Source organism: Podarcis pityusensis, assembly GCF_964106645.2.
Source record: "Podarcis pityusensis genome assembly, chromosome: 17".
Taxonomy (NCBI): Eukaryota; Metazoa; Chordata; class Lepidosauria; order Squamata; family Lacertidae; genus Podarcis; species Podarcis pityusensis.
The window spans coordinates 5,173,812-5,315,201 of NC_138042.1; the positions used below are offsets into that span (position 1 = coordinate 5,173,812).

The window sequence follows — 141,390 nt, forward strand, 5'->3', positions numbered from 1 at the left end:
ATTTGCACTTTCTGAAACTAGAAACAAATCAAAATGCAGCCATTTTTCAAAATTCGCACTTCTCTGGATTTTCCAATGCAGTTCTATAGCCAAGTAATCTGTATAAAATTGCATAAACCAGAGGCAGTGAAAATAGCATGCAAGAATTCATTATATTATTAGGGGAAATTGTTTTGCAAAAACATGCAATTTCTCAAAACTGCAAACAAAAATGTGCAGCTGGAGAAATTCACACTAAAATGGTAGTGAATTTTCATGAGAACGTTTTAAATATAAACTCACAAACTGGATGTGGAAATGCGCAGAACTGAATTTAAGGTTGGGAAAATGAGAAACTAAGAGAAACTGAAATTGACAGATTTGTCCACACATAGGTTTTTAAGCAAGAGGGCAGTCTCTGGATTTCCCCACAAAGATTATGTTTTTGAACTATTAAAAGATCCTATATTTGAGCTTTTGCTTTAACACATTTAAAAAATCAAAACTACAGAAAAGGGGGAAAAGTGGGCCACTGAAGCCAGGCCACCCAAACCTCTCCTTTAATGGGCCCAAGATGGTCTACTCAAAGGAAAGAAGAAGGAACCCAGGCCAGGGTGGGGGAAGATGGAATGAAAACCTATATTGCCAAGAGGGTGGAGTGGCAAATCTAATCAAAATGAACACAGAATCCAGGATTTATGTTGGGAAATCAAAGAGTTTTCTCTAGCAACTCTTTTGTATCACTTTGGGAGATGACAATTCACACCTGAGTACCTACTTAAGATCATTTAATGAAACAAAATAAAATAAAATAATTCCTTCCAGTAGCACCTTAGAGACCAACTAAGTTAGTTACTGGTATGAGCTTTCGTGTATCTGAAGATGTGTGCATGCACACGAAAGCTCATACCAATAACTAACTTAGTTGGTCTCTAAGGTGCTACTGGAAGGAATTATTTTATTTATTTTATTTTGTTTCGACTACGGCAGACCAACACGGCTACCTACCTGTAACAAGAATCATTTAATGACTCTGATTTCTTTCGCACGCTATAAAGCTAATGGTTGTGGCATCTGAATGGCTATTCTTGCTTTTTCTACAGTGGAGACCACCTACCCATCAATTCCTCTCGGCTTGTTCCATTCCCCTCTTATGGCTGCCCCCACAAAACAATCGTTTCTGCATCAGCTCCGGAGTTTACACATGAGATCACATTCTAAACCATGCCAGGACTGAAAAGCCTTTTGAACAGGGCAAAGCAAACACCCAAAAGAGCCACTGGGATATTTTAATGGCAAACCCAGCAAGCCACACCCACCATGTACCATATTCCTTAACAAAGCAAGTTCACCGTCTTTGATCCAAGAAAGAGACCAGGAATTTGGCTCACTGTTTTAACAAATCATTTAATTACAAAACGTTGCTACGGAGCTGCTACAAAAGAGCTTCACCACAGAACCAGGGAGCTAAAAGCACCCCAAAGTCCTGGAAGGAAAGGTCCAAAGTGGTGGTTTTTATGCAGAAGAGGCTGGCAAGGCCAACTTGTCTGGCAGCCCTTTGTGCCCAAGGTTTCCAACTCTGCTCCAGAGGAATAAGGAATTGGTCCACTCCTGCCCTGAACAGGGCTCCTGTCTCTTTCACAGCAGCATCAAGGGGGATTTCAGGCAAGAGACGTTTCCCTTGTCCACACTGGCAGCTGCCCCGCTCCAGTTCTGTCTTCTGCCACCCCGTTCCTGCCAGTTCAACGAAGCGGCTCAATCCTGCTTAAGATGAACTAGCTCTCCTGACCCAAGAGAGGGGCAGCAGAAATCCCACTGCCCCACGAAGAGCAAAGAGATCCTCTTTTCATACGTCAACCACGTAAGGCGCCACAAGCTCCAGGTCCACCACCGACTCCTCCAGAGGCTGCTCCACATGGAAATCACGCTGGTGCTGGGGGCCCTGGTGGGCTTTTTTGCCCCCACGCTGAGGGATGGGCAGCTCCAGGTGGTGGGCCGGCAGCGGGGGAGTGAAGAAATAGGGGTGCAACAGCGCCTGCAGAAGGAAAGGAAGTACAGAATGGCTGGGCTGGATGAAGCCAAGGGCTGTGCGATTGCCATAAAACTTAGGGAACAAGCTGTGCTATCATAATGATTAAGGTTTTAAATGATAATTATAGGTTATATGTTAATGACTAAGTTTTAATTTGTATATTTTTTAACTGTAGCTATATCTGTACAGTGGTACCTCGGGTTACATACACTTCAGGTGACATACGCTTCAGGTTACAGACTCCGCTAACCTAGAAATAGGGCTTCAGGTTAAGAACTTTGCTTCAGGATGAGAACAGAAATTGTGCTCTGGCGGTGCGGCAGCAGCAGGAGGCCCTATTAGCTAAAGTGCTGCTTCAGGTTAAGAACAGTTTCAGGTTAAGAACGGACCTCCGGAACGAATTAAGAACTTAACCCAAGGTACCACTGTATTGTCCCCGTTATAACCTAATTGCAAATTCAAATGTATCCCTATTGTGTTTTATGACTTCCTTGATATTGTATGTGGGCTGGAACTGGTCTGTGACCGAAATAATAAATTCATTCATTCAGGGGTGCAATAGCGCCTGGAGAAGGAAGTACAAAATGGCTGGGCTGGATGAAGCCAAGGGCCAACTAGCCCACCAAGCAAATCCTCCACCAAGAATCTAAGGAGTGGTAGTTTATCCTTCAAAGAGCTATGGTTCCCAGCACCCTTAATAAACTACAATTCCCAGGATCCCTTGGGGGAGCCATGTGCTTCAAGCGTCTGGTGTGCCTGCAGCCCAGAAGCAGCCAGCAAAAAGAGGTCTCTGCCAGCTCACAGGCTTGAAGGTAATGATGGGTTTCTCCACATTTGCTTTAACACAAGGTATTCAGAGGTAAACCAAGTTGTGCATGGAGGCTGAAGAAGGTCCTGTGCATGCAAACTGGGATCTCATCGATACCATACATTTAAAGCACATTTAACACACATTTAAAGACTTTCCTCAATGAATCCTGGGAACTGTCCTTTGTTAAGGGTGCTAGGAATTGCAGCTCAGTGAGAGGTAAGCTACCATTTCCAGGATTCTCTAGGACAGAGGTTTTCAACCAGTGTGCCGTGGTCCCTTGGGTTGCTTTGAATGATGGTCTGGGGTGCTGTGGGCAACCCTGGCCTCTGTCCCTCTTTCCTTCCCTCTCTCCTCTGATGTCCTCTTGTTTCTCTGCCTCCCAAAGGCTTGCACAGCTGTTTGTTGCAGCAGCCCTGGCTGCAAGTTCCCCAGGCGAATGGTGCCTCTGGAGCTGGCCATGGGGGGCTGGTTGCCAGGAGCTGAGGCAGCCTTGGAGTAAGGAAGCAAGCGGACTAGGGAGCCCGGCCAGCCAGTCCACCAGCCCTTGCTGTTGGGAATGGACAGACAGGTCCCAGGCCCCTAAGGGGCAGTGTGAGAAGGCACCTCTCTTTGGGGCAGATGGGGCAGATCAGAGACCAAAGACGGTACCAGTGGCTGCCCAGAGGACTCCCAAGGAGAGGGGAGAGGAGGCTGAGGGAACGCGCCACAAAGGAGGGTGTTTGAAAAAGGGTGAGAGGCAGCAGGACTGCAAGAAGTTTTGCAAGGAGGATTGTGCAAAATATTGCAGAGAAGATTATGAAGAGAATTATTAGTTCAGGACAATTTAAAGTAATAAGGAAATTAAGAAACGTAGTTTAAGTGATAAAGATTGAAAAATCTTCAGATGTGGTTGATGGAAGTTCAAAACGTTGTATAAGTTAAGAAAATATGTTATATAACTGCTGGAAATGATATGTAAAAATTAATAAAAATATATTTAAAAAAATGAAAAAGGGTGAGAGGCTGCCAGCTCTGCAGGCAAGGGGTGACATAACTGGGCTCCTGAGCCCCACAGGGGTGCCACAGAAAGAATGTAGTTGGTCAAAGGAGCCATAGACTCAAAAAGGTTGAAAATCTCTGTGCATCCCCTTTTCTTCCTGTCCCTAATGTCTCAACAAATGAAACTGATTTGTAAAAACGTTACATGAAAAAAAAAAAATACAAGAGAGAGAGACATTGCACATACTTTTGTAAATCAATAAAATCTTTAATAAAAATACATTTTAAAAAACACCTCTGTGCAAAGTGGAAGACTTTTAAGTGTATTGTGTAGAAATGACCTGGAACCTAGACTGTCTCTTCCCTTCCCCTCCATTACCCCCCCACCCCACCCCCCACACATTTCTTCGTTATCTGAACTTCAATTACTAATTGCCATTCATGCATCTAAATAAATAGCCACATTCAAGCAGTGAGCTGGGTGTCCTCTCACCCCCTCACTTGGGGAACATGGGAAAGCCAGGCCCCATGAAAGTCCAATGGAAATAGACTGGGGTGCCCTCTGGTGGCAATTTGGAGCACAACAACTGCCCTTTCCATTGAGTGTTCCAAGCATGTGTTGATGTGAGATGCATCTCCCCTGGCCCAGAAAAGAACGCACGTACAGTGGTACCTCTGGTTGCGAACGGGATCCATTCCAGAGGCCCGTTCACAACATGAGCAGAATGCAACCCAGGTCTGCGCGGGCAGCAATTTGCCGCTTCTGCACATGTGCATGATGTCATTTTGCGCATATGCGCAAGCGGAAAAACCCGGAAGTAACTTCCAGGTCGCCGCGGGACGCAACCTGAAAACGCTCAACCTGAAGCAAACGTAACATGAGGTATGACTGTATTTAAAAGAGGCATGTATTCATGGTGAAGGCCTCTTCCAGGACACCTGGAGAGCACATTCTAGAGGGGAATTGGGTCTCTTGGAGCACATGATTCCCCCAGTTGCCAGTTCCCCATGCTCCCCAAAGGGACAAAAGGAAGGAACCACGGGGCAGGGACAACCCAACGCCAGGACTATTCCAAGCACCAATTCCGTGTGATCCGTGTAGGATGCACATTCGCAACCCGCAACATTCGCAACCCATGTCTGCGCATGCACGGGTTGCGATTCGGCGCTTCTGCATATGCACAAAGCACAATTTAGCGCTTCTGCGCATGCACAACCGCCAAAACCCGGAAGTAACCTGTTCCGGTACTTCCGGGTTTCAGCGGTCCGCAGCCCGAAAAAATGCAGCCTGAAGCGGCTGTAACCCGAGGTATGACTGTACTCACTTCCTACAACCCAACAGATTTCCTCGCCCTGTTCCCTGCTCTGGTATCTGCAAAGGCCAGCTAGAAACCTCCTTGCATCTCTTACCTGTGCTGCCTGAACACGCTGCTTGGAAGGGTAGACCAGGAACTGTTTCAGGAGATGCACAGCTTGTGGGGAGGCGTCGGGCACCACCTGCTCCAGAGGAATTGGCAGCTTCTCTTTGAAGGAAATCTTGTTGTAGTCGGGCAATTCTGTGATCTCCTGCTCCCAAACAGAAGTTGGGAAACGTGAGCTCTCAAGCTTCTCTGTTTTTAAACTGCCCCCATTCCTCCCAGAGACAAAAGCACGGGACGCTGACCCGCAACCCCTGTGGGCAATACCATAACTACCAAACCCACCGGCCAGATCTTCTGGTTGGGGGTCCCAAGGACTCGGAGGACACAGCACAGCTGCTCAATATCGTTTTCTCCGGGGAAAAGTGGGGAGTTGTTGAGAAGTTCGGCAAAGATGCATCCCACAGCCCTGGTCAAACGAGAGAGAGGGTGGGCAGCCGAAGCAGGGTCAAAAGAGGGGTCAAATGCACAAGGCTCAGAAACCAACCACATCCTTGTTTTGGGTTCTGCACTGCATATTCAAACTGGTGTGGAACTGGACAGTTTTGTACTGCTGCAAGGATGTGAAGAAATTTTGGATTTCTAGCTGAGAGGCTTGATAGTTAAATAGGCACCAAACTGGCTTCGTTTTATAGTGTATATGTCTTCCACACACAGAGACACCCCAAGCAAATCCTATGAAAGGTTTATGTAACCTGCCTTTTTTATTTTGTAAACTCCTTAGAAGCCTATTTGGGCACGGGGGCCACTGGGGCGCCTTGGAAGATGGCTGACAATACCATCTATCTAGCTTGTACGAGGTAATTAGAGGCTGATTATGGGGAGTAAAATCAGTCTCCCTCGTCTTCCCTGGGAAGGGGAAGATGCTGTACTCGCCCGCGGTTGCCATAAATCACCCCCGAGTTCGATTGAAGGAGGGGGTGAGGCACTGGGCGGAAAGCCCTCAAACAGGCTCGGAACTCTCGGAAGCTACTTTCAGGAGCGAATCTGGTTGCGTTGCTTAAAAAGAAACAATTGGAGAAAGTAAACGCACATGCTTCAAGAGAGGTCAGGAGTGTTTTTATCTGCTAATTATTTTACCACTGAGATGAAGAAGATTGGGACAGAAGGAATAGAGATAACATCAGAGAATCACAGACATGTTGGTAGGTGGAACGGAACGGAAAGGAAAGGGGGGGGAGACCTTTTACTTTCTTATGTGATTAATTTAACAACCCTCCCTCTTAAAGAACTGTCTCTGTTTTGATCTGCTAATAATTTTACCACTGAGAACGGGATAGAAGGAACAGAGATAACATCAGAGAATGGTAGACATATTGGTACGAGGAACGGAACGGAAAGGGGGGGGGAGACTTTCTACTTTTTCATGTGATTAATTTAACAACCCTCCCCCTTAAAGAACCGTCTCAACGACTAATTTGCAAGAGGGATTAAAAATGAACTGTGTGGGGGGGAAAATAATATGAATTGAAGGTTTTATTCTGTGAAAGATTTGGAAAAGAAAAGAGTCTCTCTCTGACGCAGCAAGAAATCGGATTTGATATGGACAGGCAGACCTTCGCTGCAGGATACAGGGTCTAGGGAGGAAGAGCCGTAGATCGGTTATCAGTTTGGGATCGTAAATTTGAAAGGCTACCCTCCTGGAGGACTAATTTACGATGCAGCGGGTCTGGAAAGTTAATGAGCGGACATTTAGACTGTATTTCATCGGAGTGACAAGATGGCGTGTCTGCTCGAACGAATGCCCTGATTATTGGATTTCTGTGAGAGATTTACGAGAGAGCATTACAAAAGCCCACACAGAGATATAAACTGTTTCTTTCAACCCACTTGTGGAGAGAACTCGGAGGTGATAGAAAAGGAAAATGAGTAACAACAAAGAGTTGAGAAGATGGGACTGAAAAACATCAGGAAAGCAGCAGAAATATAGATGAATGGACTCCGGCCGATCGAGAAGCATGAGTATCCCCCACAAAAATTTATAATCTGGAAAATATTTGGACTTTATGATGTGTATTGATATAATTTGGACTAATTGGTATGATATGTGTAATTTGGTAAATGGAAACTTAATAAAAATTATTTTTTTTTTTAAAAAAAAGAAGCAGCCTATTTGGGCACTAAGCAGTACATAAACAAGTATTATATGTGTTCCTCATGCTCACAAAGCCACAGCTGACAAGATTCCTTCTGCACGATGGCTAAACCAGTTGATCTCTGTTGTATATCATTGCCCTGAGGTTCATCTTGGGCTCCAATATAACTTTTAATTTTAATAATAATATTTTATTTATACTCCACCCATCTGGCTGGGTTTCCCCAGCCACTCTGGGGGGCTCCCAACAAAATATTAATACAATAAAACATCAAACATTAAAAATGTCCCTAAACAGGGCTGCCTTCAGATGTCTTAAAGTCAGAGAGTTGTTTATTTCCTTAACATCTGATGGGAGGGCATTCCACAGGGCGGGCGCCACTACCGAGAAGGCCCTCCGACTGGTTCCCTGTAACCTCACAGTGTGGGAACCACCCGAAGGCCCTTGGAGCTGGACCTCAGGGTCCACGATGGGGGTGGAGACGCTCCTTCGGGTATACTGGGACGAGGCCGTTTATATGTGCAGCAGCAACTCCAGGCTGATGCACTCACTAGCCAAAAGTCATATGTGCCTAGGAAATCAGGGGGGGGGGGGAGTGTTTCAGCAGCAACAGACACCCTCATTATCTCACCCCCCACATGCTGCACTGTCACTGGCTGCACACAGTAAATCTGTAACAGTTGCTTAGGAACTGCAAGACTTGTTCATTCACTACCGTTCAGGTCCACCAAGAGAAAGGTGGCCGGTCTGTCCCGCTACACTGAGGACACCATCTGAGCCCTCCTCCTGTATGGAGTGGGATGAATTTCCCAGCCTTAGGAAGAGAGATTTGTAAGACAGCATGGGGATGGAAGGATTCTGCACAGCAGAGACGGGTGTTATGAGAATTATAAGGTCTAAGATATAAAATAAATGTACCAGCCAAACACATATAAACCACATGTCTGAATCAGTACAGGAAAAATCCTGAAACCATTTTGTCTCTTCCAAATTGACCTCGGATATTTCTCTGCAAGGTCGAAGGGAATGAGGAGCCTCCCCATTGTCTCTTTGCTCACAAATCCTGTCTCCAGGGCACATTTAAGATATGAATAGGGTGATCCTGTGACCTGGATTCAGGAACTGAGTAGTTATCATAAAAAAAGAGTGGCCAGGATGCCCAGGTAATCCAAACAGGTAACCTGGCAAACAAGAAGAAGAAGAAGAAGAAGAAGAAGAAGAGGAGGAGGAGTTTGGATTTGATATCCCGCCTTTCACTCCCTTTAAGGAGTCTCAAAGCGGCTAACATTCTCCTTTCCCTTCCTCCCCCACAACAAACACTCTGTGAGGTGAGTGGGGCTGAGAGACTTCAGAGAAGTGTGACTAGCCCAAGGTCACCCAGCAGCTGCATGTGGAGGAGCGGAGACGCGAACCCTGTTCCCCAGATTAGGAGACTACCGCTCTTAACCACTACACCACACTGGTAAACAAGATAAAAACAACGCACTCAGATTTCTGTTGTAGTCCGCCCCTTCTCTGATGTACGTATGATGTATTGGGGGGTGGTCTTGGGCTCCAGGGAGGGCAGTTCAAAAGTCTATATAAGGGTTCAGGATGCTCTTCCTGCCTCCTGTGTGTGGGGGGAGCACTCTGTTGCAATGGGTTTAATAAAGATCAGGCTTACTAGCTGCTTTGCTTCTCAATATTCTCTGCTTTGCATCTGTTATTTTCTCCTACCAATAGAAAACCTAAAACAGGACTCTATTTGGGCTCTTGGGTACCCCATAAGGGGAAAGAGCAGTTTTTTTCTTATAACATGGGGAAGCTGTGGTGAGCCTTCAGGCGTCCGTCATCCGCAGCAGACAGCATGGCCAATGGTCAGAGATGATGGGAGATGTAGTCCAACAACATCTGGAGGGCCACAGATTCTCCATCCCTGCTTTTGTAGCAAAAGACAGGGCAAATATACTCACCAGAGATCCACACCTTCATCATATTTCCGAGCACCGTACAGGAGTTCGGGAGCCCGGTACCACCTAATACAGAAAGGTTAGGTGAGTCACATCTTTGAGCGTACCAAAACGCATTCGCCCCTAGTGCTTCCCAGCTCCAGCTACCAGGCTCAACACTGCTCACTAATCTCAAGAGACAGTTCCTGGCAGCCATCAGACTCCACAGCATTCTCAATGCTAAGCCAGACTGCAAGCGCCATGGAAGGAGAGCTGTTTCTTGTTGTGGTCATTCCAGCAGGAGCAAGGGGTTGGCTCTCCCTTCCCTGGCTTTATGCTCAGCCCACACCCCTGCCCATCCCGACTCACCTGGTGGCCACTTGGTGGCTGTACAGTCTCTCTCCATCGCTGGTGAACACCCTGGCCAGCCCAAAATCAGCAATTTTCAGCTGACCCGTGGAGCTGATCAGCAAATTGGCCGGTTTCAGATCCTGAAAAGGACAGGGAGGAGTTCGGAAATACCTGCAGTTTTTAATGGGAGAGCCAAGGGGTGAAGAGGAGTACAGCGCGAACAGGTGAGAAAAGGGGAGATGGGATCTCGGGGAGAAGAAAGCAATCTGGGAGCCAGAGCAGGCCTCACCCGATGCATGATGGAGTTGGCGTGGCAGAAGTCCACCCCTTTGAGCAGCATCAGCATGTAGCCTTTGACCTGGGCCTCGGTGAGGGGCTGCTCCGAGTTGCGGATGACCTCCGACAAGTCAGACAGCATGTATTCGAAGACGAGCACAAAGCCTGTGCCGTGGGGGAAGAAATCCTTCAGCTTCACCACCTGGGGAGAGGGAGAGAAGGAGTTGCCTTCCGACTCTTCAATGTGTAGTGGCCAAAAGGCCGAGAGACTAGAATGGGAAATCAAGTTGATGGGACTATGCCGAAATGGCACAATTAACTGGGAAGCTCAGGAATCAAGAAGAAATTTTAAAAAGAATGGGAAATGTTTCTAATGCATATACAAAATCATTGTAAACAGGTCAAAACATTAGCAGGATTTTAAATACACTTGTAATGTAGCAGAATGTATAGATAAGATGAAAAATTGGAGAAGTATTGATATGCAGTTGAAAATAGAATCAAAAGGACCCATGGAAGGGATGGGGGGAAGTCAGAAGATTCAGAGTAATCTCGATATTTGGATTTTGTACTGTTTTTTGATGTATGTTTATTTTATTTTTATTTATCCTTTGTTAAAAAATAAAATAAAAAGATCATTAAAGAAAGAAAGGGAGGCCGAGAGAGAAATAAGGAAGTCCTCACAGGAACAGAGGAGCAGAACTCCAGGTTTCGGGCAGCAAACCTTCCCAGCCCTTTCTGGAGATGCCGATGGGGGTCAAATCTGGAATCTTCTGTATGCACAGCAGATCCTTTACAACTGTGTCGCGGCCCTTGCCCCTCAAATCCCACCTCAGCCATAAACCAATGAAATGGCTTTAGGCACATCTTTGCCTCAGCATCAGCCCTACCCCCCTTCTCCAATATTTATTTATTACGTTTATACCCCACCTATTTCTCCAATGAGGCATACAAAGTTATTCCCCCTCATTTAATCCTCGCAACAACCCTGAGAGGCAGTGACTGGCCCAAGGCAACCCAGTGAGCTTTATGGACGATTGAGGATACGAACCCCTGTTTCTCATGTCCTAGTCCACCACACTGGAGGCAATACAGTGGTACCTCTGGTTACGTACTTAATTCGTTCCGGAGGTCCGTTCTTAACCTGAAACTGTTCTTAGCCTGAGGTACCACTTTAGCTAATGGGGCCTCCCACTGCCACCGCGCGATTTCTGTTCTCATCCTAAAGCAAAGTTCTTAACCCGAGGTAATATTTATGGGTTAGCAGAGTCTGTAACCTGAAGCGTATTTAACCTGAAGCGTATGTAACCCGAGGTACCACTGCAATTGCATTGACCTACCTTACAAGTTTGCTTCAAGGTTGCAGAAAGGTAACGTATGCAAAGCACACCTGAGCTCTTGAAAGAATGTTAATATGGCCAGGCCCCTCACTTTCAGGGTCTCTGGAGCTTTAATGCGGTCATTGTTTCCCAAAACAAAGGCCGAAATTCTGTATCTGGAATTAGTTTGGCCAAACACAGCTTAATTTAAATGCTTTGGTGCAGCTTGGGTTTTGCAAGCCCCTTTTCTTTCTTTGCTGAATTTGGAACTAGAAAGGGCTTGAAAAAAGGAGAGTAGGGATACGCAAATACCAAACTAAGGTCTCCAGTACATGCATGGAGAACTCATACAGAGTTCCATGTGTGCAAGGGAACCCCATAAAGCATTAGACTGAAAACAATGAGCTACGCTACCATCAGGGAATCTCTGCTCCTGACCAGGTCAATTCCCCAATCCCAATTCCCCAGCAATCAGCATTTTCTATGTTTTTGGCAAAAATTATGAGCAATTCTTTATTTGGTGGTTTGTATTTCACAATTACAGTTCTTAAGGTATTCATAGATCCTAACTACAGTGAGGGGGGAAAGTATTTGATCCCCTGCTAGATTTGCCTGTTTGGCCTCTGATGAAGATATGACCAGTCCATAATTTTAATGGTAGGTTTACTGTAGCTGTGAGCGACAGAACAACAACAGGAAAACCCCCAGAAACCCAGAAGACAAAAGTCAGAGACTGATGTGCATTATAATGGACTAGTCATTTCTTCATCAGAGGGAAAACAGGCAAATTTAGCAGGGGATCAAATACTTCCCCCCCTCACTGTACATCCCTACTGCTGAATCAATACTAGCTGACCTGGTTCCCTCTTCCACTTGAACCAGAACAATGCGACAGTCTGGTGTTTGATCCTAACACTGATAACCCATATCCCTGACAGGACAGCTGCCCCAAACTCAGCACAGTCTTTGCCACAACCCAAGAGAGAGAAATAGTAATGTCAACCACATCTCACAGCTAGAAATACATGAGCACCTTGTTTCGTATGCTTTGAACAATAAACCTGCCACGTTGTTATGCTATAAGATCACGTCCTCTGATGTAGAATTGGATAATTTGCGTTTCAGTGTGTGTTTTTCTTCTCACCCCACCCCACCCCACTCCAAGGTTTCCAGCCCTCATGTTTCCAAAAAAAAAGGCTTAACGCAGAGAGGGCTTGGATGAACTTTCCACTGATTCCCTCATCATAACCATTATCTATTTCTGGTGAACATTCACCATCCTCTGCCTCCCATCTTTATGAAACAATTCTTATCGCTGTTCTTTTTCCGGGCCTAGACAAAATCTCATACAGTGCGACAAATATTTTAAAATGCAAACGTGCAATTTTTTAAAAAAACAACAACTGGCAAACGAAAGCAGATTTGTCCAGTTGGCACAATTTCATTTGCATCTTACTGCAGTAGCATGGAGCTCCAGATCCACGGTTTAAGAAACTAGCAGCTTTGGCCAACTAACACAATTTATTTCTAAGGCTATCGTAACCCAAACCACATCCTCCCTTCTTCTCAGCCTAAGGTAAACTGAGGTAAACACACACAAAAGAAATTCAAACCGGCTACTCACGTGTTGATTTTCCTCAATCTCCTGGAGGGCTTTGATCTCCCGAAGTGCTTGATTGGGGATCCCATCCTCTAACTTGCGGAGAGCCACCTTCTTCAGGGCAACAGTCTCACCTGTCTGCAGTGAAAGAAACCCAAAAGCCCTCTACTCCCCTGCTTGACTCATTCTTCTCCCCGAGCTTGAGAAAAATACCAAGAGTCAATCCCTGGTGAAAGGTGAGACTCCACTTACTTCTATGTTCTTGGCTTTGAAAACGATCCCATGGGCTCCTTCTCCAATGCGGCCTAGGATGCTATATTGGTCCATGGTGGCCTCTATTTGTAGAAAAGGGAATTCAATCACAATGCAGGATTTAACTTCCTTCCGCAGGGCCTGTAAGACAGAGCTATTCCGCCTGGCTTTCAATTTGAACTTAGCCTGATCTTTTATTCCCCTTCCTTCCCTCCCCTCCTCTTTTTATGAAGATTACCCGCTCTGGGCTCCCACAGCTAATTCTCCCCTGGTCTTCTTGTTGGCCCAAATAGGACTAAATTAGCCAGCTAGTCCTGGTGATCATCTAATATTTATTGAATGGATTTTCCCCCAAATTGATTTTTGAATTCTGATTTTGTTATTCACGTTTTATACTGTATTTTATGCTGATTTTTGTTGCATCAATTAAGTGTTTTAAATTTGTTGTTAGCCGCCCTGAGCCCGGTTTTCTGAACTGGGAAGGGCGGGGTATAAATAAATTATTATTATTATTATTATTATTATTATTAATGCATACTCAGTGGTATGTCTCAGCCTCAGATCGCTATAGCTGTGTCTATACATACATTTAATCCTATACTATACATTTAATGCAATAGCAGATCGTTGCAGGGCTACAGATTTCTATACGTATGCCCACACAATAAATTTAATCTGGTTCCAGATTGTCACACTAGTGCAGATATCTATAAATATGTCAAATTTAATTTACTTCCACAGGTCTTCAGCAAAAGTACCAAAGTTGGATGAAGGTAAGCAAAAAAGAAACTGGAAACACTTCACAAAATTACAAGTCTATTTGCGGGAAGCCAAAACTGTTAAGGGCAGACTTTCCAGAAAAAAAACACAGGGAACTTGTAGTTTCTCTTTGCAGAGCTACACCCAACACCCTTAAGAGGTCCATAAATTACCATATAGCAGATATTCAACACAAAAAAACAGTGACAATTTGTTGTTGACAAAGGACAGCTGGACCTCTAAAGGGCCCTCATTACCTTCAGCAGCTTAGGGCCTCATCAAACCTAAATCCGGCCCTGACCCAGGCCATGGTTTTACAGGACGCGGGTGGCGCTGTGGGTTAAACCACAGAGCCTAGGACTTGCCGATCAGAAGGTCGGCGGTTCGAATCCCCGCAATGGGGTGAGCTCCCGTTGTTCGGTCCCTGCTCCTGCCAACCTAGCAGTTCGAAAGCACGTCAAAGTGCAAGTAGATAAATAGGTACCACTCTGGCGGGAAGGTAAATGGTGTTTCCGTGCGCTGCTCTGGTTCGCCAGAAGCGGCTTAGTCATGCTGGCCACATGACCCGGAAGCTGTACGCCGGCTCCCTTGGCCAGTAAAGCGAGATGAGCGCCGCAACCCCAGAGTCGGCCACGACTGGACCTAATGGTCAGGGGTCCCTTTACCTTTACCACACCCCTCCTGCTGCATTCACCCCCCCTTCTCTCAATGGAAAAGCCCCCCTCCGCTTCAGTCCCACAACATCTCCAGAACTAACCCCACAAGGCAAGCCCTTATCCCTGCATGGGATGGGATCCAACATTTGCAGAGATATTTCCTCTCCCGGGTGGGCCAGCCCTGCTTGCAGGAACACACCGGGAGGGAGGGGGTCGCTTCATGCCCTGGAGGATTCGCACTCAGCACTGGGCTGAATCTGGGGGACCCCCAGGCACAGCCCCCAACCAGCCACCTCCACCCCCCATCCCCACCCAGCTTGGCTCCCTGCTAAACTCAGGAATCTGCGCCTGGGGGAGCTCAGGTGGGATACCCACAGGTACAGGCACAGGTACAGCATCCCCGCCAAGGACCCACTGCAAGCATCATCACCTCCTCCTTTCCCATCATGCACCTCTCCCTTCCCCTTCAGCCTCTGGGGCGCAGTCCCGGTGGTTCCCAAACGACAGCTCAGGTTCTCCGTTGCAGCCGGCAACCTCCTCCCTCTGCGGGGCGAAGGTAGTGGAAATATATAGTCTCACATCTCCCCACCTTTTATAGAGGTGGGGGGGGGGCGGAATAGAAAGCTGGACGGGCATCGTCCCACCACCCGCCTATTTAAAGATCTGCATTGCCTTCTCGCCGCCGGCTTCCGCCACTCTCGCCTCTCGCACAGGGGTGGCTAATCGGGAACCGGAAGTGATGGTTGCACGAGGAACCATTCCACCTCTTTGGCCTGGATTCGGGGGGGGGGCAGCCGCGTTGCCTAGCAACCCATCCCCGACGCTTCCCCGACGCTTTGCTTTTAACCCTGTCATCGCCCGGACAGAGCAAACCCCTTAAAGCAGGGGTAGCCAACCCGGGTGCTGGGGTAGGGCGTGTCATTTTAGGGGGTGGTACTTATTTTTGCAAATTTCTTCTGTTGGGCGGGGTCTTGAAAATACGTTTTTGGGTGTGAGGAATTAAAATCTGCTATTATTTTTGTGATTGGACAACATTTTGCTTGGCAAGCCTACGGTTTTGGCACATAAACTGCATTTGGAAAACCAAATAATTTTACCTTCTGAAAATGTCCGGTAATGCTAAACAACAAAAACAATAACAACAACAACAACAAATATTAATAAATAATATAATTGAAATTACTTGGCAATCACTTTTAATGATTTCTATGCAGTTTTACACATCTTTTACTTACCAAGAGTTACCAGAAAAATGCCCATTAAATACCTCCCCCCTTTTCCCTCCTCTATACATCTGTTGTGTGCCACATGTCCCCAGAATATACATGAAAATAAGTAACAAGGAAGACCTGAGTTTCCCCATGGAACAATGTATTATTGCCCCTTCGTATTGCGAGTAATCCTCCGTTATTCCCCTACCCCAGGAATAGACAAACTCCGGCCCTCCAGATGTTTGGGACTACAATTCCCATCATCCCCTGCTAACAAGACCAGTGGTCAGGGATGATGGGAATTGTAGTCCCAAACATCTGGAGGGCCGGAGTTTGCCTATGCCTGTCCTAGCCTGAGATCACTTCGGCAGCTAACCTATTGGGAAGTACCTGAATTTGCCTTTGTTTGCTCAGATGCTCTGCATAGAGCATGGGTAGGCAAACTAAGGCCCAGGGGCCAGATCCAGCCCAATTGCATTCTAAATCTGGCCCGGGGACGGTCTGGGAATCAGCGTGTTTTTTCATGAGTAGAATGTGTCTTTTTTATTTAAAATGCATCTCTGGGTTATTTGTGGGGCACAGGAATTCATTCATTTCCCCCCCCAAAAAAATAGTCCGTCCCCCCCAGAAGGTCTGAGGGACAGTGGACCGGCCCCCTGCTGAAAAAGTTTGCGGACCCCTGGCATAGAGGATGCCTGATTGGCTTCCTGATTGTCTTTATCAAACGCAAATGCTTTGTGTAAAACTGTGTCCGGAACCATGTGAAACTTGCTACATCCTCAGCAATGTCACACCTTGACTTGCCTGAGCCACTGTAACCCTGCCTTATGTGTGCCGTATTTCTGACGTTTGCAAAAGGCGATGTCCTTCATGCCAAAAGGCAAACATTTAAAAAGAGCGTTTTTTTCTTGGTTCTGGGTCCTTCGCCTCCTGACAAAAGGGGGGAGGGCGAGGACTCTGTTGCAACAGATAATAAAAGATCAACTTTGCTTTCACTGGATTTCTGCCTCAGGCAGGTGGAAGAAGGCCTTGCCTGATGAAGTCTCTCCCCTCACCAGTGAGGGTGTGTGCAAGCAACAGTGCCCAAATGCTGGGCCTATGAACTCAGGTCAGCAGAGAACATCCGTAGCCTACCTTTCTGCAAAACCATGTCACACAAAACGACACCACAAAGCCTCCCACTTCACCAACTCTAATGGAACAGCCAGCAACAATTCTGGTTCTCTCCAGACTGGCCTTCTGCTGCCATGACTGGCCAAACACCTAAGAGCTCTCTTTGCCTAGCAGAATCACAGCCAGGATGCGTGGAACAGAACAAGCTGTCTCTGTGCTCACAGCGTTTCACTGCAAGCCAAAAGGGGGGAAATATACCCACAGGTCCTGCAGCCTGCCCCTCACAGCCTCGCATGGGTGTGGGGCTAAAGATTGAGTATTCAATGAGCACCCAGGTGACACCACTCCTTTCTCACCTGCTTACACACACCTGCTGTGCACCCTGGTCAGCGGACTATGTGCTCCTGCGTGTCTCCTTTCGCTATTCACAGGCTGTTTTCCCACAGGTACAGACCCATCCTGCAGACTGTCTTAGGCTGATCACGAGTGAGGTCCACCTCACAGTGAGCAGCGGTGACCAGGATGCTCCCGGCTGTTCTTCCAGGTTATCCGAATGCTGGCAAGCTCAAGTGGTCACATGGATCAGAAGTTGTTTATTGATATTTTATTAGAAGAACTTCAGGTACAAAAATAAAGTAATAAAAGAGGGGAAAAGGGAGAAAGGGGGAAAAAAGTGTGAAAAATTCTATACCTATTGTATGGAAGTTGACAACTGGACAACAAAAAAGGGATTTTCTATGTGCCCTAACTGTGGCCAAAAGATTGATATTGATTAATTGGAACAATAAAGATAGGATCTCCGTTAATCAATGGATTGATGGCATGATGACACTTGCAACATATGAATGGATTAGTTATATAGACATAGACTTTTCTTTGGATATATTGATATTTGGAACAAGCTTATATAAAACACAGTAGGGTACTAATAATCATATATGTATTAGGACAATAATAATATCTATATATTTACGTAATAATGTCTAGCAATGTAACTGCATACTTACTGTATTTTTCACATGGATCAGAAGTTAAGGCTGGGAGAAAAATGTAGGACATTCCTGAAAATTATTTCTGAAATCTATAAACACCTCTTGTGTGGACACACACTAGAACAGACAGGTGTTGTGCCCCTGGGAGACGGAGGAAGGGGCCGTAGCTTAGGGGTATAGTGCATGGCCTGACTAGACAAGACCCCAGCATGACCAGGTAGGGCTGGAATCGTCCCCTGTCTGAAACCCTGTAGAGCTGCTTCCAGCCAGCAGATGATACTGACTGAGCTGGACCAATGTTCTGTCTTGGTGTGAGGTAGCTTCCTATCTTCCTATGAGCTGCATTAGTGAAGAATTAATCTGAGCATAATTTTCTCAGAGACGACAGCTGCTTTTGAAATCAGGAAGTGATCCTGCTGTACCTGTGAACATGTGCAACCAGAGATTCCTGTAACAACAGCTAGTAGGCTGTACAACTCCAACAGTTTGAGGTGGAAGTTTTGCCTCCTAAAAAACCCAGGTGTGTGACCGTTGTTATCCAGTGGAATGCAGTCTGTACATGCTCAGAGGTACAATGGCCATTATTCTTTCCTCACATGCTCAAAAATAGGGTCTGGAACAGGCATAGGCAAACTCCAGCCCTCCAAATGTTTGGAACTACAATTCCCATCATCCCTGACCACTGGTCCTGTTAACTAGGGGTGATGGGAACTGTAGTCCCAAACATCTGGAGGGCCGGAGTTTGCCTATGCCTGGTCTGGAAGAACCTAGCTCAAATGAAATCCTGGTTCGGACAAGTCTGTTCCAGGGGGCCTTTTTAAAAGCCACAACACTTCTCTATTTCCGGCTCCCGCAACGGCAAGAGTGTGTGGTTCACAGCTGGTTTTCTTCATGAGCCACACTTCACAAGGTCTCATTAAGCAAACAAACTGTGATTCCTTTTCATACCTGGCCTAATTAATAAACTGTGTGTTCCACTCCCACCTTGCTTTCTGCCACTGTTCTCACTTCAGAAATGATGGGTCAGGAGCAAACTTGGATTTGAGTCCTTAGGAGGACTCAGCCCCACTCAGTTCCTCACGCCCTATTTTTGAATTGACGTCAGAGCCACAACGGGCAGTTATTATTTATATTGTGTCCTTAGTGTACATGGCGTTTTTCAGCATAAGAAAAGGAAAAGGGGGGGGGGGAGAAAGGCAAGGTCCTTGCCCTCAAAAGGTAATAATCTATGCAGGAAGAAGTCAGAGAAGAGGAGACTGGGAGAAATAACAGGGTGAATATGAACAGGTGCAGTTATGGGGGGGACGGAGGTAGACTGGGCTTGGGGAGGTGTCTGAATCTGTGGCCCTCTGGATATTGCTGCCCCATCAGGCTAGACTATTGGCCATGCTGACTGGGGCTGATGGGAGTTGGCGTTCAACAACCTATGAAGGGCCACAGGTTTCGTACCCCTGGATTAAAGCAGGATAATAAATAATAATAATAATAATAATAATAATAATAATAATATAATTTTATCTATACCCCGCCCTTCCCGGTTCAAAAACCGGGCTCAGGGCAGCTAACAACAAATTTAAAACACTTTAAAACACTTAATTATAAAAGCAGCATAAAATACAGTATAAAAACATGAATAACAATAAAATTCAAAAATCAATTAGATAATCCCCAGGGCTAGCTGGCTGAATTGGTCCTACTTGGGCCAACGAGGAGGCCAGGGGAGAATTAACTGTGGGGTCTCAGAGTGGGTGATCTTCATAAAAGGGGAGGGGGAAGGAAAAGAAGGGAAATAAAAGATCAGGCTGAATTCAAATTAAAGGCCAAGAAATGGGATCAAGGGGCAACCAATTAAGTTTCTCAAGTCTTTTGTAGCTGAAGGTGTCTTGGCACCATAAAAATTGAAGGCAAATAAGAAGCAATATGCATATTTTGCTGAGCCAACTTGACATTTTAAAAAATGATCTGTCTTACAGGCCCGACGGAAGGAGGTTAAATCCTGAAGGGCCCTAGACTCATGGGACAGAGCGTTCCACCAGGTCGGAGCCATCACTGAAAAGGCCCTGGCCCTGGTGGAGAACCTGTGGCTCTACAGCTTTGTTGGACTCCCATCAGCCTCAGCCAGCATGACCAATGGTCAGGGATGATTAACAACTTTATCCCCTGTTATTTACCAGCAAGTGTCAGGGTTGGCTGCAACAATTCAGAATTAAAAACAGTGGAAACAGTTAGTCACAGGAATAGGGTGCGTCCTGAAAACACACATCTCGGGAGTCAAAGGCCAACGTGTGTGTCTTCAGAGAACCCATGTGGTATAGTGGTTAAGAGCGGTGGACTCGTAATCTGGTGAACCGGGTTTGCTTCCCCGCTCCTCCACATGCAGCTGCTGGGTGACCTTGGGCCAGTCACACTTCTCTGAAGTCTCTCAGCCCCACTCACCTCACAGAGTGTTTGTTGTGGGGGAGGAAGGGAAAGGAGAATGTTAGCCGCTTTGAGACTCCTTCGGGTAGTGATAAAGCGGGATATCAAATCCAAACTCTTCTTCTTCTTCTTCTTCTTCTTCTTCTTCTTCTTCTTCTTCAGTATCTGCTGAAAGTTGTGAAGGTACCAGATGCACTCTGTGGGGAGGGAATTCCTTGACTTAGGAGCTGCCACAAAGAAAGCCCGCTCCCAGGCCACCACCCCAAACTTCTGAGGGTGGTGGGGACCCCTCTGCTGATCTTAATATCTGGGAGGGTCTGTAGAGAAGGAGGCGTTCTTTCATATATTTGGGGCCTAAGTCATTTGGAGCTTTAAGCACAAGCGTGAACACCTGGAATTAGGCCCAGAAACAAATTGGCAACCAACACAGCTGTTTTAGAACAGGGGTTATACGTGCTCAGAAGGAAACTCCAGCCAGTGATCCAATTGCTGTATTTTGGACCAGTTGATGTTCCCAAGTCATCTTCAAGGGCAGCCCCACATAGTGCAATAATCCAGGCTGGAAGTTTCCGGACTGTGGAGTACCATGGCCAGGTCACCTCTGCCCAAAAGGGGCTGTCGCTCGTGTACCAGATGCAGTTGTAAATAGGCACCCCTGGGTCTCAAGGCCACCTGGGTCTCAAATTACAATGTTGAATCCAGGAGTAGCCCCCATCTTTGAACTTTCTCCTTCCAGGGGAGTACAACCCTGTCCAGAACAAGGCTGTCTTCCCACCTCCTGGACTCGAGAACTTGGAAAACCATTGTCTCTTCAAGATTTAGCTTGAACCCGTGGAAGAAGATTGGAAGAAATTTAAAGTTTATTTACAGAAACATTGTAAAATTAAGGAATGTTAGAAGGATGTTGGAATGAAGTAATGTGGTTTTAGCAGAAATGCTATAAAGGATTAAGAAAAAATAGATTGCTAAATGGTGAAAGGAGGGAAAGTAAAGTTACATTATATTAAGATAAAATAGAGGACAAAAACTGGAAAAGATGGAAAGGACTTGCTGAAATAGCTAATTGAACTAGAATACAAAAAAGGGAGGTATGAGGAGGTCAAGGAAATAAGCAAATGAAAGATAAGTTATGGGAAGATTCATTGTATTTTTTTCTCTTTTCTTTTTTCTTTCTTTTCTTTTTTCTTTTTTTATTGTGGTGTGATGTTTTGTCTTTCTTTAATATGCTGTTTTTAATTTCTTCTTTTTGTAACCTTTTAAAATTTAATATTATTTAAAAAAAAAAAGATTTAGCTTGAACCCATCACTACCTCCAAGCACCTGTCTAGCGCCTCAGCCACCTCTCCTGATTTAGATGGAAAAGATAGAGCTGGGTGTCATCTCTATATCGGTGGTACTTCACTCCGAAACGCCTGATGACAGCCCCCAGTGGCTTCATCTAAATGATAAACAGCATGGTGGAATCCTGCAGGACACCACTGGCAAGCTTTCAGGGTAACACACAGTGGTCTCCTTTGGTGTTGCACCTTTGGGGTCAATCCACCGCCTGACAACAGCAGACCTATCAATAATTTCTGCAACCTCTACCTCACATAGTTGTCATTGGCCAGAAATTGCTTTTTGGGGAATGGGATACTGATGAAAGTATGTGTGTGGAGGGGAAACTATCAGGGATCAGATGAAACACCACTGCGGTGGCAGCGACTGGTTATGAAGTCCCAGGATGAGCCCTGGATGAGTGCGGATGTGGGGAGTGGTGTATCATACATTTCACCATCATCCTGTACCTTAGTGTCAAACCATATACAGCAGTCCCTGCAATCATATAGAAAACATTCTTTTAACATATCAAGGGCATGCCAGATTATGTTTTAAAATAAAGGTTGGGTTTCAAGTCCTCATCGTTGCAGACTACAAAAAAAACAAATCTAAACTTGAAAATGTGCACCACTGACTGACCCTGTAGCGGTGACATTGCTACAAGATCTGATGCCATTCTGGTCAGTATTCAGACATGTTCCTTTATTTGCAGGGCCCTGAAAGAGCGTATGCTCTCGGATATTGAAGACCTGCAGAGCGATAGAAATCTGTAGTTGCATCCCTGCAAAATATCCTCTTTTGTGACTCCAATGTTTAACAGTTCACTCCTAAAGTGAGAAGCAGTGAAGGCAAGAAAAAAAAAAGCTGGCAAAGTTCTATGCTGGGCTCATCGCCCAGTGAGAGTGGGGCTGGGTTGCCAAATCTGTAGGAGGCAACCTTGTGTGGGTGTCTTAGGAAGGCTGTTTGGACAGAGAGTATAAGGGAGTGGCAGTCTGGATCTCTCTTTCTATCACACATGCAAATCCGCGTACACAGATATCAGTCAAGCTCGGAAGCTGAAGAATAGTCAGATTCAAAAACTGACACAGATACTGAGACATCTGCTGGGTTACAGAAGGAGTGCTGGGAGCCAGGACGTTTGGTTCTGTCCCCAGATCTGGATGGGAGAGCAGCTCAGTTGCTAGATCATAAGGGGGTTGTGATCAGGGCAGATCAAAGCTGCAAGAACAGTTACTTTGGTTCCAGGACTTTGTGCTCAATGCCCACCTCCCACCACTCCCCAGCAAACTGAGTACAGGAATAGATAGTCAGAACAAAGAGGAAGATGTGTCAGGGTTCAAGGTATCCCTCCATGGCTGGGAAAGAGAGGTGAGAAAACTTCAGAACCTAGGACAGAGTCACAGGTAAGGTTTGATTTGTGCTATGAAAAATAGGGGTGTGATAAGTTGCATGACTGGCTCAGAAGAAATGGGATCAAGGGGTAACCAATTATGTTTCTCCAGTCTTTTGTAGCTGGAGGTGTCTTGGCACCATAAAAATTGAAGGCAAATAAGAAGCAATATGCATATTTTGCTGAGCCAACTTGACATTTAAAAAAATGATCCAGAATTTCAAATTAAAATGCAACATTCTTTTACTATAATGCTGTTACAGTGGGTCTGAACCCAAATAAGCTCTTGAAAGTTTGTGTTTTAATAAGATATTGTTTCATCTATCCCATGTGTCTCAGATCTTTTGCACTTGCTTCCTTCTTCACTAGACGGTGTCCATATTATGGGTATTGAGGTGGGTGAAAGGGTTAAACTTCCTGCTTAGGGTTAAGGTTACTATTTCTCAGCCTAAACCTACTTCTCAGGGTTGTTGTGCATGAATTGAGAGGACAAAACTATATTTAAACACACTCTGAACCACTGGGATGTAGCAAGAAATACATTGTTTATTTCACAATTCCCATTGATGTCCCTGGTGCCTTACTGACCCAATGTTGTGCAGTGGTTAGAATGCTGGACTGGGATTGGGGACCTGCAGGTTCAATCCTCACTCAGCCATGAAGCTCCCTGGGTGGTGATCTTGGGCCAATCACTCTCTCTCAGCCAGCCTAGCTCTCAGGGGTGGCTATTCTGTAGTTAAAATGGAAAGGGAGAACGTTGCATGCCCCCTTGAGTTTTTCAGAGAAAAGGTGGGATATAGATGTTATTAAGTAAGAAAGCACCTGGAATGCACTTACGGAGAAATGTATTTCCTTTTAAAGATCCCTGTTCCACGGAGCTTATGATGAGCACTTCTACATGGGGTGAACTAAGAGTGGGAGAAGCAGAGGAGAAAAATGGGGGGGGGGAGCAAGAGCAACAGGGCATACATTTTCTCTCTTCAGAGCAGTTGCATATTACTTTACTTTAATGGCAACTAATTAGTCCCTGGTTAATTCTCATGCTGCAATTGCACCATGTCTACTTCCTGCAAGGAAGTGCCACCCCACGATTCCTTGCCAACAGTAATGGAACATGGGAGGGCATCAGACTCTGTACAATAATTACTCTAATTGCCAGGACTGTTGCAGTTTATGGTAGGGACAATCTGACCGTCAGTCTTGCATGACTTTCTTTTATTCACATACCAATTGTTCATCAGTATGTTTTGGATTTACAAAGCCAGTGTGAAAGTTCCATCTCTCTCACGATTAAGTTCTGTAAATCTCTGTGAAATTATCCTTAATATGCACAGTTGCTCAGATACTGGATTCATAAACAGAAAGGGGAGAAATAGTTTCAGTTAAAGTCACAATCGGTGGTCATAGTTGCATAGCTACCTAAGTTTTACAGGGCAGTCTTGTGCATGTCTACTCAGAGTAAGCAATCCATGGGAGCTTACATCAAGGTAACTGTTTCTAAGAGTGCATCCGCAGGTAGAAACCTGCCCTCTTGCTTAAAGGTAAAGGTAAAGAGACCCCTGACCATTAGGTCCAGTCATGGCCGACTCTGGGGTTGCGGTGCTCATTTTGCTTTATTGGCTGAGGGAGCCAGCGTACAGCTTCCGGGTTATGTGGCAAGCATGACTAAGCCGCTTCTGGTGAACCAGAGCAGCGCACGGAAACACCGTTTACCTTCCCGCCAGAGTGGTACCTATTTATCTACTTGCACTTTGACGTGCTTTCGAACTGCTAGGTTGGAAGGAGCTCACCCCGTTGCAGGGATTTGAACCGCTGACCTTCTGATCGACAAGTCCTAGGCTCTGTGGTTTAACCCACAGCGCCACCCGCGTCCCGCCCTCTTGCTTAGGAAGAGTCTTAAGAACCTGAGAAGTGTGGAGATTACTGTATCAGGGACTGTGACAATGTGCTAGTGCAAATATACTGGCATTCACTTATTTGAGCAGAAAAGGCAGGTGTAGTGTTGTCTAGCTTAAACTATACAGTGGACAGCTCAAGAGTCAGAGCAAAGGAAGTTTGGCAACAATCCCTTTTGGTAAAATTGGTTTGCATTTGGCAGCATTCCAATAGTTGAAAGGGTGAGGTGCCCCTATCCATGATCTGCTGCAAAAACCTGGCCAGTGAGAGAGACTTAACCGTGCCCAACAGCTGAATTCAGAGGAAGTGGAGCTCAACTGCCAAAGCACCAGGGGCTGTATGGGTGCAAGGATTTGCTGGACTTATGGAACAGCCACCACTAGGTTCTGAAATGAAAAAATTATGGCAGAGAATGGAATGCATTCTGTCTCTCCCTAAAATCTAGTATTTTTGCGATTCTTCATGAGTATGCAGATAAGCCTCTCCTTATCTGTCTCCATTATGCTGAAGGAATTCAAACATCACCATCCCTTTGGAAGACTCTAAGCATGGGATATTTGCAGGGTGTAATCTAGAGTGTCCCAGGCTGCATTGCATTACCTCTCATGTATTTCTGCAACAAGACTGGAGCCTGTTGGAAGGAGAGCAATGATCTGGGGTTGTTGTTGTTTAATTATTGTTGGTCAGAAAATCATGAACCCACAATCTTGTATGATAAATGAGCATTATTTCTTACCGCATGGATACACTGTGTGCATGTGATCTATGTGTAATGTTTTCCTTACACAGGCGTGATATCTGTATAGGAATTAATGCGTGAGGAATAAGTCCACAAAGATATCAACCAGGGCAGTCTTCCTGAAGAGGCATTTGTGATTGCCTGGAGAAGGAGCAGCCAATCTTCCTTAGCCTACACGAAACAACATATATATATATATATGTATATTGCACAAGTTGCAAACCACTGTGGGAATAATTCATTTTGAACGGTAGGTAATAAACTTCTTAAATGCAACATACAAAAAATGTGTGCATGGACAGGATAAGGCCCTCAATAGCTACAAGTTGCGATGGCTCTATACTCCCTCCGAGTCCCAGTCACTGGGGAATAATTGCAGAAGGCTATTGTACCCATCTCCTGCTTGTGCTACCCTCTGCCAAAAAAGGCCTCTGATTGGCCACAGAGTGCTGGACTAGACAGGTGTTTGATCTCACCCAGCACAGCTCATCTTTTGTCCTACAACATAAGAAAAGCACAGAGCTATAGAAATATATTTGTTTTCCTTGGGGGCAGGGGTCTCTCATGCCTATGCGACCATGGACTTCCCAAGAGCCCAAGACATTAATGAGATGTCTGCCAAACTTTCTGGAGAGCCAAATCAAACTTTTGAGAAAAAGCACATACTATATAGTCCACAAGGGGCAGCACCACTTCAGAATGCAAGTGGGTGGAATTGTATGTTTGGATGTTCCCTGCACATTAAAAAAAATCTCTCCAACCCACAGAAAACTGGCTTAAGACAGAACCTGATGGGCCAAGGAAGAAACACTACTAACTGAACTGTTAAGAGGATCTTCTCTCTCTTCCCTCCCTTCCCCCAGCCCCACTACCCTCCTCTCCAGACCTACCACAATGTGCCCTTCTGCTCCAGTTATCGTCATGGCTTTTACCATCCTCCTGTGTCAAGGAACCTGCGCTCAGGAGTTCCCTATTCACACTCAACAGCATCATCATGACCAGTACTGGTACCAAACCACAGGAGATCAAGTCCCAGTGATCAGTGAGTCAATTCTCTTTTAGAGAAGGAGTTTTGGATATGCAAGAAGCAAAATGTGCCCACTCCCTGTCTTGTTATTAGGAAGCTAGATTTGGGTCTTTGGCCTGCTTTCAGTTCCATCACATCTACTCGGAAAAGAGCGCCAAGCTATACATTACCCATTTTACACCGCTGTATTTTACAAGTCCCAATTATTTCATGCACGCACCATTACAACACCTGCATTTTTCCTGTACATTCTCAACTTTCAAAGTGTGATTGAGCAACACCTTCAGTTAGGAAGGCAAACCGTTGCTGGAGTCTTTGTGTGGCAGCACCACACAAAATATGGTACTGGAAGATTTCAGGCAGCCAACACTCATGATGAGATAGGGGCAGGCATTACAATATATATGTGACAGTCTAACGCCAGTAAGGGAAACAAAGCTTGGGGAAAGGTTAGGAGCTGGGACTCTCACAGACCAAAGCTATAGCCGATGAGAAAGGAGTGTGCAGGACTTTGCTGTGGTTTCTCAAAGGGAGCTCTTGATGGCTCCCACTTCAGGTCTTTGTTTCCTCCCTGCTCCAGGTGGCGGCACCTGCAAGGTGATTGCTATCCGCCGCTGCTGTAACCGCAACCACATCGAGGAGAGGTCTCAAACCATCCAGTGCTCCTGTCTCCCGGGGAAAGTGGCTGGGACAACCCGCGGCAAACCTTCTTGCGTGGATAGTAAGTGCTTTGAGGCAAGGCCTCTTCCCACTTCCAGAGAGAGGGAAGTCCAGGGGGACCAAGGAACATGCAGGGAACCCAAACACCTGGGGCCTTGGAGAAGGGAGTGAATAGGAAAGTGATTGGAGGCAGGATGGGAAAGGACCATTGCCTTTTAACTGGAAAGAGGCCAGAATGTTGGAGGGAATGGTGAAGTGAGAGAATTCAGGGAATTGCAGTCCCCTTTCTGAGAGGTGAAGGTAAGGGGAAATAACAAACGTTAGCTGTGTAGAGGATCCCTTGGGCAAAGTGCAGGGGAATGGATTGGTGAAAGTGGTAGCCCAGCCCTTCAAGCCTATGGGATTTACTGCACTTTAAAAAAAAATAATAATGCAATCTGCCTTGAATCTTTGGGGCAGAGCAAGATGCAAACCTTAGAACAGCCAGGCAAGTCAATCTTTTTGGTCTGTGGCTCAGGAAGACGTTGGGAGGCTCACAGCTGCTCCTGACCTATAGCCTGCCTGTCCTAAAGGGTTTGCATGGATAGGAGAGGCTGCCCACTGTGGAACTAGCGGTGGCAGAGACAGATGCTTATTTCTACTCTGCAGCTTCCATTGTAACTGGAAAATGGTGGTGTGACATGGAGCCCTGCCAGATTGAAGAGGAGTGCAAAGCGCTGCCTGACAATTCCGGCTGGATGTGCTCACTAGGAAACCGTGTCAAAACCACCAAGGTACTAGTCCCTTAACATTCCCCACAGTAGGTGAAGCCTACAAAGGGCAAATGTGTACCAAGCCTCCTTTTCCACTTCCCAGCTGCTACCCTGTCTTGCTTTCCGCTTTGTTTTTTAAGCAGGTCCTGTGGATAAGGCTCACCTCCTTCCTCCATCTGACAAGTTGTCTTGTTTTCCCTTTCAGATCCACCCCAGGTATTGAGATCTGCAGCGCCGAAGGATCCACCTCCCAAGTGAATACGACAAGATATCTGGCGATGGCCAAAGGACCTTGCTACAAATGCTAGTAGGAAATACGATTCCTTACACAGCCACAGGACCAAATATCACAAAGGAAGCTACACTGCTCAATTAGCTGCAATGGGGAAGATCAAGTGGCCGTGGAGAGCAGGTGCTGGTACCCAGATTGGGCTTTGGTGCCTTTTCTAACGGTTGCTGCCGTCCTTGGCTAGGAATGGAATCAAAGACCTTTTCGCCTTTATCGGAGCAAAGGCTAAAATCTGTTTCCCTGGATGCAATGCAGCATGTCAGCTCAGACTCCTTCTGTAACTCCTCGATGCAACCTGCACAGTTAACTCCTCCCCTCCTTCGCTCCCTTTTGGCAGGTGTCTAATTAAACTCTCCGGGACAGAAGCCATAGAGCCAGTTTGTATTTACACCTGTAACAGATAATACATACCATTTTTCTTTGAAAAGATCTTAAAACACAAGGAAGCCAAAGAGAAGGGGATTTGCAGTCCAAAAAGTGTGCTATAAAGAGGTCTGGTTTTATATGTAAAGATGCACTCACTTTTAATGAGCATCATAGCAAATCAATTATATATATATATATATATATATATATATATATATATGGGTTTTTTCCAACATGTTAGTAGGCTTTTGTATAAAAATGGAAGTCCATGGACCCAGCATTAAAAACATATAAAATGGCAATCACCATTCATTTTCAAGGATCAGAAATGTTTGGCTCAGATGTGGAGGATTATATCAACCTGGATCCCAGCAGAGCCTCAGATCCTTCTGCATCCCACAATTAAAAGGGTTGTTTCTTTATGCTGGGTGGAAACTGCAGGCAGATCAGAAGCTCTGCAACCCTCTTTGGCCCTCCAACCTGTCCTCCTTCGATACGGTGCATCACATTATTGGGGATAAAACTCGGCTCAAGGCCAGGCCAGGCCAGCGCAACTGATCCACTACGCTGAATGCGGTCCACCCTGTTATTCCTGCAGCCTGCTATGCCTTTTGACAACCCCACTGTTTCTGCAGCCTCAAGCAGGCAGCAAAAACAGAGGGATTAACTGAGCCCCTGGTGTAGAAGAGGGAGTCTTATTTCGGGAGCCGTGGCTCTTGATACATGGGCTCAGCTTTTCCTTGCTACCATCGCACCCCGTTAACTGCACACAATACCTGGTAGAACAAGGCCCACACTGCTCTGCCGACAGTTTTTTTGCAAGCTAACCTGGGACGGGTTCTCCGACTACGGAGAAAGCAGGAGAAGCCCCACCGCTCAAAAGCCAGGGAGAGACAGCCTTTCTAAAGTCCTTCGTCATGACCATTTAATTGTTTATAGACACATCCAGAAGCTACAGAGCTAAGAAACGTTGTCTCAGGATTCATGTTAGCTGATCACCCAGCACAGGCTCTGGCTCCCCCAGCACACATGGAAGGCTTCCTGAGGCTCATCGTGCCATCAACACAAAAGCCCACCAGAGAGGTAGATATTACATGGTTCAATTGTCGCTTAAGCCCCTGACCCCTTTCCCTCACTCCCTCCTTCCCAAAGAAAACTCTTGGAATGGCATTTCTTGAATGCTGGGGTTTGTGGGGGGTTTGAGTGCTGCCGTGTGAACGTCTTGAGTAGCTTCAATGGGGAAATTCCTGCTCCAGTCCTACAAAAATAGACATCTCCTTGGACCCAAACAGTTTCATTGATAATGTCCATATCCTGGATACCCTGGAGGTGGCGAGCCATCCTTAGGAGGCAGCTGGCTGGGATCTTCTCCAAAGGGGTTGGCTGAGAAGTGAAGACAAGAAGGGACAGTTAGCAGCAGGGAAGAGATGTGCGTGCAATGATTCATGTTTTGCGCAGCCAAGGGCCACTATCTTTGGGGATAGAAATCAATGGAGGCGGCCGAGGTGCAATCGGGAGGAGAGATGTGGGCGAGGGTGACTCATTAAGAAAAAAGTGAAAAGTAAAACCCAACTCCTGCGGCAAGAAAATGCAGGTTAGAATTTACACCTGTAAAAGGGACAAGGGAGGGTGTCAGACACCGTGGGAAAGGAGTGCAACTTCTGCAAGCATTTATAGAAGGAGCAGCAAAATGCCAATCGCAGCAAGTGGAGTGGCAGAAGGCTCTGTATTTTGCCAAGGGGGCGGTGGAACGACAAGCACTCGCGTGTACTGTAACACCACCCTGGTGTCAGGGGAGACCAAGCCAGGCACTGTCAGGGCTGGAGGCAAACTTTGCCCCCCCAGCAACGCTGCCTGTCACTTCCCTCCCCACACACCCACGTCTGCATGAGAGAGTGGCAGCCGCTCATCCGGGGGGGGGGAGGGAGGATGTGCTCTACATGCTCTCTCTCCCACACAGATGACACCAGGCTTTTGCCTTCTCCCGAACGGGTTCCAGAATTCACCTGGTTTACTGTGTCCCACAGAACAGAGCTGCAAGTGACTGAGAACTCAGCCTGTCCCAAACTATATACAGTGGTACCTCAGGTTACATATGCTTCAGGTTACAGACTCCGCTAACCCAGAAATAGTACCTCAGATTAAGAACTTTGCTTCAGGATGAGAACAGAAATCGCAGGGTGGCAGCGTGGCAGCAGCGGGAGGCCCAATTAGCTTCAGGTTAAGAACAGTTTCAGGTTAAGAACGGACCTCCGGAACAAATTAAGTACGTAACCAGAGGTACCACTGTAATCCCATTCCTTTAACCACAAGGAAGCCTGGTTGGGGAGCTGTTTTCTCTTAGAGGGCAGGTGTGATTGTTCAGTGGAACCCTGGGTAGGCTATGGGGCCGAAACCAAAGCGCAGAGAGGTCCTTCGGTTCCTAGTCCAAATCCATCATTCTGGGGAAATCCCGAGTTCTGTTTCTTGCCGCCATGTTGGAACTTACGGTTCTGGAACTGCTGAGCCGTGTACCTCGTCAGCAAAATCCCGACACCTTCTATCAGGGCAAGCAAGATGCCTCCCATCATAGCCGAGCCGACCATGGCCAAGGGCCCACCTAAGGGGAAAGAACTCTCAGTCCCAGTGCCCTGGCTCAGCGTTCAGCCACAGGAGGTTAAGGGGAAAGGTGGAGGCGCTGCGGTTATAGGATCACTGGCCACCACTTACTGCGTGATGCTAACACAGCTCCCGTGAGCGCCCCGCTTGTGATGGAGTTCCAGGGATCCTCCTTGCCCCGCATCTTCACTAGGCCGCAGTCAATGGTGGAGAAGAGCCCGCCCCACACGGCAAAGCTGCCTGCGAGGAGGAACACAAAGAGAGCATGTGGAGACACCAGCTGGACTCAGGGATGTTCATTTGTAACTGGCACCAAAAGGTATTAGAATTCCATGCCAAGCAAAGCCAAATGCTTGGCTTACACAATGTGCCCTGCACACGTGCTGAATTGGGCTGAGACAGGGTGGAACTCTGACAACACGCTGGCAAAGAACCAGGCAGCCTTACGGGGTCGGTGGGAGCACCAGGGATCGATGGGGAGAGTGACAGGCTTGGAGCTCCTGAAGAAGGGCCAAGAGCCACTCCAGGACACACAAGTTATATTCTCCCCACGAACAGATTGTTAAACTTATCTCCAAGGACTGTGAAAGGCAGAAACAATTTTTTGTTTTGATTTTGTAAAACACTGACTCATGGCTCGTTTGCCAGGCACTTGGAGTTCTGCGCAAGCAGAATCACACAGGTGGCAAGATCACTAATGGTACCATCTCTGTGTCACGTTCAGAGAGGAAGGGTGTGAAGAGAGGCATTCTTAGCGGACGCCTCCCTTCTCTCAAGAAAAGTATGGCTCCACCTCCTGCTGTAGGACTTGCCCAAGTTGAACCTTGAGGCCACTTCAGAACCACCTCAATAACTACTGGGGCCCCCCTGCCTTTTCCAACTGTAGGTTGAGCCAAAAAAGTGGGGATTTAAGTTGAGGTTTATAATGGTGAAATGTTTCACTAGGATTCATTTATTGAGTCACTTACTCTAAGGCTACAATCCCAAGCACACTTACCTAAAAGTAAGCCTCACTGAATACATATGGCCTTGCTTTTGACCAAACCAATATGAGATTTAACTGCCAGCTTTGGGGCTGGGCTATACAACTAACTCAATATGACAAAACAGCCTCCAAGCTCTACAAATTCTTCTCTTTAATTCCTGCCTCACTTGGCCAGCAGTTATAACATTTGATCTATATCACACTTTTCCTGAAACTTCCCCCTGGGATGCCCCACTCCACACATTTTACGGTCACAACGACCTTGTGAGGTAGGTTGAGAGACAGTGACTGGTCCAAGTGAGCTTCAAGGCTGACAGGGGATTTGAACCGTGGTCTGACACTTTTACCCACAATACAGCACTGCTGGTTTTCCTTTAAAATAAACCAAATCTCGATCCACCTCACCCCACAACCTGTCTGATCCATCTTTTAATTTACAACACTGCCCACATCCCCACCAGCCAACCCAAGGGTCAGGTCACTTCCCTTACCTCCAATCTGTGGTGCTCTGACTCTGATAGCGTTAATGCTGCCTTTGAACCGATGCCTGACACCCTAGGAAAAAGGAGGAGAAACTACCTTAGTCAAAACTCACAATGGACTGGGGGAGAAAATCACACCCTGAAAAAAACGTTCAAGCACAGGGTAGAAGAGGCTAAGGGGAGCCAAGGCAAGACACTCTCCGCATCTCAAGGAACACAGGCACATACAATTCCCAAACTCCAATGATACTGTGGAGCCAGAAGCCACAGGTCTCGATCCACGGAAGGCAGGTGGACTCAGGGTGTCTCTGCAACTGCCACTTTCCCACCAGAAAAACAGGTTGTCTACCTGACCTCAGTTATCCAGTGGGATAATCTCAAGCATTAAACTCTCCACAATTTAATCTATGAGAGCCAAACCATGGTGTGACACAATGGGGGGTGAGAATGGGAAACGTCATACAAAACTATACCAAGGTCTGACACACAGAACTGCAAGGCAAACGTTGCAAGACAAAAATAGGAAGAGGAGATACTCTTGTTTTGGAGATATCCAAGACCAACAACATTTAAAATGCATGTAGTTTCTTTCAAGTGTTCAAATGGCATGTACATTATGGCAGTAATCATTTCAACAATGCTGTCGGGCCGGTCACTCCATTAACTTCATACTACAGATGTGACAGCCGAGTCTTACCTAAGATAGAAATGGGCAGACTTAAGGTTTGCATGATCTACTGTTCTGCTTAAGACAACAGCAACTGAGAATCCAAGGGGAAGGGGCTGGGGGCAAGAACAGATTCTGCCTGGCCAGTCGAAATGAAAATAACTCTGTTCAATCCCTCCTGTTAACTGAAAGCAATTACCAAACTTACTCATTGAAACTCTTTCCAAGCACTTAGATCAGGGGTCAGCAAACTTTTTCAGCAGGGGGCCGGTCCACTGTCCCTCAGACCTTGTGGGAGGCCGGACTATATTTTTTGGGGGGGAATGAGCGAATTCCTATGCCCCACAAATAACCCAGATATGTGTTTTACATTCTACTCATGTAAAAACACGCTGATTCCCAGACCATCCGCGGACCGGATTGAGAAGGCGATTGGGCCAGATCTGACCCCCGGGCCTTAGTTTGCCTACCCATGACTTAGAGTTAGGGCATAAATGCTCAAACCTGCATGTGAACAGGACAAAAAGGAGAACAACAAGCTCACAGATGCAAACCCCTTGATTGTAGCTCACATCAGAAGGAGCCAAGCACAAAACAGTAGCTCAGAAGGGCAGCATCAGTCACAATTACCTATAGATGACCAGAAGTCTCTAACCCCCATAAAATGCATGGAGATTCCTGCACAAATAACTGGTCAAAGGTAACTAATTAACAGCCACATTTGACACGTAAGGAACATGGAGCCTGACAGCAAAGTAAATAGCCTCAGTTTTAATCCCAGGTTGCCATTCTAAACACTTTTACCTGTAAGTCCCGTTAAAATCAATGGGCAACTTGAGTAAGCAATCATAAGATCAGACTGTACACACCGGGGCACATAACTCAATGTAGACTGTTTCTGTAATTAGCTCTTCATCCAGTCTGTCCCCAAAGTATCAATCTGGGAGATAAAACATGGTCCAAGAAGGAGCAGGCTTGGGGGCAAACTAGATGAGATTGTAGAAGACTGGGGACTGGACCTCCTGGTGTTCCCACAAAAAAAAGTTAGAAACAAACACAGGGCATCTCAGTAAAATCGGGGCTGCACCAGGGAGTGTTTCTGAAAGACACCTTCCCCAATCTAGATCATCCACCACCACTGAAAGATGTTATTTGCCATGCAGAAGAAAACATTCAGGTATCCTCTCTGAAGTACAGTACAAAAGGACCAGCATTCCCATCCCAGCTTGGAGCCGGGAAGGAACACAGGGGGCTTGTGCCACTGTTGTGCTGAACTTTGGAAATGCTCAGAGTGCTTCTGAAGGTCTTCCAGATGCCACAAGCAAGACCCGGCCTCAAGGCCTCCATCTCCCACAACAGACAAAAACAGTCTCAAAACTGGACCGCTGCGTTTTCCCCCAAGCACTTACAGCCCGAAGACGGAGAGTAAATGCTGAAAACTGAGGAGACAGGCTTGACATACAAGAAGCAGGAGCACAAACTCTACACACTTGACTCCCAGGCGACAGGGAGGAGGAAGTGGAGCGACACTTACTGAGATGGTGCCAAAAGTGGCAACGCCACCTGCTCAGAATAGAAATATGTTCTCCCTTGCTGCTGCCTACACAGCCATGAGCAATTTTCTGCCCAGAGATCAGTTCTGGAGCACTAGCCAGTTATAGACCTATAAGCCCAGCAGCCACTTTTGTGGAATCCTACACCTCAAGTTCTGCCCATGTATTTTCCTCAGCTGAGGGGAAAGGTGTATGGGGATTCAGGGAACCTTGTTGGTGTGCCTCAGACCTGCCAATTGTGATGTGATAAGGCAATAACTGTTTTGCATGGGGGTTATGTTCCTGACCCCCACCCACCCAGCCCCCTTTTCTGACTACAGTGGTATCTTGGTTCTCAAACGCCTTGGTTCTCAAATGCTGAAAACCTGGAAGTAAGTGTTCCAGTTTTCGAACATTTTTCAGAAGCCGAACATCCGATGCGGCTGTCAGCTATTGTTTCCGGGGCGCCTGCACCAAGCAGAAGCTGCGCCTTGGTTTTCGAACATTTCAGAAGTCAAACGGACTTCCGGAAGGGATTAAGTTGGGCTCTTTTGTTTTTGCTATTTATTTTGCGTTTTTGTTTCTGAGGCTTTTTCAGTTAATTTGTTTTTACGACTGTGTGGAACCCAGTTCAGCTACTGATTGACTGATTGTGTGACTGCAGAAATGGATAAAACCCCCCATCAAAACAATGACTATCATTAGTGCAGGTAAGAATTTTTTTATTATTATTTTTATCATCTACAATACTGTCTTATTTATTTTACGGTGCAGTACATTGATTATTGCTTTCATTTTATAGATCAATGGTCTCATTAGATAGTATAATTCATGTTAAATTGCTGCTTTAGGGTTGTTTTTAAAAGTCTGGAACAGATTAATCCATTTTGCATTGCTTTCTATGGGAAAGCACGCCTTGGTTCTGCAACACTTTGTTTTGGAATGGACTTCTGGGACGGATTAAGTTTGAGAACCAAGGTACCACTGTACTTCTGGGTGTTGTGTGTGTTCACAGTCACACACAAATTGAACGCACATAAAATGGCTGTTGCCTGTAAACCATTCCATCCCCACCCAGTGTCTGCTTGATGAGCTCATGGCTCCATGAGTTTATTAAACTGAGTCTGAATCCTGGCAAGATGGAGGCTCTGGGCCAAAACAAACAGGTGCCTAATCTGGGGTGCTCTTCTTGCTCTCTGTCACTGGGCGCAATGCTGTCCTCAGTGGCTAGGAGTGCTTTGTACCAGCTTCACCTGGTAAGACAGCTACGGTTTTCCTGGATCAGGATAGCTCAACCACAGTTGTCCATACACTGGTTACCTCAAGGCTGGATTACTACAATGCACTTTATCTGGGGTCCAAATCTGGAAACTGCAGCTAGCATAGAACACATTGGCTAGGCTGCTTGTAGGGGCAACTCCAGCATATAACTCCTTTTCAGTAGCATCTGTACTGGCTGCCAATCTGCTATCAGGCCACGTTCAAGGTCTTAGTAGTAACATCTAAGGTCCTATGTATACAATTCCCTCTGATTTCATATTAGACAGGTGCCCTCTCCACTGTCTTTTTGGTGCCTGCTCTTTCAACAAGCCTTTTAAGTGGAGATCTTCATCCCAGGCTGCATCTGTACTGGAAATATTTCTAACTGTTATTATAGGTAGGATTGTTTTTAAATGTTTGTATTGGTCTTATATATGGAGTTGTTTTTAATTCCTTGCACTTGTTCAATGGTGGTATCCGTTGCCTTTGTTTTACAATTGTATATTTTGTTGTTGTAACTCACCCTAGGACCCTTGTGGTAAAAGGCAGGTAAGAAATCTAAATAAATAAATAAATAAATAAATAAAATGCAGAGCTTGGGACCAGATCATATAAGAAACCTTAGCTAGTAGGCCCTGCATTTTGAAGGAGCCCCTGGGTTACCAAAAGTAGACATAAAGGTAAAGATAAAGGGATCCCTGACCATTAGGTCCAGTCGTGACCGACTCATCTTACACCAGCTTAAAACCAGCTCAGGCAGGGAGGCGGAGATATATAGATATGCTAACCTCTTCCAGCAGTCACTTCTGTAGTTTAGGATTGTTGAATGAGACCTCACAGATTTAGCACACAGCTTGGAAGCTGGCTGTATACTTGTTGTTTGAGCAGTTTTAATATGTTGGATGCAATCACACAAAGACTCTCGGTACGGAAAATAAGGATACTAAGTTTATTATAGGAAATACATATTGCACAGTAAATAGTTCCCAGTTCTAGCTACCTAAGTTAGAGATGCAAAGAACCATTCCTAGTCTTTGATATCTGCAGGAGAGAGAGAGAGATAATAAAGGAAGATATCTCCTCTCTCTCTCTGCTTTAGAGAGGAGAGAAAATTAGATCAGCAACCCCAAGTCCCAGTCTAGCAATTTAGGGGAGGTCAGCACAGGTTAGGTTAGAAAGACAATATAGGAAGTTTGAAGCTTCCTCTCTCAATCTAATTTCTCCAATGCAAAACCCCATCAGCCTTAATATATGCTGAGTTGCATCCCAAAACTTCCAGTAAGGATTGAACCATGAACCACTATTCTGTATTGGCTCTTTAGGGATACCCATTCTTGGCAGAAAGCACACAGCAATCACCAACTCCCACTAAAGAAGCACACTTCTGAGGACAGCCAATCCACATTAACTTGTGCTCAGCAGAACCAGTCTGCGATTATTGGCATGCTGGAAGAGCCAATCAACAGCACAGCAAAATGATCACTAGCCATAAAATTTCTGCTTCTCATTGGCAACCAAAAATGTCATATATTAGATCGCTTATCATCTCAGGCAAGTGCATTATAGGATCACTGGCCTTCAAAGCCCCATACGTGTGCTAGGGGGAGTGGTGCAGGAAAAACAACTTACTCCTTAACTTAAAGAAAACAAAAAAGATTACTGTGGACTTTAGGAAATGTAAATTAAATATTCAGCCACTTATTATTGAGGGGAAGTGTGTGGAACAGGTCTCGGTGTTTCGATTTCTGGGAATGGAGTTGAGAGATGACCTAACCTGGGGAGAAAACAACAAAGACCTGATGAAGAGAGCACAGGTGCCATAAGAAAGCTGCAGAGATAGTGCAGGATAGTGTGCACCCCAGAACTGATGATAATAATAATAATAATAATAATAATAATAATTTTTATTTATTTATATTTAATGATCTCTTTCAGCTTCTGCCTTCTGGAAGAAGGTACAGGGTTATAAAGACTAGGACTAGCTGCCTGAGAAACAGTTTCTATCCAAATGCGATTTTGGTTTTAAACGCAGTGTAAGGTAGTCTCTATGGGAGTAATATTGTATTTAATTATGGGGTATCAGAGTTTTTAGGGGGCTAACCAGACTGGGATAGCTGGGATAGCAGGCTTATTGGTTTTTGAATGTCTGATGTAGATTTTTTCAATTTCGTTGTTCTGTATAGGACAATGACAATAAAGATTATCGTATTGTAATATTTTGAAACCAGTTTGAAAATAAAAGCCGGGCTACTCACAAGCATGCAATCTAACAGACAAAGAAAAAGAGGGGAGGGGAAGAGGAAGAATAGGTAGGGAAATGTTTTAGAATTCACAGGAGCCAATCTCGGCCAGGGTTCTTCATGAATCTGTGTCTTCTGAGCCCATCCATGTCCATCACTTGCAGCTTGAAGGAAAGGGAAGGAGAAAAGTAGGTTGGGACTCACCACTGGAGCATTGCGGAAGCCTTTGACAGCCTGGAAGACACCTCCCCCAATCATCCCCATGGTGAAGGCGCCACCACAGTCATCTACAATTCGCCAGGGGCTGCCAAATGGAAAGAGAAGTGAAGTTAGTGGAGGCCCTGAAAGCCCCCCAAAAGTGACAAAGAGATGACTTAGAAATGGTGCTAAGCAGCTGGGGGGCAGGCAATCTTAAGAGACCTTAAAGGTAAGGGTAAAGGGACCCCTGACCATTAGGTCCAGTCGTGGCCGACTCTGGGGTTGTGGCGCTCATCTCGCTTTATTGGCCGAGGGAGCCGGCGTTTGTCCACAGACAGTCCATGTGGCCAGCATGACTAAGCCGCTTCTGGCAAACCAGAGCAGCGCACGCAAACGCCGTTTACCTTCCCACCGGAATGGTACCTATTTATCTACTTGCACTTTGACGTGCTTTCGAACTGCTAGGGTGGCAAGAGCTGGGACCGAGCAACGGGAGCTCACCCCGTCACGGGGATTAGAACCGCCGACCTGCTGATCAGCAAGTCCTAGGCTCTGTGGTTTAACCCACAGCGCCCCCCGCGTCCCCTAAGAGACTTTATAGCAACCCAATTATGTTGAACATAGACTAATTTAATATTTGGTTGGAAGTCGCCCAGAGTGGCTGGGGAAGCCCAGTTAGATGGGTGGGGTATAAATAATAAATTATTAAACATTCATCACGAAGCTACTTCAACCCGAGGTATGACTGTAATCAGCCTGACTAGCCGCTTTGCTTTCAATCTACTCTCCTTCTGCTTTCTCCCCGACCCATAAAGAGCTCCTGAGAGAGACAAGCTCTAGATATCCCATAAGGGAATTGTAAGAAAAATACGTCTAACCGTCAACTTTTCCCTTTTCTTGCGAGGAATCCTATTCGGAATAAGGGAATTTCCCTTTAAAAAAGGGAAACGTCTAACACTTGTTGAGCTGTCCATAGCTGGGGCCGCGGAGCCCCCGGTGTGTTGTAAATAAAAATATGCCCTTTTCCCTTATGGGGTATCCAAGAGCCCATATAGAGTCCTTACATAGGTTCCCTATTGGTAGGAGAAAATAACACAGGCCAACCAGAGAATATTGAGAAGCAAAGCAGCTAGTAAGCTTGATCTTTATTAATCTGTTGCAACAGGGTGCTCCCCTCACACGCAGGAGAGGAAGAGGACCCCCAAAAATGTTGTGCAAGGGCTTATAAAGACTTTTGAAATTCCCATCCTCTAGATCAAGACCACCCCCAGAAACATTATGCATTCATCACAGAAGGGGTGTAACCTAAGACCACCCCTCAGATAAGGCGGTCTAAAACAGAACATTTGCATGTTGTTTTCTCCTGTCGCTTTGTTTATTTCCTGTCTGGCAGGTTACTTGATTGGATTTCTTGGGGAGCCTTGGCAGTCTTTTGTAATGATAAGGCTCACACCCTTATTCAAACACAGATTAAGACAGGATTTGTGAAGGAAGAGACAATGGGGAGGCTTTTCCATTTTTACCATGCAGAGAAACATTTGCTCAGTTTAGGAATCAAAATGGTTCCAGGTTGGCTTTCCTGTGCTGATCTATGTACGTGTGGTTATGAACGTTGCCATATATCTAAAACCATAAAATTCCTATCACAGGTGGAAGCCCTTCCTCAGCCACCGAGCTCGGCGGGCAGAGCCGGGAGCCGCTGGCTTCCCTGCTCACCCGGCCCCACCTCGCAGGGCTGTTGTGTCGGTGCAGGAGAGGAAGGGGCGCGGGACGGACGTGCCCCCCACCCGCCACCGCCGCTCCCGGGGCCGGAAAACGGGGCCTCGGGTCACGCTCGCCTCCCTGCCCCGCTGAGCCCCCGGCAGCCCCCGCTCCCCGTTACCAGGGTTCCCGGGCATATTCCTCCATGGCTGCGCGGATCACGTGACAGGGGAGGACGACAACACGGGGACCGAGTCACGTGACAACCAGCTATTGGCCAGCTTCAGTCACGTGAAAGGGGGTTCTTCTGCTCTAGAGAAAGGAAAGTGTAGAGAAAGCCTGCATTCAGTACCGACGAAAGAAGAGTGACAGATGAAGGTGATGGATTTTGCGGAACTGGCGAAGCTGACAGGAAGAATCCGAATCTAGCATGATCAAGTATTCCGAAAGGACTGGAGTGAAAGATTATTGTAAGCAATTAACATCCCTAGCAGGGTTGTCTGAAGACTTGTAATGAGAAAATTTCTACCTTTCTATATTTATTTAAATTTTTAAGCCATTCTGAAATGAATGTAGTTAGAAGTGGAAAACGTATATATTGCAATGCTATAAAGGTTAATTTCGAAAGCCATGAGGTGGGAGGGAAGTTGATAGGCTCTAAAGAGTCATGGCGGTATAGTGGATAATCATGGTGTGAATGTATAATGTTAAATGGAAAATAAATTACACACACACACACACACACACACACACATATATATATATATATATATATATATGAATATGAGAAAGCCTGCGTTCCATTAAAAAAATTATTTACGTGCAACGTAGCATCTCTTTATGTATTGGAAGCTCTGTGATATGTGTATATGTACCACTTATAAATACCATCTCCAACTCCTCCATTAACGGTGTCTCAGAAAATTTTACACATCACTTGGGGAGACAAGCTAACTAATGCCAGTGTACTGGAAGAAGCAAAGATCACCAGTGTTGAAACAATGATTCTTCAACATCAAGTTCTTTGGACTGGTCACGTTGTGCAGATGCCTGATTATCATCTTCCAAAGCATCCACTCTGTTCCAAACTTTAAAATGGAAAGCATAATGCTGCTGCTCAACAAAAAAGGTTTAAAGAATGTCTCGAGGCAAATCTTAAAAAATGTAGTATAAACACTGACAATTGGGAACACTGGCCTGCAAGTGCTCCAGTTGGAGAACAGCCTTTACCAAAGGTGCCATGGACTTTGAAGACACTCAAACTCAGGATGAAAGAGAGAAACGTGCTAAGAGGAAGGCATGCTTGGCAAATCCACACCGTGATCAACTCCCATCGGAAACCTATGTCCCCACTGTGGAAGGATGTACGGATCCTTACAGACTCACTGTAAAGACCTTGTTCATGGAAGACAATCTTACTCGCCTACGAGTGATCGTCGAAGAAGATGTATATGCACATGCAAAAGTATATTTGTTGGCATCCTTGTCTCGGGAGGCAGTGGAGGGGTGTGTCTTCGAAGGTAAAGTCAAACTGTTGGAGAGTTAGTGTCTGCTGTGGCCAGTGCCGTATTAAGGTTTGATGAGGCCCTAGGCTACTGAAGGTAATATTCCTTTATATGTCCAGCTGTCAACAACAAATTGTTGCTGTTTTTTGTGTTGACTATATGCTATATGGTAATTTATGGACCTAATAGGTTTCCAAATCCATTTGCACATGTTTCCATGCAACCAGTCCATGCAGAATGTAGGCACCCTATATATATGTAAAGGTAAAGGGGACCCCCGACCATTAGGTCCAGTCGTGACTGACTCTGGGGTTGTGGCGCTCATCTCGCTTTATTGGCTGAGGGAGCTGCCGTACAGCTTCCGGGTCATGTGGCCAGCATGACTAAGCCGCTTCTGGCGAACCAGAGCAGCACACGGAAACGCTGTTTACCTTCCTGCCAGAGCGGTACCTATTTATCTACTTGCACTATGATGTGCTTTCAAACTGCTAGGTTGGCAGGAGCTGGGACTGAGCAATGGGAGCTCACTCCGTCACGGGGATTCAAATCACCGACCTTCTAATCGGCAAGTCCTAGGCTCTGTGGTTTAACCCACAGCGCCACCTGCGTCCCAGGCACCCTATATATAGAAAGGAACAAACCAGTGATATTTTAGGGAGCAGGCTAGCAGACAGGGCCATTACTTACATCATAGGAGCCTACACAACACAAAACACTGTTAATGTATGTAGGTTTTATTTTATTTGTTTTTTATCTTATATTTTGGAAATCTACATTCAGGTTTTTTACCTTTACATTTTTTGGGGCCCCCAAGAGAGTGAGGCCCTAAGTGGTACCTCTGGTTGTGAACAGGATCCGTTCCGGAGCCCCGTTCGCACCCTGAGCAGAACGCAACCCGCCTCTGCACGTGTGCGGGTCGCGATTTGCTGCTTCTGCGCATTCACGTGACATCATTTTGAGCGTCTGCGCATGCACGAGCGGCAAAACCCGGAAGTAACTCATTCCGTTACTTCCAGGTCACTGCGGGACGCAACCTGAAAACGCTCAACCTGAAGCAAACACAAAACGAGGTATGACTGTAGTTTGTTTAACTTATATGTAAATCCGACACTGGCTGTGGCTGTTAGAGACTGATATGGGAGAGACATGTTTTCTTGCAAATGAAGGCGTCTGGTTGTTCTGCTGCAGATGCAGGTGGGCCCAATTCAGATGCGTTTCTTCTCTCTGCGCTCCTCCCAGCAGTCATTCCTCCTCTAGTCACTGCTGTCGGTCTGCAGGGGAGACACGGTTCCAAATCACTTCAGAAGTGCCAAGAAAGGGGATGGATGGTGGTGAACGACTCTTCACATCTCTGCCTCTATGGTCCTCCGCGGCCAATCAAAGAGAAGGCGGGCTCTCGGGGGCTTCACTCCCCCGCTCATTGGAGAAGCAAACCAAAACTCTGACTGATTGGCTAAGAGTAAGTCAAAAGTGGGTGGGTCCAGTTGGGATTCCTTTCTTGGGATTGGCCGGGGTGGGCTTTCCCCCTCCCTCCCAGCCCTGTTATTGCTCAAATCCTTTCAAGACGGGAAGAGGCCCAGGCGGGCTCTGCTTTCCTTATACGATGATTGGTCGAGGCGCGTCACGTGCTGGGGGCGGGAGCTGAAAAAGAGTCTCGCTGACCCGAAGGAAGACTGAGTCTCCCCGGCTTGCGTTGAGGCGGGTATTGCCGAGAGGCGGGTTGGCTGCGCCGCGGTAGGTGGGAGATGTATGGGGGGGGTCCTGAGGGGAGGCTGGGGAGGCCCTTTGCCGTGAGGGGGTCGGGGGGGGGCGGCTGAGGGTCGAGCTGTCTCTCCCTGAGGCAGCGAAGGGGCGCCTCGCCTGCCATACCTTGCACGTAGAAAGCTAGCATGTAAGGCAACCAAGCTCGAACCCCCTTTCCTAATGTTTTCCAAGACGGTTAGTCCTGTTGCATCAGAAGCAGTGTGTGTGTGTGTGTGTGTGGTTATAATGTGGTATATAAATTCAATTAATATTATTATTATTATCATTATCATTATTATATGGGACCTTGAAGGTTGACACATTACGGACCACTGAGAATTTTTTCGAACCCACGAAATAAAGCTTTCTATATACTTGCCAGGACTCTTGTTGTTTGTCCTTGCCAGGATGCTAGATTTCTGCATGCAGGGAGCCTTCTCCCTGCCCACAACTTCCCTTGGCAGCGCCCATGCATTGTCTAAAGTGGCACAGCTCAGGTGTGAGTTTACCAGTTCGGTGAGCACTAGGCCTCGGAAGTTACTGAGCTGCAGGCTTGATGCACTAATGAAACTTCAGCAAGAACTAGCCCCGTGTATGATCCTCTAACCTGGGCCTTGCCAGTGTTACTATCCAAGGCCCTCCTCTGAGGGAGGTGTGGAGGGTGGTGATATGAGAACAGGCCTTCTCAGCAGTGGCTGCCTGCCTATAGGATGTGCTCCCCAGGGACACATGCCTGGCGCCATCACTATCTGTGTTTAGGCGTTGAGCCAAAACGTTCTCATTCACCTAGATTTAAGGGGATCAAGTGGTAATGGAAGTGATTAGGGTGCCTTTGGAGCTAAAGGGCAGGTTTAAATGTAGACAAAGGCAGACAGATAAGCATTGAATCTATTCAGTCAAACAACTTTCCCCAGACCCCTGCTGCAGACTACATCACGCCCTTTCCCTTTGCTCATACACACAAGTTCATGTTAGTTCCTAAACTGTCCATGAAGCTGTATAGAGGAACTCATTGTGTGATGCAGCAGTTGTCACCAAACTCCCAGGAACAGGAGTTGGCAATGCCATGTTAGTTTTTGTGTAGCTCCGTGTTGTCAGGAAAAGAATGTGGGGAGAAATGGAGTAGAAACTCTGGCAGGGAAGCTTACAGGTTATTCCTGGAATGTAGGAAGCAAGGAGGAGATACTCAAATGTCACACAATGTAATGTGTTATTTTTTTTTCCTTCTCTGCTTAGGAACAGGGAACTAGAGGAAAGGCTTGTCCACCTGCCTCAGCTGGAATAGTTCCTAAAGTTCCTAATGCCACTGCCAGTGGCTCTGCAGTCCCGCCTGGCCAGGCGAGGGCTCTTGAAGCATGTAGAGCCTGGTAAGTATAGAGGTATCCTTGGTTAGTTAGAGCAGGGGTCAGGAACCTTTTTCATCCATGGGCCGGTCCACTGTCCCTCAGACCTTGTGGGGGGCTGGACTATTTTTTTGGGGTGGGGGAAATGAACGAATTCCTATGCCCCACAAATAACCCAGAGATGCATTTTAAATAAACACACACATTCTACTCATGTAAAAACACGATGATTCCTAGACCGTCCATGGGCCGGATTGAGAAGGCGATTGGGCCACATCCGGCCCATGAGCCTTAGGTTGCCTACCCCTGAGCTAGAGGATGCTTGTCTAGGCTTTGCATAAAGGAACAGAACAGAACAGTTCATCTCAAATAATCTGGCTCATGAGGCTTTACTACATCTTGCCCACATATTTTTTCCAAGCCTAATCCCGTTTTCTTCGGGACCTCTCTTCTGTCAGAGCCAGAGGAAGAAATTATCGCAGAAGATTATGATGACGACCACATTGATTACGAAGCTACCAGGATTGAGAACCTGCCACCGAACTGGTACAAAGTCATCGACCCTGCCTGGTAAGACGTGTGGTGGGGAATCTCAGGTTCAGAGCTTGAATATGGCTCTCCAAGTCATGCCTCTGCCTCCCCAAGCTACACTCCTCCCCAGCCCTTATGCCTGTAATGTTGCCTCCTCCTTGCCTCTAGCCTGTCCGCTACTGCTTACTACCCCAGGAAGGTTGTCAGTGAAAAAGGTTCCCCACCTCTTGATAAGAGGATAGCATGTCTTCAGCAGTGTTAGAAACTGAGATATGACAGCTAGGAGGCAAACAGTACCTTAAGCCAAGGTTATGGGTACAGCAACGGAATGTCCAGGCATGCTTTTTTATAACAAGAATACAAAGCTGAAAATGAACAAACTGCAGCTAAAATATTATGTTCATTTTTCTCATGGTCTAGTCCTTTCCCTGCCCACCCACACCCCGTATATTCTTAAGAGGGTCTCTTCTCCAGTCTTCAGAGAGTAGCTGGAAGTGGGGAGGTAGAAAAAGGTCCTCCTTTCCTTCCACTCTGCAGTTTTAATCTGAAATCTTAGGCACTCTTAGGTGCAGTACTGCGCCCAGAGCTCAGAAACTGCTTGCGCTAATGTGCCTAGAGCAATGGGAGTTTCGAACTCCCAGCACTAGTCAAGCTGTTATATCCTACTAGCCTTGTAATGGTGGTGTGAGATTATAGTTAATAGTTCTCAATTATGGTTTCAGCTTTCAAGTGTGTGGTGGAAAAAATGAATCTGTTAATCTCATACTCATGATGACTTAATATTTATAAAATTTATATACTGCCCTTCATCCATAGATCTCAGGGAGGTTCGCAGAATAAAAATACAAGATAAAAATACAAAATACATAACGAAGAAAAGAACAACAAACACACAAACAAAACCTCCCCCCAAATAATAAATCAACAAATAAGTTACAAGCGAACAAACAGAAAGCACAACAGTGTCTGGGAGTCCCATTTACTGCAGAGTTATTGAAGCTAAATGGGCCCATCAGTGCCTGGACGGAAGACAATTAAGAATCCATTTAATTTGTTCAGAAAGGGGTTGGTGGGTGAGAAGCAAGCCAGGATATTTATTTAGTTAATTTAACTGAAACCCTAGCTTCAGTAGCTTCTTTTGTCTAGGGACACAACAGGAGTGTGTGTCCTGGTAAATGAGAGTAGTTGACTCTCCTGTTCCTGAGATTCTCTGAAGCGAGTGCCAGTGGCCTATGAAATCCTCAAGACAGGCATGAGGAGGCTGTTGGGATTGCAATTCTGATTAGCCTTCATGGCAAAGGTGGCTGGGGCTGATGGGAGTTGAAGCCAAGTAACATCTGGAGGGCAATAGGTTCCTCATCCCTATGGGGACAAAACAAAGAGCAGGGTGGCTTATTCATGGTTTGGTAATGCAGGCATTGGTTATGAATGGCAATGGATGAAACCATCTCTCGTCTTCTTTCATAGCGGCCTCCCTTACTATTGGAACGTAAAGACGGATCTGGTTTCGTGGCTGTCGCCCAATGATCCTAGCTCAGTGGTGACCAAAGCAGCTAAGAAACTGAAGAGCAATTTAGGTGAGGCTGCCTGCCTTTGCTTTTGGATTGCATGTGCTGATTTTGAATGATGTGGAGGTGAAGCTAAGGGGGAAAGGTTTGGGTCTAGCCTTGTGGAAGAGGGAGAAAAACCCTGGTCCTATGCGATCTGATATTTGGTTGCTGGGGTTAATGTATGTCTGATATTATCAAGCATATTTTACATTTCTTATCTGCGTTGAGCCATAGGGATATGGTGGACTGTAGCTGTGTTCTATGTTGTAAATCAAGCACTGCTAGGAGTTGTTTCTTTTTGTTTTCCAATGTATTTCTTATCAATTAAAAAATTGGTGTGGCACGAGCAAATTTTTATTCTGAAAATGTTGCCCAGAGAAAAAAGTTTGAGAACCACCGAGTTAATCTCTGCACCAGCAGATAGCACTTTATCTCTAAGACATGAAAAACTTGATCTGCTGATCTCTGCACATTAAGTTGCAGTTAAAGACACAGGAGCAAGCCAAGCTGACTTTCATGATCAGTTGGCAACTCCATAAATCTAGTGTCTAAGAGAGTGCGGGGAGAGGGGATTTCTGCTTTGATAGCAATGTGTTTTTGGAAGGCTGATGAGGACTCTTAAGTGGATTTTGGACCTCTGGACTGGTTTTGGGTGGCCTAGCTCAGCACATCCTGACTTAATCCACTTTCCAGAGATTTCTTAGATGTGGCAAATGACAATTTTGATACTTGCTGGAGAATTCTTGAAGCCCAGCAACAAATGTAGCTGTGACTTTACCATGTAGAAAATGTCCAGGTCTGGGCCGAGGGGAGGCTATATTTGAGTATGGCAATGCAAGCTTCATAAATTTCCTCCAGATGCCGAGGAGAAAATGGAGCACTCGTTGCATGAGAAGGTGGAGCGGGAAGAGCTGAAGGAGCGCCGCTACCACAGACGGGAGGAGCTGGCCCCCTACCCCAAGAGCAAGAAGCGTAAGGGCCACTCCCCACCGTGGGACCCTGCCATCAGAAGGATTTGCCGAGGGCTTGAGGGAGGGTTTCTGGGATCCATTTGCCAATGGGGAAGGGGGAGCATGGGAAGTGTGGGCGGTGGCCAAACTCCTGCATTCCTCTTGTCTGTCTTCCACAGCAAGCCGGAAGGATGAAGAACTTGACCCCATGGACCCCAGCGCTTACTCGGATGCTCCCCGGTGAGTCTGCTCAGAATGGGAGGGTGGGGAGCTCAGCAGAGCAGCACCAGGAGATGCCCCTTAAGCTGGGCACAGCAGCTGAACCCCTCCCTCCCCCCACGAAGGTAGACTGGGGCACCACAGGCATGGGCAGAGGTATCTGGTTCACTGGCAGAGCTTGTGCTTTGCAAGCTGGAGGTCTTGGATTCAGCCTTCAGCGCCAGGGCGTGTTGAATTTTTCAGCTTTCAAATTCGAAAAGCGAAGGGTGCTAAAAAGCTGTAACATGGCTTGGGAAGTCAAGAGGTATTTTGGCTAAATGAGTACCATTTAGTTTTCCTTGGTATGTAAAATTGCAGCGAAATCGTTAAAAAGAGCTTTCAGTGTTCACAAGCCTGTCCCCTCTGCACTTCCTGCTGCCTGTTGCAGTCCTCTTAACCAGTGAGGAACCCTCCACCCCAGCCCAATGCTGCTAAGAGTAATTGGACCACCACTGCAGACAAATCTTGGAGCATGAGAAACGGATGCTTTAAAGCACTATTCCTAGAATAAGTACTTAAAATGTTGCCCTCAGAGGCAGAGTTGTGAAGCTTCCATCGGTTAATCACATTTGCAGAGTTTAACTTGGTTTTTGCATAATCTCACAATGAAGTTGTTCTAGCCATGGGAAGGAACAAAAAAGAGAACGTTACAGAGCAGTAAAAAACCCAATCCTGGAAAACCTTTTTCAGCCACTTTTTTGCCTTCTAAGGTTGTAGCAGCCGTTGCCCATAAACCAAGAAGCGTATTTTTTACTCATCAGGAGCTAGAAACTTACTTTTTAAAAGCTGTTTCTGGGAAGCCTAATTCTGTCTCCAAAATTACTGACCTCTTATAACATTGGGCAGCACACACAATAAACCTTAATGTTGCTTCTGTACATTGTTCATAGAATTTTGAAAGTGTGATGGTATTTTTAAGGTGTCTTCACTCACTTAGAGAGATTTGACTCCTTATCTTAAAGTGAAATCTAGGAAATGAGAAGCAGGGGCACAGGTGTATTGCCATCCGGGCAGGGAAATTGAGGCAAAACAGGGGCTATGTGTCAGGGAAGCTATAACGGAGAACAGGCCGAGCGTGTGGCTGGCTAACATTGTTTCTGACATTCCTGCTCTTTCCCATTCTAGGGGAACCTGGTCCACTGGGCTGCCCAAACGAAACGAAGCCAAGACTGGTGCAGATACCACGGCAGCTGGCCCACTCTTCCAGCAGCGCCCCTACCCAAGCCCTGGTGCAGTTTTGCGCGCTAATGCAGAAGCTTCGCGGGCCAAGCAGCAGGACTGAGATGCTCATTTTTCCCTTCCCTAATGTATTTGATAATAAAGCTAGAGGAAAACAAGTGCTGCAAGTGGCTATGCTGTGTATCGTAATAACGGAACTCGCTGTGGACAGAAGAGACTCCATCCAGGGAGCTGGGGGAACCTGCAGCCTTTCAGGCATTGGGAGTCCAGGCATTGTAGTGGTTCAGAGCGGTAGACTCGTAATCTGGTGAACCGGGTTCACTTCCCCGCTCCTCCACATGCAGCTGCTGGGTGACCTTGGGCCAGTCACACTTCTTTGAAGTCTCTCAGCCCCACTCACCTCACAGAGTGTTTGTTGTGGGGGAGGAAGGGAAAGGAGATTTGTTAGCCGCCTTGAGACTCCTTAGGGTAGTGATAAAGCGGGATATCAAATCCAAACTCTTCTTCTTCTTCCGTCAGCATGGCCAATCGCCATCTGGGATGAGGGGAGCTGTGGCCCAGCAATCTCTAGAAGGCTACAAGTCCCCAATCCCCGCTCTATGGCAATATCTGTCTCTCCTGCGTTGGGCCAGCAGGGGCAGTACTGCATTGCAAGTGAACACAGAAAGGATACTCTCCTGTTCTGCTGTACTCCTTCGCTGCTTTCTTGAGGCATTGGGTCCGCTGTGTCTGACTCAATTTCCTCTTGTAATGTTTGAAGTCTACAAAAAGCAGCTGTGATGTCATCAGGCCCCAGGAGTGGCTTTCTATACCTGTAGGGAGCTACAGGTCTAGAAAGACACCTTTTTACCTGTCTGTAAGCCTTCTAGAGTTGTCGGTGTCTCTGCCATGCTTTTCTCACTGCTGTATATGAGCACCATGGGAACACTGTCCCATAAGGAAAATAACTTCTGCCATCTCCTCAAGCTGATCCCATCCTTTACATTGGTCAGGAAGGGCTGGAGAACTCAAGGCAGCAGAGCCCAGCTTCAGCCACACCATGTATCACCTTGACGTGTTCCAGGTAGAAAATGTACATCACAAAAGCCATATCCATTTGCCCAGAGCCAGCAGCCATGGCATGGAGCAATTTGTAAATGACAACTCCACATCTAGCTTGTTTGCTTACAAATATGTATTAGTTTCTACAATATTAAAGAAGTGTTGGAAAAGCATTGTCAGTACTAAAAATATAATGCGTTTGCTCCAAGCGCAGATCTCTTTAAGCAATGATTTTCTCATAATACTGAGTTACACATGATGCTACAGCGCCACTCTGATGGAGGGGATGAACGAGGACTGTAGGTTCCACCTGGGCACCATCCCACTTGGTTTAGCGACAACAAAAAATGAGGCACACATGAGGTGGCAACCTAAGCGAAATGCGTGGATAGGTGCCCTGCCCTCACATCAGCTTCTACTCTGTTCCCAACCTTGGAAACAGCCCAAGCATCTTTGCCCTTTTCCAACTCTCATCCCTCTGACCCACCAAGCCTGAATTTAACTCTGGCCAAACAATGTGCAGGCCATTCTTTTAAATAATTGCTAAGCTGCGAAGAGCAGCCAAAATCCGAGGACTGGAATTAGGACTTGGTGGGACTGTTTTGGCTTTTACTTTCCTGCAATGGGGTGAAACAAAACAAAAGAGGTTTGGGCACAAATTATAATCTGGCACTGTTCTTCAAAGAAAATGAATCCCCCAAGTGCAGCTGAATGCAACAAGTATTGGCATGTATGCCGCCCCCCAACAAACAGGATTCTGTCCCAAAGCGTTCAGGTGCTCAGCTATTTAGTCACAGGCCCTGGCTGCACTATATATTTAACTCAGTATTATACCACTTTAAACAGCCATTTCTTCCACAAAAGATTCCCAGTAAGTGTGGTTTGTTGAGGGTGCTGAGAGTTGTTAGGAGACCCCTCCCTCAATTCCCCTTGAAGCTACAATTCCCAGAGTTCCCTGGGAATAAGAATTGTCACACCACTGGGAATTGTAGTTCAGTGAGGGGAATAGGCGCCCTTAACAAGCTACAGTTCCCAGGATTCTTTGGGGAAGCCATGAGGACTTAAAGTGGTATGGTACATATTTAAATGTACAGCACAGAAGGGGCCACAAAGTGCCCAGTAATAACATCTAATACATGCTTGCACGAACTGTCCTTCACTGACTGACAACTACTGATCTGGTGAACTGAGATCTGTGATAGCCATGACAATGGAAGACAGCTGTGCTGGTCCCTTGGCCGTGGTGAAGAATCCTCAATCACAGCATGGCAGCAACATTATCAGGACCAATCAAAACATCACAAAGTTGTGAGCAAGCTTTTGAGTTCTCCAGAAAAAACACTGCTAGGCTGGATGTTGAACATACACTGGGGTAAGGCAGGGGGTGCAAATGAGAGAGACCTGCTCTGGTTGCCCCAAACTGCAGTTTGTAAGATTCTTCATGCTGGAGAAGTTCTGTAAACACAACTGACTCAGCCTCTCTAGGTAAAAGTTGGACTGGAAGATTCCCCCAGGGCTACTAAGATGTAGATGCAATAATGGCTGCTCCCCCCTTTTTCAAAGGTTCATTTCATGCAGCAGCTTCTCCGTGCAACTGTGATGGTTCAGTTACACATGGCAAATTGCTGCCTGACGTCACAAGCATCAAACGTGAGCCAGGCCTAAAAGCAGTCTGTAGCCCTGCCAGCTGTTGGACTCCGACTCCCAACAGCCACAGTCAGCAACTGTCAGAAATGATGGGAGTTGTAGTCCCAAACCTCTGGAGGTCTTACAGGTTGGCAATAGATGCCTGAAAGAAAAGCCACTGTCAATGGAAAGCACATAACATCACGAATCCATGCTGATCTGATGCCAGGAAGAGCAGAGTCACCAAAGAGCTGCCATCGCCAGGGTGGTCCCACCATCCTTGTAAACACAACGAGGCTGTGAACTCGCCAGCTCCTTGGAAGCGTCAGGACGAAATCTAAAACCTGGACCTCTTCAGCCTGGGGAGGTGCAGAGCTACTGAGGTCTTGCAAGTTGTTCCCTCTGGTGCATTAAGATCCTTTTTCTTTAGCCAAGATCCTGGAAGAAAGCATGAAAATATAATGGTTGAGCTAAAAGGATAATGGACACTCACACCCTTGAGAGAAAATGGAAGTGTGCGCCCCTCGTTCTTTGTTATATGCTCTTGAACAAACCAGAACAGACTCTGAGCTACATGTTGTTCTATAATCGTAAAGGCTGACACAGACCTTCCAAGTGTCCCTATTTCTGGACCGTTCCAGATTTACAGAAGCTATCTGGGTTTCTGATTTACCATGGAATAATAATAATAATAATAATAATAATAATAATAATAATAATAATAATTTATTTATACCCTGCCCATCTGGCTGGGTTTTCCCAGCCACTCTGGGCGGCTCCCAGTTGAGTGTTAAAAACAATACAGCGTTAAATATTAAAAACTTCCCTAGACAGGGCTGCCTTCAAATGTCTTTTAAAGATAAGATAGCTACTTATTTCCTGCTTTTCCTTAGGACGTCCCTATTTTCATTGGCCCTTGAGCCAAGGAGATAAGTAACTATACAACCTTTAGAAGACATCTGAAGCCAGCCCTGTAAAGGGAAGTTTTTGGTTTTTTTTAAAATGTTTAATGCTTTATTATGTTTTTATATATGTTGGAAGCTGCCTAGAGTGGCTGGGGCAACTCATTCATAATAATGATTATGATAATTGAATAGGACGTTGTTGGAGGGTATGTTGACACTGAGTGCAGAATTCAGCACTCTCAGCATTGCAGCTTTCATTTAAAAAGGATAGGGCTGACAATATGTGGTGACATTGCTTGGTGACATTAAAATGCATCCGATCAAAGCACTGAGCAGGTCTACCATAGCCAGGGCTGGAGTTTTAGCCCCTGGTTAATCCTGTTCTATGGCATCAAGGGAAAAAAAGCCCCCAAAAAATTATTTCAGGGGTGTGTGTGTGTGTGATAGGGGCTTTGGGGGGTATGTGAAAGGACTTGTGTGCTTGGTATTGTGCTCACCAAATTCCCAGGCTTTGCATGTGCTCAGAAGTACCCTGTTCCTTCACTCAGATGTATGCCTGCCTGCCCATGAGCCACAATATTGCACTTGGCTCGGCTTGATAAGACCTCAAGGTTCTAGTAATAAAAAAACCAAAGTACTGAACATATCACCAGCCTGAAACCTGTCCAGCTCTGATCTGTGCCACAAATGCAACTTCCTCCGAAATTCTTTCACCTCCAGCTTAGCAGAGAAAGATGCTGAGCCATAGATTACACAATCCAGGAAGGAGAACAACAGGGAAGGCAGGAAGGGTTGATAAGGGAAGTGGGCGGTTCTGAATACTCTCTACTGAAACAAACAAACAAACCCATTGCAACCTGTATAAGTTATGCAATTTAAGTTTAAATTAAGTTGTTAAAGGCACCGCGTGTGTTTTTAAAGCAGAGACAGATTAGATATACTGTACTAAACTAAAATGCCAGTTGAACAAAATGTGCAATTTTTGCATAATGCATTCCCTTCCGCTTCTAATTTCACATGCCCATGTTCTCTTAATCTTTGGAGGTTCCAAAGACTAAAACCTTCCTTTAAAAAGGAGACAGCTGCAGTTCTTAGGACACTGGATTCTGCATCCAACCATTTCTGCACTTGCACACTGCAATTACAGAAACTGACAGAACGGACACAGCCATGAGCACTGGGAAACATCGGTAGCTATTTTTTACTGCAGCAAACCATTTCTAGGCCTTGGGAGGGAGCTGTGTATACTCTGCAATCAATCAATCAATCAATCAATCAGTCAATCAATCAATCAATCAATAAAACATACACACCCACACCCAAACTACGATATTTCAAATTCTGCACTCATAGGAATGTAGGAAATTGCCTTATACCAAGTCAGATAATTAATCCAACTCACTCCTGTTTACACTGCGTTTAAAGTTTAGTGTCAAAGTGAACTGAGATCCATAGAGCAAATCACACAAAGGCTTAGGCCACACAAACAGCAGACAAGGCAGTAGCCGTAATTTCTAAGAACAGCATCTCCAAGGATCAGGCCAAAGCTTATCTGGTCCATCATCTCCCTTCCCTCAGCAGCCAATAAGATGCCTCTGGAAAGCCCATGAAGAGGACATGGGCTTCCCAGCGCTCTTCAGCTGCAACTGTTCTCCTGCAAGTGAAAGTCAGAGCCATGGTGGTATATAGACACCTACCTCTGGTTTGTAGCCAATTTATTGTTTTTAGATGGTAGTTCATTTTCCTTTGAGATTGTGAGGTGCCCCAGAGATAAATATCTTTAAAATATATATATTCGGCAGGTAGAATAAATATTCCCAATGTTACTAAGAGAGAGAGATCGACTCATTGCAATCAATTATTTCTTTTTTTAAAAGTCCCTTCACATGCAAAACTTGGAACAGCAGGAGTTGCTTTCTGCAGTCAGACCATCCAAGTCTTGTCTGCTGTGGCTGGAACTGGCTCTCTCCCCCAGTCTCCCACCAGGTTCTCAGACAGGAGTCTCTCAGCCCTACTTAGAATAGAAACACAGAATTGAAAGGGACCCCAAGGGTCAACTTTGCCAACCCCCCAAAGCAGGACTCTCAACAGGCAGTCTCCCATCCCATTTGAAACCACGCTGGACCCTGCTTAGCTTTGCAAATGTGCTAGCAGTTTTATTAATCTGTCTCTAGAATACAGGGACTGATACCAGGCTCTTATGTGTGCATGCACTCTTCTGCTAAGCTGGGGGAAGACTAGGCTACCAACTCTCTCTGACATTTTGTTTTCTGCGTGCAGGGAGGAACGTTCAGTCACACGACTCCCCAACTTGCAGTCTGAAATGCCACATGATGGGTGAAATTGCATGATGAGTCCTGGGTGCCTTTTGCATTCAGCCCTGAGGGTTTGTGCCCTCTGGTGAAGGGACCAGAGCCTTCCGACCCACTACCCTGTGATCTCTGGGTTGGGTTCCCTCTAATAACATCCTGGCCAGCCTTTTCCAGGGACATTCCTTGTAGCTACAACTAATCCAGAATGCGGCAGCTAGACTGGTGACTGGGAGCGGCCGCCGAGACCACATAACACCGGTCTTGAAAGACCTACATTGGCTCCCAGTACGTTTCCAGGCACAATTCAAAGTGTTGGTGCTGACCTTTAAAGCCCTAAACAGCCTCGGTCCAGTATATCTGAAGGAGCGTCTCCACCCCCATTGCTCTACCTGGACACTGAGGTCCAGCACTGAGGGCCTTCTGGCGGTTCCCTCACTGCAAGAAGCCAAGTTACAGAGAACCAGGCAGAGGGCCTTCTTGGTAGTGGCACCCGCCCTGTGGAATGCCCTCCCACCAGATGTCAAAGAGAACAACAACTACCAAACTTTTAGAAGATATCTGAAGGCAGCCCTGTTTAGGGAAACCTTTAATGTTTGATGTAGTACTGTATTTTAATACTTGGTTGGAAGCTGCCCAGAGCGCCTGGGGAAGCCCAACCAGATGGGCGGGGTATAAATAATAAATTACTATAGCTCAGCTATGTTCTGACACCCAGAAACCTCGCCTTCTCTACCTCACCAAACCCCGCCCCACTTAAACATTGCTCAAGCTCCTCCTCCACCTGGTTGGGTCCTTTTACGTAAATGCCCTATCCTGCAGCTGCTTACTCCATGGGATGTGTTAGTAGGCTGACCTTATCCACTTCGTTAGCTGGGAAGCAGGCGGGGCTTAGCAAAGTATAGGAATGATTGCTGGGTGTGGAGCACACTCCCACCTCAGCCTCAGCTGTCTGCATGCGTGACCTTGTGGTGCGGAGCACACTCCTCCCCCCCCCAGAGCTGTCTGAACATCTTGCCCTCCATCTAACCTTTTGCTCTCTTAGTAGTCTGCCATGCCCTGTCTGTGACCTTTGTCTCCTTCATCATACATTGTGCAAGGGGAAAATGACGCGGTGGAAACAGGCGCCAAAATAACTTTGTACCACCCCTCGATCTCAGGATTGGAAGATGTGTAAAGGTCATAGTCCAAAATGTATCTGCCTGGTTTTGCATATTGTGCCAATAAAAGGAGCCTCAACAGAGCTAGCTGGCAGCTTGCTTGTGCACAGCTCACCTGCATTACCAACTCCTGCCTCATGTCCTTCACTTCAGCAGAGCACTCATTCCAGCTTCAGTGCACAGGGCTGGCACTACTGCTGAGCAGAGTTAGGCCGCTGGTTTCAGGTGTCATGAAAGCAGGGGCGAAACTAGGCATGATCTCACCCAGGTCAAAGACACAGTTTGGCACCCCCAGGCACAGGCTGAGAACCTCAGTGGAGCAGCCTTTCTCAACCTTGGGTCCCCAGATGTTTTTGGCCTACAACTCCCATCATCCCTGACCACTGGTCTGTGAGCTAGGGATCATGGGAGTTGTAGGCCAAAAACATCTGGGGACCCAAGGTTGAGAATCACTGCTCTGGAGGCTTCACCCAGGACAAAAAAAAAAGTTCCCCAGTAGCTACAGCACTGCATGTTGTGATTTATCACCACTGTATATTCAGCTGCTACAGAGGGCAGTTTTCTGTCTCAGGTGTCAAAATAACTTGCCCCTTAATTGGGGGGGGGGTGTTCCTGTGGAGCTGTCCACTTGTCAGATTATCACCTGGCACCTGTACAGCTTAAGATCAAACCAGATATGATGCAGATCCCTTGATTTTGGCAGGAACGGCCAACCCAACTTCTGGCAAGGAGCCATGTCCTTTGCCACCAGGAGTCAGGCAGGTGGGAGAAGCTTTAGAGAAACATGCTGGTTCTCCATTTACTATCTGAGGAGGTTACAGAGCAAATAGAAGCAGCACCACAGCACCAAAGTCCTGCTTCCCATGAGCTTCTGGTTGGCCACCACCAAAACAGAAGGTTGGACTAGATTGGCCTTTGGCCTGATCCTGCAAAGCTCTTAGGCTCTTGTTCTACTAGGAACATAGAAAAATGCCTCATACCAAGTTAGGCCAATGCGGCTTCTTGCTCAGTGAGGCAAGGGTCTTGCCCAGTCCTGCCTGGGAATGGCATTGGTGCTGGGACTGTCTGCATGCCAGCCACGTGCTATGGCCCTTTCGGCAATGAGATGTGTGTTGTAGGAGCATCAAGATGCATCCCAGAGAGTGAATTTCTAGAGAAGTGAGGAGGACTGAAATCTGAAGACTAGTATTTCATATTTATATACATATTTTCAAAAGACATCCCTAAAATCTCTCTCCCGTCCTTTATCAAGGACAGGTACCAGAAACCAGGACCTCTCCCAGATAAAAAGGGGTGACTGTAGGCTATGCAAGTAGTTCATGTGCAGCCTATTTCTGGGACTGGGTACAGCTCTGCTATTTGCGCAAACTAAGCCAAACTCAGACACAGAGATATGGCACTACCTTATGGCTGTAATCTATCATGTTGTGTCCCTAGATTTTACTAAATAAAATGTCAGATCCCGAGCGCTGAAATATTTAGCCAATTAGAAACATTTGTTTAAAGGGGTGTTCCAAATTTATCAGGCAGATTTTTTAATTTAGAAAACCTAACTACTTAATAGGGCCAGATTAGAGGGTCCCAGATTAGAAGAGGTATCTCCCAATTTTTTCTTAAACACAGGAGGAAAGGTCTCTTTTAAGATGAGGTCTACTGAGATATGTGCATGCATCATCTAAAATGAAAATGATGTCCTCTTCCAGAGCTATTTATTAAGAATGCAACTACAGTGGTACCTCGGGTTAAGTACTTAATTTGTTCCGGAGGTCCATTCTTAACCTGAAACTGTTCTTAACCTGAAGCACCACTTTAGCTAATGGGGCCTCCTGCTGCCACCGCACCACTGCCGCGTGATTTCTGTTCTCATCCTGAAGCAAAGTTCTTAACCCGAGGTACTATTTCTGGGTTAGCAGAGTCTGTAACCTGAAGTGTATGTAACCTGAGGTACCACTGTATATTTAGCTTTAATTGAGCAACCATGAATCCATTTAATCAGCAGGCAGACCCCTATTTCTTCCTAAACCCAGCTGTGGCTACTTTATGTTGTCAGGGGAAAGCATCACGAACCCAAACAGCTTTTATTACTTTCTGTGTTCCAAGGCTAAATCCCTGCACTGAAAAAGGGTTGTTCTCCAGATCCTGGCTCAAAATCAAGCCTTGACCCCTTGCCTACCTTAAGGCTGACCCAGAGCCCCAATCCGATGAAGGTCCTCCCCCCCCCGCCCCAAATACCACCCCAAGCGCCTTCCAGTGTTAATAGGGTTAGACATGCAGTGAGTGAGGCAAAGGTCTGCCCTTTCCGAGGCTTCCTCAATCATTAAGCAATACGGCTAAATAAATACACTCTCTTTATTCATCTGTGGTTCATGTACATTGGCAAACGGTACAGGCTTTTTTTCTGTAAAAAAAGCAGGATTCATAGAAAATGATCAGCAATCTAAAAACCTTATATATATATACACATACCATGTTACTTTTGATTATCTTCCCACCCCAACACAAAACCTGACTGATACGCCTGACGCCAAAAAACCCTTTCTAGGTTTAGTGATCTCCATGAAACATCGCTCCAGCAGGAACAGAATGCGTAAGGATTCTTAAAAAGGCAGCTGCTCTCCCACCAACCCTCCATGAGCAGAGCTGGGAAAAGTGAGGCACCGAAATGGACACAGCTGCCACCACCCCAGTGCCTGCTCCTCCATGGCTTAACCCTTCAGGCTCCAGTTTGCACAACTCTGTGATCCACCAAGCTGAGCACAGCCCACCAAGCACGTATGGCAGCTCATGAGGGGATCTACGACCTGCTTTGGCTGCTTGCCTGGAACCGTAAAACTAGCAGCCCTCAAATGCATGGCTGCACTACAGTCAGTGGGCCTTCCACTGTGCAGGCTGCCGAGCTAGCGAGGAATCCTGGTTGCAATTTAGACCCACCCAATGTTCTACGCTGTAGGGTATGAAAGAATCTGAATGGTGCTGATTTTCAGCTTTCTGCCCTACCCCTAGTGGCAGCCATTCGATTCCAGAGTATCTGGCGTTCAAGTCTTGGGTTCCCAGGTACCTCCATTGAGCCACAGCATAAGGCAAGTGTTTATGAAGATTTCCCACCTCCCATCTGTGCAAGTCAGTCCTCTGTGCACTGTCAACAAGGGACATCCCTGTCCCATCACCCCCCCACAACTGCTGCTATTTCAAGCATTAAATGAGACAAGCAGATGGCAGTTTAGTTCTGCAGTGTCTTCCACAGGAAAATCTTCATTAGTAACTAGTGATTCATGCTCCCCCTCCATTTACCCAGTGATCCTCAAAGACTATAGACACTAAATACATGCTGAGGGCAGGAAATAATTAAGGTTGCCTAGAACCCAGCTCCAATCCTGCTATGATCCAGTAGTTCCAACTATCCACCCAGAGCCACAGAAAGGAGAGAACCAGGGCTCCTAGCAGCCCCCTCCCTCACTACCAACTTCCCCGTCTGGTTCTCCTCTCCTCTCAATTCTTTTCACTTCACAAACATACAAATTCTGCCACTCTCACCCTCCCACAAGCACACACACTCAGAACGCTTCTCATTTAATTTTCATCTACTACAGTAGATTAACTTAACAGATTCCCTGTGGCCAGTGGTAAGCAAGCAAAATCCTACCACTTCAAAGGTGGCGTTTTTAAAAACGACACTAAAAACCCCAAAATAACTCAAAACATTTGTATGCTCCACAATGGCAGATGAGGTCTCCTTCCACCCTTCTCTGCTTATGCACAGCACGTGATCTCCACAGCAACATACACATCCCCTTCAGTGGCTGTATGGGATCCTTCGTTCAGAGTGTTCATACAAAAATACACCTCTTTGTGAATTTGCTCCCTGCTGACCAAACAAGAGGGAGTTTTGTGGGTCTCAAGGCAAAGGACCCAGGTGATTCCAAAGCAGCTTTTGCCCTTCAGCTGCTTCTGTTGGTGGGGCAGGGATTGTCCCCAGACAGGCATAGTGGAGAAACAGACATAACATTTAAGAGTCAGGGAGAAGCTGGAGAAGTTGAGTTGGCAATGGAAGAAGTGGGATGGGGGCGGCGTGGAAGAGAGTGGGTGAGTGGTCAGCACAAAGTTAGGGGGGGCAGAAGAAGAGATGAGCACGAGGCAGGAGAGAATCAGAGGCGGGATAGGTTTAAATTGAAGGGGGAGGACAAGTGCTGTGGAAACTTCACAAGAAACCAAAAACAGGTATGGAGGATGTGCTCTTTTCTTCTCAATTGACCAACACTGACTTGGACAGGAAGCCATCTGTAGTCACAGAAGGAAGTTCCTTGCTCTGGGCTGTGTGGCCCTGATGCTCTGTAGCTGTCCCCGCTAAGGAGCGGCTGGCCAAAGGTCCCTTGGGCAAGCTGTATAGATAGACAGCCCCTATGACCAGCCCTGCTCCTAGAGCAAAGAGCAGGTTGAGGTGGAAGTCAAAGAGGTAGATGGAAGCCACAGTGGACACTACGATGGAGAAGGAGGTGGCAAAGCCCTTGAGGATGTTGTCAGCATATTTCACCACCACAGCCACCAGCAGGCCGCCAAAAGCTTGGTTCAGGATCACTCCCCACACAAGCGGGGTGTAGCCAAAGAAGAATCCACGCTCAGCCACGGATGCCCCCTCCGTGGACCACAGCCCCAACAGCCCCAGCAAGGTTCCGAAGATGCCTAGTTGGACGTTACGTAGCCAGACGGAGGCTGCGCTGCCCTTGAGGATCTTTTCAAAATAGACTCCGGCAAAGCCAGATGACAGGCATGATACCACCACGGCCACAAGCCCCACCATGTAGTTCTGTTGCATTCCCTGGCCTCCAGGGGGTGATCTGCCCCCTGCCTGCTGCTGCTCCACTTGGACAATGGCCACACCGACAAAAAGGAGCACAAGGGACAGCCACTGGAGACGGGACAGGCTCTTGCGGAGCATCAGCACAGAGAAGACAGCTGTGGTGAGGATCTTCAGTTGGTAGGTGACCTGAGAAAGGCAGTGCAGTTTAGTAGGCATCCCAACATGCCGTGCGATAGGAGAACGTCCAGCCAGGGTGGGACCAACAGCAAAGGCCCAACCCCTACTCTCTAGATAGGTTCACATTGTTACTAAAACAGACAACGGCCTCCAATGCAGTACTGCAGTTTAGTACCCCGATTCCGTTTCAGATCATACCCTGTTCTCCACATAACAAATTCAGCTAAGGTCTCAAATGGTGTGGCATTGGTTTAACCAGTTCACAATGAATTCACTTTAAGCCCTGAAAGCCAATGAAGTGGTAGAGGCTCAGAATCACATACCCAGGAGTGTGCATACCGCAATTCCATGGAAGTAGAGACAGAGCGCGTAAATACAAGCCTTTACGACTGTGGGAACAATGAGAATAATAATGGGCGATACCTGCTAAGTTCTAAGGACCCAGAAGTACAGTTTGCTCTTTCCCCTAACAGAATCAGAATTATACAAAATAGTTTTGTTTTTTTAATGAATAATTTCCCACATTTAGAAAACTGCTGAATTGGTTAATTGGCATAATTTAACCAGATGAAATAATCCTGCTTTTCTGCGCACAGAATATGCAGGGTTCCTCTGTCCACCAGAGAATAGAATAACTGTCAATGAACAGCTGTCTATGGCTCTCACTGTAAGGATAGGGGTGTACTATTAACCAAGGCTTGGAAAATAAAACTATAGGTGTGGTCCCACACAGCAGCGGACATTTCTGGATGCCTCCACATGACTTCACTAAGACCTGCTGCAGGAGCTCTAAGGAATTATTGTAACACATCTCAGGATACCCACCCCTCATGGCTTCATTCAACATTGCGGAGGTGGGAGGAACAGGATGTGCATATCTATATAAAGCAGGTGAATGAAAGTGAGTACAGCACCCTCTTCGGAATAACCTGCAAGGGAGGACCTAAGACTTGGGTCCCAGAGCTGGTGTCTCACCTGGAAGGTGGCTGCAGGCAGGTTGGAGATGGCCACATATTGGAGGTTGTTTTGGAGGGTGTAAATGAGAGAAGGCACTGCGAGTTTGAGTGTGTCCATATACTGCACCACAATCGAGTCATACAAGGAAGCAGCAAACTGTTTCAGGTTACCTGGGAAAGGAGAGACAGACAAAGAGACCACTGTCTTGGTTGGAAATAAATGTTGTTGTTTTTAACAAGGTTCATTATTTGTAACTGACAAGGGATGAAAGAGGCTGTAATGATGGCTCGGCAGAGCGCCCACCAAGCTCTCTCTTATGTGAGTCAACATACAAAAGGAATCCTTTACTTTCTAGTCTGAACAGCAACAGAGGCGTTGGCATTCCATGCACCTGCCTCATGGTGAGCACACAGTTATGAGAGCCAGTGTGGTGTAGTGGTTAAGAGCGGTAGTCTCGTAATCTGGGGAACCGGGTTCGCGTCTCCACTCCTCCACATGCAGCTGCTGGGTGACCATGGGCCACTCACACTTCTTTGAAGTCTCTCAGCCCCACTCACCTCACAGAGTGTTTGTTGTGGGGGAGGAAGGGAAAGGAGAATGTGAGCCGCTTTGAGACTCCTGAAGGGGAGTGAAAGGCAGGATATCAAATCCAAACTCTTCTTCTTCTACGAGCCTAGTGCTACTATTCACCTGGCGGGGGGAAGAGTACAAAGTACTACTTTCCCAAGGCCTTGGCTAAGGTAGAAGCATCTGCTGAAGTTTATAATGGGCTGGATGGTAGAAATCCCTAGAAGTGAATGGGCCTGTGCAAGTTTGGCAGGTAGCAGCCTGGGCACCAATCCCTAGACTACAATGTGCAAAACGGAGTAGGCATTAGAGCATAAGAATTTACACAGCTGGTTGTCCCATCTGATCTCAACATTTTGTCTACCAATAGAGGCTTCCGGGAAGTTCACAAGCGGACCCTGAAAGCAATAGCTAACACCCTATTGACAATCCCCTCAGGCAGCGTGAGATAATAGCCAGAGATCTTCCAACTAATCTCTTTATAAAGGAACTGATGCTAGTGGCTACCCCTGCATCTTAGAGCTATCAATTCTGTAGGTTAATTATACAATGTGTGACTAATGACTTCCTTTTACTTCAAATCTAAGGCCTATTAATTTAAGTGGATGGTTGAATTTTTGTTTTTTGATAGAGGGGGGAAAATAAGAGTGAGAGAGTGTGTGTGTGTAAATACTATCATGCATTTATATTTACAGCAATAGCATTATGGTCATAGAGCGCCAAGTCCAGAGGCAAGACAGAGCAAGGACAATTAAATAAAATAAATCACTGACAACAAGAGAGATTCAATTTTTCCAAGCTAGCCACTAGCCTTCACCAAAGCAAAAGCTCAATGATCCACCCAGCAAGAACACAGGCTAATGCGCTGGGAATGGAGGATTGCTGCAAGGTTTCCATCTTCTGAGGCACAGTAGTCCCCACCTTTTTTCTGAATGAAGATGAGCAGCAGGCAGGTGACTCCCTTAAGGATTTCAGCCATAACCACAGCGGAAGTGGCAAAGAAGCGGTCCCCAGGCAGCGTGCGCACATAGCGGATACTGAGGATGAGAGAGGCATTCTGAACCACCAAGACAGCTAAGCTAATGTACTTCAACCGTCTGTTACCTGGGAAAAGAAAAGTAGGGATCAGCTCAGTATTACACCCTGCAGCGGAAAGCTGTGATAAGCAACTACCACAACCAAGGCTTGAACAATGGAGACACATGGGAGATGATGTTTGGGGAACCACCACCTCTTCCAAAAACAAAGCTGGGGATGTCCAAGGAAGAACACGGAAAACCCCACACAATGAGAGCAATCTGAGTTCTCCAGGGCCGAGTCCACCAGTGACCACAGAGGCAGGCATGAGTAACTGGAAGCCCGAGGGTTACATCCAGACTCCCCACTGCAGTTGCCTACCCTGTGGCGACAACCCACTTTGGGAGATGGGGGAAAGGGAAGCCCTAGCCCATCAGCCGCCATCTCCTCAGAAAGTGATCCTCTCATACAACTAGTTGCTGACAAGAGAACTAAAGTCTTGGCACACTAAGCCCTTGTTTGAAACAAGCCGGGTACTGGCAAACATGAACTTAGTGTGGGTGCTTTCTATGTGGTAGGGGTGCAGGGGGGACTCCTTTATCAAACATTTAAACAAAACAGAGGGATGTATAAGGACACCCCAGACTCATGGAAATCCATGGAATGATGTCCTAAGGCAGCAATGTCCAACAGGTTGATCGCGATCAACAGGTCGATCACAGAATGATCACGGTCGAACACGGGCTCACTTTTGATTAGTGGCTGTAAAAAGAATTGTGTTGGAAGTCTCCATCCCCACCATCATCGTTTTGTCTGTGAAATGGGTGGTTGTTACTGATAATAAACTAGTCTTTTTCGCTTCATCTACTTGTTAGCATCACGATTTTTTAGTGGTGCATGTTCCTCCCTCCCCCCCCCCCAAAAAAAGAAGCTCAGCAACTTTGTCCTTCCCTTAAAAAAGCTCAACAACTTTGGTATCCCCCCCCCCCATGAAAATGGGTAGATCACTGCCAGTTGTTTTATGCTGGGAGTAGATTGCAGCCTCTAGAGAGTTGGACGTGCCTGTCCTAAGGCATCTAAGGTGGTAGAGAATGAGATGCGTTAGGGGATGACTAACAAAAATGATGAAGTAACACAGTGATCTCAAGTTGTATAGTTGATGTTAAAACCTTTACTGTTGGTACTGAAGTTGATGTACTTTGTAAAGTTGGACATAAATAAATAGTGAAAAAAGGTATACGTGAATTAAAATAAAGGGCCCAGAGATTTTTAGGATGAAGGCAAGTCCTGCATTTATGAGAGTTAATTGTTTCCTGCACCCTCTGCTGCTGGAGGCTCACCTGATCACCTTGGCTGCTGGCATCAACGGAGAATCATAAAGTTTCTTTCCAATTTAACTGGCAAATGGAATTACTACCATAGAGTATTTAGATAAACTTCCCGGCTGAGCAAAATCCCACCCCTCTTGCAATGTTTAACATCTACTAATCCAGGTCTCAGAGCTCCAGTGGCATGCAAGAGGTCAGGGTTTTCCACCCTACTGTTCTGACGCACAAAACGGATCCTAGAGAGCTGGCATCCTGCTCTGCTTGGCTCAGCAAACAATATCTTGCACCTGCCATGGGAGACACACGCAGACCTAGCAGGAAGTGGGGACAGAAAAATGGCACAGCCACAGCTTGCTGAACTACATTCCTATGAACAGAAAAGTGTTCACCTGCTTCCTGAAAGAGAAATCAAACAGCAAGAAGCCTAATACAAGCTATGGAAATAATTACAATAAACAGCTGTGCAGGCATTCCCCATCTCAGTTCCTGGAGTCACCTATGACGTCCTAATAGGACTGCAGAACTAACTGTTAAGAATAACAGCCTTAAAGGAGTATAATGAAGGCTGGTTTTGTTCAGCAACCCACCTCCCACAGGGGATAGGCATAGCAATGATGATGACTTCCTACGTTTATCCCCAAAATCTGGTAGTCAGAGGTATAATTCCTTTGAAAATGAAGGCGGAACTTTTACACATCATCAGAGTTACCAGCTGGTAAGCCAGCCTTCCAGACCTTCTTTTCGCTAGTAGCTATTGCGATTCCTATTCATTCTGATCACAAATCCTCCGTCACACTAGAAACTGTTACCAAAATTGTAATGAAATACATTCTCCTGGCTCACCATGGCTCCCTAAGGCTTCCCTTTAATATTTCTTTGAGCTCTCCCTCTCTCTTTTAAAGGGGGGATTTGCAGCGTAACATGGGGACAGACTTTCCTACGGGGATTCACACTTCCAGGATCCCAATCGAAATGGCTAAAAGACTCCTCCTCCTCTGTGCACTAAAATTCACCCTCGACCAGATGCAGAGAAGGACAGCACAGCATTCTTTCCTTGTTGCTAACCAGCAGCCATGTCTGTGTATTATATATACATATATGTATGTATGTATGTATGTATATGTGTGTGTGTATATATATATATATAGCTCTCTCTCTCTCTCTCTCTCTCTGGCTAGCCCAGTATATGCCTCTCTCTCCCGATAGACATACCAATGTCTCTCTCATATATACATACATATTCGTATTATCGGGAGAGGCATCTATATATCGAACTGTCTGTATGATACACGTAGAGAGAGAGAGAGAGAGAGAGAGAGAGAGAGAGACCCGGCCTCAAAGGGACTCCTGCCCCCCCTTATCCGCCTGCCCTCCCGCAGCCCAGCCCCACGGCAGGTTGCGGGGCGCTGAGGCGAGGGGGATGTGGCGCCCCGCACCGCCTCCCCAGCCCCCCAACTCTCACCTCCTGCGGCCACCGGGCTCCCGCCGCCGCTGCTCCCCGAGCCCCCAGCCGCTGCCATGGTGGCAACCGCCGGGCAACCGAGTTCCCCCGCCGCAGCCGGCACTTCCGCATCCCAGCGTCCCGACGCACTTCCGCTTCCGAGGAGCGGGGCGGGCAGTGCGGAAAGGCCATAGAGAAGGGAGTGCGAGAGAGCGGGCAGAGCGGCCGTGCTCCTTCCGGAGGACTCCGCGGCTAGAGGTAGGAGGCGGGGCCGCCCGCTGAGAACCATAGAGTCATAAAACCATAGAGTTGGAAGGGACCCCCCAGGGTCATCGAGTCTGACCCCCAGCGCAGCTGGAATCTCAGCGAAAGCATCCCTGACGGAGGGCCAACCAACCTCTCAACAAGAACATCCAAAGAAGGAGAGCCCACAGCCTCCCGAGTTCCAGAAAGTTGTTCCTGATGTTTGGTCGGATTCATAGCTGTCAACTTTTCCCTTTTCTTTTCTTTTTTTTTTAAATGATATTTATTAAGGTTTCAAAAGAAGGATACATAAATAAGAAAGAGAAAAACAGAAAAAAGAAAAATACAAAATACAAAAAAAACAATTAAAAACAATTCCATCTTTTCATCACTTCTCTTACATTTACTTGTTTCCCGGACCTCCTTATACCTCCCTCTTTTGTATTCCAGTTCAATTTATTAGTCCAGCGATTCCTTTCCCTCCTTTTTAATCCTGATCTTTAATCTTAATATATTATAGCATTAGGTTTTTACGTATTGAAAATCCAATTTTTCCATATTCTTTTATACCATTACAGCTAGAAACCACTTGACTTCAATCCAACATCATTCTAACATTCATTAATTTTGCAATATTTCTGTAAATAGTCTTTAAATTTCTTCCAATCTTCTTCCACCGACTCTTCTCCCTGGTCTCGGATTCTGCCAGTCATTTCCACCAATTCCATGTAGTCCATCATTTTCATCTGCCATTCCTCCAGTGTGGGTAGATCTTGTGTCTTCCAATGCTTTGCAATAAGTATTCTTGCTGCTGTTGTAGCATACATAAAGAAAGTTCTGTCCTTCTTTAACACCGATTGGCCGACTATGCCCAGGAGGAGGGCCTCTGGTTTCTTCAAGAAGGTATATTTAAATACCTTTTTTCATTCATTATAAATCATCTCCCAGAAAGCCTTAATCCTTGGGCATGTCCACCAAAGGTGAAAGAATGTACCTTCAGTTTCTTTACATTTCCAACATTTATTATCGGGCAAATGGTAGATTTTTGCAAGCTTGACTGGGGTTATGTACCACCTGTAAATCATTTTCATAATATTCTCTCTTAAGGCATTACATGCCGTAAACTTCATACCTGTGGTCCACAACTGTTCCCAGTCAGCCATCATTATGTTATGTCCAACGTCTTGTGCCCATTTAATCATAGCAGATTTCACCGTTTCATCCTGAGTATTCCATTTCAACAGCAAGTTATACATCTTTGACAAAATCTTAGTTTTGGGTTCTAACAATTCTGTTTCTAATTTTTATTTTTCCACCTGGAAGCCAATTTTCTTGCCCAAATTGTATGCCTCCATTATCTGATAATAATGAAGCCAGTCTCGCACTTTGTTTTTTAGTTTTTCAAAACTCTGCAGTTTCAATCTATCTCCATCTTGTTCCCAACTTTTCCCTTTTCTTGCGAGGACTCCTATTCGGAATAAGGGGATTTCCCTTTAAAAAAGGGAAACGTTGACAGCTATGGGTCGGAATCTTGTAACTTGAAGCCATTGGTTCGGGTCCTGCCCTCCAGAGCAGGAGAAAACAATAATAATAATAATAATAATAATAATAATAATAATAATGGTATATAAATCTTGTGAAATAAAAGAATTGGGGGGCCCTCCAGCTGTTTTCCCTTCCGCTTCCCCAGTCCTGTTACTTCTTTCAACTTCGCAGTCCCCTTCCCATCACATACAGACTGCATTTCCTTAAAAGCAAACAGGAAAATACACTACAAGAAGGTCATCTATTCATTTACAGTCATACGTCGGGTTCCAGACGCTTCAGGTTGTGTTTTTTCGGGTTACGGACGCGCCGAAACCCAGAAGTACCGGAACAGGTTACTTCCAGGTTTCAGCAAAGAGCTAAATTGCGCTTTGCTCATGCGCAGAAGCGCCGAATCACAACCCGCGTGTGTGCAGACGTGCCGCTGTGGGTTGCAAATGTGCATCCCGCAAGGATCACATTTGCAACCCGAGCGTCCACTGTATTTCACTGCATGTATACTGCACTTTTCCCCACACCCAGAGCTCAAGGGCGCATGCGTGGTTCTTCCCCTTCTCATTTAACCCTCACAACATCCCTGCGAGGTAATTAGTCTGAGAGGCAGGGACTGGTCCACAAGGTCACACCCAGTAAGCTTCATGGCCTGGTGGGGATTTGAACGTTGGATCTAACAAGTCTTTTTTTATATTGATATAAGTAAAAAAAACCAACTGCTCCTTTTCCCTTATGGGGTAGCCAAGAGCCCATATAGAGTCCTTTTGTAGGTTCTCTATAGGTAGGAGAAAATAACAGAGACTTGGCAGATGAAAATGATGGACTATATGGAATTGGTGGAAATGACTGGCAGAATCCGAGACCAGGGAGAAGAGTCGATGAAGGAAGATTGGAAGAAATTTAAAGACTACTTACAGAAATATTGTAAAATTAATGAATGTTAGAATGATGACGGATTGAAGTTAAGCGGTTTCTAGCAGTAATGGTTAAAAGAATTGGAAAAATTGGTTTTTAATAGGTAAAAATTTAATGTTATAATACATCAAGATTAAAGATCAGGATTAAAAAGGAGGGAAAGGAATTGCTGGACTAACAAACTGAATTGGAATACAAAAGAGGGAGGTATGAGGAGGTCCGGGAAACAAGTAAACGTAAAAGAAGTGATGAAAAGATGAAATTGTTTTTAACTGTTTTTTCTTTTTTGTACTTTGTATTTTGTATTTTTCTTTTTATTGTTAATTTTCTTATTAATGTGATCTTTTTCTTTCGAAAGTTTAATAAATATCATTAAAAAAAAAAAGAGAGAGAGAAAATAACAGAGACCAACCAGAGATTATTGAGAAGCAAAGCAGCTAGTAAGCCTGATCTTTATTAACTGTTGCAACAGGGTGCTTCCCCACACGCAGGAGAGAGGAGGACCCCGAGCCATGCGCGCAAGCCGTTATATAGACATTTTAAATTGCCCGCCCTGGAGTCCAAGTCCACCCCCAGAAACATCATACCTACATCACAGAAATCTGAGTGCTTTGTTTATCTCCTGTCTGGCAAGTTACCTGATTGCATTATCTGGGTTTTGGCCACTCTTTTGTTATTATAACTACTTAATTCCTGAATCTAGGTTACAGGTCACAGGCTCACACCCTGTTCATATCTTGAATGTGCCCTTAAGACAGGATTTGTGAGGACAGGATTTGTGAGGAAAGAGACAATGAGGAGGTTTCCCAATTTGACCTTGCAGAGAAATATTTGAGGTCAATTTGTTCAGGACCTTTTCTGTGGGGTTTCAGACATGTGGTTTATGTATACAGTTATGAACATTTATTTATTTTTATATATGACCTTAACATTCTTATAACAATATATAACATTTTTTAATTAAATTTTCTGTTTTACAATTTCAAATAAACATTTTACAAACTTTGAAGTATCCAATGACTTCCCTTCTTCTCTTTCCACGGTTCATTTTACATATCCTATATCCCTGCATATTTTACTATCACCATTCAAATCAATTTTCCACTTTTACATCCATCAAGCATTATTTATTCTGTTTAATTTATCTTCATGGGGCCAGTGTTTTCAGCTCTACACAGTTATTTTCCATAAACTCAATAAATGTTTTCCAATCTTCTTCAGACATATGTTCTTCTTGTTCTCTTATTCTATATGTTAAATCTGCAAATTGTGCATATTCTGTCAACTTAAGTTGCCAATCTTCTTTAGTTGGATCCTTGCTCACTTTCTATTTTGGGACTAACAAAAATGGGTACATAAATAACCTTTTCTGACACCTGGGAATTTCAGTCTGGGTTATCCCCAGCAAAAATGACTATGGTTTTTTGGGGAAAGTAATTTTAAACATTTTTTTCAGTTCATTATAGATCATTTCCCAATACTCTTTTAGCAAAGGCAAAAGTGCCAAAAGCTTTGAACCTGCTTAAAAACACAATTCTTAGAAGCTCAACTGCAGTTGAGGAATGGTAGCACGAGGTCAGAAGGATGTTGCTGTGGTTTAAGCAGCAGAGTGAAAGCAGCTCTTAGAGGCAAGAATGCTTTCTTCAAAATATGGAAGTCTGGTCTAAATAAGCTTATACCAAGAACTGTTATGTACTGATGTTCTCACCCTGGGCCAGCAGGGGGATACTGTAGATAGTTATGCAAATGAAGGATCAAAAGTGACGTTCTGTGATTGGATAGTTTGTATGCAAATGAAGGATCGAAAAGTGACGTTCTGTGATTGGATAGTTTTAGAAAGTGGCAACAGTTACAATTGTTCTGGAGCTCTATATAAGCAGGCTGACTGAGCTCCTCAGTTCTGTTCTGGCATCTGAATAAAGAAGAGCTGGTTGAAGAATCGCTGTGTCGTCTGATATGTTCACCCACAACTTAACACGAACAAACTTAGTTGGTCTTTAAGGCACTACTAGACATTAGAGAGAGAGAGAGAGAGAGAGAGAGAGAGAGAGAGAGACTGCATCAGACCAACACGGCTACCTACCTGAATCTGGTCTAAATAAGGAGAACAGAAAGGAATAAAAACTTTGGCAAAAGAAGAAGAAGAAGAATCTGAGGAATACAGTGCTAAAAACAATGGAACAGTGTACATCACATGGAAGATGAAGCAAACTTGTTTTCTCCTGCTCCAGAGGGTAGGATGCAAACCAAGGTACAAGAAAGGGGATTCCAACTAAACATCAAGAATAACTTTCTGACAGTAAGAGCTGTTGGAAGGTGGAACAAGACTCCCTCTGGAGGCTGTGGACTAACTCTCCTTCCTTGGAGGTTCTTAAGCATAGGTTGGGTGGCATGCTTTAGAATCATGACTCTATGATTCTAACAAGAAGTTATTTAAATACATTAATAGGGGACCAGCAAAGGAGGTGGGTGAACTCTTGGATACCAATAACAACTGCAGAGAGTCTTATGATACCATAAAGACTTTTACATGAGTAGAATGTGTGCTTTTATTTAAAATGCATCTCTGGGTTATTTGTGGGGCATAGGAATTCATTCATCCCCCCCCCCCAAAAAATATAGTCTGGCCCCCCACAAGGTCTTAGGGACAGTGGACTGGCCCCCTGCTGAAAAAGTTTGCTGACTCCTGCAACAGACCCTCAAACCAGGGAGTCACAGGGTCACCCAAAAACCCAACGTTTTCCGATTCACTCCAAACCAGTGCCAAAGTTTGGCAAAGGTTTGGCAGCGTTCTGCAGCGAAAACCCTGGGTTTTCCATCGCGCCAAAAACGGAGCAACGTTGGGTTTATGGGTGACCCCGTGACCCTGTTTGACAGTCTATTGCTCCATTTGTGGGGTGCTGCAAAATGTGGGTTTTTTGCGGTAAAACTTTTGCCAAGGTTTGCCGCCAGTTTGGATTGGACAATGTTGGGTTTTTGGGTGTTAACTACGACCCCCGGTTTGATATATCAATTACTCCATTTGTGGGATGATGCAAAACACAGGGATTTTGCTGCAAAACAACTGCAAAACTTTGGCACCAGTTTTGAGGGGATCCCAGATTTTTGGGTTCATAGTTAACACCTAGTGAACTCAATGGGGCTAACTTCAGAGTAGGCTTGTATAGGATTGTACTGAAATGGATATACTGCGGCATAAGCTTTCATGGACTAGAATCCACTTAACCAGGTTTAGGCTGACATTTGCTGAAATTTACACAGTGACTTTACTGTGCTGTGATGAGACATCTGTTCCCCCCCCCCCCCATCAGTCCTCCCTGAACCTTCCTTGAACCTTGGGGTTTCTGCCGCCCAGTTCCCTTGTCCTGCTGCTCATTCCTAAAGGTTAGAACTTCCTACACAGGATGTTGCAACCGGAAAGGCGAGGGCAGGTACACAAAACAAGCACACAGGTGACAAGCGAATGGCGCAGGTCTTGTCAGGGTGTGGCTGGCAAGTGTGTGCTTGGGCGGGCAAGCAAACAGTCAAGTGACGCTAGTATCAGTTGTGCGTCACATCCCAAACTTACATCCCTGAGGGCGGGATTTACAGGAACTTGCCTTGCTAATTTCATAAATTCATTTTTTTTCCTGGCATTGGAATGTTCTTTTTCTAGCAAAAGGAGTGGCACTTCAGGAGAAGGCAGCAGCTGTTATGCATGCAGAAGGTGCCAGGTTCATTCCCCAATAGCATCCCCAGGTAGGACTGTGTAGACAATACACAGTCCGTGTAGACAAAAATGAGCTAGATTGACCAATGGCCAATACTGTATAAAGGCAGCTTCCTATAGCCCACTCATGTCAGCCCTGGGTTGAGTAGTGCAAGATTGTAATTTCTCTTAAACCCCAAAAGTATGAAGGGAAAGACAGGAGGAAATTGCTACCATACAAATGTTGGGAAGAGGTATGGGAATCTCTGAAATAATAATAGGTATCTGTTATCAATTTTACACTTAATATGTGAATCACTTATAATTCTTCTACTGGCAGCTGCTTCTTTGACCATTTCATTTGCTCAAGAAAATGTAAATGGTGTTATGTTGGGTATGAAATAAAAAAATAAGGTCTTATATATATATACTGTATATATATATATACTGTATATATAATAAATGTTCATAAATGTACCATACATAGATGTGTGGACCACAAGTCTGGAGCAGCACAGGAGGACTGCCCTGAAACCATTTTGACTCCCAAACTGGAAAAAAAAAAGTTTTCTCTGCAAGGAGGGAGGGGGTGGGGGAGCCTCCCCATTGTCTTTTTGTTCACAAATCCTGTCTCAAGGGTATGTCTACGTATGAATAGGGTGAGCCTGTGACCTGGCTCAAGAACTAAGTATTTGTCGAAACTTTCTTTGTTAGGCCGAATTGCTGCTATCAAGATGAATGTATTGCCAAGGATGTTGTTTTTATTTCAAACACTTCAGGTTTTGGACAAAAAGGAGTGCTTTCAGAAGTGGCAGAGAGATATTTCTAAGTTTGTCTGGCAGGGCAAAAAGCCCAGAATTAAGTTTAAGATACTAACTGACGCAAAACAAAGAGGGGGCTTTGCCCTGCCAGACTTAAAGCTGTATTATGAAGCCGCAGCGTTCTGCTGGCTAAAAGACTGGCTACTTCTTGAAGACACTGATGTGTTAGATCTGGAAGGGTTTAACAATACTTTTGGATGGCATGCATATTTATGGTATGACAAGGTTAAAGCAAATAAGGCCTTCAAGAACCATATTGTCAGAAAATCACTGTTTAATGTCTGGACAAAATATAAAGACTTGCTGGAAAATAAAACACCAAGGTGGCTTTCACCTCTGGAAGCTAAGGCCCGAAAAAGACCCAATATGGAGGCTAAATGGCCAAAATATTGGGAAATACTAGAAAAGGATGGAGATAATTGGAAATTGCAGAGTTTGGAGAAAATGAAAGACAAAGTGCGAGATTGGTTACATTACGCTCAGATTAAAGAAGTTTTTAAAAATGATAAGAAACTAGGGTTCCAGGTGGAGAAATCGAAACTAGAAACAGAATTGTTAGAACCAAAGATTAAGGTACTTTCAAGGATGTATAACTTGCTGTTGAAATGGAATACACAAGATGAAACGGTTAAATCGGCTATGATAAGGTGGGCACAGGACATTGGGTATAATATCATGTTTGAGGACTGGGAAAGGTTGTGGAGTAATGGATTGAAATTTACTGCATGTAACGCTCTGAAAGAAAATGTAATGAAAATGATTTATAGATGGTATATGACCCCAGTCAAACTTGCAAAAATTTACCACCTGTCTGATAATAAGTGTTGGAAATGTAAAGAGTGTGAGGGAACGTTCTTCCACCTCTGGTGGACTTGCCCTAAAGTGAAGGCGTTCTGGGAAATGATTTATAATGAATTGAAAAAGGTATTTAAATATACCTTCACTAAGAAACCAGAGGCTTTCCTTTTGGGTATTGTCGGCCAAGGGGTGCTAAAGAAGGACCAGACATTTTTTATGTATGCAACAACAGCAGCAAGGATACTTCTCGCAAAATACTGGAAAACTCAAGATCTACCCACACTGGAAGAATGGCAGATGCAACTGATAGACTACATGGAACTGGCCGAAATGACTGGCAGAATTCGTGACCTGGGAGAAGAGAGGATTGAGGAGGATTGGAAGAAATTTAAGAATTATTTACAAAAACATTGTAATTTGAGCGAATGCTAAATAAGATGCTAGACCAAAATAACTGAGCACCACTAAACTTAGAAGTTTTTTTTTTTTTTAAGAAAATAAGTAAGACTGTGAAAATTTAACTCCTTTCGAGAACTATAAGATTATGAAACATAGAAGGGATATAAGAATCTAAATAAGATGATAAATTGCTGACAAAATGTTATAACGATGAAAGTGGGAGCGGGAGATGTGAGGAAGTCCAAAGAAAATGTGAAACTATGTTAAGACAAATGTTATATTGTTTATTATGTTTATTTCTTTTGTAAAACCCAATAAATTGCTTTAAAAAAAAAAAAGAACTAAGTATTTGTCAAAATACAAAAGACTGGCCAGGCTCCCTAGGGTATCCAATCAAGTGACCATTAACAGGTCTGCCAGACAGGAGATAAACAACACACTCAGATTTCTGTTGTAGACCTCCCTTTCTGTGATGTATGATGTATGGAGGGGTGGTCTTGGACTCCAGGGCGGGCAATTAAAAATGTCTATATAAGGACGGACACACCTTTGTTCAGGGTCCTCCTCCTTCTCCTGCGTGTGAGGGGAGCACCCTGTTGCAACAGTTCAATAAAGACCAGGCTTATGAGCTGCTTTGCTTCTCAATATTCTCTGGTTGGCCTCTGTTATTTTCTCCGACCGATGGAGAACCTACAAAGGACTCTATAAGGGCTCTTGTGTCCCCCATAAGGGAATAAGGGCAGATTTTTGTTTATTACAGGTACTACATAGCAGATGTGCACCATAAATTCGCCATATTCTGGAGACATCGCATGACATCATGTCATGCCCATCGGTCAAATTTGGCCTGCAAGACCTTATAAAACTCTGGCCTGTATAGACCAAAAGCTTCCCCCATCATCCCCACTTCATGCCAGCTTTGAGTGTTTGGACCAATAGGCTTCATTTTAATTAGGGTTGTCATACTTCAGGAAGTAAAATTCTGGACATAAAAGTTGTTGAGCTTTTTTCATCTCCCCAAAAAGGCACTTCCTGCTTCTGTGGGTAAAACCCAGACATTTTGCCAATTTCCGAAATTCCCCTCAAGCGCTATTTTCGCCGCTTTAATCCCAGACATGTCTGGGAAATTCCAGACATATGGCAACCCTACATTTTATTAATATATAGAAGTTTCAGGTGTTGTAATAGTGGAATACGGTTTTGGCTTATCAACCACCTTCTCAGTCTCTATTGTGAGGTCAATTATAGAACAAGACGACAAAGGAGTTTTGTCTCCAGAACAATTATGATACCTCAAAGTGACTAATGCAGTTATGGGGACAGTGCGCTGTTTGGGAGTCATGGTCCAACCCTGTTGGAATTGGGACAGGCACATCCAAGCCTTTGTTTTGCATTTGTGACATCTGAGAAATGTAGGATAGACTTTAGGGAGAGAAATCTAATGTATGGTTTGACTTCCACATTACAGATGTTGCAAGCCTCCCATATGTAAATGCAGTCAGACAAAACAGCCCTTCACCTGAAATGAGCAAGGATTCACTTTCACAAAATAAATTTTATTAAATAGATTTCCATTCAGATTTCATTGAGTGAAATTTATCTGCAAACATTTCCTTTTTAAAAATTAGCACACATGCACACGCACAAAAGGGCAGCAAAAACCTACCCCAGAATCCTTTTCTTCCGAAAGGCTGAAAAATTGCAATACACAAGTATTTACACGTACAATTACGTCTGATTGCTGGGCAGGCCCAGAATTCAAACATCCTTTGGGCAGCTGAGAGGACTTTGCACTCCGACATCTGAATTCTCTACCCAGTTGTGGCTCTAGACAAGAGGGAAACTCTTTAAACAAGCACACACACACACACCTGTAGAACCAGGTTAACTCTTTCTCAGCCAGTGACCAAGCCTGGCTGCCTGAGGTTCAGCGGTAGCAAATTAGCACCACCTCCCCATCGCAGAGGGGGAGGAGAGAAGAGAAGAGAAGAGGTTTTAAGTCTCTCAGCCGCTGCTGTTGCAAACGGTGGCCCAAGGGCTTGCTAGGCTCTGCAGTTCTTCAGGCTGAAGTAGAGGGTCAGGCTTTAGCCAGGAGTGCAACAGCACTTGTTCCAGCGTTGGCCGTTCAGAAGGTTCCAGAGATAAGCACCATCGGATTAGATCTTGGCAGTCTGGGAAAGTAGAAGAGCCAACATTACAAGGATATACAGGAGCCTTGGCTTGCAAAGGCATTCCGCCACCCTGTGCCAGTTAGGCCTTTGCACACTGTAATCTGAATTTGAGATTGCAGGGATTCAATCCTAAATGAAGGATTTACCAATTTGAGAAGCTGAGAATGAAATTCCTTGTTTAAAAGGTACACACACACACACACAACAAAGTCACTAGTCCTTAAGACTGTGGATAGGTAGGAATGGGGTATGAACTTTTAAAAGGTATAGGGACCCCTGACGATTAGGTCCAGTCGTGGCCGACTCTGGGGTTATGGAGCTCATCTCGCATTATTGGCTGAGGGAGCCGGCATACAGCTTCTGGGTCATGTGGCCAGCACACGGAAATGCCGTTTACCTTCCCGCTGGAGCAGTACCTATTTATCTACTTGCACTTTGATTTATCTACTTGCACTTTCAAACTGCTAGGTTGGCAGGAGCAGGGACTGAGCAACGGGCGCTCACCCCGTTGCGCGGATTCGAACCGCCGACCTTCTGATTGGCAAGTCCTGGGCTCTGTGGTTTAACCCACAGTGCCACCCGCGCCCCTATGAACTTTTAGGCACAAAGTAAAAACGAACTTTTAGGCACGAGCTAAAAATGAAGGAGAGATGGGGAATCTTGAACCGTTTAGGATTTTTTTTTCTTCCTAGGTGGCTTACAAGAAAATCATATCAAGAGCCACCCAGGTCCTTCTCAAAGGGTAAATGGCCCTGCGGTCGAGAGGCCGGATCAGCATGAGTAGGGGAAATGTAAGAACCATTTCAAATTCAACTCATTGTTGGGTTTATAACTAGACCTCCTCAGTTTGCAGACACACTCACCAGCAGAGACAGGGGTGCGGAACTCCACGGTTGCAGCCAGAATCTCCTCGTCCCGTTCAAAGGGGATATCGCCGCACACCATGTCATAGAGGAGGATCCCCAATGACCAGACCGTGGCTGGCAGGGCATGGTACTGCTGGGATTCCACCCACTCCGGTGGGCTGTACACACGGGTACCTGAGATGGTGAGAGAAGCCAATGGGTTACCAATCGTCCCAAGCCTAAGATACATTCAATTTTTAAAAACAAACAAACAAAAAACTCCTCTAAGTATTGCATTTAAAACAAATTAAAGACCACTTCTATAGAAATTAAAGCAGAAAAAAATTAGAAAGAGTGTGTTAAAAAATAAAATAAACCCAGCAATGCTGATAGAACAACAAGCGATCTAGTAACAAATAATCAGAACCAGATTCTGAAAGACAATCTTGGCAGTAATTTTGCCTAGTGAGCTTTGGCTGAACAAGACAGCCTTTGTCGGTTTCCTGAAACTCACCAGATTTAGCAAGACTGGCATTTCTAAGCCATAAAAACAGTGCCATGATTGAGAAGTCCCTGCTTTAGACAAAGTGGGCTGTAAGATGGACCCTTACAGAAGGCCCCCTGAGCAGATCTTTGCGCAGGAGCTGGCTTTGTGGGTTTCTTAAACCTCCAATTACTGGGACTTCAAATAATTCATAACGAATAAATAAACATAGGCCACACCTCAAAGCAAGCTCAGAAGTTAGAGACCCTGAGACCAGGATCCTAACCATCTCCAAGGGGATGAAAGTACCCTGGGAAGTCGAGCTGAGAAGTAAATTTTGATATAGGCTCTCAGCAGTTGCAGCTCCCAGCTTTCCACTGCCAGAGCCCTTAGGTCTCACTTCCCTACAAAGGGGGGAAAACGCTCCAGCAGTACCTTGACACTTACCATCAAACTCTGTGTAGGCAGAATCCCTCAGCAAAGCCCCAGAACCAAAGTCAATCAGCTTGAGGTTGCCGGTGCGCAAATCCACCAGGATGTTCTCGTCCTTGATGTCCCGATGCACCACCCCCTTTTCGTGGCAGTGGCGAGCGGCTTCCACCACCTGGCGGAAGAACTGGCGGCAGAGTTTCTCAGGGAGGGGGCCCTGCTCAGTCACATAGTCAAAGAGATCCTGGCAGTTCTCGGGCCTCTCCAGGACGAGGAAAAAGCCTTCGGGGCCTTCATACCAGTCCAGGAGGCGAATCACGCCCCGGTGGCCAGATCCTGAGCACACGAGCTTCATCAGCGCCACTTCCAGAGGCACCACCGCCCCGTTAGGCTGCAAAAGGAAGACAAAGAATAAACTTAGTACAAGGAGTTCAGGGGTAACTAAGGAGTCAACAGAATGTTGCTTCAGTATGGAAGGCGAACGCTTTTCGAACAAACTCACCAGCTCTGCCCAGTGGGAAACTTTATTCCTGGCAACATGCTTGATTGCAACCTATGGGAGAAAACACAAGAGAGATAAGAGCCTAAATCACACCACTTTTAAACCCCCTCCACCCACAGAGACTGAAGCAGGATCATAGCCAGACTTTCCCTAGATCAGGACTGCAGAATTTCTCTTTTAGCAACATTCCCCGAACCCGTAACACTAAGGAGATTGTCTTAGCACAGGCATTTCTGCTGGCCCAACAGAATGACATTCCCTTTCCTCCTCCCCCCTCCATGTTTTGGGGATATCCCATACACTAGGAGTCGGCAAGGTTTACCTCACCTGGACTGGTTCACTCCAGTGGAGATTACTCTGTGGGCCTGAGCATGAGCACCCACGATTTCTGGCATCTGCGACTGCGCAGATGCAATTTCTGGCACTGTGGAAGCAAGTCCCTGTGCCATGCTGTGCTGGTTTAGCCAGGCAAGCGGGTGGCTCAGTTTGGGGGCCGGTTAAATGACCCCCGTGGGCCGTTTATAGCCCATGGGCCTTAGGTTGCTGACCCCTGCCATACACGGTTGCAAGCTCACACTTGCTGCTGCATCACGTGCGAAGTGCCCCTCCAGCAGCCACTCCCATCACAAAGTCTCACCTGCAGTCCATCAGCAATCCTGTGTCCAGCGTAGACCATCCCAAAGCCGCCTTTGCCCAGCAAGCTGCCTTGCTTATACAGAGCTTCAAAGGATTCTTTGTCTTTACCTAGAGAGAAAAGAGCAGACGACAAAGTTAGTGGGACTGGATTCACACTGGGACGTTGCTATAGCTGTTTCACCATGAGAGCACCATGCTAGGCTTCTGTTCACTCTTGTTCCAACCAATGTTCCAGATCCAGCAACAGTTCTGATGGCTCCTACAGTGGCACTGCCAGGGCAGGACTCTGGGGAAGACACCAGGGCCCCCACTAAGCAGAAGGACCCTCAAATGAAACAGGGTCTGCTTACCACACTACCATATTGGAGGGAGGAAAGTAATGCCCACATGAGCTTCTAGAGAAGGACTCCCTCCTGTCAATCCACTGAGGCCAGGGGCTAAAACGACCGCACTGCATCACTGCCTTCAAGAAGAATTTGAGTTCAAGAACACTGCAAATGGCTCCCAAATCCAGAGCGACTCCTCCAAGCTTCCCAAGCAGAGGAGAAAGATGCACCCCCACCAGGGATGGGGAACCTGTGGCCCTGCAGGTGTTGCTGGACTCCAGCTCCCATCATCCTCAGCCATTGGCTATACTGGTTGGAGTTGATGAGAGCTGTAGTCCAGCAACACCTGCAGGGCCACAGGTGCCCCCGTCTTGCAAGAAGTGAAGCTTTCCTAATTTCTGCATCTCTGGGCCTGAGAAAGGCTTGCCTGTCTATCTCCTGCCCGCTATACAGCTGCTATGAAGAAAACATAAGAGCACTCTCCCCACTTGCAGTTTCCAGAAATTAAAGAAGAGCTCTGCCATTTATTTAACTGCATGAAAGGATTTTGGCATCCTTAACATCAGATCGTTTGGTCCTAAAGGCACTGGAGTGAAGGGGTTAGGGAGGAAGCGAAGAAGATGGGCAGGCGGTAGCCAAATTTTCTGAGGCTTTAGGTCAGGCATCCCCAACCTGCGGCCCTCCAGATGTTTTTGCCTACAACTCCCATGATCCCTAGCTAACAGGACCACTGGTCAGGGATGATGGGAATTTTAGTCCAAAACATCTGGAGGGCCGAAAGTTGGGGGTGCGTGCTTTAGAGCCTCACTTCTCATGCTTTAAACACAGGACAACTCAGTAAATGACAAAGCAGCCCAGAGCCTTGCATGTGACTCACAGGAAGGACAGCTGCTCTCCTGCCCATCAGAGACCGGCTTCCCCAGCCTGGCAGCTGGTGAAACTGGACTTCCTGGTTGACTGCCTCTCAGCCCAGCTTTAATACAAACAATAAGTGGGAGGAAAGAGAGAGTGAGAGCTGCAGTTGGGTGTGTTGTGGCCAACTCTTTTTTTATGAATGGAGGTTCCTTGCCTTGAACAGCTGAAGTCAATGGGCAAAGTTTTCTCCAGGAAGGAGATGCATGCAGCAGTGGAGGAAGGCTGTCCCTGACACATTTTGCTTGCTGCAAAACTATGATAGGAACAGTTTGCCAGAAGAGCCTAATGGATGAGGCCAGTGGCAAATTAACTCCAGCATCTTGCTGTCAAGGTGGCCATCCAGATGCTTGCCAGAAGCATGCAAGCAGGAGGAGCTGAGCACAACAGCGCTCCCGCCTGCAGTTTGCAGCGCTTGGAATGCAAGAGGAGATGGAGGAGGCTTCCCATTACAAAGGGCTTAAAAGGCACAAGAGTCCCTCAGGAAGCAAAGAATTAGCAACTCAAACTAGGTCACATTCAGCTGCGCTTCTTTCGCTTGAGGCAAAAGCCCATCCCACAGATAGCATGAGAAAGGAGTTCGTTTGTTAGGCAGATGGGGCAAGGTGAGAATCCAGGATGTTTGCCTGATGATTCACCAGTGGGAGGTAAAGGTTAGGAGGTTGTTTCTGGGAAATCCTCTGTTTTTGAATCAGGGGAGGAGATATCCCTCCAGGGGATGGAAGGGGGGGGGGAGGCGTGTCTGAACCAGGGGAAAAGAAAGAGCAGTAGGCAATTTGGAAAAAGAGAGTTTCCGTCTAGCTGGAGGTAAGTAATGCGACCTCTTTGCTGAACTCACGCTCCGCTTGCATGTGTTTGTAAATAAAGCAAGCATGACAAAGATACCGCATATCTCATCTAACAGGAATCCAAACCAACCACGGCTGCATACCGCGGAGTTTCTCACTGGCGTGGGAGAGCAGAGATGCTTAACGAGTTTGCGAACTGACTCGCCCTTTCTCGCGCGCACTTTATTCGGTGGGGGGCAGCAGAGAGTCGCCCTCGCCGCTTCCAGGCATTTCGGCAGCCAGGCTGCTTCTCCGACCTTCCCTCTGCGTCGCCTGCCCGCTTTCCTTGTGTTGTGTGCGCCGGGTTAGGCGGCACGCAAGGTAAGCAGACGCCCCGGGAATAGGAGACCCCTCTGCCTAAAACCATTGTGCAAAAGAAGGATCGCGCAAAAGGTGGCTTTTTCCAAGGAGGAAGGGAGGCAGAAAAGGGGCGCATCTGTGGAACATCCACTTCATCTCTCCCCTCCCAGAACTCCCATTTATTATAGAGATCATTATGTTGTAAATTGGAAGGGGCCTCGCGGGGTCATCTAGTCCAACCCCCTGCAAGTGCAGGAATATTTTGCCCAACACGGGGCTCGAACTCACAACATTAAGAGTCTCATGTTCTCCCAACCGAGCTATTCCAGGTTTTAAGGCATGGCACACCCCTGTTTCCCCAGTGCCCAAACCCCAGAGTTGCCTTAGGCGCACCCCTAACCCCAAGGTCCGGTGGACAGCAACTGGGGGAAAGGGCTTCCGAGGTGGCGCCCACCTTTCCAAGGAACCGGCAGCCCTCTCGGAAAAGGGCGTCGAGAGGAATGAAGAAAGGAGGGGTGACTGGCGAGGAAGTGAGAGGGAGACGGACGAAGAAACAGGGCGATCTGAGCAGAGAAAGCAGGTCTCCGCTACTACCGAAGCTTTCTGCAAAGGAACCCAACAGGGCAGAGGGACAGAAGAGAAAAATGCACAGAGATGCGCCCTATCCTGCAGCCACGAGCGAGAAGGCGCATCTTGCAGAGTTTCCCCTTTCCCCCCGCCTTACACCCACTGCGGGCGACCCAGTTTAGGATGGGAATGGAGAGGTCAGGGAGATTATTATCAATTATCACCATCCACTGCACTGGCTCTGCTCCTGCGCCTCTGGAAGCGTCCCAGCACCCAAAACTTTAGAAAGGGAAGGGTGCAAGAAAGAAAAGTTGGATAGGATCCCGTGCGTTGAAAAAGCGCAGGAACTCTTCACGCATTAAGTTTTGGGGGACACACGGACAGGGAGATGAGAGACAATGTGGTGTAGCGGTTAAAGTGCTACCCTGGGAGGCCGGGGTTCAAACCCCCAGACACCAAACTCGCTGGGTGACCTTGGGTCACTGCCTCAGCGTAACGGACGTACTTCACAGAGTTGTTGCGGGGATAGCAAGCAGGAGCGCCAACTTGGCCCCGCGACCGTGGCGCCGAAATTTGTGGGTGCCCAGCTCCTTCATGTGGAATTTTGGGGATGCTCGGGCACCCAGGGAGTTGACACTTATGGTAGCAAGAGGAGAAGATATGTACCCCGCTTTGAGCAGCTTGCAGGAAAGGCGGGATATCAGTGTAATGAATAAATAAATAAACAAACAAACAAACACACAACTAGTACACCCACGCGAGGCACATGCTTGCCGCGTTCAGATACATTTACATTTCAACAGCCCAGGACTGAAATAAAAGTTACTGTACTTTATTTATGGCAACTGCTTTGCAGAGGTACTGGGTACTCCATTTACAATAGGTTTGGCAACGTTATATATGTGTGTGTGTACACACAGCATGTGTGGGGAAACCCAGCCAGTTGGGCGGGGTATAAGCAATAAATTATTATTATAGTATGTCTCTGAACGCGACAAGCCGGTGCCTCGTATGTGCGCCCTAGGGAAGCCGGGTCTGCGGGGCAAGCAGCTAGTCCCCATTGAGCAAATCCGAGCCTCCAGACCCGACCCATTGGAAGAGGCGCGCGAGCCTTGGAGGAAACCTTCGCCAGCGGGGGAGACGGGCGCGCACGCCTTACCTGCGGAACTCCAAGCGACTTCGCTCCGCTCCGGGACCATCGTCCCCAGCAGGGCTGCCTCGTCCGCGATCTCGAGCCCGGACCGATGCCCGCAGAGGCGCAGGCGGCTCAAGCGCGGCTCAGGCGGGCGCCCCGGCGCTGCATAGCTGCTCCAAGTGCTGAGCGCGCTTCGCCAGTTTCACTCCTAAGCCGACCAGCCGAGAACTCCTTTCTGCGCTTTTACGCACCCGGCCTTTCAGGCGGCTCGGCTTATTTGCATCTCTCGCCGCGGCGGCCAATGAAGGTCTCCCTTTGGTTCTCTATGCAAATGAGCCTACGCAACTGGAGGGGCGGGAAGCGGAGGGCGGAGCCGGGCTGGGCTTTTCCTTTCTACGCGCGACCGGGAAAGATCAACTTCAGCCGCTTGGACGTGGCGAGGATCCAAGGAGGCGCGTGTGCCCGGCAGCCTTGACCCTCCTCTTGGCCTCGAAGTGGGTTGGCTCCCACCCAAAGCACCTGTGCGCTCACGGAATGGGAGTCCGGGAGGGCTTCAGGCTTTTTCAGTTATTGCATAAAATTTATATCCTGCTTGATTGCTTTAAAAACCCCCAAAAAACCCCTCAAAGCAGTTTGCATTGTGCTGCCTTGGGGGAAAATCTGCTTTGCTTTCTTCTAATAGGAACCCCAAGATTCCCACCCAGAGCAGATGCCGAAGGGACACAGTTGGGATTAAAAAGCAAGATGCCTCTGAGCATATGCGGAGTCTAGGAATTGGGTTTCCTTTCCTTTCGCAGACCAAAAGGGCCACAACAGGTTGGCTCATTTTTGGGGGGTGGGGGCGGGGGAGTTATTTTGTTCTTCCTAATTTTAAACAACTGGGAGTCAGAAATCCTTCCTGATCCACTGTTGGGTTATCCAGAGGTTTACCAGTAGATCCGTCTCCTTTCTTTCATTTCCTGCTCTGCAGATATAACGCTTTGTGTCCTTGGTTAGAGCTTGGTGCTGACAACACCAAAGTTGCAGGTTCGATCCCTATAAGGGAGAGCTGCATATTCCTGCATTGCAGGGGGTTGGACTAGATGACCCTCAAGGTCCCTTCCAACTGTGATTCTATGTGAAATGCACTAAAAATTTACTTGGAAGTAAGGTAAAGGTATGGGACATGGGTGGCGCTGTGGGTAAAACCTCAGCGCCTAGGACTTGCCGATCGTATGGTCGGCGGTTCGAATCCCCGCGGCGGGGTGCGCTCCCGTCGTTCGGTCCCAGCGCCTGCCAACCTAGCAGTTCGAAAGCACCTCCGGGTGCAAGTAGATAAATAGGGACCGCTTACCAGCGGGAAGGTAAACGGCGTTCCGTGTGCTGTGCTGGCTCGCCAGATGCAGCTTGTCACGCTGGCCATGTGACCCGGAAGTGTCTGCGGACAGCGCTGGCTCCTGGCCTATAGAGTGAGATGAGCGCATAACCCTAGAGTCTGGCAAGACTGGCCCGTACGGGCAGGGGTACCTTTACCTTTACCTTAAGGTAAAGGTAAAGGACCCCTGGACAGTTAAGTCCAGTCAAAGGCAGCCATGGGGTGCGATGCTCATCTTGCTTTCAGGCCGAGGGAGCCGGCGTTTGTCCACAGACAGCTTTCTGGGTCATGTGGCCAGCATGACTAAACTGCTTCTGGAGCAACGGAACACCGTGACAGAAACCAGAGCGCACAGAAACACCATGTGGTGTAGTGGTTCAGAGCAGTGGACTTGTAATCTGGTGAACCGGGTTCGATTCCCCGCTCCTCCACATGCAGCTGCTGGGTGACCTTGGGCCAGTCTCACTTCTCTGAAGTCTCTCAGCCCCACTCACCTCACAGAGTGTTTGTTGTGGGGGAGGAAGGGAAAGGAGATTGTTAGCCGCTTTGAGACTCCTTAGGGTAGTGATAAAGCGGGATATCAAATCCAAACTCTTATTCTTCTTCTTCTTCCCACCGCAGCAGTACCTATTTATCTACTTACACTGGTGTGCTTTCAAACTGCTAGGTTGGCAGGAGCTGGGACAGAGCATCAGGAGCTCACCCCGTAGTGCAGATTTGAACCGCCAACCTTCTGATCAGCAAGCCCAAGAGGCCTGGTGGTTCAGACCACAGCGCCACCTGCTCCTACTTGGAAGTAAACCCCACTGGGACTTAATTAAATATATATATACCTAAGAGTTGACTGCAGATTTAAATACACTGAACCTCACATTGAACGTAGCGGGGTTTGCTTCTAAGTAAACTTGCGTAGAATCATGCTGCACTGATGATTTGGGAACAATTTCTGCATAGCTGACTTGTCAATTAGACCTTGTTGATCATAAGGTCTCAGTTTTAGTGGGTCTGAGGTCAATGGCTGCAAAGGACTATTTATAACCAAGTTGGAGTAGATCTACTGAAATCAATGAATCTATAAAGGTAAAGGGACCCCTGACCATTAGGCCCAGTCGCAGACGACTCTGGGGTTGCGGCGCTCATCTTGCTTTACTGGCCGAGGGAGCCGGCCTACAGCTTCCGAGTCATGTGGCCAGCATGACTAAGCTGCTTCTGGTGAACCAAAGCAGCACATGGAAACGCCGTTGACTTTCCCGTCGGAGCGGTACCTATTTATCTACTTGCACTTTGACATGCTTTTGAACTGCTAGGTTGGCAGGAGCAGGGACCGAGCAACGGGAGCTCACCCCGTCTCGGGGATTCAACCTGCCGACCTTCTGATCTGTAAGCCCTAGGCTCTGTGGTTTAGACCACACCACCACCTGCGTCCCGCGAGTACACCTATAATGAATCTATAGGTTTACTCTAAATAGGACTAACCCTGGATACAACCCTAAACCATTTTAAACAAATAATCTTTTTCTCCTCTCTCTTTAAAAAAGTATGACTGAATTAGGGGGCAATGGTTGCCAGTGTGGTGCCTCCAAATGTTGCTAGACTACAACTCCCATAATCCATCACCATTGGTCAGGCTGGCTGGGGCTGATCAGCGTTGGAGTCCAGCAACATCTGGGGTGCACCATATTTGCTACCCCTGAATTAGGATACATAAATACTCTGCACTGCCCCCGTCTCTTTTGTCATTTTGCACTACAGCTTGATGCATGTTTACCTGGGATTGACTTCCATGGACATCAGTGGAACTTCTTCCCTATGGGAGAGGACTGTTGTCCTCATATGTTGCTTGTGGGCTTCTTGGGGCATTTGTTTGGGCACACTGGGAAAGAGGATTAGATAGGATTTTGGTCTGTTCCCACTGAGCTCTTAAAGAGCAAAGGCAGATTGCAGGTGTTTTGCACCACATCAAATACAACAGAAGACAAAATCCATCACAATCCAGTAGGAGATGAGAATTTTGTCTGCAAAAGTTTGGTGTCTGCTGATTTCTTAAGAAAGGTGTGCTGGGAAACTGGACAACAGTTTCTCTGTTAAAACTCCAACTCCAATTTAATAGTGTGTTTAATCTCAAGTTAGATCTGATTGTTAATTTATTATTATTATTATTATTATTATTATTATTATTATTATTAACGTTCAGCTTGACACATCCAGAAATATGTAATATTTGGATAAAGAGAACAGGATGGGACAGAAGCAGCAGAGTGATGTTTGGTGTTTGGAGGACAAATGAATAACAAAGTTCACAGCTGCCTCGGGTTGTCAAGATGATTCAGGAGCAAAAGGGCTGTTGATGCTTTGGTTAAAAATATAACAAAACCAAAATGGTTCTAGTAAAGGAGAATCTGTTGCCTGTCTGATGTTGTTGGGCTACAAGTCCCATCATCACTGGTTCCAGGTTAAGCTGGCCTGGGTGGATGGGGTTTGAATTTGAAGGTCCCCGCTAGCTGTCCTACAGTAGACCAGATTTAACAGTTCAAAATGTGCAATGCAAGCCTACACGTTTACCCAAACCAGTCTCACTGTGTTCAATGGGGCTTTCTAAAGGGTATGTAAGTGCATAAAAGTGCAATCCCAACCCTATCTACTCAGAAGTAAGTCCCATTGAATTCACTGGGCTGTACTACCAGGTAAACTGAGTCAGGATTACAGCCTTAATATCTAAAGAAAAGGGTGTGGGAGGCTTAGGGCTGTATCTAATGCTAGTCCTACTCAGAGTACTCTCATCGAAATCCAAGCAAACAATAAGGGATGCTAGAAGAGAATTTGAGGAGCTCATCTCCCTCTTCTGATCATTCCATCAGTGCAAACATTTCTGAAGTATTCATATTCTCCCAATGTCCCCATTGACCAAGGACGCTGCCTGTCTTCTGCTTTCTGTCAGTTTTCTGCTTGTTTGGACTTTTGAAGGAAATCTGAGGAGCGTCTTTTAATAATGTTGTTCATATTCACACTTCTGCTACAGAGACAATTCTTTAAGGTTTCAGGGTTGTACCCAATGCTAATTCCACTTAGAGTAGACCCATTGAGATCAATGAACCCAAGTCATGTTCATTAAAAACATAAGAGGCGGCCTGTAGGATCAGGCCAGAAGCCCACCTAGTTCAACATCCTGTTTTCAGTTTTCACTATGCACTGTGTGAAGAAGGACTTAGTTTTCTCTGTCCTGAATCTTCCAACATTTAGCTTCAATTGATGTCCACGAGTTCTAGGGCAATGAGGGAGAAAAACTTTATCCACTTTCTGTATGCTATACATACTTTTACACACTTCTAGCATGTCCTCTCCTACTCACCTTTTTTTTTTTTAAACTAACAAGTCCCAAATGCTGCAACATTTCCTCATAGAAATGTCACACAAACCCCTTTTGGTTGCCATTTTCTGGACCTTTTCCAACTGCACAATATCCTGTTTGATGTGAGGCAACCAGAGCTGTACATATAGTTCCAAATGAAGAGTTGTATAACAGCACTGTGACATCAGCAGCTTTCTTTTCAATTCACTTCCTAATTCTTCCTAGCATGAATTTGTCTTTTTCAGAGCTGCTGCACACTGGGTTGACATCTTCATCGAGTTCAAGGTCTCGTTTCTGGTCAGTCACCAAGTTCAAATCCCATGAGCGTATACATGAAATTAATAATTTTTGCCCCAACACCCACCCACTACTTTGCACTGAATTGCATTTGCCATTTTATGGCTCGTTCGCGCAGTTTGGAAAGGTTCCTTTGCAACTTGTCACAATCTCTTTTTGTTTACCGTATTTTTCGCTCTATTGGACGCACCGGACCATAGGAGGGGGAGAACAGGAAAAACAATTTTTTTCTTGTTCTCCCCCTCTAAGTCAAGGTGCGTTCTGTGCGTTCAATGTGCGTTCACCCGAAGCCTCCGGAGCCCAGCGGGAGTTCCCGCTGGGCTCCGGAGGCTTTGAGTTCCTTTCAACCTGCTCTTTGGGGCTGGCGGGGGGGGGGAGCGCTGCTTTCCCCCACTGCCAGCCCCAAAGACCAGGTTGGAGAACAGCGGGAAGGCGGCGCTCCGCCTCCCTGCTGTCCCCCAAGCTTGTGGGGCTGGCAGTGGGGAAAGCAGCGCTTCTCCCCACCTCCAGCCTCCAAACCAGGTCGGGGAACAGCGGGAAGGTGGCGCTCCGCCTCCCTGCTGTCCCCCAAGCATGTGGGGCTGGCGGTGGGGAGAAGTGCAGCTTTCCCCACCACCAGCCTCCAAACCAGGTCAGGTTTGGAGGCTGCTATCCACAAGCCTTGGGAGCCCGGCGGGAACTCCTGCCAGGCTCCCCAGGCTTGCGGATATCTGCCTGAAGCCCGGGGTGCGAGAGGGGTCGGTGCGCACCGACCCCTCTCGCTCTCCAGGCTTCAGTGAAAGCTCCATAGGATGCACACACATTTCCCCTTCATTTTTGGAGGGGAAAAAGTGCGTCCTATAGAGCAAAAAATACGGTAATTTATCCCGAACGGTTTAGTATCAGCAGAAAACTTGGCCACCTCTCTGCTTACCCCTAAACCTAGTTCGTTTATGAACAGATTGAAAAGCACAGGTCCCCATATACTGACCCTTGTGGGGCTCCACTTTCTACACCCCTCCTCCAGGAGAGTGGTCCCTTTATTTCTACTCTGCTTCCTGTTACTTAACCATTTTCTGACCCACAAGAGGATCTCGCCACAAGAGGATTCCTTGACAGCTGAGTTTACTCTGAAGTTTTGGGTGAGGTACTTCATTGAAAGCTTCTTGAAAGTCCAGATACACTGTGTTAACTGGATTACCTCTGACACTCTCAAATAACTAATAGGTTAGTGAGACAGAACTTATCCTTGCAGAAGCCATGCTGGTTGTTTAGCAAGGCTTCTGCTTCTATATGCTCATTTTATCTGTAAAAAACATTTTCCACCAGTTTTCCCGGGACAGATGTTAAGCTAACCAGCCTGTAATTTTCCAGACAATCGTATACCCAGTTTTCTGGAAGTAAGTCCCATAGATATGCACAGAAGGGTCATGCTGTTAGCCGGGATCCAACCAAGTGCATTGAGAGTAACCAGACGTCCCTGGTTTCCAGGGACAGTCCCCAGATTTGCAAATCTGTCCCCAAATTTGCAAATATGTCCCCGGGAAACGTGGCAGCGGCAGCCTCAGCAGCCTGGAAGCGCAGTTGGCTCTGGCTGGCTTCAGGAGCTGCTCGCTGCCATGGCGCCCACCATATTTCCTCTCCGGAAGTCCCCATATGATGTGTCTTGTGCGCAACCCATCACATGGGGACTTGCAGAGAGGAAAAACGGGCACCACAGCAGTGAGCAGCTCCTGAAGCTGGCCAGAGCCAACTGCGCTACCAGGCTGGCTTGGGGCTGCCGACTGCCGCTGCCATCGCCACTGCTGAAGGGGAACCGGGGATGTCCGGCGGTACAGATCTCCTGCCCCCTTTCCCCTTTGATTTGACTGATTGGGTGAGGCTCGGGAGTTGTGGGCAGGCGTTGCCCAGTTTTTAAAAAACTCTGCGCATTTATGTTTCACAGGGCGGGGAAGAAGGGCTTTGCACCTTGCCTGGCAGAGAAACCATGTGCCTTGTGCCCCTCCTGGACAACGGCCACCCACCCGTGACTCCCGAGCCTCCCCCGATCTGTCAAAACAAAGAGGGAAGTGGGCAGGAGATCGGGGAAGGCTCGGGAGTCACGGGTGGGCGGTGGGCTGTTGCCCATTTTTTAAAAAACTCTGCGCATTTATGTTTCACAGGGTGCAAAAGAAGGGCTTTGCACGTTTATACAGTACAGTGGTACCTTGGGTTACATACGCTTCAAGTTACATACACTTCAGGTTACACACTCCACTAAGCCAGAAATAGTGCTTCAGGTTAAGAACTTTGCTTCAGGATGAGAACAGAAATCATGCTCCGGCGGCGCAGCAGCAGCGGAAGGCCCCATTAGCTAAAGTGGTGCTTCAGGTTAAGAACAGTTTCAGGTTAAGTATGGACCTCTGGAACGAATTAAGTACGTAACCAGAGGTACCACTGTATGCATGTTCGTTTGGGCCCAGGGTATTTTGCCTCATCATCCCCACTACTGACTCCCTGTTGCTACTCAGCTTCAAAAATAAAAAATTGTCCCTGGATTCATTGAAAAAATCTGGTAAACATAGAGTAACTTTGGGTAGGAACCTACTCTCATGGGACCCTGCCTTACACCAAGTCCATCTAGCTCACTATTGTCTCCACTGGCTGGCTGTGACTCTCCAGGGTTTCAGGCACAGGGCACTCCCACGCCTACCTGGAGTTGTCAGGGGTTGAACTGGGACCTTCTACATGCAAAGCAGCTGCCCTATAGGCCTTCCTCAGGCAACTGTTTTAGTGCAGGGTGACAATTTCAGGGATTTTGGATGTGAAAATGAGGGCCTTGTGGACAAAAAGGAGTGTCCCCGTTCTCACCTGTGTGGTGTTGGAGGACAAAATTTAAGAAATTATATTGAGGCACCAGCTGTATTACAGCGTAAGATCTCATGGACTATTTATCTGGAAGAGCCCATTCATAATGGCAGCAAGAGCGATAGTTGAAGGGGTGGTTGCTATAAGAAGGAGATACAGTGGTACCTCGGGTTAAATACTTAATTCGTTCTGGAGGTCCGTACTTAACCTGAAACTGTTCTTAACCTGAAGCACCATTTTAGCTAATGGGGCCTCCTGCAGCCGCCACGCTGCCGGAGCACGATTTCTGTTCTCATCCTGAAGCAAAGTTCTTAACCTGAAGCACTATTTCTGGGTTAGAGGAGTCTGTAACCTGAAGCGTATGTAACCTGAAGCATATGTAACCTGAGGTACCACTGTACTGGGATTCAGTTAGGACTTGTGAGGAATTTGATGCATGAGACATTAGTCACCGGAGGAGCTAATCTGCTAATCTGAGCAAGGCACGCTTCAAAAGCAAATGCTAAAGTGTACTTAGTGCGTGTGTTCACTAAGGGCTGGAAACTTGTGCATCTGGTTTGACCACTTGCATGCCCCGGCTGCACAGGAATGTCATCCCATTCCAAAGGATCCAGTCAGACTTGCTTTGAATCGGGACAGGACCAACGCAAAGTACTGGTGGATTCCTTTCCATGCCTTTTCCTCATGCCTTCTGTCTCCACCCCAAGAAGCTGAGGTCAATGTTAACCTTTGGGACTCAATGCCATGGGAACCGTTTGTCCAGCAAATGTCAAAGAGCAGGAGGCTAGAATGGCAAATCTCTCCCCTCCTGCTTCTGTTGAAAGGAAATGTAGGCAACGTATACCTCTGAGCTGAGATTTCACAGGCCTGACCCAGACTCCTGTTCCTGTGGTTTCACAATGAGGGATTTCCTCCTATTTCTTCCTAACACTTTCAATCTTCACCATGAGCCTGTAGGCAATGCTCCAGCTTCCCTTCCAACCATTTTATCTATTATTCTTTTTGCCTGTTCATATAGTAGAGCAAGTCTTTAGTCTTCCGCCCAGTTTATCAACATAACCTGAATCTAGATGTTATCCCAAAGCTACCATGTTTTCATGGAACTGAATTGGCCTATGGCTGCAGTTTTGTGCAGACAGTGGGAAGACACATTAGAGCAAGGGCACATAACCCTTTTCAGCCCAGGGGTCAAACTCCCTTCTGGGGTACATAAAAGAAATGTACCGGTAACTTTATCTTTGCAAGGTCTGCTGAATTCTATTCACACTCATGAGCCCCTCTGTCCTCCATTCCAACAAGCGAAAGGCATGATCAGACACATTTGTAAGACACGTTTCAGCCAGGTGAGGAAGGTGCGAAGGTGAGCTGCTGAGGCATGTGGCCTGAGCCAGAAAGAGAGGGAGGCTTGAAGGTGCACATTTGGCCATGGGCCTGCAGTTCCCCAGCTCTGCATTACGGATATGGACCCTAGGCTTTGGTTCAACATTCCCAGGCTGTCAGGTCTTGATTCAATGAACTAGTCCCATCCGTGGAAACCTGTGCTAAGGCTACCACTAGTACAGTAGGGCTTCCCCCTTTACCACCCCCATTGGCTCTGGAGGGGGTTCAGCAGAACCCCCATGACAGCATCCAGGGGAAGGAGGGCAGATCATTCCACAAGGCAAGCGGAAACGCTTGCACTGATGGAATAATCTGTTTAGCACTACGTTGAATTCCTTTGCTTTTTTAAGAACTAAAAATATGAAATTCCGCATCAAGGTAATTCTAATTCTGCACACACACAAAGATGGATTCTGCAATCTGTATATATTATAGAAATTATGAATGGCAGAGGGATAAGGAGCTGTAAAGAGTAGGGCATCAACCCTACAACATTATCTGGGACAGAGCAACTGCATTAGGTTGCATTAAACCAGGAGTGGGAAACCTGTGGCGCTTTGGAAGTGGTTGGACTACAACACCCAGCAGTTCCAAGCAGCAATGAAGGATTTTGGGAACTGTAGTTCAACAATATATTGGGGGGGGGGGCCTTCAAATTTCCAATCCCTGCATTAAGCAGAGCAGCAGCCCAAGGGAGGAAGCCTGCCTCAGGGAGCAGATTAATGGTGTATTCAAGGGCAACAAATTTAAAGTTAAAATAAATGTGCTCAGCACCATCTTGGCTGTGAGTCCTGGAATCTTAAAGAGTTGGAAGAGACCACAAGGGTCATCGAGTCTAACCCCCTGATATGCAGGAATCTCCAACGTGGGAATTGAACCTACAACCCTAAGATTAAGAGTCTCATGCTCTATAGACGGAGCTATCCGATCTCCAAATACAGTACCTGCTTCTTGCCTTGCAACCTGGCCTGGGGCCCTGACTCTCCAGCTACAAAAGCTGAGGCCGTTGAACAGAGTCTTGGGCTGGGTTATTGTTTAGGGTTTTTTGTTGCTGTTATTTATATTATTTTATATTAGTTTTATGATGATTTACGTGGAAATTGCTCGATTTGGTTGTGTGCTTTTTTGAGGTTTTAATTATTCTTTATGACTACTTTTGTATGTCATGTTCTAAGCCACCTTGAGCATGTTTTTAACTATGGCCGATTTGCAGCTGATTGACCAAGACCCTGCCAGCTGATAATCCTTCTTTATCATAGCTGTACCATTGTGGAAGCCTGATCTAATGCAGCAGAATGAAGTGGTAAAATCTTAATAGACTGTACCACAACTTCAAGGGAAGGGGGTTGCCATTTTTGATTGCTTCCTGCAAGTAAAGCAACTAATACGCTGGGAGAAAGGTTCTATCCCAGCATACTTCCCGCTATACTAGTTTACAAAGCTCCCCCCCCCCCTTTTAAATCACAGGAAAGCATTCCAATAATTGACAACTGAAGGTCACGTCACCTTATTCTACTCCATGTGTGGACCAGGTCTAGTACATATCCTCAGCTTGTTCCAGCTCATATCTTACGGCAGGGAAAAACGTTTGTAGCTTGCTGCTTGCTCACTTACTTAAAACAGGATAAGCCTTGACTCTTCTCCTGACCAAACTTGGGTCTGCTCCCTGCGGCTTAGCCAATAGCACTTCCCCTATTCTGATGGCTGCACAAAGCACTTGCAAAAGCTCATTTAGCCATGGTTTGACTAGCTATTTCAATTCAGGGAAGCAGGCTGCAATTGCTTACCAACTATATTACCCTCTGCCCAAATGGCAGCAAATATGAGGGCTGGTTATCAGCGGGTTGGTGACTGCTCCTGCAGGGTTGTTACATGGTGCCAATGTAGCAACAATAGATAAGCTGGCACTGGCAATTACTTAAGGCATGGTGCTTGGCTACTCTTCCGCTTTCTAGAAAGCTGGTCTGTGATGTGTAAGCAATGAAACAATTAGTATAAAATAAAGGTTTTTCTCTGAATAGTCCCTGCTACCTGTTAGCCAGCCACAGTTGTACGGAGACACATATACATCTCTTTGGATTGGAAATGCAATCAAATGCCCATTCCTGGCTGCCACGTGGTACTTAAAAACCTGTTCTTCCCTACTGGTTGTAGGGCACCAACTGTAATGATGGGTCACTGACCCTTTTGGAGTCTTTCCAGGAGAAGAGCAGTAGATGGTGCATCAGGGATGAGAGGGCAAGTGAGGAATGAAGTCCAGCTCAAAAAGAACAGATCAACCAGAGATATTGTGCTTATTTGTTCAACTGGTCTTTCCCCCGTCTAATACAAAAGCTCAACTCTAACATACGAGACATAGCTTCACTGGATGACTGTTGTCTAAAACAGCCTTCAGTCATGGAACCCACCAGGCTCCTGAGAATCTCAGATTCCATTTTTAAAATTAAGTTGCCAAAATGGAGATCCTGAAAGGTAAAAAGGGTGAATATAACATGGGGGTGGGGAGATAAAGGAACTCCTCCTTCAATCTTCTTCACAGCGCTCTACGTTTTCTAGTAAGTCTATTACAGGCCTTGCCATCCCTTATGAGGCCTGGCTAAAGGAATGGTTACCAGTTAAGTAGCTTGTGTGTGTGTATCCTCCGCGCATTGCAGTGTATTGCAAATCTATTTGATTACTTTACTCGATCAAACAAGGCAATATTTACATGATTTATTCTGCTTATAACGATCTTGCAGAATTTGGCATTTCTGGTCAAGGAATTTTAATATCTAATTGGCAGTAAACCAGCACATGGAGTGGAACCAAGGGCACATCCAAGTGTGGCCCCTGTGCACCGTTCAGTTCGAAGAAGCTGATAACCAGTGGCTCCATCTACAAACTCTTGTGGGGGAATCATGGGAGCTGAGCATAAAGGGATCCCTGGAGAAGCAAGGAAAGGCGACCCATGAAAGGGTTTTGTAGGAACAAAAAAGCACATCAGAGGAAGAGGCTTGGATATTTTGCTTTGTTTTCATACTTCAAGTACATCCTCACCTGTTCCTGCTTCATTTTCTCATTCTGCACAGGGAAGTTAATCACCTCTCTCACAGGTGAAACACAAAGGTATTTTTTTGGGGGGGGGAGAGAGAGAAGTAGAGCATAGATCAATACTTTATTTCAGGCACCAAATACCACTTTGAAACCTGTCTTCCTAAAGCAGTAGACTACCTACCCACTTCCCTCCCACCCCTTTTCAAAGCTGCCACTCTGCAGCCTCAGAAAGCAATGCCAAGGGGGCAGGACCTTTAGCAAATCCCAGCCCTTCATGAATTTTGGACACAACATGAAGCTGCAGGAGTAGTTGAGTGCACTGGTGCTGTGCTCCTTGCATGAATGGGGAAGGCAGAAACATTTGTTCACACCAGGATTCGAGAATAAAAAATAAATGGCCACATTAGGTGGATTGTATAACCACAGCAGTAATTAGGAAGACACCACACTCGGAAGAGGCAAGATCTTTCTTTTCTAGGAGTTAATTGACCTTCAGGCCAGCCTGCCAACAGTCTAGGGTCCTCGTGGGACAGGTTCCCCCGCCATTTGCATGGGTCCCAACTGTGGGGTTCAAGGTCTACTTTCATCACAGGACAACCTGGGTGCTTCCCAACATTGTAGAGTTGTCGCCTACAGCTTCTGAGCTTGTGCCAGAGTCCATTTTGTTACCAACACCTCCTTTCCACGATGCAGCTAAAGGCCTGGGCCCATTCCTAGGAAGTGCTGACATGGAATGACAAGTGGTGTGTTCTCCAACCCCCCGTCCCTCCTCCCCCGCTGCTAGGCACAGGGAGAATAGAAGAGTCAGCAGCGGGAGAGGCCAAGAAAGCCAACAAGCAGAGCGTCAGGGAGACCACATGGCTGGGCAAAAAGTCGGGAGCCTGTGGTGCACTCCCAGATGTCAGGGACCACACGTGAACAAACAGGGACTGACACCCAAGTGGGAAAGAGAAGACAGGCTGCCACGTGGAGCAAGAAAAAGCAGCCACGGAGGTGGTCCTCCTGTAGATGACCACAGCTGTTCCTCAGAGATGAAGGCGGAGTGATTTCAAATGGTTGCAGGTTTAGGGACCCACTTCACTGAAGACCCTTTTAGAAGCCAGGATACTAGTGTTAAAAGGGGGCAGGTGAAAGAACCGTTAACACACTGCTTAGCCCCCCAACCCCCTTCATGCTTGAACATTATTATATCCCCAGCGCCCAAGGGTGAGGGAACTTGGTGGGCCCTGCAGTCACACTCTGCTTCCACAGAAGCAGCTGAGCTTCTCTCCGCTCTCCAAAACCCAACCTTCCCACCACCCTATAAGCAAACGGCAACCCTCCCATTCAAAAGTGGGGAGGTCTCACTTAGGATTGGATCATATATATAGATATATTCAGTAATGAAGGAACGGCTGATGAAGGGGGAAGCCCAGCATGCCCCAGTTTGTGCGTGTTCCAGCTCCTTGCAGAGGAGGTCCAGTCCTTCTCTCGCTTCTCCCCCAAGCACATTGGAGGTTGGATGCAAAGAGCCAAAAAATGACGGGGCAAAAGGGCAGCCGAAGGAGCTTTGATCAGCAGCAGCAGAGGAGGGGAGGGGTCCCAGGTATTATCATCCTTCCTGCCAAAACATGCACCTAAGGGGTGTCAGGCGAACACAGGAGATGCAAACGAGTTATCAACTTTTGTCTGAGCCACTGTCTCTGTGCAGGGCACTCTTCTTCATGCTTTCCAAGTACTCCTGTTGTGACACCGCCAGCACTGAAGCCAAGATCTCGTCGTCATCCCAGTCGCTCAAGCCTGGCAGAAGATAAAGGGGTTGAAGCGGTCACAGGTGGAGTCATGGATCACGCGACTCCCGCCACTAGCTGTTCTCCCACCACCAGCCGTTCTCCCACCACCTCTCACACACAGCCGACCATGCGCAGTCGACTGCATCATAGTTCCATGTCCACCCCATCCTTTGCCACCACAGCCGCTGATGCTCCAGACTGGATGCTTTCACCTTAATGGCCACAATAAGACTCCACAAGGAGTGGCGAAAAAATACTTCATTTCAATGCTCCAAGCATTCCTGTTTGAGTTAGCAGTTTTCAGTTTCTGGCACTCAACCTAGTTCATCTGAAAGCTCTCACCCCTTTTTGTTTTTGTAAATCAAAATCTGAATTTTACACAATTTTGGAATTGCAATTCTTCCCCCCCCTTTTTTTGCTGTACTCACAGGGCTGTATTATCCATGATTCTTTTTATAGCACTTATTTTCCTCCTCCCCACCCACCCTACTGCCCACCATTTCCATAGTGTGAAGACAGGGATGAATTAGGTGGGAAGACCACAAACGGAGGTACATAACCTCCTCCTTCCAAAGAAACCAGCTGACTCCCAAGAGATTGTGCAAGGGACAGGGAAAACGAGAGAGCTAGTTGCAGTATCTCGTGAAAATCCTGGTAGCTTTGCCCTGAATCTTAGGCAATTTCTAGGGTTTTATTTTTGAAATATGGCAACCTTGCTGAAAACATCTGAGATGTGTTTCCAGCAGCCCAGAAATCCTCACTTAAAATAACTGCTCAAACTGACTCCTCTTCTGTCATCTTCCCACAAGGCCTGGCATTTTTAGATTTGCTCAAGCTCAGAACGACAAATTTTGACCTGTCTCCTCTTCATATGCACACTAAGCAGTTATATATATTGTGAAAAGCAGCCACTGAATGCAGGGTTCTGTACTGGAAAACTGAAGGAGTCTCCAGCTATAGCATCAGAATGCCTGAAAAGAAAATAAGGTTCTGAATGGCTAAAGAGCCACCTTCCTTAACGCCTGAATGCTTGGCTCAAGAGAGGGCACTTACCAAATGCTGTTGGTGACATCTGCTGCATTATTGCCCGACACTCCAGGGCTGGATACAACGATACTAAGGGAGGGGTTGCTCGGCCACCGCCTGCAGAAAGCTGGCTGCTTGTACCTGGGTAGGTGTGCAAATTGATGGTAGAATTATTTGCATGCAAAGGGGACATTCATCTCCTAAGGGCCAATTCTCCAACAATGCCCTGCCCCCTGGTATTCCTTTAAAGGCAATTTAAACTTAACAAGTTTGCAGGTGTTTTCCTGTGATGGATAAAAGAGTCTGAACTCTGACATGTATATTAGTCTGACCATATTCTGGCATAATTTACGTATTCTCAGGTTGCCCCTTGATAGAAACCAGAGTATATATTGTGGGATGGCCAAAATCTCAGTGTTTTTTTTATTTTATTTATTTTGTGTGGTTGTTGTTTTTTAAAAAAATTATCTCCCTATCAAACTTTTTTGTATACAGCTGTACAGTAAAAATATCAGTGACTTACAATTATTAGCCTAATGAATATTAGACAGACATATGCACACACAGAGCCAAAAGATGAAGAAATCCACAGGCAGAACCTCTTGCATTCTTTATTGGTAACTATCCTGCCCCCTTTTTAGGGCCGTGTGGATTTTGTCTGGTATACTAGACATCAATTCAACACCCTGCAACTCTCTGCAATAAAATGATCCAGGGAGTCACCCGAGGCAGAGGGAAAGGTCATTATCCTGCACTAGGGAGTCCTCTAAGTGACTGTGCCACTCTTTGGCCTCCTTTAGGCCTGAGAATAGAGGGGCCTCTGTGAGGACTCAAATCCCTCTCTGCTGTGAGAGAAATATTAATCCAGAATTGCAAGTCATTATGATGGAGGGCTACTAACCCCTTGTTCTGCTGGCCTCACCACTTTTCTGTTCTAATAGACCACCTCCCCATACCTTAAGATCTTCCAAATCCAAATCTGACGGGAGGTGAAATCTGTGGATGAATGAATGGGGAATCCCTCCCATTCTCCTGTGGCACCTCAGCAGTAAAACAACCTTTCCAGGTGGGCCTATCTGACTTTCCAAGTTCACTACTAAGTGAAAATTTCCCTCTGCCTCTGGGATATTTAATTCTGTTGTGTTCAACTTACTTTAAGGATTTTCGCTTCCAACCCTGCAGGCTCATTTATGGCTTCCAACCCATTTACAGCTAGATCTTATCGGTTGGAGAAACACTTTATGCCTGGCTTCTGCTGTATAGGACTGCATTTTTATTTTACTTACTTCATTTATTTTAAGGGTTGTTTTTAAACACAGTCAGTGTGAACTTCCTCAAGCAATGCAACTGGAAAGGCGCTCCATTTTTTAAGAAAAATTAAGGTAAGGAAAGATAAATATCTTGTCCTTTCCCTCATTCCCCACTTTGGCTGCTGGATAGCTAATCTCCCCTCTCTCCTATCTCTTCAAAATGGCAGTGAGGAAGCAGCTGTGGAGAAATATACCACAGTAGTGCATAATGGCAACTGCACCACAGCCCTTCTGCTCCCCCTTCTAGACTTACAAAGGAGATGCAGCTTCTACAGGACCACAGTGTTTTGAAGCAGAACAGCACTATGAAGACTGGATCAAGACAGAACAGCACTATGGTGTCTACATGTGTGGTGGAAGCGGCAAACTGCATGACCTTGTCCTGTCACCTGGACAACCAGAAGGAGCTCAGAGAGACCTATGTGGCTTGCAGGTGTTTCGTGTGCAAGAAGAATGTGCCTGACCCCTGGGGAAAAACTCGTTTGATCTGCACATGTTGCAAATCACAACCAAGCTTGTCTCCCTGTGGCCGCCTCACCCAGCCCCTGCCATAGCTTAAGCCTTCTTGCTCCCCACCCGGAGGAGTCATTCTGCTCCCTGCTCTGACCCATGGGGCACTTACCAGGAGCACACGGCGAGGGGGGCTTTGTAAGTGCTAGAGCTGCGGTGCTCCCAGGGGAAGGTGGCTTGGCAGCATTCAGCTCATTGTGCAAGTCGGGGTGCTCTGGGGAAGACGCCGAACTGCGCTGGCGTGGAGAGCGGCCACTCCATTCTTCCAAACCGCTGGCTGCAGCCGCTGTGGCGGAGCTGCAGGTAGCGCTGGCTTTGCAGGGCTGTGGAGAAGGGAAAAGGTAGAGATGCTATTCAGGGCCAACCATCTTGTTGATCAGTTTCCCTGAGCCAGGCCAGTATTACAGCCAGTCTCAACAGAAGGGAAGACTCACTTCCCCATCTCTAGTGATCTCCGAGATGCCCCCAAACCCTCATTTCCCCTTCACACATGGAGGAAATAAACCAAACCTGTCTGGCCTGCTTTTCCTGGTCACGCAGCCACTGCAAATAAGACTCCCTGGCAACCTGCTCCTCAATGGCCTCGTTGGTTGCTTCCCAGTCAGTTGCTCGCTTCTTATCTTCTAACATTTGCTGCTCGATCCATGACTCCTCGGATGTCTTGATTGCGTTCTTCATCAAGGACTGCTCCGCATACTACAGAGAGTGGAGGGAGTTCAGCAAGCCCACTGGAGTCCCAGGCTCAAACCCGCTGCCCAAGTTTGGTTGCATGTTTTGAACAGCAAAAGGAGATAAGCCCTCTCCGTCAGGAAAACAACAACAGGGCCAACTATAGCACAGTGCTAAGTAAGCCTCCTGCCAGCGCAAGGATTTCCGCTTGCACAGCAGGACTCCTTCCACCCTTCCCCATTTGTTTTAGGAGGCACCCCCAAGCCTGCCAAGCAGATATGGGAAAGGTGTGGGATACATGCAGAGGAGAAATCCTTGGGCTGACAGGATATGCTATGGGGATTCTGCCCACAACTGAAATAAAGAAATCTGGGTGAGAGTGGGAGGAACTTGCCCAAAGGTTGTCTTGGAAGAGCACATATCTATTCAATTTTCCCCTAGTAGATAAAGGAAAGGATGAGATTAATTCATCTTAAATGCAGCTGGACAAGCTTTGTCAGATTTGGGGGAGGAAACAGGTGATAGTCTCTTAGCAGCCAGCAGATATCCTTCTCCAGCCTCTTTGAGGTTGGCTTGGAAGTGGCTGGGGAAGGCATCCTACAGCTACTATTCTTTACATGCTTCTTCACCCTGCTCTGCCAGAATCGCCACACGGCCACATCAGAAATGCGATGGTGATTGGCAGGCCCAGCACTCTGGACAAAATGCCCCATCCTTCAGATGGGTGGGTTGATTCAGCCCCACCCTCATCCACCAGATCAAGCTGAGCAATATCTGAGGCCTGAGGGAGAGGACCTCTAGTGCCTTTTGCCAATAGAAAGAGCCACCTGGAGAGGAGAGCAGAGCAGGAGGAGAAGCTGTGAGACGAGCGAGTGGTTGGTTGGGGGACTGTACCTCCTGCTGCCTCCCTGCCAGCAGTGGCGCCACCACTCCCTCCCTGCACCATCATGCCTTCCCCCTCCCCACAGGTGAAGCCAGCACTCTTGCTGCCATCTCCTGCCCCTTGTGGCTAGTACCCAGCACTAGCCAAGACTTGGGCATTCACTGCTGCTGGAGGCTTGCCACTTCCTGCTCCTTGACCCTGGTAGCTGCAGCAGCAGCACACTCCTCTTTGGGGAAACCCAGGGGTGAGTAGAGGGGTGTGCTGCCACAGGGGTTGAGGAGCAGGAGGCAGCAAGCAGCTGGTAATGGCGGACACCCAGCTGTGCTGAGTGCTGGGAACTAGGAGACGGTGAGGGGCAGGAGGTGGGGGGAGCTGCATTGGGGATTTTGTCTCTAGCAGCACAATGTCCTGGGCCACTCCTGGCACCATGGAATTTTCTTTTTTTTAAATATATTTTTATTGATTTTTACATGAAATTTCCAAAAAAGCCATACAACGTATTTTCTCATCTTATTCAGTGTTTTGGACTTCCATCAACCACATCTGAAGATTTTTCAATCTTTATCAATCTGCATTTCATTAATTTCACTATTACTTTTAATAGTCCTTCACTAATAGTTCTCTTCATACTTTTCTCTGCAATATTTCACAGTTCTCCTTACAAAACTTCCTGCAACCCCACTAGCGTAATCTGTTGATTACAATTGCTTTTCAGATAGTTCACATATTTACTCCAGTCCTCTGAGAATCTCTGATCCCGCAGGTTTCAAATCCTTCCTGTCATCTTGTCTAATTCTGCATATTCCAGGCACCATGGAATTTTCAAAGGGTAGCAGCTGAAACAGTCATTGTAGTAGCAGCAGCAACTGGGAACTTCTGACTCACTTGCCTGATTTGCTTTGCAAGGGCATTTTTAAAGCCATGCCCTATCTGCTCTACACCTGGCACCAAACATAACTTCAGGGGTGTGGCAGGTAAAGATGCAGCTGGGCCAAAAGAGGGCTTGCAGGCAGCACCAACCAGCCAGTTGCCAGTACCTGAGAACAGCCCTGTGCAAAGCCCCATGCCCAACACATAATATTATTCTATTATGTATTATTTTTTGCTTGTTTCAGCAGCGTTGGAGCCCAGTTATTAGGCAGAAAGGCAGGATATAAACACATGCTGGTCACACTTTCTGAACACAATGCTTTCCCAGGAAATCATTCGTTAGGCGAGCATTTAAATTATTTCCTATGGGAACATTTCAAATTCATGATTTGTCCAATCTCCCTCCATGGTTTCTTCCTGAAACGGCTGCAACCAATTAACAAAAGCAAGCAAATTCGGAAAGCAAGATTTTCTATTTCAAATTCATGCAACACCACCAAGCTGAGTAGCTGATAACAGCAAGACGAGTTAGAAACCTTTTATAAAAATAAAAGTACACAGATCATACTGCAAAGTTACACGATCAGGCACACATCTTAGTCAACTGATTTCTCCCTGCCCTCTCTTTATCCATCAAGCCTTACCTTGCCACATCCCAACTTTTCAACCCCCAGAGGACACCCTGGTAGTGAGGGATACTGAACTCCTCGGCTAAAGAGACCTCCTTTCCCCAAAACCCATCCAGGAAAGACTCACCCCTGGCTTGAAGGAGGGCAGCCCCAGTCCCACACCAATGGTAGCCTTGTTGGGGTTCACCACAGAGTTGTAATGTATGTTGCGGTGATAGCTCACTCGGATGGGCTCATCCTCATTCTGATGGATGCCATGGAAAGTGTTGATGGGCTCTGGAAGGGAAAGATGGCAGCTCAGTGCGAGGTGTAGCATAATCCCTGCCCTTTGCCCGAACATGCTGGATGCCATCACCACGCTTTATAGGGGCAGCTGAGAGGCTGGCATCCCCAGCCCAGGGCTGGCATGGGCAAGGGTTAGGGGACAGAAAGTAGGAGCCATGCATACCTGTGCCATACTGGTAAACCTCCACAGGTCGATTGTACATCTCTGCCATGGCCTGCATCTCAATATGGTTGCCGTGACAGTTGTTTTTCCGTTTCCGGTTGATGTAAGTGGTGAAATCTTCTGTTACGTAATTGGAAAAGTAATCGGCATTCTTCATCTGCAATGGGAAAGGGCCTCAAGGTTAGAAGGACGGAGAAAGGCTCCCACTTGGGGCAAGAAACAGCATGGGGAGGTGGGAGAGCCTTTCCAGGAAAGGATTCTTGGCACAAACCCATTAGGAGAGCTGAACCTGCAGAGAACAAGGGGCGCCCATGCTGCGTTAGAACGGTTTTGCTCAAGGAGGGTTCCACACATATGGGGCAGTGGTTGAACAACTTCATCATGTTGGGCCATTGGGCATAATGTGTAAAGTGCTCCAACCATGGAATTAGGACATTTAACATTATTACCCCAGTCACATGGAAGCTGTAAACACACGATACACACATGCAGCAGCAGGAGCAGCAGCTTCAGTATAGTTGGAGTAATGCTTAAGAGTCCCCTCAGTGCCAACAGGATTCCACAAGGGAAGGGCCTGCCAAACACCTTTCAAGCAGTTTATGGATGGCTCCCTGAACTGCAATTTTAAGAGTGGAGATATACATATACCTATGTGTGTGTATTTATCTGTATAATTTAGAGGTGGTTGGGAGAGGAGGAGAAAGAACAGTGGCTGTAGCATCACTTGTACCATTTCAAAGGAGGGAAGGTATAATATTTTCATAGGAAGAATGTCCTTAGTGCCCAGAAGTAACAAGCTGGAGAAGAAGCGAAAGCCAGGGATTTAGACTGGCAAGACTCTCTTCTTTATTGGCTGCCTGTGTTCACAGAATACAGAATGCCTGCTACACACAGTCCTGAAGGTCAGGCTTAGAGGTGGAGGCAGAAGCCCACCCTCCTCTAGATTCCTGCTGTAACTCACCAAGTAGTCCATACAGTGCTTCCTGACCACTTCATGCATGTCTTGGTCACCATATACCTGGTCAGCTGCAAAAAGAAATGAGAGATCATCACTGACCCAACCCAACAAACGCTTACCTTATAAGCAGAAAAGAGAGACAGGTTTGGAAGCACCTAGTTTTCCTTGCATGTAGCACAGCTTCATAACTGAAGTTGCTGATTTGCACCAAGTGAACCCCAGATCAGTTTCTTATTCCTCCAGTACTCAAAAACCCTGGGATGGTCCCACTGAGTGCTGTCTTCAGCATTCCAAGGGAGGCGTGTGTGGCTTTCCTCTCGTCTGCAAGCTGTGCATCATGGTTCTCTTCCCCCACAGTACAGCAAACGAAGCAGATATAAGTGCTGAAGGTGGCCTTTCCCCCGACCCCCCAGCTCCATACCCAAAGACAGCAATCAACATTTGGCTCCCAAGCTGCAGACACTTCTTGGGCACCCTTAAATCTTCTAGCTGGGGTTAGCTTCTTTAGTATTTCTCATTGCCTATTCTGATTTCCAGCCACCAAATGCGCCAGATGTAGAGTTGGCGAGAGCACCCTTTAATCCTCTTGCTTTGAAAGGCTTTCTTTTGGTCCTCCTTTTTTGTAGCCTTGTACCATTTTGCTTGCTGTTGATTTATGGCAGTTTATTGCACTCTACTGAATATTTTGTTCTTTTCATACGGCTGTTTACTGCTGTTTGGGGCCTTTTGGCTAAAAAGCACCATATAATTAATTATAATTTGGAAACATGTAACCCTGATATCATGTGTCACCCAGAGGGACCTGACTGATCACATATTTAGGGTCAGGAAAGAAAAACCTCCCCACAGGACAGATTTTGGTTAGTAGTTGAGGCTAAGGCTTGTGGCTGCAACACACCTACTCAGCCTGCGAGTACAGTGTTACCTGAACTATGAGGACCTGCCCTCTTGACACTGATAGGTCAGATGAGTTCTCAAGCAGAAGCCAAAACAAGGACTTCTGCTGGGTCAACAGGGCTATTCACACCATTGCCTGCTATTGCACCCATACCCCCAAATTGGCTCTGGGGGCTTGGGAGAACCATCAGAACGGCACACCGGGGGGGGGGGGGGAGGTGTATGGGGATTGTTCCATGTGGGAAGCTGAAATGCTTTTGTTGATGGAACATTTGACATAGTGCTACCTTAAATTCCTCCGAGAGTCATTTATTCCATTAGAAAAACATTTTAATGCTGTTTTATCTGGTTTACAGCTGGAAAAGTAGTGGGCCTATTATTTCTACTTTTTCTCTCTCCCCTGATTTTTTGTTTGGTGCTATTTCTGCACCACACACACACACACAGTTCGTTTCTGCACAGGCTGGGTCACCAAAAGCTTTAGTTGAGTAATCTAACAATTAAAACCGATTGAAACTGGGAGCCACAGTTCCATTATTTGTCAGCTAATCCACAACAAGGCAGCTAATGAAACTGATCAGAGCCAGTACTGAAACTGACAGATGCGCTGAAAAGTCAGATCTTACAGATTTTTCAACATCACAAAAACTCTTTGCAGATGTGCAACCATTTCCAGGGGCAAGTGTAGAAAAACAACCAGATGCCAGCTCTGGGAGCATCAGAGAAGCAAAGGTTGCAGCAAAGTGGATTACCTTGGAAGGCAAAGTAGCTGAGGGGTGGTCACAGATATCTGAAACCAATTACTGAAAAGTGCCAAAATCCCTTGCTATTTTGAGTTGCCTATATGGTCTCTACTTCAAAATACTGATGTTAACTGAAAAGAAGTTAGGATTCAATATGCAGCACCCACAGGGATCCCGAAGCAACACCATATTCAGACTCTAAGAGATTCAAGCCTCAATTCTCATTAAGGCATAACAAACTGAAATCAGTAAGTTGGCTTCGCATGGTTCAAACTTATCCATGGCTCTGGGGCAGTCAGATCAAAAGAAAATAACGTAAGGGGCAGGAAGAAGAGGAGAGAACAGCCTCCTGAGTTTAGAAAGGACTGGGATGGGCCAGTTCAGGAAGCAGCTGGGAGAGGGGTCACTGTGCAAAAAACGAGAAAACTTAGTGAAAAAGCAGTTTCAACAGCATTTGTGGCAAGTATAGAGAATTCCAGTCATAATCAGGGGACTTGGTTTATAAAGCTCAGCAACAAAGAAATCCAAATGACTCTACTGAGCTACATGCCATGTCCTGAATCTCCCACCCAGCCCAATCAACTTACACTGAGGGAGGCGGAGAGAAGAAGCTATCCTGGGATGCTTGTCAGCAGCCCTTACCTGGGAATAGTGTTTTGGGGAGGCACATTCCTGATGTGGAGCCAGTGGTGGCAGAGACAGGAGAATGAGGCTCAGATCATCACCACACTCAAAGGTGAGAGTAGAAGAGAAATGCCAGGAAGAAAAGAGACCTGTGACAACCACACAGGACCACAAGGTCAAGAGATAGCATATGGGAAAAAGTTTCTAAGCCCAAGAGTAGCAAGTGCTTTGTACATAGCGAAGCGTCTTGGGATGATGCCTCTGCTGCTTCTCCAAACACAGCAACTTTCTCCTGCTTCTCTTCTCTTACACTTTCCAGCAATCATTTCCCCTCCCTCTTCCCCTTGCTTCCCTTCCCATGCCTGCTTTTTTCCTACTTCTTCTCTCATATTCCGCCCTTTGAACCTTCCCTCCTGCCTCCACAGCCTGTTCGCAACCACTGCTACCACCTAAGCTTCAGGAATTGGAAAGACGTTCTTGCACCCTCGGTGCATCAAACACTAGGGCTTCTCTTTTCTGAGCCAAACAGGAGCCACAAAGACTCCACAGGCCACCCATAAAACAAACAGCAACAATACCCCCAAGCCAAACGGGTCCGTAAGAACTGTAGCCATAAAAGCTCCAGTGTGGGGAGTAATGGTGGCTGTTTTTGCATCACCATATCTTGGTGCCAGAGGTGACAAACTCCAGCAGCACCCTCCAAAACTATAATAAGACAATAGCACAAGCCCCATTTAAATCCTCTTGTGCCACTCCTATTCCTTCTGGGGATTGTGCACAGAGTACATTGTGCTCCAACAGTCAAATCCATTTGACTTGTGCCCAGCTGCCTTTAATGGCATCCCAATGCACCCGCTTCACCTTGCCTTGCGAGACATCCATATGATGGAATGGCAGTGGCCCTTAACTTTCTTAACCTTCCCAGTTAAGTAGTAGATTTGTAATACTGAAAGCCTACACGGCATGAAGAGAAGATCCATGCCTGCCTCAAGGCACCATGGAATTAGCAGGTAAGAAGAAGGTGGCTTGCCTTGTATGGCAGCCCTTGTATGTACCCATGAACAGCAGGATGTTGAAAATGGCACATGGGACGGTGTAAGGGTGGGGACCCCAGCATCACTCATCAAACACAAACAGATCACCTTCTAAACATTGCGCTAGTAATTTCATGGCATTTCCTATAACAGTGCAAGGGGGTGAAGAGGCAGTTCCCTATCTGTACGTGATAGCGATAGGACACTGCCTTCTGAGGCTAATTTTCTAGGCCCCTCAAGGTAGCAGCAGGAAAGCAAGACAGACAGATGAGGACGGGTCAACTGCTTTTTGGCGGGCTGTGCAATGCATCAAGGGAGTATGTGACTCATCTCTAACCTCTATGTAAACAAGGATGTGGTTTCTGGTGTGGGGAAGTAGAGCTGGCAGTTCCAGCAAGTCACATGGGCATCGGCTTTTCTACGAAACTTGTTGTGGTCACCACCCCAAGCCCCATTTTTGTTGATGATCCGTGCACGTGCACAGAGGCCCGCTCAGTAAAGACACAAACAGAAACGAAAGCCCTAGTCCATGCTCCAAAACATACCCCAGGAAGAATTAGGGCCATGATAAAACTTTGGTAGGAAATGGGAGGCTACAGTTGCATACAGTTTTTTTCTCCGTTAAGGAAGGTTTATGTTGCATGCTTATTGTGCTTGTTTTGTTTTAACTTGCATTTTCAGTTTTTAGTACTATAAAGTGGAACCTCACGTTACGTACCGCCCTCTTTACAAATGCTTCAAGTTACGAGCTCTGCTAACCTGGAAGTAGATGCCCCTTGTTGCGAACTTTGCCCCGGGATGTGAGTGGAAGTTGTGCGCTGCCAGCGCAGCAGGAGCAGGAGGCGCCATTAGCAAAAGCGCACCTCATGTTAAGAACGGTTCCGGGTTACAAATGGACCTCTGGAACGAATTAAGTTTGTAACCGGAGGTACCACTGTACTCTGTTTTGTTTTTTGCGAGACACCTTGAGAATACCTGACTCCCAGCCTGTATTTCAGGCTGATCAATTGTTATTCTTAGAACAAAGCTATAAAACATACGATGGCTTTCCACAGCCTCCTTCCTCAAGATCTGGAGGGAGGGTAAGGGTGACAGGAACCTTTTTTTCTTTTTAGTGTAACATTTCAGGGCCTGATGGTTACCATCTTAAAAAGTAGGTAATAGCAAAATTGCTAAAGAGGAGAAACACAGAAACAAAAGCAGCCCCGATTCATTTCATTTCATTGTTCAGCTTTTACATGACTTCTAAGAACACCTACTGAAATTATTCAAAAGCTGACATAAGATTGGGTGTTTGAGGGCAAACTTTATGAGTTCACATACTATGTGAGGCACAAGTGGAACACAAACCAAGCACAACTACAAAGAGAGGCAAACAAGGCTCGCTGTATGTATCTAAAATGTCTCTCTGACCCAGGGACTTGCCAGTAAAGCAAGACATGAGCATCGCTGAAACTCCTGGCTGATTATGCCTCATACAGTTTCAATCTCAAAGCAGTTCAAATTCACAGAATTTCCGAGGTATCACTGCTGGTTAATAACTCACATAAAAGTGTCAACAATAACCTCAAAGCGTTTCTGTGAAAAGTTCAAAACATGGTGCTTCTTTTCTGCTGCCTTTTTATAGGATGGGAAGTGGTTCCGCTGCAAATGACCCTCTTCACGCTTTTCACCTTTGGCAAGCCTGTAAGCCAGTGAATCTTGAACAGCTTATTCAGGACACCTGGCACCAGCAATGAGTTTTGCATGGTGGGTTTTTGCTCTCATGCAAAATCAGCTGTCTCATAGATAAGCCCTCTGCCATTGGCCTAACTAGCCTGATGTCACAGCCAGTGATAATGAGCAACTGCAAGTCTGGGCAATTTTGCTTCAACCATTGGCCCAAGTTAAATATATTTATGCCAAAAGATTTTGAAAGCTGGCTCACATCAGCGGAATGGTCTCTAAAAACAGCCAGCTTCCGTTTTGGAGGCATTACTACAATCACTTCCTCTGTATCTGCTGTTCAGAGGTGAGTTTCAGTGTTCTTGTAGCCAAAAAAGCACCACCGAGGCACAAGGCGCAGGTATCAGCCGTTCTGGGGAAACCCCAAAGGCAAAACAGAATGATTTTACTGCAGGACTTGAATCACATTTGAAGATGGAAAGAGGCTGTAATATTTCCCCACATAATTTTAAAATATTTCCAGTATTTTAAGTGTGATAGTGCATCTTTTAAACGTACGTAGGTGGGGTAAATCCCATCTAAGGTCCCGTGAACGGGGGGTGGGTGGGTTAAAATCTCATTATCTGAAGAGAAAGCTAAGAACTATGGGTGTATTTTTGCTGCTGCTACTTGGTAGCTTTACTGTTTGAGATTTTTTAAATGATGAATTATATTGTCTATGTGATATTCTTCTTAGTGCAGTGTTGTTACTATATATATACCTTCCTGGGACCTTCCTGGTAAAAGGTGGATTTAATAGATAAACACTTAATGAATAAATATATGCCTGGACAAAAAGGAAGCCACTACAGGTTAGGAATAACCTGTAATTATAAAACATTTCAAAACAATGCGCATTGCAGTGGAGTAGGGGATGCCTATCAGAATTAGAAAAGAGAGGAACTGGTCTGGAATAGTCACAATAAAGGAATGAGGCAATCCAAGCCAAGGTTGCTACTGGATTGTTAACAAGATGGAGATGGCCAAAAACCAAACCAAACCAAATGAGAAAAAGAAAAAAAAGAAAAAAAGGGAAAGCGGTAGGTAAAGGCTGTGTGTCTGCAGTTTGGCACATAGATGGGCTGGTGGAGAAACGCAGGACAGATTACTGCAGCAACTGGCTGCAATCATTCCTTTCCTGAAAATCCAGCTCTCTCTGAATGATTTTCAAAAACTACTTCAAGGACAAAGTTGCACTTTTCCAGATATTTCTGTTTATCCAAGCCCCTGCCAAACCCCCAAGTCAGATGGTCAAGTTCTTCACACATTCACGTATCTCCAGTCAAAGGGACTCAGGAAGCAGAGTTAGCACAGACCTTTGCCCCTGGCAACAAAGACACAGTTCTAGGCTAGATAAGGGGCTCACTCCATATAAAGCATCTTTGTTGCACACACACAAACCCTGGTGAAAACTCTGTAATTGCGGAAGGAACTTTGCAATGGCAAAAGTGCTACAGGCTTTGACTGAACTGTCCAGTCATGCTTCCATACCTATCACACCACAGCGCCACCTGCGTCTAAACCACTGAGCCTCCTGGGCTTGCCAATCAGAGGGTCGGCGGTTCAAATCTGCACTATAGGGTGAGCTCCTGTTGCTCTGTCCCAGCTCCTGCCAACCTAGCAGTTCGAAAGCACACCAGTGCAAGTAGATAAATAGTTACCACTGCAGTGGGAAGGTAAACAGCATTTCCATGCACTCTGACTTCCATCACGGTGTCCCGTTGCACCAGAAGCAGTTTAGTCATGCTGGCCACACGACCTGGAAAAGCTGTTTGTGGACAAACGCTGGTTCCCTCGGCCTGAAAGTGAGATGAGTACCGAATCCCATAGTCGCCTTTGACTGGACTTAACTGTCCAGGGGTCCTTTACCTTAGCTACCTATCATAATCTTAATTAGTTCTTCGTTTTCCCCAACCCACTACCAAAACCAACACTCAACCCCTTTATCAGACCCAACACTCTTACAGTAGCCTAGTAAACGCTTTGGGCATACCTGCAACAATGTTGGGAGCAAACCACTTCTGACAGCTACAAGAGCCAGAAGATACCACCCACACAAAGTAAGAAATTATGATGAAAAGAAAACAAGAGGCGAGTCGGAGCATTTTGAAGAATACTTTTAAAAAGAGTGGTATTAAGGTTAAATGGCAAGTGGGATAAGTCTATGAGCAGCAGTAGACAAGACAAAGGAATGGAAAAGGGAAATAATAAAGGGGAGAAGAAACATTAGGAGATTTAGCAAACTAAGAATATGAAATAGGATGCCAACAGAAGATAAGCTGGGAAGTCTATATAAAAATAAGCTAAGATATGAATGGATGTAATATGTAAAATGTAAAAATAAGAAGATGCCACCCCCACAAGTCCAACTCATGCCTTTTCATAACATATCCTCTGGTGTGGTGGTTGTCAATGCAGTGCCAGTGTACCCTGCCCATCAGTAGGACACCTGCAAAAGGACTCAGTAAATGCACCCTCAAAAATTCACAATGAACAAGTGACTGTTTGCCCTTCTGTTTGGACTGGTTTGGCTTCTCTTATACAGTGGTACCTCAGGTTAAGTACTCAATTCATTCCGGAGGTCCGTTCTTAACCTGAAACTGTTCTTAACCTGAAGCACCACTTTAGCTAATGGGGCCTCCTGCTGCTGCCGCGCCGCCAGGGCACGATTTCTGTTCTCATCCTGAAGCAAAGTTCTTAATCTGAGGTACTATTTCTGGTTCTGTAACCTGAAGCATATGTAACCTGAAGCGTATGTAACCCAAGGTACCACTGTACTGAACAAGTCCCCTTTAACATGCCCACATTTCGTTGGATGCCAGGACTGGGTACCTGCCCTCCATTCTGTTCTGAACAAGAAGAGAAGTGCAAAGAGCTTCTTTATGTGAGCAAGGAGGCCCAAAAAGGTTGCCAATGGCAACCCCTGTGGCAGTATGTATCCATGGCTGGGGGAAGCAGCCACCACCTCCATCTGTATTCACCTCAAAACAGCAACAATGCTTTTTAATAAGTCTCCCTAAGGTAGTATATTGTAAGGGGCTGGACTAGACAAGCCTCACGGTCTCTTCCATTTCTGCATTTCTATGTAAGGTAAAGTAAAGGTACCCCTGCCCGTACGGGCCGGTCTTGACAGACTCTAGGGTTGTGCGCTCATCTCACTCTATAGGCCGGGAGCCAGCGCTGTCCGCAGACACTTCCGGGTCATGTGGCCAGTGTGACAAGCTGCATCTGGTGAGCCAGCACAGCACACGGAACGCCGTTTACCTTCCTGCTAGTAAGCGGTCCCTATTTATCTACTTGCACCCGGGGGTGCTTTCGAACTGCTAGGTTGGCAGGCGCTGGGACTGAGTGACGGGAGCGCACCCCGCCGCGGGGATTCGAACCGCCGACCTTTCGATCAGCAAGTCCTAGGCGCTGAGGCTTTTACCCACAGCGCCACCCGCGTCCCTCATTTCTATGTAGGCACCCCCTTTTTCTTTAGCTCTGAGCTTCTGCGATTTGATATAGCAATGTTACGATAGAATGAGGACAGCTAGTGGCAGAATTTATAGAAAATACGCTGACCATTTCCGTGAAAGTGTATAGAAAGACAACATAAGCGTTAACCACATTTTGTATCTTTTTCACACAGCAGAATTTCGCAAATGCCTTTCCTCCTCCCACAACCTTTACAGACCTATCCCCCCCTTGTTTTTTTGTCTGATTTCAAGGTTACAAATTTTGCAACACCCAGCTAAGAATGACGTCAAATCCAGCAGATTTCTGCCAGTTTGCCTAGCGCAGTGGTTTTCAAAACTTGTTCCAAGGAACCCTGGATTCCTTGGAAGCATATAAGCAGTTCCTCAGTGAGAAGATCAGTAAGGGTGGACATGCTCTACAAAACAGCTTGATCACCATTTCAAATCCAATCACCCCTCTTTCAAAGTTTTAGCACCAAAACACGGAGCTTCTTGGATCCTGGATGCTACTCAAAGCTAAGCAGACTTCAGACTTGCAGGTTCTACCTTGGTTTTTTTACCAGGTCCCCCAGATGGAGGCTGGTACAAAAGATATGCCCTTAAAACTTAACAATTATGAGCCCATGACCCACAGGAATCTTCCTTCTCCTAACCCCTTGCATTACACATGGCCTAAGACTCAAAGACCTTGGTAATGCCTAATGGGATTTTTTGTTACACATTTTTCTTCGGTCAGCTAACTCCCATGCTATATACCACAATCTGCTTCTCAGAGACCCAACACATTTCAAAAGTGGTTTGCCTTATTGGAGAGGGGGCAGTTTCACTTTGTTTCGAAAAACACAAACTTAAACAGCCTTGGACACACAGAACTCCCTGCATACTTCTTTGCATCCTGGCTCTTGAATTCTGTGCTAAAAACCCACCAAGTTGGACAAATACAGAAGTCTGAGAGTTCCACATGTATCTTACACTGAAAACCTGAGTTGCAAGGAGTTTGTCAGAAGTTAATACTCAGCAGTAAGGATTTCCTGTTTTTGTCAAAAAGTCATTGATTAAAAAAAAAAATCCATCATGCTTTCCACTTGCACCCTGCTCCACCCACCGGTTCTGGCAGCTCCTGTTGCATGTTTTCCTTTGTTCGTGTGTATTCTTAAGCAAAGCCGTGTTTCTGTTCCTCCTACAGCTGAGGAGAAAGGCCCATTCCAGAGAGAGTAAACGAAACCAAATCATGACAAGGAAACTGAAGAGCGGCCTTTGAAAAAAGAAATCAAAGGAAAATAATAGATTGTGCCCATGATCTCTTCCGCTACTGTAATGGTTTCAGGCCCATTTCCAGGACAAGAGGCCAGAGGTCGTTATGTATGTGAAAGAAAAGTAGTTCCATGCTCTGGAAGACTCCAATCCATCACAGAAGATGGGGTGGGAAATGAGGTGTGCATGTTGAGTTATAGCCAATAGTTTTACTCAGAGTAAACCTACTGAACTCTTGCCAACTTAGCAGTTCGAAAGCACGTCAAAGTGCAAGTAGATAAATAGGTACCACTCTGGCAGGAAGGTAAACGGCGTTTCTGTGTGCTGCTCTGGTTCGCCAGAAGCGGCTTAGTTATGCTGGCCACATGACCCGGAAGCTGTACACCGGCTCCCCTGGCCAATAAAGCGAGATGAGCGCTGCAACCCCAGAGTCGGTCATGACTGAACCTAATGGTCAGGGGTCCCTTTACCTTTTTAAACCTACTGAAATTAATGGACCTAACTCAGCCATGTTTATTAATTTATTCGGTCTACTCTGAGTAAAAATGTAGTTGACTACCAGCCCCAGACAGCAAGTTTTAAAGTGACAAGGGTTTTGTTGAGATCTTCAGTAGAGCAGTGTCATGCATGAGTTGGGCTGAGCAGCTACAGCTATCCTCCTTGCCCCTCATTTCCCTACCAGCTTTCACCTTACAACTGTTTCCCCCCAGCATTTAGAAACTAACACCTTCTTGAGACTCTCTCTCCTTTTGAAAAACAAAGTGAGTCACCCAATCGAGTACGGAGGTCCTCAGACCCAGTCACGAAACGTTAGAATGGTGCCACACTGAAGAACAGTAGGGGGAAATCTGCACATATTTTGATAGAAACTGAAACTGTAGGTAACTTTTTAAAAAACCCAGTTCTTTGAAAGTGGAATTCCCAGTGGTATTTCCCACGCTCAACTGCAAAATGGCATTAGCCTCTTATAAAGGACATTTATAAAAGCATTTATAAACCCTTTAATATTAAAAAAAAACTATCTCTAAGTAATTCTACCTGTTTAAATGAACCTGCTGTTAGTCACCCTTAGCAACTCTGGAAGGGTGGGGCAGAACATTCTAGTAGGCAATGGACTAAGTTGCAACTAAGACTGGGGGGCAATCACACTCCCCAATGGGCACGGCGTAATGTGAACAGGTGGTCTTCTGCCCCACTACAAGAATTTGGGTAAAGATACAGGTGAGCTTTTACTAACAGTGAGGTGTTGGTGCTACTTTGACTATCATTATTTACAGCTAGTGCTGTGCAGCTTGAACCTCTGAGCTCAGCAGTGTAAGTCACTTTGGGTTGGACAAGATAAAGCCAATAGCAAATGTAATAAGTAACAACAACAACAACAAACCAATTCCAAAGCACACATACAAGTTGATTCCATGCTCTGGAATCAACCTTTTAAAGTTGTGCAGACCGTTGAATTGACTAAGCAGCTGAGTTATGGTTTTGGGTACATTGGCAAGGTTGGCTTGCATTTTTGCTTGGGGAAAAAAACCCCATGAGGAATATGTAACTAATACATACCTCATCTGTTTTGACAGCATAAATTTGGCCAAGCCCAAGCGGTAACCTTACAGCTCCTCTGTTCCTTGCATAAACCCCACAAACACAAGGAAGATGGGTCGGGATACATGCTAGGCAGCATGTAATGGAGAAACAGACAAAGGCAGTAACAGGACAAGGAAAGCTTGCTAGCAGAGCCTGGCATCACCCACTCATGGCAACCAAGTATGAGAGATTGTGCAGATTCACTGAAAGAGAGCCTATAGAGTTTAGAATTCCATTTTTCACAGTGGTCTGCCAGATGCCTCTGGGAAATCTACAAGCAGGACAGGAGGGCAAATAGTTCTCCTCTCCTGCTGTTGTTCCCCAGTCTGAAGCTGGAGGCAGAATATGGCCATCATGACTAGTAGCCACTGATAGTCTTATCCTGAAACAGTTCCTTGGCTTTAAACATTTTCTTAAAGTCCAGAGTAAGTTTCCTGCCCTCGGTGTACCCCATCACTTGTTTCAGACAAGCAGCTACTAAACTTGTTCCACGCATTTAATATGATGGCTCTTCATACTTTACCTCGGTAAACCCCACAGCAGTCCTGTGAGATAAAGACACTTACTGCTCCCATATTACATAGACTGGAGGTTGGGTGAGGGGAGGTGTGTCTAAGGAACCACCACAATTTTGTTACCGTGCCACAAACACAAAGGGTTTGCTCTGCCAGTGGAACTCTATTCGTGCAACAGGACTTCTCCTCCCCCTCCTGTGCACCCACAAAAAACTGAAGGGTCCCCCAACCCTCTAGGGCTGACTGAGGAGGGCAGAGTTTCATTCTGCAAGCAGAAGCTTCTTGTGCGACTGGAACAGACACAGGAGCATTACATGATCTCCCTCAACAGTGTCAACAATCTGAAGGACCACCTTGCCATTAGGAGAGTAGAAGAGAAACAGCTTGGGAAGCTGCTACCCTTCAGCTGTCAGTGGTGGTCCCTCCTTCTGGGAGGGCCATCCTGCTTTGAGGGGAGTACAGTGGTACCTCGGGTTACATACGCTTCAGGTTACAGACTCCGCCAACCCAGAAATAGTACCTCGGGTTAAGAACTTTGCTTCAGGACGAGAACAGAAATCGTGCTCCGGTGGTGTGGCGGCAGCAGGAGGCCCCATTAGCTAAAGTGGTCTTCAGGTTAAGAACAGTTTCAGGTTAAGAACAGACTTCCAGAACGAATTAAGTACTTAACCCAAGGTACCATTGTACTTAATTTGTTCCAGAGGTCCATTCTTAACCTGAAACTGTTCTTAACCGGAACACCACTTTAGCTAATGAGGCTTCCCGCTGCTGCTGCTGCGCCGCCGCTGCACGATTTTTGTTCTCATCCTGAAGCAAAGTTCCTGAGGTACTATTTCTGGGTTAGCGGAGTCTGTAACCTGAAGCATATGTAACCCAAGGTACCGCTGTAGAAGGGAAGGAAATGGCCTGCTGTTCACCTCCCAGTGGGACTCGCCTCCCTCCTCTCTCATCCCAGGGCTTCTATAGAACCATCTTATCAAAAAACAAAGTGCGAGACTGGCTTCATTATTATCAGATAATGGCGGTATTTAAATTGGACAGGAAAATTGGCTTCCAGGTGGAAAGATCCAAATTAGAAACAGAATTGTTAGAACCCAAGACTAAGAATTTGTCAAGAATGTATAACTTGCTGCTGAAATGGAATACTCAGGATGAAACGGTAAAATCGGCTATGATTAAATGGGCACAAGACGTTGGTCATAATATTATGTTTGCTGACTGGGAACAGTTATGGACCACAGGTATGAAATTTACGGCATGTAATGCCTTAAGAGAGAATATTATGAAAATGATATACAGGTGGTACATAACCCCAGTCAAGCTTGCGAAAATCTATCACTTGCCCGATAACAAATGTTGGAAATGTAAAGAAACTGAAGGTACATTTTTTCACCTTTGGTGGACGTGCCCAAAGATTAAGGCTTTCTGGGAAATGATATATAATGAATTAAAAAAGGTATTTAAGTATACCTTCCCTAAGAAACCAGAGGCCTTTCTCCTGGGCATAGCTGGCCAAATGGTGTTAAAAAAGGATAGAACTTTCTTTATGTATGCAACAACAGCAGCAAGAATACTCATCGCAAAGTATTGGAAGACACAAGAACTTCCCACACTGGAGGAATGGCAGATGAAACTTATGGACTATATGGAATTGGCGGAAATGACTGGTAGAATCCGTGACCAGGGAGAAGAGTCGATGGAGGAAGACTGGAAGAAATTCAAAGACTATCTTCAGAAACATTGCAAAATTAAGGAATGTTAAAGGGATGTTGGACTGAAAGTAAGTGGTTTCCGGCTGCACAGGTTAAAGTTAATGATAGATTAAGATTAAAGATCAAGATCAAAGATGTTTAAAGAAATGGAAATTTGATATTAAAAGGGAAAACTTTAATGTTATATGATATTAAGATCAAGGATTAGGTTCAAAAAAGTTGAAGTTATATATTTTAACATTTTATTAAATTAAAGATTGGGATTAAAAAAGTGGAAAAGAAACTGCTGGACAAATAATGTGGATTGGAATACAAAAGAGGGAGGTATGAGGAAGTCCAGAAAATAAGTAATTTAAAATTGGAAATGGAAAAGAGAGTTTGTTTTTAATTGTTATGTTTTTTGTTTTTTATGGTTGAGTTTTGTATTGTCTTTTGTGTGTGTTGTTCTTTTTCTTTTGTTGTTTAAAACTTTAATAAAAATTATTAAAAAAAAAAGAGAACCATCTTATGATTACAGCTTTGTCTAAAGAAACATTACGTTTCCCCCCATTTTATTGCAACTTAAAATAACCAAAAAACCAATGAGTTGTAGTCAGCCAAGTCCTACTTAGAGTAGACCTACTGAAATCAATGAACTTGTGTCCATTAACTTCAGTGAATAGGGCCAGCATGGCATACCACCCAAAGCTTACTGGTGTAATCTTATGAAAACTGCTTTGAGGGGGTCTGCTTGAAAAGTGGCATAGAAATACCCTAAATAAATGGCCATAGTGAATCCACAACAGGGGTGAGGCTTCAGAGATCACTCTCTTAAATCACACTCGAACCTAGATCTCCCCAGCTCTCGGTTCTATGCCAGCACATCAACTTCCTCTTTTCATTTAATCTCATTTCCAAAGAAAGGACAAGAGAAACCACAGAGCCTGTTGTGAAGACTTTGCCTCTGGTTGGATGTTCCTTTTCGACAGGAAAAAAAGACGAGCGCAAGAGAAGGGTGGAAGTGACAGCAAAACTGTCAATGGAAACAGTCAAGTTAAATGAGAACACTTTGTACCGCAGCAATGGATGGATGCAAGAATATGACGGCATGTCCCATCCTGTTACTTGTTTCCTGTTGGAGCATCAAGAATACCTCTAGCATAACACTGATGGTGCTGGCTTTCCAATTGTCCATCCTACGGGAGACCTGATTGCCAAATGTAGAATCCTCTGTTGTTATATTGTGAGATGCTCTGAGGACTGTTTAAGAAGGATATTATTTGCTTTATAAAATAAATAAGATTGAGAAGAGATTGTAGGAAGTATAGGGCTCAGGGATCCATCTTGGGACCATTCCACACACTGAATGGAGCCAAAACTGAATGATTTTTTAAAAGAACATTTATAAACTACTCAGTATTTTGTGTGTTTGTGTGTGTGCACGCACACACATGCACAGAGTTTTTTTCTGGGGGAACCCAGGGATACTCACTATTGGCACCTTTTGTCCCACAAATATTACAAGTGTGGCACTTACTGTAACAACTCTATATGGTGAGTACTGGCACCTTATCCTCCTTAAAAAGCACTGTATATATGTGTGTGTGCAATAAATACACAAGGACAATGAACTGCAGCCCATCATGACTCCCCAGTGATAGTGCTGGTATGATAAATTGTTTTCAGCCATGCCACTGTGATCGTCATACTCTAAAGAGTACACTTAAAACAACTTAGGGTACAATCCTCTGCACTCTCACATGAGAAGAGTCTCATTGTGCTCAGGTAGACATGTACAGATTTGCATTTCATTTATCCTTATATTTTGATTCTGCTTCTAAATCAGAAGTTTCACAAGACATACAGATATACACCTCAAAAAAATATGATGTGCAAAATGATCATAGGAGCACAGAAGTCCCCAGTTCTGAAGCAGTGTCAAAAACCCATTTGGGTTGCCATGTTTTCAAGCAGACACTGGTAAGTACATATTCCAAGATTTTGCTGAATGCCTAAAGACAAAGCATGCTAGAAAATAAAACCAAGGCCCGATCTAGACAGATCAAAGAAGCAACTCAGTTAAATGTGTTGTCAACTTCATACAGGGAAATCCCATTGGTGATAAATGGGACTCCACAGTGCCATCTGGTGTCAGTGTTATAATGCAAATCAAGCGCTTTATCTTTACGAATGTAGCTGAGTCCCAAGATTCTCAGAAAGCCAACTACTGCGTCAGAATCCAGAATCTTTGTTAGTGTATGCTGATGATACGTTGAACATGAACAGTACAGAGCACATGAGGAGTAAACAGGCCCTGCCCAGATGAGCAGAGTGGACAGATAAGAAAGGGGAGAAGTAGCAAACACACTGACCTAAGCTATCCACCAGCGTTTTCTCAGAACAAAGTCCTAAACTCCACATCCAGGTTAATTCCTAACACATCCAAAGCAGAATTACATGGGACACAGTGGGGAGGGCCAAGAGTGAGGGAAAAGCAAAGTTGAGGGGAACCAGAACTGAGAGTATGGGCATTGGCAAGAGTACAGACTCCAAGATATAGTGACTAGTAACACAAAACATACAACACTTATCTGGTGGGGGCAGAAAACACAATGGACTCAGAGGCTTCTGAGAATTCTGAACCCTCCTGTCCTTAGCACTGTGAAGATCGAACCGCACACCATACTAAGGTGGGACAGGGGCCATGAAAGGCTGTTGTTTTACAATACTAATTATGTGGAGTCCAATACAATACAGTGGTACCTCGGGTTAAGAACTTAATTCGTTCTGGAGGTCCATTCTTAACCTGAGGTACCATGTTAGCTAATGGGGCCTCCTGCCGCCGCCGCCGTGCAATTTTTGTTCTCATCCTGAAGTAAAGTTCTTAACCCAAGGTACTATTTCTGGGTTAGCGGAGTCTGTAACCTGAAGCATCTGTAACCCGAAGTACCACTGTACTATTTTTTTTTGTGGAGTTTACAATACTAATTTTGTGGGCTGAGGTACTACACAGGACACAAAAAACTTCCTTACAAATAAATGAAAATTGCAGGTTCTTTGCAGGCTGAAGTCTCATCCAATATATTACATTTCATCCTCGCATGATCCATTGAGAGAACTGCAGGACCAAAAATATAGCTATCTCCATACAGTTACAGGGTACAGGGTGCCATCTTTGTGCAAACTGTATTGGTGCAATACAGTCAAGCCCAACAAGTCAGCATGGATTTTCATCCCCAAGGTGAAACTTGTAAAGTGGAGCATAGCTGCCTAGTGCTAAGCTTAATGTGAACGAGTGACTGTGTGAATGTACTGGTACACAGTGAGAAAATCACAACCACCTGGCTCTTCCTCTGAGTTACCAGGAGCCAAGCCACAGTCCAAAAATGGGTGCATGGCTTATCTTTCCCAAACAAACCACTAGGACAGTAAGACAGGAACAAACGTGGGCTTCAGCTCATGGGGCACGTTTGAAGAGAATGAGGTCCACTTGCACTATTAGATTTCCCTCCTATCCTCCTCCATGCCCCCTAAATCTGTTCTAGGAGGTCTACCAAACACACTGAATAGTTTTAGGGGGTACAGTCATACCTCGGGTTGAAGTAGCTTCGGGATGAGTATTTCCAGTTGCGCGCTGCGGGGACCCAGAAGTAACGGAGTGCGTTACTTCTGGGTTTCGCCGATCACGCATGTGCAGACGGTCAAAATGATGTCACGCGCATGCGTGGAAGCGGCGAATCGCGACCTGCGCAGACACGGGTTGCGTTCACTTCAGGATACGAACGGGGCTCTGGAACGGATCCCGTTCACATCCAGAGGTACCATTGTATGGGGAAGAAGTCCCACTGCTCAGGCAGATCTTGTTCTGTGCATGCAACAACTTAGATGAATCCCACCCATAGCTTGTTTGGAATGAGGCAACCCATGAGCCCAGGTTCAGAGGCAATACTAAATCGAAGCCATGGCTTAGTTCATAGTAGCACAGAAGGAGCAGTGGAGACGTGAAGTGGCAATGCACTGTGCACCATCATATTTGCTCATCCACACTAAGTCATAATTTAAGCTCAGAATTACATGCAAAGCAGACCATTCTTTATTCAGTATTTCGTAGTAACCTTCAGAAACAAGAAGAGGTAAACAAGGAAGCATTACTGATGCAAATACAGATTTGGAAATTATGTAGAATGAACAGGATGACCTCAAGCACTACAAATAAGGAAACAAAGTTCAGTAGGAGCAAGTGCAAGGCGACACACTCAAGGGACTAAGGGCAAGTATTTTGTCTGGGGACAAAAAAAGGAGGAAGACAGATATTACAGGACCTTTGTAATTCATAAGACAAGGAAGAGCTGCATACAACAGCAAACACAATTCTCAGGTACACTAGGCAAAGTTTCCCTGGTAAATATAAGGTAATATTTAATTATAGTTCATGCAACACACTGGATTTTGCAATAGCATCCAGTATTGGTCACTTTGACTCACAAATTCATTCATTCATTCATTCAAATCAGACCAAGTAGAAGGAAGGACAGCAAGAATGGTTGAAGAAAGAGAGAACTACTCGCACATGATCAGGTGGGAGAAAGAAAGGTAGTAAGAAAAGTAGATGGCAGGTCCCTCACACACCCTGCCCCCCATCCTAAATTGGTTTATGGCCGGAGTGCAACAACTCCCCATGTTTGGGATCTGAACGATTTATCATTATGATGCTGAGACTATCCAGGAAAAAATTCGGGTCATGGTGGAAAACTTGCTTAACATTAGCACTGTATGTAAGATCAATGAAAAAGGAAGATTACTATTGAAAATTATTACAAAAAAGATGGGAAGGTTAAACAACAAGTGCCAAGTTATTATAAAAAAAATTAATCCTATTATAGGCTCTCATTTGACACACTGCAATCCTCTGGTTACACCACTTACAAGGCATCACTAGGCCACAGAGGTTACAGAAGATGACAATTAAAATCACTGAGTGAAAGGCGGTGGGTGGCAAAACTTTCCTATGAAGAAAGGCTTAAGAGTTATTTAAGTTTACAAAAGTCAATGACAAAGGCTTTGTAAAATTATGAATTGTGTGAAGAAGGAAGAAAAATAAATTACTTTCTTGATATACCAACATTCCCATGTCCTTATTGAGAAGGCACTTGAAGGTTGCTGAACAGCACAAGCCAAAGGGGTCTTATTGTGCTCATGTCTGGTTTGTAAACTTTCCAGCGGCATCTTGTCGGTCACTGTGATAACAGCATGATGGATTAGAGGGGCCTTCAGTATGATGTACCAAGGCTTTTATGATGTTCTATGTTCTGGCATAGGCTCTGCTTCATCCAGATGTGATGGGGTTGTGTGTAAATAATAATCACCATCATATTTATTACCTGTCCTTTACCAGAAGGCCCCAGGGCAGGTTACAAAAATCTAAAATACAGCATTAAAAACAATTTAAAACATGTGGCAGATGGGATGGGAAGCAATATGCAGCAGTATTGGCACACATGGATGAATCTGCTTTGGTGAAGACATCGGACTTGATTACTTTCAGATCTATTCCGGCGCTGTGATTCTATGGATACTGCTAAATCAACTGCAGCAAAACCCCACTGGCTTCACTGCAAACTTAGTGTGATGAATCATGGCAAACACCAAGCTCATTTACACCTTTAAAGTGGATGCTAGGGATTTATGGGTGTGTACACATTCTTTTTGCCATTATACCACATTATTTTGCACAGCTCTCCCACCACCAACACTCACTCCTTGCACACATACAATACTGTCAAAAGTCAGTGGACTTCAAGCCAGCTCCAGGCCATTTATCACACAGCTCTACTTCTCTTAAAAATGCTGTGTCACAGGACAATTTGCAGAGTCATGTTTTCTCCAAGAGCTGTGGCCTGCTGAGTCAGTAAAGCAGGGTGTGTTAACACAAGGTTTCTGTGCCAAAGAAATGGGGTGTCTTATCTCCATCGGCAGCTGGAGGTGGAAGGTAAACTGCAAAACTTATGCTGACCCCTGCAGGGCATAGCTGAGCATAACTACCTACTTAGAAAGCAAATCCTGCAAGAAAATTAGAAGAAAGTCTGAAGTAGAAACAAACTAGTTTAAAAGGAGTTTAAAAGTTAGAGCTCCTTAGGCTCACACAAAATGGTCTGTGCTATTGCTGACAATTCCCTAATCCCTCATGTTCCATTCACAAGCTTCTTTTAAAGCTCCTGCCTTTTTCAAAAGCTACTTGCCATGAAAGCACAAGTGTGGTGGGGTATGGAAGAGATGTGCTGTCCAAACCTTCATCCCCTCTAAAGGCTATACAGGCAGCATAAGAGATACCAGAACAATCCAGGCATATTCAGCAACAATACCCACAATAGCATGATTTACTTCAGTGACCAAACTTGGATGGCTTTCTGGACTCCCAAACTTTTGGTCCAAAGATAATAATTTACTGCAAGTTTAGCTGTTTCTGGAGGAAAAGATGCTTTATATTTCCACCAGAACAGCTGTGCTGAGACACCACATCCCACCTAAGGTGCAGGAAGACATTGTGAAAGGAAGAACTGCAAACATCTGTAAGTTTTAATTTACAAAACAGCAGCAGCAACTGAAAACCTGAATGCACAAATGTAAACTATTTTATCTGTAACAGGAAGATTTGTAAGGGAAGAATTCAAAGTAGTGCTAAGGAGACTGCTCTGTCAGTACAAGGATTTATGCTTGCCTGATGAAAGGTGGAGACCTTCATGCGGTTCTGGGGGTTCTCTCAAAGTTCAATCCAGCCCCTAATCAGCAAGCTCCCTAGGAATACTTTTTGGATGCAAATCTTTCCCATATGGATTCCCTACTTCATTGTGAGATGGGCAGTTATGACCCTTTTTGTTTCTTGAAATGTCTTTGCTTCCACCTTCACAAATGTTAAGAATGCTTCGGTTTCAATTTGAAAATCAACAGAATACATTTTTTTTAAAAAAATGCATCAGTTTCAAGATGACTCAAGCTCCCTTTAGACCTCATGTGAATAGCAGAGGAGGTTTCACAAGTTCATCTGCAGTGCTGTAGTCAATGTGGGAGGGGTCCATTACACAGGACCTTAATGTTCCCACTGTGTTCTCCAGTGCTGGCTGGGTAATGAATATGTGGTCGTGACCTGTACAACCGGTCCTGGATGTTTTTTGTTTGGGTCTAGAATTGTAGGGAAGATGGAGGTTTGGACAGTGCACCCTCTTCCCATCATTCCTAACCACTGACCTTGTCAGCTGGTGACAATGGGAGTTGGGAGTCCCACAAGATCTGGAGGGCCATAGGCTTTTCATTCCTGTTTTACACATTACGGTAGCATAGTGCGTAAAAAGGGAAAGGACCCCTGGATGGTTAAGTCCAGTCAAATTCAAATACTGGGTGTGGCGCTCATCTCCACTTTCTGGCCGAGGGAGTCGGCGTTTGTCCGCAGGCGGCTTTTCCGCGTCATGTGGCCAGCATGACTAAACCACTTCTGGAGCACTGTGAGCCAGAGTGCACATAAACACTGTTTACCTTCCCGACACAGCAGTACCTACTTATCTACTCGCACTGGTATGCTTTCAGACTGCTAGGTTAGCAGGTGCTGGAATAGAGCAACAGGAGCTCACCCCGTTGCACAGATTTTAGCTGCCGACCTTACGATCGGCAAGCTCAAGAGCTCAGTGGTTTAGACCACAGTGCCACCCACATCCCCTAGCACAGTAGGACAAACTTATGGGGAATGAAGTAGTGCTATAGTATCCACAGCGCACCCAGTAAATGGGTATTATTAATGTTTGAAGTATGACTTCCCTTTAGACCAAGTAGGAATTAGCTTCCCCTCCCCGTCACACTGGTAATAGCTGGGGGGGGGGGATGTTGACCCTTCTTTTGCAATACCCAGCTTGGCTTACTTGCACAAATCACCTGGAGTTGTTTGGGTTTTTTGTTTTGCAGCCTGTCTCTTTTGGGGGATAATCCATAACACTAGGGCAGAGTGCATGCTCTGAATGGAAAGGTTCCAGGTTCAACCTGTGGCATCTCCAATTACCGTATTTTTCGCCCTATAGGACGCACTTTTCCCCCTCCAAAAATGAAGGGGAAATCTGGGTGCGTCCTATGGGGCGAATGCAGGCTTTCGCTGAAGCTTGGAGAGCAAGAGGGGTCGGTGCGCACCGACCCCTCTCGCTCTCAGGCTTCAGGAAGACATCCGCAGCCTAGGCAGCCCTGAGGGAGTTCCTTTATTTCCTTTATTTCCCCCCCAAAAAACTAGGTGCGTCCTATGGAACGGAGCGTCCTATGGGACGAAAAATACGGTATAAAGGAAGTCAGGTAGCAGGAAGACCTCAGCTTGAGACTCCGGGAGCTGACTGACAGAGTAGGCAACACTGGCCAATGCAAACCAAACCAATGGCTTGATAGTAGAGAGTAGGTGGGTGAATGGGTGCCCTGGTCCTGTTTTGTGGCACAGCACTGAATTAATGGCCAGTTGACCCCCTTCTAACACCACAGCTATAATATACAAGCGTATGTCAACTGCCTGAAGGGTGCAACTGGTGTGGAACATGACAACTGACAAGTGCTCCTGAGAACCTCTTGCAGCAGCATCTGTTAAATCTGAATTTTCTAGCCTGGGGGTGGCTAACCTGCAGCCCTCAAGATGTTTTTGGACTACAACTCCCACAATCACTGCCCACAAGCTATGCTGGCTGCGCTGGAGAGCCCCTTCATACACAATACAATTAGGAGGGTGGCATGGAGTGAAATATTCTTGCTAGTTGCTCCCCAGCTTTGGGATCACACTCCCCATAAAGCAGTCTTCTTCCCAAACATGATGCCCTCCAGAGGTTATGAACATATTATTATTATGTTCCATAAACCATAAATACACTAATGATGCCATACATTTTTTGAAAAAATGTAAGGAGCAGGGCTCCAATTACTTGACATATTTCTCCTTGCTATTCATGGCGACAGGCACAATCTCTTCTAGGTACAGATGAGGTTTTACTGAGAAAACTCAGATCCATGAGCTGCAAAGTGGTCAGCGCCCTCACCACTGCTATCTAGCAGGAAATGTCTTCTGGAGTCTACTTCTTGTAAGAGAGGCTGGGTCAGCGTCATTTCTCGAAAGTGCATGTCAGCTGCGGGGAAGACACTGAAGTGTTTCCTCTCCACCAAAGAGGAGTCCCCAGAATAGAAATTTCAAATTTCTACAAGAGCTGTGCTATGAATTCCAAGAGGGTTGCTTCAGAAACCATTTCAGATCTGTCTTAAGAATAGGAGATTCAATAATCCCCTTTTTGTAAACAACACACTATCTGGGTATATGACCAATTATAGAGTAGCACAGAACATGTGACACACTGCTGCCTGGATGAGCTTATTGTTTACATTTCTAGCGGAGGGATGGAGAGACCAAAAAGAAAGATGACAAGAACAAAGCTGTTAGCAGAAGAATGTACCGTATTTTTCTATGTATAAGACAATGTTTATGCTAATTTTTTTTAGTAAAAAAAATTGGGGCTCGTCTTATACAGGGATGATTAACGCACAGGGGTTAGGGCGGCCTGGGCTCAGGTTCTGGCATAGATGGCTCTGGCTCAGGCCTGACGCAAGTGGCCCAGACAGCCTAGGCTTGGTGGTGGCAGATCGGGGGGAAGCTTGTGATCACCGAAAAAAACCTCAACAACTTTGCCCAACTTCCCTGACCGCCGCCGATGTTTAAATATACGGTACAGTGGTACCTTGGGTTACAGATGCTTCAGGTTACGCCATTTCGGGTTGCGCACCGCGCCGAATCTGGAAGTACCGGAATGGGTTACTTCTGGGTTTCGGCGCTCACGCAGAAGCACTAAGACGCAGCACTGCGGGCTGCGAATGCTGCGGGTTGCAAACATGCCTCCTCCACGTATCACATTCGCCACCTGAGGTTCCACTGTACTAAATAAACCAGTGCTTTGAATATTTAAGAAAATACCAAAGTTGTTCTGTTTGACATTTAAAATATTGATTTCTTAATTTTGGGTTAAAAAAAAAATAGGGGTCGTCTTATATATGGGGGCATCTTATACATGGAAAAATATGGCATATAATGCAGTTGCATGTACTTAGGGTTAGTTTCTGAAGGGGGTGAAGATTAAGGGTAGAATTCAATGCTCTCTTCCAAACATTCCATCTGTGCAAGGATTGCAGCTTGCCAGATGGAAAACTTCCTCTCTCCTCTGAACTCACACTGTTCTGGGGGTACTCCTGACACCCCCACAAGGTAATTTCAGGGGGTGAGGAGGGAGAAGAGGGAGGAAAGCACCATTACACAAACAGAAGTCCTTGTTCAGGGCTTTTGCTGATGGGGCTCGTTAGGTGAATCCCACTCTAAAGGTTTGAATGAATTGCTTTACAGAAAAGGTGGACTTTCAGGAGAGACCTGCAAGAGGAAGGTATTTTGTGATGGTGTTCCAGACACAAGGAACAACAAAAGGGAATAGTAGTAGCTTTGCTGAAAGGAGGAGGAGGCCTTCAGGCAATTGTGGAAGACAAGAGGTTATGGAAAAGAGCATATTGTCCAATAAGAGTGGTGAATTATTTTGGCAGCAGAAATCTGGACAGAGGCAAGAGGAATAAGCTAAGACACAGGAAGGCCAGAGAGAGGAAAGTTGCAAGCGCCAATAAGGAAGATGACCGGAGAATGAACTAGAGCTTTAGTCAAGAGGATGGAGATTGAGAAGTATAATTTTCACAATGCCGTCCCGGCAAAACTGATAAGGTTGGATGACAGATTGAATATGGGGTAGCAAATGTACATGGAGTAAGCTAATGCTTCTTGCCAAATCAACAGGATCAAGGGATAAAGAACAATCAATGAGAGGATAGCCTGGGAAGAAAGTTGAGAAGCTTAGTTTTGAACATACTGAGTTTGAGAGAGAGGTAGAACAATCAGATAGGCAGGATCAGAGGGAACGGGAAAGCTCTCAAGTGGAGACGTAGACCGAGGGGTCATGTTTTAAATGAGCCTTCCCCAACCAGGTTCCTTCTAGATGCTGTGGCTAACTGTCAAGTAGGGCTGGGTTATATATCGATATATTGTCCAAAACCAGTTTGAAGTCTCTATCATGGTATCAGTTTCATAATTTTTGACCTGGCAATATATCACAAATCGTGTGTGTGTGTGTGTGTGTGTGTGTGCGCGCAAAAATCACAATGTGGGAAAAACAATGAAGCCAGCTAATGCCTCTACATAGCTCCATCCTTAATTCAAACATTGTGATATATTGATATATTACAATTTTTAGCGGGTGATATACCACAGTGTTGAAAACCAGGTATCACCCAGCCCCACTCCCAAGGATGGTGGGAGGTGCAATCCAAACATCTGGAGGGCACCAACTTGGGAAAGGTTGCTTTAACAGGTGAATTTTTGATACTCGATTTCAGCTTACTTGCTTCCAAAATTATTATTATTATTATTATTTTGCTGATAAAAAGCGAGCTTCAACTCAAAAGGCACTGGGACTACTGCTTCTGTAATATATTCAGTTTTGTACCTTATAACCATTACAACAGGTTGCATCGAACTAAGTCATACTCAAGAGTAAACCCACTGAAATCAGTGGATGTAAAATTAATCAAGACCATAAATTTTAATGGAGTGAATCAAATGCTGTTGATGCACAAGCAGAACCACTAGTGCTAAGAGCTTCCAGCAAACTCCCCCTGCCCCGGGTCCTATGCTCACCCACAAAATCAGCTCTAAGGGGTTGGGACAGATTCTGCAGGCACATCAGGGGAAATGCCCCACTGTGCAAGTGGAAGTCTGCTTGCGTAATGGTGGATTCCCCAATGGGTCAACTCTGACTGTAACTTAGCTTGCTACAACCCTACTTTTTATTTTCACTAATGGGCAACACCCTTTGATGTGCTATGCATGCAGTGATAAGAGAGCTCCTTTCTCCTCTTTGCCCAGTACTCATGAGACAGCACAAAAAGCAGCATGCAAGGAAAAATATATATTATAATGACACCATTAACTCTGCCCTCACTGGTGCATTCTTGGGTCCTAGTTCCACTTCCTGCCTCTGGCTAGTAGACTACCTCCTGCTCAGACTGAAAATACCGTAAACTGAGATGGGGGAAAAATGAAGCAGGGAAAAGGAGTGTAAAGGGAAGCAGCAACCAGGTCAAATGAATGGTAGTATCCTTGGGAGGTGGAGCACTCTGCTTCCTGCCATCTTCAGCAATGAAGGTGCCAGTGGGTCCCTGATCATCTTATGCCTACTGGGCACTGGGATTTGTCCTCCCACTGCAGGCAGCCCAATATTAGTCAACAAGTACTAAATATTACAGCAAAGTCAATGATCAAATCTAAATACTGGTATTTGGTGTCAGGTGTAAAATACCATACCCAATATTCTGCAAATATGCAATCTTAACATTTGCAGGAGGAGAACTTTTGAGGACGGGGATTTGTTTCAGCTCTAGTGCCGCCTGCTGTCCAATCTCTAAAAGGAAGACCCGTCAGCAGGCAGGACTTACCCACAGCCCGGAACAAGCAGGCCCCATCTTCCTTCATCTGTTTTATGATGAACCCTTTCTTCTCTCTCAGCGCCTTCTCGAACCTGTGTTCCTGCTGGTGACAGGAGGGGCAGATGTCAGCAAGTTAGACGGCAACCCCATCCCCCAAACCAGAAAGGGTGACATATCCTACTCTTTCTCCAGTTCCCCATATGGCAACCCAAACACGGGGCACCAGCTTTAAAATCCACAACTGGAATAGAAAGGGTTACCCCCATGCATGGCTCCACTGTGCCCCCTAGAGGCTGACCCATGCAAAGAGATGGCCATTATTATAGCCCCTGGGCTTATCAATGGAGACACCACGGGATCCCAACAGTGATCCAACCATGGCAGTTTTAATGCGGGATGATACTGGATTTCCATGCCCACAACACAGTCATAGGAGAAGTCTCAGCAACTTCTGCAAGCTCATTTGGCACAAGGCTCTCATCCAGAGAAATATACATTTGGCAATATGTCTATAATATGTGCAAACGCTTTGTGTTTTTTAAGAGGAGCATTACAATATCATGCTTGGTTACACAAATGCCCCTTCCACATTTCCATGCTCAAGATGCCCCACACACCTATAATCCAATCTCAGCGCTCTTCACCAAAAATGCATCGACTACAAGAGTAAGGAAAATATATTATTTTAATATCTCATCCCAGTTTTGTTACTGTTTGCTTTGAAAATTAATAAAAATCCATTTAAAATCCCAAAGAGGGTCTTCCTCACAGTGCCAGACAGGAAGAAGTATTTGTGCAAACTGCTTCATTACTGAATCAAGATTAAAGATATTTACCGGTAATTCCTCACTACAAAGCTTTACAGACTTGGCCTTACAGTATGAAAGTTGCAACTTTTACGATTACTCCTGAAGGAACAACCTATGCCCCAAGATGTGTTGAGCTGTAATAAATATTAAAAACACTCTTTTCAGAACTAGCTTCTCTCTTTTTTGGCATTCTATTAGGTCAGATCTGACTGTATGTATGCAAGCAGCTGCATTTAGCCAGGAGGGGAAATCTAGAATTCTGCATTACGACCAATACTCCAAGAATGCTGGGCAAGAACTACTTATTTCAATGGGCTGGCTCAGGAGAAGACATCCCTGTGGATCACTGAATCTTAGAAGGCTTAATACTAATCCCCTTCAACAACTTACACTAGAACAGCTCAGAACTTGTCAGAACTTCCCAAAGAAAAGTACACTTGTGTTTTCTGGCTCAAATGATTGTGCTGCCATCTTCTGGCAACAAGTGGACACGCATGCCTATAGGCTGCCAAGTTGTTCTTCCATAGTTCCCCTTCTTAGCAAAGCTCAGCCTTCCTTGTCCCTATTATCACATTTTCTATACATAAATTGAATAACTGGTGTGAGGAGAACCATAAGATCTGTGTATTTGGGGTTCTGGAAAAAGACAAGGAACATGTGCTGTGTGATGCTCTTTCCAAACATTTTGTACAGGGCAGACAATATACCGGTACTTGGTCATCTGGATCAACTTGACAGTATGCAGAAAATCAAAGAGCAAGGGAACAAAAAGAGCATCAAACGCAACAAACTCCCCATGAATTTCACAGACAGGTAATAAAGCAGACAAGCATTTTCACCTCCTTATTACAATGGAGTCTGGAGACAGTATTTTGACTGAGACTGCTTGTGACGTTGTGGATGAGACTAATTTTGAACTAAAATGTCCAAGTTCATAGCTTATTCTATTAACTGCTGCACTAGCAGTCCGGGTCTAACCCCCTCTCCCAACTCCACACACCCCAACGACCTATACAATGCAAATCATAGTGCGCAGATTTATTAAATGATTCATAAAATATCTTTCAGGGCAACATTGTCTTGCATAAATAGAAAGCTGTCTAGATTGTCCCAGTACCCGTAGTACACTTTTGTATCTTTGGGAGTGGGGCTACAACTGCTTTAGCTCATTTTTTGTACCAACCACCACGCTGGAAATTTTATAACCAAGTGTTCCAAATTTGCCAGGCGCCAGGTGCATTTTGTACCTTGCTATCGGTCACTTGTGACCGAGTGAAGAAGTCTGGGCGCTAGGATGGCGCCCGATGTCTCCATCTGGAGGGGCATGTCTGGGGATCCTTGGCTCTTGCCTGTTTTCACACCCTAACAGCACATCCTTTAGAATTCTATTCGTGTTATTTTATCTGCGCAAGCAGAACAAATATCAGGAACCAAAAAGTTGCATTGAAAAATTCAACTTTCAAACCATCTGGTCCCAAAATGGCAACTAGACGTTCTGGTGACTGTAACCCTGGTTTAAGGAGCCATTTGGTGCCTAGATTATATATCTAAGTTTCTAACACTGTTTACAACCTATGTTACTGCTTAGAAAACTGGGTTGAGCCATAAGCAGAACATTTTAATGTTATTTTAAATGGTTTTAAAAATACACACATGCAAACTACCCTGAGATCATTTATGAGGGCTTAAAAATTGAATAAATATACAAACCATCTCAGAGTTCTGACAAACGTATAGGCTATTTCACAACAGCTGCACAGAGAAATGTTGCTACTTTCAGACAGGGTAATGAAAGATGTAGCTCAACAGGTTGCACACAGCATGCTCATTATGTGAGAATGAAAATCGCTGAAAATTTTCAAATTTAATTACCTCAATTACAGGAACTAAGGTATACTTAAAAAGAAAAGAAAAGAAAAATAAACTTCATTTAACAGAAACTAAATCTCTGTCTCTTCATAACTATGAGGGCTGAATGAGGTTTTTTTTTTCTTCCAGTGAAAGTTCAGATTCTTAGGATTGTAGAAGATATTCTGACTTTGGTAATCCAGACCACAACCTCTTCCCCAGTCTAGGACAACAATGACCTTCACAAAACTTTTGCAGACAACTGCTAGTGTACACAGACAACTGAATGATGAACTTCTTGCAACTTGGAAATATTTAGACAAGTATATATCTTAGAGACCTGAAAAGCATTCTACCACCAAAATCTAGCAGCACAGTAATAATAAATATGTTGAGCTATGCAGAAAAAGAGACACAACCCCAAATTTCCCAGTACAGGGACTATTTTAGACTTCTCCATTCTGAATTTCACAACAGCACCTGCTCATTCACACCACACAGTGCATGTATACTCCTCCCGCCCCCACGATCTATGTAAGGCACTGCATATTTACAGAATCAGGCAACAGCTGCTCCCTATTTCTTACTAAGCAGGTGGGACACACTTCTTTCATTGACTAACAGAAATAATATGAACATCATATGTGGCCCCAAAAGCTCTTCCATAAAAGCTTTTCTGAACAAAACAAACTCTCATTTTCTGTCCTTCCTTCCAGTGGTTGTTTTTCACTCTGGCTAAATTATGTTTGCTATTCTTTTAAAAAGCTCTCCTCACCCCACCTTTGCCTTTGCATGAGTTCACAGTTAAAATGGGTAGAGTATTAGATTTTCTGCTGGGACTATTTAGGAATGAATGCCTAGAGTATTTCAGATTCCTGAGTTCTCAGCCCTCACCTATGGATGATTCACTTCAGCTACCTGCCGTGTTTTGGAAGTGTGTGTATTAATCACCCACTTCCTCTGATGAACAACAGTCCCACATCGCTTCAACACACTAATAAACCTGACCAACAAGTCCTCAACTTCAGAGTCTTTCCATATCCAATTATACTTCCCAGGCATGTGCCTACTCCATGTTTTAAGGATATACAACTGCCTTTCACAATTATGTGGAACACTGGCAAAACTCAGCAACCACAGTTTGAGAATGAATTCTCAAAACAAAGCTAACACCTTGCCAGTCTCCCATTCATTTCAACTGATGCCATTTCTGTCCAGATACCGCCCAAGCAAGGTCAAATTTCCTATGTGCTCTCTTCTATACAGCACTTTAAAGTGCATCCTATTACATTAATGGACTAAGGGCAATGTTTTGCCATGTTGTTTGGCCTGTATATTTCTTTTTTAAAAACATAGCTGGCCAAGGGGGCCAATCCAGATCAGGAATGGCACAGGGAAGGGGAGGCTTTAAGTTTTTACGTCTGCCACAGTTCCAGTCAGAAGAACTGGGCTACACCTTTCTGCTATTTGTCAAAAAAAGAAGCAAGCTTCTACACCAGTTATTTGAAAAAAAACAACAAAACAAAAAACACCAAGGCAAAATCATGAGCCTTATGCCTACTTTGGCCCTGAATTCAGAACATTGGAGCAATGAGAGGAATTCAGTGATTACCATGGAACTTTATTTGTCTTGGAGACGTGACAGAATCTGACCAGCTTCGTGTCACATATTCCCCACACAAAGTATTTTCATGTAGGAAGAAACAATTATAAAACCCACTAACATATATTGCATGGTGATGATAAACACATAAGACACACACACTATGGCTACATTCACACATTGTGCCAAACCATGATTTTGTGAGGCATGAATGAGCCTAGCCTCCTCCCACGCTCATACTCCCTTCCCTTTCCTTCTGTGTAGCCAGGAGGAGGTGTTGTCAAGCTGAACTCTTCCTCCTACATGCGGGAGAGAAGGGGATTGGGAGAGGCAAAGTGCAAATCTGGGAGGAGCTAGGTTCATTCACATCTCATAGCTAAATAAATGCACATGCTACAATGCACCAATTAGCTCATAAAACAGACGCGTTCAGCTACCACACTTAATTATCTACTATACTCAAAGACTTTATATCTAAAGACAAGTGATCTGTGGATTGAACCTAGAACCTTCTGCATGCAAAGAAGATGCTCTAGCACTGAGCTCTGGCTGTCCCCCAAGCATGCAAACTTCTCACACAGGCTTGCATTTGGAGGCTAGGATTCACCAAGCAGGGAATTATTTTCAAGTGACTATGACACACGGGCCAAACCCCACTCCTTAACCATTTTTCGCACCCTCCTCCTCAACAACATAGCATTCAAATAACTCTTTATCCACAGCTATTGTGCGCTCACTGCACGACAGTCACATACTTTGACAGCTTGGGGTGCTAGTGCACATGCGCAAGCTGACCTTCAGAACCCTGCACACTGTAGAGAAAAAAACTCCCTGAACCTGTAGGTGTGAACATCTCTGGTGGACATGCAAGAGCAAGATAGTTGGGACAACTAGGTGAAGGCAAACACTTCTTTCTACACAGTGTTGCACTGTGTTAAGATGGAATCTGACTTAATACTACATGAGATTATAACTAGCTGGTAACAGCAGCAATTAAGCGTCCTGAGATGTTTAAGGCTCTATAGGTCAAAACCAGGCATAGGCAAACTCTGGCCCTCCAGATGTTTTGGAACTACAATTCCCAATGTCCCCAGCTAAAAGAACCAGTGGTCAGGGATGATGGGAATTGTAGTCTCAAAACATCTGGAGGGCCAGAGTTTGCCTATGCCTGGTCAAAACCAACACTTTGAATTGGGCCCAGAAACTAATTGGCAGTCAATTAGTCAGGCCAGGATCAGACCTTGCCCCGGTGAGCCATTTGGCTGCAGCCACACATATAACACATTGCAGTAATCTAACCTAGAGGTTACCAAAGCATAGACAACAGAAGTTAGGCTACTCCTGTCCAGATAGGGGCACAGCTGGGCCATCAACCAAAGCTGATAGAAGACACTACACACCATTGAGGCCACCTGAGACTCAAGCAACAGCAATGGATTCAGACGTATGCCTTCAAGGTGGCCTTCAGTGCTACTAGATAGGCTCGATGGTGAGCCCTCAACAGTGTTGGACTGCATTCATTTCCTCCATTCGTATTTGAGCAGTCTCTGAGCTTGTTTCCTTGCCCTAAGCTAGAGTATACCAGGGAGCCAAACAGGCTCCATAAAGCAGGAGAAGGCACTCAGAGGCGATCGTGTCAATGTCCTAACCATTTGGCTGTTCCAGAGGTCGGCCAGGACTTCAACCAGTCATATCAGCTGGAAAATCTCCCAGAGTGGTTTGGAAACCCATTATATCCATCAGTCTCTAAGAGCAAACCATCCTAGTAAGTACCACACCTCTGTAGAGCAGAAAAGATGCTCAAAGCCTAAATCTCAACAGGAAGTGATTTGACCATGACAAGGGACTGATGTCAATATCTCCTACTTTCAGATCACCATCTTCCTTCCTAGTTGAGAAAACAAGGTCCAGAGTGTGGCAGGCCACATGCGTTGGGCCGATGGCATTTTTAGACAGCCCCATGGTTCTCATGGCGGCCATGAAGTCCTAAGCCACCCCAGAGTTGCCTTGGCATGGATGTTGATGTCCCCCAGAACCAACAGTCTGGGAGTTCTCAACACTGCCACTAACTCTGTCAGGGAGACTGGAGGGCAGCAAGGCAGGCAGTAAACTAGCAGAATCCTCATCTGTCACAATTGCTCAACGGCGGGAACACACACTCTAGATACCTCCCCCAACTGGACAGAAACAGAGAGAATGAATTTCTACAGCAACTCCCTGACCCTTAAGTCTGCCCTGATACTGCATGGAGTATCCAGATGGGCACAGCTGGGTGAGACCAACTCACCCACCCAGGTCTCAGTGATACAGAGCAGATCGGCCTCCTCATCCATAAGCAGATCATGAGAGGTCTTATTCAGAGCCAACTTGGTATTCAGCAACAACAGCCACAGACTTGAGGGGTAGCTGATAGGACAACTGCAATTCCCAAGGTTGGAGGAAGGACGGGAAGATGCAGTCTGCTGAGCTTGGGCAGGTTGCAAAAACAGTGTATCAAGGAACTAATTGCAGTATATGGCCTCAAGAACTATGTGTGATGCAGGCCTCCCTCTGAGATAATCTCCTCTCGTGTGTCCCATCACAACTGCTGGCCGACCCACTGGGGGAAATGTTAGGAGCAATACCTAATCAATACAGCAAAAGCACTGCCAAAAGCACTCACAGCGGCTGTTCTGTAGCATAGAACTCCCTTCCCTGGAGAGTTAGAATGAAAGTGTTTTCCAGAGCAAGGGTGAATTACTCACCTATGCCCATTTATCATTTGATGTGTGGATCTACCACCACAGATAAATTGTCACAAAACTTAGCTTTCTAACCCACTGAAGTAGCCTCAGACACAACACTTCAAACGAGGCAGTGCACACCGTGAGGTCATCAAGAGACACCTCCCATGTGATTCCACCTCAGACTTGCTATTTGATAGGTCTGTCCTGAAACCATTTTGCCCCTTCCCCACCCAACACTGCACATTTCTACACTACTCACGGTTGTTGCTGACATCCCAGTCATGGGCATGCATCATAAGGAAATATGATAACTAGGTTGGGGTTGTCAACATAAAGCAGCTGGTGTGAGGTGCCAAGCTGGCCCTTGTCATCATTTAACTGAATCATATACATAGATTTTCTGTAAATATTTGTAATAGCTTTCGATTTGACATTTTTTATATAATTTACTTGCTCTCAGCATTTGGGTATGGCAACATAAACATTTACCAATAAAACAGAAAACATAATCTGGCTTCTTTTTCAGAAGACGAAAATGCTGTAGCTTTCCGAAGCAATTTGCTTAGCTGCCCTATTCTTAAATATAAGATTTTCCCCACTGCCCAGTATTCAGGCCAAATCCATCATGCTGCAATTTAAAACAGATGCATTCCTTTTTCCTCTATAGCAGTGGGAAATGGTTTTTCACTCACTTTATTGCTGCATCTGGCAGAATCTTAAGCTAAATTCCAAACCATCAAGAATTCTGTTTCAACCATTTGACATCTGGATTTTACATCACTCCCCACCCCCCAAAACCAGGATGGTGGTGCTAGCTATTCCAAGTCTGCCTATGATCATTTGCCACGTTAATTGCAGCCTCAACGTCCGCTTCTAGACTGGACTGCCAGGTCAAAATGTTTAGAAGACACTGAAAAGGCAATCTAGAGTATGTCCCAGAATCCTCTGCAGCACACAGGGTTTTTGTGGCCAATATATAGATGTAGAAAGTGTTTTCTGAAGATAAGAAAGCTTGAAGAGGTTTGCTAAAGAATGGGGGGGGGCGCTGTGGTCCTCCTGATGTTGGATTCCAAATCCCATCAGCGAGGCCAGAGGTCAGGAAAGATGGTCAGCAGTATCTGGAAGGATTACAGGGTAGCCACCCCAATAGTAACTATCTCAAGCTAGCTTACAAAAGCATTTTTCTGCAGGAGGCCTGAGAGATAATTCCCTTGTTTTCAGGGAAAGTCATCTGAAATATTTTCCTTCTTCCCTCCCTCCCTGCAAGCTTTGGATCATGACCTTGTGGGACACAGCAGTAGCTTAATATAAAGGACGATCTGCTTCTGAGTGGACCAAGAGGTTCCCTTTCCTATAATAGTTTACCAACAGGATCAGAACACCCAATATTAGCCATCAACAAATGACAGTTTGCTGCAAACAACAATGACCTAAGCCATACTCAACAGTGAGACCAAACTAGGAGTGATCTAGGAACCTACCTGCATGGAATAGCCACAGACCTACATGGGTCAAACCTCAGTGATCATGCACCAAATCCAGCCTCCAACTTTCCAAATAAAGGTTCTCTGTAGGAAGTCCAGAAGTCAGTCCTGTGCTCAAGACCCTAGAGAACCACAGCCAGTCCAAGGAAACAATACTGGGCTGGATGGGCTGACTTAATACAAGTCAGTTTCATGTATCTGCATGCCACTCTTGCGGAAAACCTTATTTCTTCCAGCACACATATTTCCTCAGCCTGCCAGTTCTCAAAACAGACTCTTCTCCCCATAGTTATTCATCTCCCAAATGTCTTTACAAACAAAACTGTAATCAAGCATAGAGACCCACCAACCCCTCATGCCACTACTTTTGTTGTCTTCTAAATTGGACCCTCTCCACACCTACTCTATCACTTTGGAGCTAAGCAAATCCAATTTCTTTACAGAGAGAAGTTTCTCTCGAGCAAAGATCCCACCCCTTTCTGAATGTAATACTTCCATTTTTAGTATCAAAAGGTTGTCTGCAGTCACAGGATGGAAGATGCCATTTCTATACACACAAAGGCCCCATCAATCCTTCCTTCTCAAAGATGACCTCAGGTGTCACATCTACAAGCTAAAAGGCAATGTAACCCAACAGAGAATAATTCTTTGGTTCCCTTTTGTATTCCATACCATATCCAGACCCAGTATTCATTCCAGTGTTTCTACCTACAACTATAAAACAAGGGTTCCTGTTTTAACTCACAGCATTGAACTGAAAGATTTCCTGTAACCTTTCCTCAAAGAGAGATCCCCATCTCTCTCTTGTCCCCTAAGGTAACTTCATATTATATGTGGGGCTGATGTGCTATGTTATTTTCTTTTCAAATGGTGTCGAAACCCTTCTGCATCAATCGGTACAGACAAGCAAAATATTTCCCTTCACACCCATTCCCTTTATTTCTCCCACCTGGCTCCATGACATTGTCCCACCCTTCAGTAATAGTTAAAAATCTTACAATTGCCAGAGCAAGCCTCCCCCCTTTTTCAACCAAAGGGCGATCTTTTCTCTATTAAACAGCTAGGCACCAATAACGCCACATAAAAGGGATTCTGCTTTCTTCTGCGGGAGGCATCACAATTTAATATGCCGTGTAAGTCACATTCCTGCCAACACAGTGAATCTGCACACTTCTTCTTTTTTACAAAGGATACCAGAAACCAAACATTACTGGAGAGACAGCTCCCCTCTTTTCAATGGGAGCCTTTCAGATTCTGCTTTCACCTGCTCCTAGGGATAACTCCAAACAAATCCAGCCTAAGTGATCCTGCAGGAACCCTCAACTGTGAACCACCCTGGGAGCAGCATGGCTAGTTGACATACTACGCCT

At 45.8% G+C, this 141,390-nt stretch overlaps 7 protein-coding genes across 16 annotated transcripts in view; 2 read left to right on the top strand and 5 right to left on the bottom strand.

Moving 5' to 3' along the window:
- Nucleotides 1-1,366: 1,366 nt before the first annotated feature.
- CDK20 (cyclin dependent kinase 20) lies at nucleotides 1,367-17,252 on the bottom strand. Of its 7 annotated transcripts, none has more exons than XM_080988275.1 (9): nucleotides 17,234-17,252; nucleotides 13,041-13,123; nucleotides 12,813-12,926; nucleotides 9,883-10,071; nucleotides 9,612-9,733; nucleotides 9,267-9,329; nucleotides 5,504-5,627; nucleotides 5,211-5,366; nucleotides 1,367-2,014 (listed from the first exon to the last, which is right to left on the bottom strand). In XM_080988275.1, exons 1-9 carry the CDS (start codon nucleotides 17,235-17,237, stop codon nucleotides 1,826-1,828), a joined length of 1,044 nt encoding a protein of 347 aa, XP_080844401.1. In that variant the 5' UTR covers nucleotides 17,238-17,252; the 3' UTR covers nucleotides 1,367-1,825. The 7 variants fall into 7 exon arrangements, with proteins under 7 accessions (XP_080844401.1, XP_080844407.1, XP_080844404.1 ...); XM_080988281.1 differs by lacking the exon at nucleotides 17,234-17,252 and adding an exon at nucleotides 15,553-15,562; XM_080988278.1 differs by lacking the exon at nucleotides 17,234-17,252 and adding an exon at nucleotides 14,886-14,931.
- Nucleotides 17,253-22,228: 4,976 nt separating this feature from the next.
- On the top strand, nucleotides 22,229-28,930 carry LOC308466990 (chemokine-like protein TAFA-1). 3 transcript variants are annotated; one of them, XM_080988398.1, is made up of 6 exons: nucleotides 22,229-22,912; nucleotides 25,585-25,784; nucleotides 26,398-26,576; nucleotides 27,142-27,282; nucleotides 27,870-27,994; nucleotides 28,179-28,930. In XM_080988398.1, exons 3-6 carry the CDS (start codon nucleotides 26,429-26,431, stop codon nucleotides 28,194-28,196), a joined length of 432 nt encoding a protein of 143 aa, XP_080844524.1. In that variant the 5' UTR covers nucleotides 22,229-22,912; nucleotides 25,585-25,784; nucleotides 26,398-26,428; the 3' UTR covers nucleotides 28,197-28,930. The 3 variants fall into 3 exon arrangements, with proteins under 3 accessions (XP_080844524.1, XP_080844526.1, XP_080844525.1); XM_080988400.1 differs by lacking the exon at nucleotides 27,870-27,994 and having other exon boundaries at nucleotides 22,235-22,912; XM_080988399.1 differs by lacking the exon at nucleotides 25,585-25,784 and having other exon boundaries at nucleotides 22,244-22,912.
- Nucleotides 28,931-29,527: 597 nt separating this feature from the next.
- TIMM17B (translocase of inner mitochondrial membrane 17B) lies at nucleotides 29,528-40,587 on the bottom strand. The gene is made up of 6 exons (XM_080988383.1): nucleotides 40,473-40,587; nucleotides 38,597-38,696; nucleotides 32,703-32,766; nucleotides 31,338-31,466; nucleotides 31,117-31,227; nucleotides 29,528-30,011 (listed from the first exon to the last, which is right to left on the bottom strand). The coding sequence occupies exons 1-6, from the start codon at nucleotides 40,496-40,498 to the stop codon at nucleotides 29,923-29,925; spliced, it is 519 nt and encodes a 172-aa protein (XP_080844509.1). The 5' UTR covers nucleotides 40,499-40,587; the 3' UTR covers nucleotides 29,528-29,922.
- A 2,784-nt stretch (nucleotides 40,588-43,371) lies between these two features.
- Nucleotides 43,372-49,508, top strand: PQBP1 (polyglutamine binding protein 1). Its single transcript, XM_080988373.1, has 7 exons — nucleotides 43,372-43,530; nucleotides 44,776-44,906; nucleotides 45,341-45,452; nucleotides 46,881-46,990; nucleotides 47,822-47,935; nucleotides 48,093-48,153; nucleotides 49,297-49,508. The coding sequence occupies exons 2-7, from the start codon at nucleotides 44,840-44,842 to the stop codon at nucleotides 49,451-49,453; spliced, it is 621 nt and encodes a 206-aa protein (XP_080844499.1). The 5' UTR covers nucleotides 43,372-43,530; nucleotides 44,776-44,839; the 3' UTR covers nucleotides 49,454-49,508.
- Nucleotides 49,509-50,506: 998 nt separating this feature from the next.
- Nucleotides 50,507-66,841, bottom strand: SLC35A2 (solute carrier family 35 member A2). The gene is made up of 5 exons (XM_080988254.1): nucleotides 66,698-66,841; nucleotides 63,812-63,994; nucleotides 62,342-62,493; nucleotides 60,654-61,375; nucleotides 50,507-52,455 (listed from the first exon to the last, which is right to left on the bottom strand). The coding sequence occupies exons 1-5, from the start codon at nucleotides 66,753-66,755 to the stop codon at nucleotides 52,428-52,430; spliced, it is 1,143 nt and encodes a 380-aa protein (XP_080844380.1). The 5' UTR covers nucleotides 66,756-66,841; the 3' UTR covers nucleotides 50,507-52,427.
- Nucleotides 66,842-76,614: 9,773 nt separating this feature from the next.
- PIM2 (Pim-2 proto-oncogene, serine/threonine kinase) lies at nucleotides 76,615-84,449 on the bottom strand. The gene is made up of 6 exons (XM_080987292.1): nucleotides 84,238-84,449; nucleotides 80,148-80,254; nucleotides 79,511-79,561; nucleotides 79,027-79,399; nucleotides 78,114-78,290; nucleotides 76,615-77,250 (listed from the first exon to the last, which is right to left on the bottom strand). Exons 1-6 carry the CDS (start codon nucleotides 84,275-84,277, stop codon nucleotides 77,084-77,086), a joined length of 915 nt encoding a protein of 304 aa, XP_080843418.1. The 5' UTR covers nucleotides 84,278-84,449; the 3' UTR covers nucleotides 76,615-77,083.
- An 11,667-nt stretch (nucleotides 84,450-96,116) lies between these two features.
- OTUD5 (OTU deubiquitinase 5) overlaps nucleotides 96,117-141,390 on the bottom strand; it is a 46,680-nt gene continuing 1,406 nt past the window's right edge. The window contains exons 2-9 of one of the 2 annotated variants that reach the window (XM_080988188.1): nucleotides 131,560-131,650; nucleotides 105,531-105,595; nucleotides 104,570-104,726; nucleotides 104,249-104,397; nucleotides 101,581-101,766; nucleotides 101,183-101,393; nucleotides 99,278-99,391; nucleotides 96,117-98,231 (exon numbers count right to left, since the gene is read on the bottom strand). In XM_080988188.1, coding sequence (XP_080844314.1) covers nucleotides 98,110-98,231; nucleotides 99,278-99,391; nucleotides 101,183-101,393; nucleotides 101,581-101,766; nucleotides 104,249-104,397; nucleotides 104,570-104,726; nucleotides 105,531-105,595; nucleotides 131,560-131,650 — 1,095 coding nt within the window. In that variant the 3' untranslated portion in view covers nucleotides 96,117-98,109. Of the gene's footprint in view, nucleotides 98,232-99,277; nucleotides 99,392-101,182; nucleotides 101,394-101,580; nucleotides 101,767-104,248; nucleotides 104,398-104,569; nucleotides 104,727-105,530; nucleotides 105,596-131,559; nucleotides 131,654-141,390 lie in introns of both variants that reach the window. The other variant, XM_080988187.1, reaches the window with a different exon arrangement.

Bases quoted from the DNA above. Each gene is read 5' to 3' on its own strand.
- CDK20 (XM_080988275.1), bottom strand. The intron at 12,927-13,040 runs GTAAGTGGAGTC...CTTTCACTGCAG, and splicing joins TCAAAGCCAAGAACATAGAA to ACAGGTGAGACTGTTGCCCT. The intron at 9,330-9,611 runs GTGAGTCGGGAT...TTTCTGTATTAG, and splicing joins AGCCACCAAGTGGCCACCAG to GTGGTACCGGGCTCCCGAAC.
- LOC308466990 (XM_080988398.1), top strand. From the start codon at position 26,429: ATGTGCCCTTCTGCTCCAGTTATCGTCATGGCTTTTACCATCCTCCTG. The intron at 26,577-27,141 runs GTGAGTCAATTC...TCCCTGCTCCAG, and splicing joins AGATCAAGTCCCAGTGATCA to GTGGCGGCACCTGCAAGGTG. The intron at 27,283-27,869 runs GTAAGTGCTTTG...TCTACTCTGCAG, and splicing joins CAAACCTTCTTGCGTGGATA to CTTCCATTGTAACTGGAAAA.
- TIMM17B (XM_080988383.1), bottom strand. From the start codon at position 40,498: ATGGAGGAATATGCCCGGGAACCCTG. The intron at 38,697-40,472 runs GTAACGGGGAGC...TCCATTTGGCAG, and splicing joins GAATATGCCCGGGAACCCTG to CCCCTGGCGAATTGTAGATG. The intron at 32,767-38,596 runs GTGAGTCCCAAC...CCTTTTTCCTAG, and splicing joins GCTTCCGCAATGCTCCAGTG to GGTGTCAGGCATCGGTTCAA.
- PQBP1 (XM_080988373.1), top strand. From the start codon at position 44,840: ATGCCACTGCCAGTGGCTCTGCAGTCCCGCCTGGCCAGGCGAGGGCTC. The intron at 46,991-47,821 runs GTGAGGCTGCCT...AATTTCCTCCAG, and splicing joins GAAACTGAAGAGCAATTTAG to ATGCCGAGGAGAAAATGGAG. The intron at 48,154-49,296 runs GTGAGTCTGCTC...TTCCCATTCTAG, and splicing joins GCTTACTCGGATGCTCCCCG to GGGAACCTGGTCCACTGGGC.
- SLC35A2 (XM_080988254.1), bottom strand. From the start codon at position 66,755: ATGGCAGCGGCTGGGGGCTCGGGGAGCAGCGGCGGCGGGAGCCCGGTG. The intron at 62,494-63,811 runs GTGGGGACTACT...CTCCTTTCCCAG, and splicing joins CATCTTCATTCAGAAAAAAG to GTAACCTGAAACAGTTTGCT. The intron at 61,376-62,341 runs GTGAGACACCAG...TGCCTTTCTCAG, and splicing joins TGCCTGCAGCCACCTTCCAG to GTCACCTACCAACTGAAGAT.
- PIM2 (XM_080987292.1), bottom strand. From the start codon at position 84,277: ATGGTCCCGGAGCGGAGCGAAGTCGCTTGGAGTTCCGCAG. The intron at 78,291-79,026 runs GTAAGTGTCAAG...TCACCATCTCAG, and splicing joins TGCCTACACAGAGTTTGATG to GTACCCGTGTGTACAGCCCA. The intron at 77,251-78,113 runs GTGAGTGTGTCT...CTACTTTCCCAG, and splicing joins CCGCACCCCTGTCTCTGCTG to ACTGCCAAGATCTAATCCGA.